At 38.7% G+C, this 144,179-nt stretch overlaps 6 protein-coding genes and 2 pseudogenes across 6 annotated transcripts in view; 5 read left to right on the forward strand and 3 right to left on the reverse strand.

Moving 5' to 3' along the window:
• Positions 1-14,499: 14,499 nt before the first annotated feature.
• CLIC2 (chloride intracellular channel 2) lies at positions 14,500-43,514 on the forward strand. Its single transcript, XM_032398739.1, has 6 exons — positions 14,500-15,031; positions 29,149-29,258; positions 29,384-29,509; positions 40,613-40,719; positions 41,348-41,529; positions 42,278-43,514. Exons 1-6 carry the CDS (start codon positions 14,999-15,001, stop codon positions 42,437-42,439), a joined length of 720 nt encoding a protein of 239 aa, XP_032254630.1. The 5' UTR covers positions 14,500-14,998; the 3' UTR covers positions 42,440-43,514.
• LOC116628409 (heterogeneous nuclear ribonucleoprotein A3-like) lies at positions 18,916-20,751 on the forward strand. The gene has a single exon (XM_032398733.1). The coding sequence runs from the start codon at positions 18,950-18,952 to the stop codon at positions 20,015-20,017; it is 1,068 nt and encodes a 355-aa protein (XP_032254624.1). The 5' UTR covers positions 18,916-18,949; the 3' UTR covers positions 20,018-20,751.
• An 8,521-nt stretch (positions 43,515-52,035) lies between the features above and the next one.
• On the reverse strand, positions 52,036-52,452 carry LOC116628418 (annotated as a pseudogene).
• Positions 52,453-53,416: 964 nt separating this feature from the next.
• Positions 53,417-53,593, forward strand: LOC116628422 (DNA-directed RNA polymerases I, II, and III subunit RPABC4-like). Its single transcript, XM_032398747.1, has one exon. It carries the CDS (start codon positions 53,417-53,419, stop codon positions 53,591-53,593), a length of 177 nt encoding a protein of 58 aa, XP_032254638.1.
• A 2,290-nt stretch (positions 53,594-55,883) lies between these two features.
• On the forward strand, positions 55,884-63,754 carry RAB39B (RAB39B, member RAS oncogene family). The gene is made up of 2 exons (XM_032398740.1): positions 55,884-56,329; positions 59,064-63,754. The coding sequence occupies exons 1-2, from the start codon at positions 56,115-56,117 to the stop codon at positions 59,488-59,490; spliced, it is 642 nt and encodes a 213-aa protein (XP_032254631.1). The 5' UTR covers positions 55,884-56,114; the 3' UTR covers positions 59,491-63,754.
• Positions 63,755-74,474: 10,720 nt separating this feature from the next.
• Positions 74,475-95,429, reverse strand: VBP1 (VHL binding protein 1). Its single transcript, XM_032398741.1, has 6 exons — positions 95,289-95,429; positions 91,392-91,516; positions 82,011-82,077; positions 80,456-80,554; positions 77,446-77,584; positions 74,475-75,682 (listed from the first exon to the last, which is right to left on the reverse strand). Exons 1-6 carry the CDS (start codon positions 95,379-95,381, stop codon positions 75,612-75,614), a joined length of 594 nt encoding a protein of 197 aa, XP_032254632.1. The 5' UTR covers positions 95,382-95,429; the 3' UTR covers positions 74,475-75,611.
• Positions 95,430-114,285: 18,856 nt separating this feature from the next.
• On the forward strand, positions 114,286-118,115 carry LOC116628430 (annotated as a pseudogene).
• Positions 118,116-137,080: 18,965 nt separating this feature from the next.
• The window catches only part of LOC116628431 (phosphatidylinositol-binding clathrin assembly protein-like), a 12,614-nt gene continuing 5,515 nt past the window's right edge, over positions 137,081-144,179 (reverse strand). Inside the window, exons 4-9 of the mRNA XM_032398756.1 lie at positions 143,773-143,875; positions 143,519-143,612; positions 143,289-143,400; positions 142,507-142,613; positions 141,738-141,779; positions 137,081-137,164 (exon numbers count right to left, since the gene is read on the reverse strand). Of these exons, the coding sequence (XP_032254647.1) occupies positions 137,081-137,164; positions 141,738-141,779; positions 142,507-142,613; positions 143,289-143,400; positions 143,519-143,612; positions 143,773-143,875 (542 nt within the window). The remainder of the gene's footprint in view (positions 137,165-141,737; positions 141,780-142,506; positions 142,614-143,288; positions 143,401-143,518; positions 143,613-143,772; positions 143,876-144,179) is intronic.

The following is a 144,179-nucleotide window of genomic DNA, read 5'->3' on the forward strand; positions in this document are numbered from 1 at the left end:
TAGGCTGCAAATTTTGGGCTTACCATCCTCCACAATACTATGAACCAATTCCTCAAAATGTCTCTCTCTCTCTTTCTATACACACACACACACACACACACACACACACACACATTCCATTGTTTCTGTGTCTTTCAAGAATCTTGACTAATACAGATTTTGGTACTAAGAGAGGTTCTAGAACAGCAGAATCTTAAGAATGAATTTTCTAAATTGGTTCTGGCATTTCTGGAATTGGTTCTCTAGTCTGATTAGATTTAAAGTTACTAATGAGTCTATTGCCAGTAGTAAAGAGAACACTGATAGTCCATGACATGATATGGCAATAGAGATACACAAAATACCACCATTGGATATTACTAATCAAACACTAATAAGAGGCAAGTTTGTGGGTGACCATGTACATAAAACTTCAGAAAATTTTTGTCAAACTAATGAACACAATGAGTTGGCTGTGTGATGTCCATGGACAAATGGGGAATAAATGAATGAGCTCCGGAATTCAAATTCCCAACCCAAGTGTCCCATAAATGACCTAAAAGCTTCTCCATCTGTGCTGAAGGGATTTCCTGCAGCCACAGAGCTGACTTCTTTGAAAACCAAACCCAGAAACTCATTCTCAGAGTGACTGAGGTGCAATGAAAATTGAATTCCCAAACTTGCAGAATGTTAACTGTTAAAGTGTGGGTGAAAATTGGAATGGAGGTATATAGGAAAACCTTGATGAAGCTAGGGATTTTGAACCCCTAGATTCTGATGTCTTCCTTGCCAGTAGAAACAACCTCTCTACCCCTGTCTGAGGAGATTAAGCCTGCATTGCTCTGGGGAAAACTGTAATAGCCTCCCTTGAAGTGTTTGCTTTGCAAAACAGTGCCATTTATCCTCAGGAACTCCACCTCCACAGGTCCTTTCTAGACCCATAACTAGACTCAAGTCCCAGCAGACCCTACAGGTGAGGCACAAAGTGTGATCCATGAGGAGGTGTGCTCCACTCCAAAGAACTCCTTGATTTTTCTAATTTATACAGACAAATCTGGGGAATATATGTGGGAATGGATATTAAGAGTGTGGGTGATGGTGGAAGAAACATAAAGTTGAATCAAGCCAAATACATTGATATGGGCCCACTAAGCAGTGATTCTGTATTCAATACTGCAGCTTGTGGAGTTAAAAGAGGGCTCCAGCACTTTGGTTACTTGGCTGAAACATGGACCAAAAGGTTACCCACAGTAAATTAACCTGAAATATTAGATCTGCCTAGGTATACTGTAGAGGGAAGGATTCAAAAGCTTAATGAGTTTGGAATATGGAGTGGATTTGTCATTTAATATCTACTCATCCACCTGGGAAGGTTTAGAGGACACACCTTTCATCACAACTGTGGGAAATAAATTTGTGAAGGGAGGCCCAGTATCTTTGAGGAGCTACCATGAACACTCTTATCTGTAGGCCAGGACTTAACAGTGGAAATTGCTGCCACTGAACTCGGAAATCAAAATGCAATAGGAGTAATTAGACCCCGGGGTGGCAGGGGCCAAGTGGCAGGCACTCAACAGCCAAAGGCAAGATAGGTGTGGCGACCATAATGGACAGCAGACGAAGCAGCAATCAGAATAGTCTGATTCATGGAGACCTATGTTGGCTAGTTAATCACAATGTTCCTAGAAGTGAAGTCGATAGGAAGATATACTGTTTAGCTAGGGCTACCATAACAAAATACCACAGATTGGATGACTTAAACAACATAAATTTATTTTCTCACAATTCTGGAGGCTAGAAGTCCAAGATCAAGGTATCAGCAGAGTTGCTTTTACCTGCAGCCTCTCTCCTTGGCTTGAAGATGGCTGCCATCTCACTATGTTCGCACATGGCCTTTGTGTGTATGTATCTTTAGTGTCTCTTCTTCTTCTTATAAGGACACTGATAATATTGGATTGGGGCCTCACCCTATGGTTTCATTTGACCTTAATTACTTCATTAAAGGCCTTGTCTCCAAATATAGTCATATTGGGTGTTAGGGCTTCAACACGTGAATTTTGAGGAAACACACTTCAGTCCATAACAGCAGCCCACCAAATTCTTACTTGATCTGTATAAACAGAAGAGTTTTAGATGTAGTGAACAAAAATCTAACTTGAATCACAAAACCCAAGAGTTATGGTCCCCCAATCAAATCCCAGACTTGAGCCAGCTTACAGACCCAGAACCCCTTGAATGGAGGGAAGGCAGGGTTTCCTTGAGGAAGGACCTTGATACACTCCCCAAAATATGTACTCTTAATCCTTCTCCCAGCCTTCCCCAAAGGGACCTACAGATTTTTATCAGTATAATTTTGAATTGGGGAAAAGGAAACAATCAGACCTTTGGGGGGACTACTGGACACTGGCTCTGAATTCACTAATTCCAAGATACACCCAAAACATTACTATGGTCCACAAGTCAGCGTAGGGGCTGATGGAGGTCAGCTGATTAATGGAGTTTTAGCTCCAGCCCATCTCACATTGGGTCCAGTGGGTCCCTGAACCAATTCTGTGTTTATCTCCCCAGTTCTGGAAAACACAATTAGAATAGACATACTCAGCAACTGGCAGACCCCACACTAGTTCCTTGACCTGTGGACTGAGGGCTATTTTGGCAGGCAAGGCCAAGTGGGAGCCACTAGAAGATGTTATTGCATCTGGTCCCTCCTGCACCCCAAAAAGGGGCACAACATCTAGTGGGCTTCTTTGGATTTTGGAGGCAACATATTCCTCATTTGGGTGGTTATTCTGGACCATTTCCAAGTGATCTGAAAAGGTGCTAATTCTGAGTGGGGTCCAGAACAAGAAAAGGCTCTACAACAGATCCAGGCTGCTACACAAACTTCTCTGCAACTTGAGCCATATGATCCACTAGATCCAATGGTGCTTGAAGTATCAGTGGCAGATACAGATGCTGTTTGGAGCCTTTGACAGGCCCCTATAGTTGAATCACAGCACAGGCACTTAGGACTTCAGAGCAAAGCTCTGCCATCCTTGGCGGATGACTACTTTCCTTTTGAGAAATGGTTTTTGGTTTGTTACTGGTCTTTAGTAGAGACTGAATGCCTAACCATGGGCCACCGAATTACCATGCTATTTGAACTGCCCATCATGAACTGGGTGTCCTTTGACACACCAAGCCTTTCTTTTTAATAAAGTTGGGCATGCACAACAGCACTCCATCATCAAATGGAAGTGGTATATATGAGATGGGGCCCAAGCTGGCTATGAAGGCACAAGTTATATGAAGAAGTGGCCCAAACGCCCATGGTCCCCACTCCTGCTACATGATTTTCTCTCTCCTCACTTATGGCCTTATCAGGAGTTCCTTATGATCATTTGATAGAGGAATAAAAGATTCGGGCCTGGTTTACAAATGGTTTTGTATGATATGCAGGTGCCATCCACAGGTAGACAGCTGCAACACTACAGTCCCACTCTGGGACATCCCTGAAGGACAGTGGTGATGGGAAATCCTCCCAGTGGGCAGACCTTAAAGCAGTGCACCTGATCGTTCACTTTGCTTGGAGGGAGAAATGGCCAGATGTGTGTTTATATACTGACTCATGGGCAGTGTTCAATGGTTTGGCTGGGTGGTCAGGGACTTCTTTATTTTTTTTAAGTAGACTCCATGCCGAGTGGAGCCCAACATGGGGCCCGATTTCAACATTGAGATCAAGACCCGAGCTGAGATCAAGAATCAGATGCTTAACCAACTGAGCCACCCAGGTGCCCCTGGATGGTCAGGCACTTCTAAGGAACACAATTGTAAAATTGGTGACAAGGAAGTTTGATGAAGTTGTATATGGATAAGCATCTCTAAATGGGCGGAAAAAAATGTGATAATATCCGTGCCCCATGTGAATTTTCAGCAAAGGGTGACCTTAGCAGAGAAGGATTTTCATACTCAAGTGGACATGATGAACTGTTCTGTGGATATTAGTCTGCCTCTTTCCCCAGCCACCCCACCATTGCCCAATGGGCTCATGAACAAGGTAGCCACAGTGGCAGGGATGGAGGTCATGCATAGGCTTAGTAACATGGATTTCCACTCAGCTAGGCCAGGGTGGATACAGCCACTGCTGAGTGCCTAATCTGCCATTGGAAGAGACCAATCTTGAGTCTTTAAAAAAAATTGTATTTCTATGTACTAATATGACCATTCCAAAAGCGAAATTAAGAAAATATTTTTAGCAAAAATAAACTACTGAGATTTCATTAAAATAAAAAGCTGCTGCACAGCAAAAAAAAAAAAAAAAAAATCAACAAAACTAAAAGGCAGCCTGCAGAATGGGAGGAGATATTTGCAAATGATATATCTGATAAAGGGTTAGTATCCAAAATATATAAAGAACTTACAAAATTGAACATCCAAAAAGCAAATAATCCAGTTTAAAAATGCACAGAAGACATGAATAAACATTTTTTCAAAGAAGACATCCAGATGGCCAACAGGCACATGAAAAGATGCTCAACATCATTCATCATCAGGGAAATGCAAATCAAAACTACAATGAGATATCACCTCACACCTGTCAGAATGGCTAAATTAACAACACAGGAAACAACAGGTGTTGGCGAGGATGCAGAGAAAGGGAAACCCTCTTGCACTGTTCGTGGGAATGCAAACTAGTGCAGCTACTCTGGAAAACAGTACAGAGGTTCCTCAAAAAGTTAAAAATAGAACTACCCTATGATCCAGCAATTGCACTACTAAGCATATACCCAGAGAATACAAAAATACTGATTTGAAGGGATACATGCACCCCAATGTTCATAGCAACATTATCAACAATACCCAAATTATGAAAAGAGCCCAAATATCCATCAACTGATGAATGGATAAAGCAGAGGTGGTATATATATATATATGTATATATATATATATACATATGGAATATTATATAAAGCATAATATTATATAATATTATATGAAGCAGAGGTGGGGGTGTGTGTGTATAATGGAATATTACTCAGCCATCAAAAAGAATGAAATCTTGCCAAATGCAAAAATGTGGATGGAGCTTGAGAGTATTACGCTAAGTGAAATAAGTCAGAGAAAGACAAATACCATATGATTTCATTCATATGTGGAATTTAAGAAACAAAACAAATGATCATAGGGTAGGGGAAGAGAGAAGAAAACCAAGAAAGAGACCCTTTTTTTTTTTCTGTCTCAAATGTATGTCTTTTCTTTTTTTTATAAGTTCAGTTATTTTTTTAATTTTTTAGTGTTATGTTAATCACCATACATTACATCATTAGTTTTTGATGTAGTGTTCCACGATTCAGTGTTTGTGCATAACACCCAGTGCTCCATGCAGAACATGCCCTCTTTAATACCCATCACCAGGCTAACCCATCATCCCAACCCCCTCCCCTCTAGAACCCTCAGTTTGTTTTTCAGAGTCCATCATCTCTCATGGTTCATCTCCCCCTCCGATTTCCCCCCTTCATTCTTCCCCTCCTGCTATCTTCTTTTTTTTTTTCTTAACATATATTGCATTATTTGTTTCAGAGGTACAGATCTGTGATTCAACAGTCTTGCACAATTCACAGCGCTCATCATAGCACATACCCTCCCCAGTGTCTATCACCCAGCCACCCCATCCCTCCCACCCCACCCCCCACTCCAGCAACCCTCAGTTTGTTTCCTGAGATTAGGAAATCCTCATAACAGTGAGGTCATATGATGCATGTCTTTGATTGACTTATTTCGCTCAGCATAACACCCTCCAGTTCCATCCACGTCGTTGCAAATGGCAAGATCTCATTCCTTTTGATGGCTGCATAATATTCCATTGTATATATATACCACCTCTTCTTTATCCATTCATCTGTCAATGGACATCTTGGCTCTTTCCACAGTTTAGCTATTGTGGACATTGCTGCTATAAACATCGGGGTGCACGTACCACTTCAGATCCCTACATTTGTATCTTTGGGGTAAATACCCAGTAGTGCAATTGCTAGATCATATGGTAGCTCTATTTTCAATTTTTTGAGGAACCTCCATACAGTTTTCCAGAGTGGCTGCACCAGCTTGCATTCCCACCAACAGTGTAGGAGAGTTCCCCTTTCTCCACATCCCTGCCAACATCTGTCGTTTCCTGACTTGTTGATTTTAGCCATTCTGACTGGTGTGAGGTGGTATCTCATTGAGGTTTTGATTTGGATTTCCCTGATGCCAAGCGATGTTGAGCATTTTTTCATGTGTCTGTTGGCCATTTGAATGTCTTCTTTGGAAAAATGTCTGTTCATGTCTTCTGCCCATTTCTTGATTGGATTCTTTGTTCTTTGGGTGTTGAGTTTGATAAGTTCTTTATAGATTTCGGATACTAGCCCTTTATCTGATATGTCATTTGCAAATATCTTCTCCCATTCTGTCGGTTGTCTTTTGGTTTTGTTGACTGTTTCTTTTGCTGTGCAAAAGCTTTTTATCTTGGACACCTGGGTGGCTCAGACGGTTAAGCGTCTGCCTTCGGCTCAGGTCATGATCCCAGGGTCCTGGGATCAAGTCCTGCATTGGGCTCCCTGCTCCTTGGGAGCCTGCTTCTCCCTCTGCTTCTCTCTCTCTCTCTCTCTCTCATAAATAAATAAATAAATAAAATCTTTTTTAAAAAATTTAAAAAAAAAAAGCTTTTTATCTTGATGAAGTCCCAATAGTTCATTTTTGCCCTTGCTTCCCTTGCCTTTGGCGATGTTTCGAGGAAGAAGTTGCTGTGGCTGAGATCGAGGAGGTTGCTGTCTGTGTTCTACTTTAGGATTTTGATGGACTCCTGTCTCACATTTAGGTCTTTCAACCATTTTGAGTCTATTTTTGTGTGTGGTGTAAGGAAATGGTCCAGTTTCATTCTTCTGCATGGGGCTGTCCAATTTTCCCAACACCATTTGTTGAAGAGACTGTCTTTTTTCCGTTGGACATTCTTTCCTGCTTTGTCAAAGATTAGTTGGCCATAGAGTTGAGGGTCCATTTCTGGGCTCTCTATTCTGTTCCATTGATCTATGTGTCTGTTTTTGTGCCAGTACCGTACTGTCTTGATGATGACAGCTTTGTAATAGAGCTTGAAGTCCGGAATTGTGATGACACCAGCTTTGCTTTTCTTTTTCAACATTCCTCTGGCTATTCGGGTTCTTTTCTGGTTCCATACAAATTTTAGGATTATTTGTTCCATTTCTTTGAAAAAAGTGGATGGTATTTTGATGGGGATTGCATTGAATGTGTAGATTGCTCTAGGTAGCATGGACATCTTCACAATATTTGTTCTTCCGATCCATGAGCATGGAACGTTTTTCCATTTCTTTGTGTCTTCCTCAATTTCTTTCATGAGTATTTTATAGTTTTCTGAGTACAGATTCTTTGCCTCTTTGGTTAGATTTATTCCTAGGTATCTTCTGGTTTTGGGTGCAATTGTAAATGGGATCGAATCCTTAATTTCTCTTTCTTCTGTCTTGTTGGTGTATAGAAATGCCACTGATTTCTGTGCATTGATTTTATATCCTGCCACTTTACTGAATTCCTGTATGAGTTCTAGCAGTTTTGGGGTGGAGTCTTTTGGGTTTTCCACATAAAGTATCACATCTTCTGCAAAGAGTGGGAGTTTGACTTCTTCTTTGCCGATTTGGATGCCTTTTATCTCTGTTGTCTGATTGCTGTGGCTAGGACTTCTAGTACTATGTCGAATAGCAGTGGTGATAGTGGACATCCCTGCCGCGTTCCTGACCTTAGGGGGAAAGCTCTCAGTTTTTCGCCATTGAGAATGATATTCGCTGTAGGTTTTTCATAGTTGGCTTTTCTGATATCAAGGTATGTACCCTCTATCCCTATACTCTGAAGAGTTTTGATCAAGAAAGGATGCTGTACTTTGTCAAATGCTTTTCCTGCATCTATTGAGAGGATCATATGGCTCTTGTTCTTTCTTTGATTAATGTATTGTATCACATTGATTGATTTGCGGATGTTGAACCAAACTTGCAGCCCAGGAATAAATCCCACTTGGTCGTGGTGAATAATCCTTTTAATGTACTGTTGGATCCTATTGGCTAGTATTTTGGAGAAGTTTTGCATCCATGTTCATCAAGGATATTGGTCTGTAATTCTCCTTTTTGATGGGGTCTTTGTCTGGTTTTGGGATCAAGGTAATGGTGGCCTCATAAAACGAGTTTGGAAGTTTTCCTTCCATTTCTATTTTTTGGAACAGTTTCAGAAGAATAGGTATTAATTCTTCTTTAAATGTTTGGTAGAATTCCGCTGGGAAGCCATCTGGCCCTGGGCTTTTGTTTGTTGGGAGATTTTTGATGACTGCTTCAATTTCCTTAGTGGTTATAGGTCTGTTCAGGTTTTCTATTTCTTCCTGGTTCAGTTTTGGTAGGTGATACATCTCTAGGAATGCATCCATTTCTTCCAGGTTATCTAATTTGCTGGCATAGAGTTGCTCATAATATGTTCTTATAATTGTTTGTATTTCTTTGGTGTTGGTTGTGATCTCTCCTCTTTCATTCATGATTTTATTTATTTGGGTCCTTTCTCTTTTCTTTTTGATAAGTCTGGCCAGGGGTTTATCAATCTTGTTAATTCTTTCAAAGAACTAGCTCCTAGTTTCGTTGATCTGTTCTACTGTTCTTTTGGTTTCTATTTCATTGATTTCTGCTCTGATCTTTATGATTTCTCTTCTCCTGCTGGGTTTGGGCTTTATTTGCTGTTCTTTCTTCAGCTCCTTTAGGTATAGGGTTAGGTTGTGTACTTGAGACCTTTCTTGTTGCTTGAGAAAAGCTTGTATTGCTATATACTTTCCTCTTAGGACCACCTTTGCTGCATCCCAAAGATTTTGAACAGTTGTGTTTTCATTTTCATTGGTTTCCATGAATTTTTTTAATTCTTCTTTAATTTCCTGGTTGACCCATTCATTCTTTAGTAGGATGCTCTTTAGCCTCCATGTATTTGAGTTCTTTCCGACTTTCCTCTTGTGATTGAGTTCTAGTTTCAAAGCATTGTGGTCTGAAAATAGGCAGGGAATGATCCCAATCTTCTGGTACCGGTTGAGACCTGATTTATGACCTAGGATGTGATCTATTCTGGAGAATGTTCCATGGGCACTAGAGAAGAATGTGTATTCTGTTGCTTTGGGATGGAATGTTCTGAATATATCTGTGAAGTCCATTTGGTCCAGTGTGTCATTTAAAGTCTTTATTTCCTTGTTGATCTTTTGCTTAGATGATCTGTCCATTTCAGTGAGGAGGGTGTTAAAGTCCCCCACTATTATTGTATTGTTGTCAATGTGTTTCTTTGCTTTTGTTATTAATTGCCTTATATAATTGGCTGCTCCCATGTTAGGGGCATAGATATTTACAATTGTTAGATCTTCTTGTTGGATAGACCCTTTAAGTATGATGTAGTGTCCTTCCTCATCTCTTATTATAGTCTTTAGTTTAAAATCTAATTTGTCTGATATAAGGATTGCCACCCCAGCTTTCTTTTGGTGCTCATTAGCATGGTAAATGGTTTTCCAACCCCTCACTTTCAATCTGGGGGTGTCTTTGGGTCTAAAATGAATCTCTTGCAGACAGCATATCGATGGGTCTTGTTTTTTTATCGAATCTGATAGCCTGTGTCTTTTGATTGGGGCATATAGCCCATTTACATTCAGGGTAACTATTGAAAGATATGAATTCAGTGCCATTGTATTGCCTGTAAGGTGACTGTTACTGTATATTGTCTGTGTTCCTTTCTGGTCTATGTTGCTTTTAGGCTCTCTCTTTGCTTAGAGGACCCCTTTCAAGATTTCTTGTAGGGCTGGTTTCGTGTTTGCAAATTCCTTTAGTTTTTGTTTGTCCTGGAAGATTTTTATCTCTCCTTCTATTTTCAGTGACAGCCTAGCTGGATATAGTATTCTTGGCTGCACATTTTTCTCATTTAGTGCTCTGAATATATCATGCCAGTCCTTTCTGGCCTGCCAGGTCTCTGTGGATAGGTCTGTTGCCAATCTAATGTTTCTACCATTGTAGGTTACATATCTCTTGTCCCGAGCTGCTTTCAGGATTTTTTCTCTTTGTCTCTGAGGCTCGTAAGTTTTACTATTAGATGTCGGGGTGTTGACCTATTTTTATTGATTTTGAGAGGGGTTGTCTGTGCTTCCTGGATTTTGATGCCTGTTTCCTTCCCCAAATTAGGGAAGTTCTCTGCTATAATTTGCTCCAATATACCTTCTGCCCCTCTCTCTCTTTCTTCCTCTTCTGGGATCCCAATTATTCTAATATTGTTTTGTCTTATGGTACCACTTATCTCTCGAATTCTGCCCTTGTGATCCTGTAGTTGTTTATCTCTCTTTTTCTCAGCTTCTTTATTTTCCATCATTTGGTCTTCTATATCACTGGTTCTCTCTTCTGCCTCATTTATCCTAGCAGTTAGCGCCCCCATTTTTGATTGCACCTCATTAATAGCCTTTTTGATTTCGACTTGGTTAGATTTTAGTTCTTTTATTTCTCCAGAAAGAGTTTCTCTAATAACTTCCATGCTTTTTTCAAGCCCAGCTAGTATTTTTAAAGTGATGATTCTGAACTCTAGATTGGACATCGTACTAATGTCCATATTAAGTAGGTCCCTGGCAGTCAGTACTACCTCTTGTTCTTTTTGTTGAGGTGATTTTTTCTGTCTTGTCATTTTGTCCAGAGGAGAATAGATTAATGAGAGAATAAAATGCTAACAGGGTAACAACGTCCCCAGTAAATATACTCTAAACCAATCAGAAAAGACCTGAAGCCGGGGGAAAAGAAAGGGAAAGAAAGAAAAAAGAAAAAGAAAAAAAAAAAAGAAAAAGATAAAAACAAACAAAAACAGAACAAAACAAAAAAAACAGAATATGATCAAATATGATCAGGCTGGTGCATAGATCAGTGCCACACACTAGATTTTGGGTGTATTTTGGTCCGTTAGAAGAAAGTGCCCCCCAAAATTTTAAAGAAAGAAAAACTTATATATGTACAAAACTAAGGGTTGATATGATGAAGGGATGGAATATGACTGTAAAGATGAAAATTATAAAAAATTTTATAAAAGGAATTGAGAAGAAGTTGTTTGGAAAAAGAAAGGATTTTTTTAAAAAAAGAAAAAAAAGGGAGTGAATGTGATCAGGCAGGAGAGTAGAACAAAACCATACACTAGAGATTTAGGGTATATTTTGATCTGTTAGAAGAAACTATCTCAAAATTTTAAAGAGAGAACAACTTATATATATGTGCCAAAAATAAAGGTAACTACTATGAAGGGATAGAATATGACTCTAAAAACGAAAAATAAAAATGTTTTTTAAAAAAAGGATTTGATAAGATGTTGGTTGAAAAAGGGAAAAAGAAAAATTCAAAAAAAAAAAAGACAGTTAAAAAAAATTAACTTTGAAAGACTAAAGAATCATGGTAAAAAAGCCATGGATTCTATGTGCAGTATTCCCCTAGCGCTGGAGTTCTGCCGTTCTCACTGATCGGTAAACTTGGTCTTGGCTGGCTGTTCTCGCTGACCTTCTGGGGGAGGGGCCTGTTGCCGTGGTTCCCAAATGTCTCTGCCGGAGGCGGAATTGCCCCGCCCTTGCCGGTCCGGGCTAAGTCATCTGCTCGGGTTTGCTCTCCGGAGCTTTTGTTCCCTGCGAGCTCTCCGTACAGCTTTGGAGGCGGAGAGTGAAAATGGCGGCCTCCCAGTCTCCGCCCCGGCGGAGCCGAGAACTCGGGGTCCCGCTCCTCAGCGAGCCCCCAGAGAAAAGCAGTCAGTCACTCCCGTCTCCCCGGTCTCCGGCCGCACTCCGCGCTCACCCGGCCTGTGACCGCGCCTTTCTATCCGGCACCCGACCCCGGGTGGAGTCTCCAAACCCAGCAGATCCCCGCGGTGCGCTCCCGCACCTCTCCTCCTGGGGGAAGAAGGTGAGTCTCCCCGGATCTGCCGCTTGTTGGGTCCCTGCTGGAGGAGCAGTGGCCCGACTGTGCCGCGGATCACGGTCTATGACAACCCCGAGCTGAGAGCCCGCGCCTGGGCTCCGTCTCTGCAGCCGGCTTCCCTGCTCCGATACTTGGGAGCTCTGCCGCACTCAGGCACCCCCGGTCTTTCTGTGACCCCGAGGGTCCTGAGACCACACTGTCCCGCGAGGGTTCCACCCCCCGCTTAGCCACCAGAGTGACGTCCCTCAGCGGAGCAGACTCTAAAGGTTCCGATTTTGTGCTCCGCGGCTCTATCACTTGCCAGAAGCGGCCGACGGAGGCCCCTCCCCCGCCGTCTATCCTCCCGAATATCGCCTCGGATTCACTTCTCCGCTCGTCCTACCTTCCAGAAAGTGGTCGCTTTTCTGTTCAGAGAGTTGTTGCTCTTCTTTTCTTCGATCTCCTGTTGAGTTCGTAGGTGTTCAGAATGGTTTGATCCCTATCCAGCTGAATTCCTGAGACCAGACGAAATCCAGGTCTCCTGCTCCTCCGCCATCTTGCTCCGCCCCCCAGATTCTTTTTTTTTTTAAGCAGGCTCTACACCCAGCCTAGAGCCCAATGCTAAAATCAAGAGTCAACACTTAACAGACTGGGACACCCAGGCACCCCAAAAAACAGAATCTTAACTACAGAGAGCAAACTGATCTTGACAGAGGGGAGGTGGTTGGGGGGATAGGTTGGATGGGTGATGGGGATTGAGGAGGGCCCTAGTGATGAGTGCTGGGTGTCCTTTGTAAGTGTTGAATCACTATATTGTACACCAGAATCTAGTATTACACTGATGTTATCTACTGGAATTTAAATAAAAACTTTAAAAAAGAGTCTGTTTTTGTGTTTGTTGTTTGTTTTTTTTTTTAGATTCCACATATAAGTGAAATTATATGGTCCTTGTTTTTCTCTGTCCAACTTATTTCACTTAACCCCATACCCTCTAGGTCCATCCATGTTGTCTCAATACAAGAAATTTTAAAGACACTCTGGGCAGTAGAGAAAAGAAAAGAAAAGAAAAAAGAGAGAAAGTTCATCTTTTTCACAGCCTATCAAGGATCATAGAGAGCTCATTGGGCTGTTGTATGTTGTTGTTGATGCTGTGGTGATGATAGGAGTGTTGGTTTTCCCATGAGGGCTGAGGGTCAAGCAATGATTTGGATCTTTTAAAATAAAAAAGTTTTTTAAATGACTAAATAAGTAAGCCACGGAGCTGAAAAGTGCAGCATAGGGAATATAGTCAATACTATTTTAATAACATTGAGTGTTGACAGATGGTGACTCCACTTATCTCGCTGAGTACTGAGTGAAGTATAGAATTGTCGAATCAATATGCTGTACACTTGAAACGAACATAACATTGTATATCAATTACACTTCAATGATAAATAAAAAACTTTAAATAAATGAATAAAAAACAATGTTGCTGGCTCAAAATTTGGAGTAGCAATGGGGGCAAAGAGAAGTGGATAGGTTTAAAAATATTCAGGAAGCAGAAGTGGCAAGATTTTGAATTGATTCTATATTGGGAATCAGGAAGAGAGAAGATGGCTCCGACTTAGCATGCCTAAAGTGGAATTCCTGTTCTCCTCCCAAACTTACTGTCTTCCTTTGCTGCTAATCTCAGTGAGTGGATCAGCATGCTGGCACAGAGTAAGCATTCATTGATTGTCTTTGGAGTGAAAGAATAAATGAATAGAGTAGAAATACAGCCAAACAAAGCATTCACCGGTGCCTGCCAAACAGCCAGTCCTAAACTCACCCTCAAGGTCGGCTCAGCAGAAGTCTATCACAATTTCCCTCTCACTCTATCAACCGTTTGGAAAATCACCAGGTCCCATGTCCAGAAGAACATCCACCTTCCCATCAGGCAGTCCTTGCCTAGAACCTGCAGGTGTGCACAGACCCGGTTTTGCCAAGAGCCTCTTATTCTGTAAATTCTTTACATGAGGGCAGTGGCAGATTGTACAGCCCATGTGAGCACAGAGGACGTTTGGTGTTGCAGAAACGGGGTCACAGTGGGCACCCAACTGGTGGATCTATGTTCACTTTGGCTTCAATCACAAAGAGACTCTTCATACCAAAGAGGTTTATTAATCCAGCCCTCCCCCCACCCTCATCCTGGCAGGCAAAAAATACAACTGCCAGAAACACTACAGACACCAAGTGTGAGTCTGGCTATTTTATTGCTTCTCCCAAGGCTGACAAGCAGAGATACAGAACTGCTTGTGGTTTCTGCTACAGATACCAAAACCAGGAAGTGATCTGTCCCAGTGCAGATTTCCCAGAAATAAGAATGACATGGGGCATGCAAAGGATGCCCCCCCCCACCGGACTCAACGAACCCAGTGAAGATTCCCTGGTTATAGACGAGAAGTGAAAGATATAATTCGGAAGGGAAATCTGAATTGGGGGTGGAGACATTTGATGAAGTACACTTTTTTTAACCCTCTTTTACACAATATCATTAGATAAACATCCTTTTCAATGATACAACCCAAGTCATTTCTGGCCCTTTTCCTGGAAAAGCTTTTTGCTGCTGTCAGTTTACAGGAACAGCAATAAGAGGCCATTTTCTGGGCATGAAGCCCAGGACTCAAAGGGAGGCTCTAGAGAACATCTGGTCGGCTTGATATATAGAAGCCAGCACTGCATGTGTGTTTTTGTGTGTATGTGTTTTTCCTATGCTGACTCATGGCATTGAAGTCTTTCTGGAAACACCCCCACCTTCATAGCCAGCCAGTTTACACACACCCCTTCAGCTCCTCCTCGATTCAAATGTTAAGTCAAGAGGAAGAAGGAAAACGAATTCAAGAGCTGCTCTCAAGCATCTAGAATTCTCTGCACCCCACCTCTTGAGAAGAGAGACTGGCGCCAGCTCTGACTCAGTCTACTACAAGCTGGACTCTCCTCTTAAAGCACCAACTTTATCTGAGCCTTTGGATAAAACTGGAAGAAAATAGTCCACGAGTACTGTGAACTCTGCAAGAGGCAGGGGGCTGACTACTGGTAGTAAAAACAAAAAGATGGCAGATCCTGAAATTGAGCTTTTCGTGAAGGTAAGTTTTCTAGCTATAATAAAGGCATATGGAATGTATTATTTCATGACACTGTGCCTTAGATTCTAAAAAGAAGTCAATATTTGGGCTAGAGATTAGAAATAATTTTGTAATTATATTCCTCCTCTGAGTACTCGATGTATGCCTGGCTGTTCTTAGACGACAATAGGAAAACATGTTATTTGAAAAAGGCAAAGAGATATTGTGGAAAGAGCACTAGACTGGTTGGTAGTCAGAACATCTAAATTATATTCTTGGCGGCTTTCTGTGTAACTTTAAACAAATCTCTCCTTCCCTCTGGACCTTTGTTTCTTCATCTGTATGATGAAGGAGCCTGACAAAATGATCCTTAAGGGCTTTCTAGCTTTTGCAATCTGTTGTTTTATGAGATAGGTTTTGGAAGGCCTAAATGGGGAGAAGAGAAGGCCAAGAATGGGCTGAGAGCCCCAATCCCACACATAGCCCAGATAGAGCTTTCTAAAATTCTCCCGCAATAGATGAAACTCACAGTGGAGTCACATGGACACTATGGGAGAAAACAGCCAGGAGTCTGTGTGAGGAGTCTGCGTGAGGAGGAGGCATTTTAGAATGGTGTGTTTCCTCTTTATGGTCTGCCTTGGGGTTTTTTTGTAATGCCTTAACTTTTCAGAAAAGCCCTTTGGAAAACCCCTAAGGCAGGAGAAAGGAACATGTGTTTCTAAATTAACTCATCAAGAAAAATAATAATTTTGTATAGGTTATTCCAAGTAGAAATTAGAGTTTCCTATGCTATTTTTTTCTTCTATATTTTCCTTGACTATTGGAAGTATCCAGGATGATAATAATCATAACAAACTCTCATATCATGTTTGGCCCTTTTCTAAACACTTCACATATATTACACATATTTACATATATTACCTCATTTAGTCCTAACAACTTACATTAACAGTACGAGTAGAAGTAGTATCATGAGTAGGAGTAATGGTAGTAGTACTTGTCATTATAGTAATATTGTTGTCCTCATCTCTAGGTAAGTAAACGAAGGCAATAAAGTTTAAGGAACTTGCCTCTAAAACTATATGTCTATTGATGACTTACAAAGACATAAAATAAAGTATGTTTACAAAATGTTAGCTTAAATATCTGTTAGCCAAAGTAATACTTTTACACTCGTTTAAAAATATTTAAAAACTGGTCAAATATATACACAAAGGACATAATCAACCTGCCCTTTCAAAATTATAGGAGAGTGATCCTTGAATTCCTGCATACCAAAATAATCCAAATAAGTGTTGGACTATGGGGCATAAGAGGCTACTTCTCTTATCTCTGGATTTTAGCAAAACATGTGACTGCTCAGACACAATATTAATAAGCCTTAACTTCCTAACTGGATTTTTACATCTACCAATTTCAAACCAGATGTAATGTCTCTTCATAGGGCAACTAAAGTGTTCCTTCAGTCTAAACTACTCATTCAACCCAATCAAACTCCCCTAACTAGTTGTTGGCATTTATCTATGTGTTCATCTTCATAGAATTCCCATATTTGGGTAGTAATCTGGACAGGAAAAGTTAGTGAATCACACATTGGAGGAACAAATATTGAATTAAATAATAACTTTCAGGTTAAAATAACTAATCATTTATTGAATACTTACTATATGGCAGGCATTGTGTTAAGTGGTTTATTATTAACCCTATATTATGGATACAGAAAGTAAAGCAAAGAGTATCTAAGTAACTTTGTCCAGGGTCACATAGTTAGTGAATGGCAAGGTTAGGATTCCAATTCTTTAAAATAGTTATGTCTAATCTTATTCAACTGTTTTCAATTTGGCAAACATTTTAGTAAATTTTTCGAGAATTTCATCAGATGGAATCCTTTAGATGTAAGCTTATCTAATGACATTGATACAAATTATAGATTTTCTGAAAGAACCTTGAGTATCATCTGGTCCAGGTATTTGTTTTGCTTTGCTTTAAGATGTGTTCCATAGATCTCTAGAAGTTTCACAGAAAATATGGACATGGGGCATAAGGATTAAGAGGCGTGAAAAATATTAATGAGTAAGTTTAAAAAGCACTGCTCTTTATCAATGGTGTCTCATTATAGATCATGCAGTTTCTTTCTAAAGATTAAAGGAGTTTGTGATTTCCCCAGCTACCTCTGGCTGTGGCTTAAAAACCCTACCACAACTTCTTCCCCATATCACCAATAGGATACCTAAAAGAGATTAAGCACTTTCCTGTCACAATTAAGAATTTATATCACACCGAAACAAAATAATTTATATCATACCACCTAGGTGTTTTAATGTAATCAGTGAAAACATTGCCTTTCAGCTCTGAATGACTTGGGCAAGATTTTTAACCATGAACGAAGAACAAAGGATTTTCTAACATACCTTTTATTTTCTCTAAATGCAGACTTTATCTTACTGGTTTGTTGCTCATTAAATAGGTTCTGTGTTCTCTACCAAACACTTTAAAATAAAGATTTTTACATAAAGTTATAGAACTTAACATTTGGGCCAAAATTCTGAATGTGTCAAAGCCATTTTATCTCATACCCTAAACCCTAACCCCTAGCCCCAAACCCATAACCACTAACCCTAACCCTCTGGAGAGGTCTCTGAACTCGAAAATACCAGGCACATACACTAACCCTAAACTGTGGTCTGAGAAAGTGACTTATTGAACACATGATATGAAAAACTGAGAAACAGCCTAATTATCCTGGAGAACACCCAAACATTCAAGAATTGGTAGTATTACTGAAAATGGGTGTGAAGGTAGAGATAAAAACAGAAAAATCAACTGAATATCTAATTAAAGAGTATTTAGAGTCACAAATACCTTGCTTGCCTCAACTGGGTAGATGGTTGCCATGTTTATTCTCATCCCAGAGAGCATGGAGTTTATTCTCAGGAGAAATCTTTGAGCTGCAGCATATCAGGCACATACCCTAAACCCTGACTGCTAAACCCTAAACCCTACCCCCAACTTTAACCCTAAACCTAACACTAACCCTGACCCAATGCTAACCCTCACCAAAACCCTAAAGCTAACCCTAACCCTAACCCTTAACAGCACACCCCAACCCTCTGAAGACGTCTCTGAACTGAAAATACCAGTCACATACCCTAACCTTAAAACAAACCCTAAACCTAACTCTAACCCCAACCCTTATACTTACCCCAGCAAAAGTCTGGGATTTTGTCCTCTGGTGATGTCTCTGACCTGGAAAATACCAGGCACATACCCTAACCCCAACCTTAACCCTTAACCACTAGTCCCTAAACCTAATCCCTAAAATTGACCCTAAATGTAACCCTAACACTCTGGAGATATCTCTGAACGACAAAATACCAGGCACATACCCTAACCATAACACTAAGCCTAAGCCCAGAAGAAGTCTGGGGTTATATTCTCTGGTGAGTTCTTGAACAGCAAAATTCCAGGCGCATACCCTTAACCCTAACCCTAACCCTTGATCTGGCTTACTGAACACATGATAAGAAAAGTTGAGAAGCAGCCTAGTTTTCCTAGAGATGACCCCAAACATTTAAGAATTGGTAGTATTGGGGCACTTAGGTGGCTCAGTTGGTTAGGCATCTGACTCTTGATTTTGGCTCAGGTCATGGTCTCAGGGTTGTGAGATTGAGCCCCGTGTTGGGCTCCACACTGGGCATGAAGCCTGCTTAAGATCCTCTCTGTCCCTCTCCCCTCCCTCCCTCCCTCATTCTCTCTTTCTCTGTCTCTCTAAAAAAAAAAAAGAAGAAGAAGAAGAAGAAGAAGAAGAAGAACTGGTAGTATTTCTGAAAATGGGTGTGAAAGTAGAGATAAAAACAGAAAAATCAATTAAATATCTATTTAAAGAGTATTTAGAGTCCCGATTGAATTCGAGTTGGAAGAGGCAAGTCTGGTCTCAAAATGGAGGGCCATGATGCAAAGGAACCAGAGCAGTTGAGAAAACTGTTTATTGGTGGTTTGAGCTTTGAAACTACAGATGATAGTTTAAGAGAACATTTTGAAAAATGGGGTACACTTACAGATTGTGTGGTGATGAGAGACCCCCAAACAAAACGTTCCAGGGGTTTTGGTTTTGTAACTTACTCTTGTGTTGAAGAGGTGGATGCAGCAATGTGTGCCCGACCACACAAGGTTGATGGGTGTGTAGTGGAACCAAAGAGAGCTGTTTGTAGAGAGGATTCTGTAAAGCCTGGTGCCCATCTAACGGTGAAGAAAATTTTTGTTGGTGGTATTAAAGAAGATACAGAAGAATATAATTTGAGAGACTACTTTGAAAATGGCAAGATTGAAACCATAGAAGTTATGGAAGACAGGCAGAGTGGAAAAAAGAGACGATTTGCTTTTGTAACTTTTGATGATCATGATACATTTGATAAACTTGTTGTTCAGAAATACCACACTATTAATGGGCATAATTGTGAAGTGAAAAAGACCCTTTCTAAACAAGAAATGCAGTCTGCTGGATCACAAAGAGGTCGTGGAGGTGGATCTGGCAACTTCATGGGTCGCGGAGGAAACTTTGGAGGTGGTGGTAACTTTGGCCGTGGTGGAAACTTCGGTGGAAGAGGAGGCTATGGTGGTGGAGGTGGTGGCAGCAGAGGTAGTTATGGAGGAGGTGATGGTGGATATAATGGATTTGGAGGTGATGGTGGCAACTCTGGTGGTGGTCCTGGTTATAGTAGTAGAGGAGGCTATGGTGGTGGTGGACCAGGATATGGAAACCAAGGAGGCGGATATGGAGGTGGTGGTGGAGGATATGATGGTTACAATGAAGGAGGAAATTTTGGGGGTGGTAACTATGGTGGTGGTGGGAACTATAATGATTTTGGAAATTATAGTGGACAACAGCAATCAAATTATGGACCCATGAAGGGGGGCAGTTTTGGTGGAAGGAGCTCAGGCAGTCCCTATGGTGGTGGCTATGGATCTGGTGGTGGAAGTGGTGGATATGGTAGCAGAAGGTTCTAAAAAAAAATCAGAAGAAAGGGGCTACAGTTCTTAGCAGGAGAGAGAGCGAGGAGTTGTCAGGAAAGCTGCAGGTTACTTTGAGACAGTCATCCCAAATGCATTAGAGGAACTGTAAAAATCTGCCACAGAAGGAACGATGATCCATAGTCAGAAAATTTACTGCAGCTTAAACAGGAAACCCTTCTTGTTCAGGACCGTCATAGCCACAGTTTGCAAAAAGTGCAGCTATTGATTAATGCAATGTAGTGTCAATTAGATGTACATTCCTGAGGTCTTTTATCTGTTGTAGCTTTGTCTTTTTCTTTTTCTTTTCATTACTTCAGGTATATTGCCCTGTAAATTGTGGTAGTGGTACCAGGAATAAAAAATTAAGGAATTTTTAACTTTTCAATATTTGTGTAGTTCAGTTTTTCTACATTTTAGTACAGAAACTTTAACAAAATGCAGTTTTGAAGGTGTTTCCTTGTGAGTTAACAAGTAAAGAAGATCATTGTTAATTACTATTTTGTATGAATTTTGCTAAAGTTAACCGTAAAGAAACACCTGCTGACTTGCAGTTTAAGGGGAATCTATTCTCCACATTTCCAAACTATGAAATGAATGGGCTCTGACATGTGGAGAGAATAGATATTTGTATGTTTGCAATGTGTGTTTTAGATAAATAGAATTGGGTATTTAAATTAGCATATTTGTGAATTTAATAGCATTAAGATTTACCTTCAAATGAAAAAATCTCAAAATTCAAAAAAAAAAAAAAAAAAGAGTATTTAGAGTCCCAAATACCCTCCTTGCCTCAGCTTGATAGATGGTTGCCATGTTTATTCTCATCCCAGCAGAAGTGTGGGGTTTTATTCTTAGGAAAGGTCTCTGAATGGCAGGATACCTGGCACATACCCTAACCTTAATCCATAACCCATAACACCTAACTGTAATCCCTAACCCTAACCTTCTGAAGAGGTCTCTGAATGGCAAAATACCAGGGACATACCCAAGCCCTAACCTAACCCCTAATTCCTAACCCCTAACCTTAACCCTAACCCCAGCAGAAGTCTGGGATTTTATTCTCTGGAGGGGTTTCTGAACGGCAAAATACAAGGCACATACCCTAACCATAAGAACAACAACAACAACAAAAACATTTTATCTGTGTGGAAAAGAAAAAAGAGATTATACCTTTCTCTGAATTTTCAGACCTTTTTCAAACTCTCTTAGAACTCTCATAAAGACTATCATAAAAACTGATTAATTTTTTAAAATTCAACAAAACTATTAGATGGGAGAAAACAGTGTTTAAGAGTTTGGGTTTTGGAGTAGACAGTCCTGGACCTGCTACATGAGAAGAGTAAATAGATCATTAGCTCTTGTCTAGCTGAGTGTACTTGAACAAGTCAGCTTCTCTGAGCCTCAATTTCCTCACCTGTGAAACAAGAGGGTTAACAGAACCTACCTCATGGGATCATCTTCACTGTGAGGATTAAATAAAACAACTACATAAAACACTATAGTTGTTAACATAGTAAATGCTCAATAAATGTCAGATATTGTGACTATTATTATTTTTCATATTTAGAAACTTAGATCACAAACATAAAGAGAAAAAGTTGTTTTTGTGAATGACCACATCCTGTCCTTGCCAGCTATATATACTTAAGAGGTGGTAATTCTTCAGTCAGGCTAGGGAATTTACATCCTAAAATTTTCTGTGATGGCACTTTAAATCAGTATATTATAAACAGGGGAAAAAAACCTCAGTTTTCCTGTAAAACTTGACTGCATTTCCCCCACATCTCAGTGTTTTGCCTTTCCTTTTGCCAAAGGCGATCCACCCTTCCTGCTGTATCTATAATCAGACTCCATTCTTCTTCCTGTCTCCCACCCATAATCATGTTTCTACTTACTAGCCCCAGTTCTGATTGGATCCTTAGTTTGACTTCCGTTACAAAAGAAACACAACTGCCAAGGTTGGGTGCCTCTTCCCACAGCTTTTCACTCCCTGACATCACAAAAGAATAACAGTAACCATCATTTCCTCTGTTGTGCCCATTGCCAGGGAAAGGAAAATTTGCCCAAAAAATTAGGATTATGCCCAGGGCTTCTGGGACCTTAATATTGTTAGAAATGACAGATCAGAGCAGCTGTAAGGTGAAAAGTACCCTTTACTTTCTTCTACAGACTGAGGCAAAAGCATAAATAAATAAATAAATAAATAAACAAACAAACAAATAAATCCATCCAACAGATGAGATATGCTGATGGCTTGCACTTGGGTAGCTAGCAACTAACAGTGTTGGACAGATAGTAAGCATCAAATAAATATTGAATGAATGAATGATGTAAAAGCCATGGCAAATGAAAGAACTAAACTTATTTGGAGACATTTATAAGTAAAACTGACAAGAATTAGAGTTGAATTCAATTTGGGAGCAAAGCAGAAGGATTATCCTCAAGTTTCTAATTTGGGCAACTCAGTAGATAGCGTCTTGTCTGCTCAGGCTGCCATAACAAAATACCAGAGACTTGGTGGCTTAAACAACAGATATTTATCTTCTCAAAGTTCTACAGGTTGGATGTTCAAGATCAAGGTGCCAGCATGGTCAGGTTCTGGTAAGACCTCTCTTCCTAGCTCATAGATCATTGCTTTCTCAGTGTCCTTGCATGGTGGGCAGAGAGAAGAGGAGGAGAGGAGAGAGAAAGCTTCCTGGTCTCTTCTTTTAAGGGCCTTAATCCCATCATTAGGTCCCCATCCTCATGACCTCATATAAATCTAATTACTTCCCAAAGGCCTTGCCTCCAAATACTATCACATTGAAGGTTAGGGTTTCAAAATATGATTCTGGGAGAACACAATTCAGTCCATAGCAGATAGTAGTGTCATTCACAGGATTAGGAGCCCTACAGAAAGAGTAGGTCGGTGAGTGGAGTAAAGAAAAATGAAGGAATCCAGTTTGGGGCATGTTGAGATTGAAGTGTCTAAAGCCTGGATTTCCCACAAGACACTGCATCAGCCATAGCCCTCTCAAGAAGTGGCTACCTTTTCTTCCTCATTGTTCTCACCATTGAGCCTGGAAACAAGGTATGTATCCTTTAGGTATCCTTGCTCCTCATTCTTGTGTCCAGACCATTCTACTTCCCCCATACAAAGAAATATCTAGAGTCTCTAGAAATATCTTGAGTCTCATAAAATCAGACTAATTCACCCACTACCCTTCCTTGTTATAGTAGTCTTCCAAACACTGGGTCACTCTCCCCTAGTTCTTGAGGATTTTTAGCTTCTGAATCATTGTCACTCTCTCCAACACTATTCCTATCACAATTCTTGGTGATTTTAATATCTACACAGATGACCCTTCCAGTACTCTGGCCTCTCAGATCCTTGACTTCTTCTCTTTCACTGATCTTGTTCTTCTCCTTCCATAGTCATATCCTAACCTTGTCACTGCAACTTCTGCAATGCCTGCATGATATTATAGGGGGGATTATTCTACTTTTTGAACTTTTGTATTTTAATGCATTTTATTGATGTATAATTTACATAAAATAAGATGCACCTATTTTAAGTGCACAATCCAATGACTTTTGACAAATATATATGTACATGCAACCACTACCCCAATCAAAATATAGAATATTTCTATTACCTCAGAAAGTTCCTTTGTGTCTCTTTGCAGTCAATCTTCCCCACTGTACCCCACTACCCCCTGCCAGAAAATCACTTATCTACCTTCTGTCAGGATAGATTGGTTTGTATTTTCTAGGATTTTCTAGAGATTGAATCATGCAGTATGTACTTTTGTCTGGCTTCTTCCACTCAGCGTAATTATTTTGAGATTTTCCATACTGTTATGTGCATCAATATCTCATTCCTTTTTATTTCTGAAGTAGTCCATTGTATAGATGTAGCATATTTGTTTATCCATCTACCCACTGAAGGATATTTGGGTTGTTTCTAGTTTTTTGGCTACATGAATAAAGTTGCTATAAATGTTCATGTACAAGTCTTTCTATGGCCATATGCTTTCACTTCTCTTGGGTAAATACCTAGGATTAGAATTAATGGGTCATATGGTAGGTACATTTTTAACTTTGACAAACTCTTTATAAACCACTTGTACCATTTTACACTCCCAACCATAGTGTATCAGTCCCAGTTGCTCCACATTCCTAGCGATACTTGGTATGGTCAGTCTCTTAAATTTCAGCTATTCCAATGTGTTCGTAGTGGTATCTTATGCTTTTAATTTTCATTTCCCTGTTGACTAGTGATGTTGAGCATCTTTTCATGTCTTTATTTACCATCTGTATCTCTTTCATACAGTGTTTAAATCTCTTGCCCATTTTTAAGTTGGATAGTTTGTCATTGAGTTGTAAGAGTTCTTTATTCATATATTTTTATATTTTGGATACAAACATTTTTCATTTTCTTAACAGTTCTTATGAAAAGCAGATTTTAGCTTTCATGTAGCTCAATTTATTGAATTTTTCTTTTCTCTCCCTCACTCCCTCATATTGACCTTCTTTCAGTTCCTTATAATGCCATGCTGAAGCATGTTTCAAGGCTTTTGGATATGCTATTTGCTGTTTAGAATGCCTTCTTTGTGCCTATTCACCTAGTTAATTCTTATTCTTTGAATTGAGTTCAATTGCCACTTCCTCAGAAAGGCCTTCCCTAACAGACCCCATATAGATTGTGTTTCTCTGTTACATGCTCTCATAACATGCACATCCATCCTTCCTTCAAAGAATTTATCTCAGTTTAAAAGGAAGTTAACTGGGAGACTATTTTTTTAAATATCTGTTATATATAGTATATATTATATATGTATATGTAATATCTGGTCTATTCTAAATACATTATTTGTTCAGTAAGTATTTATTGGGAGAGTGAATGGATGAGTGAAGAGTAGAGAGGCCACAGATAAACTCAAGTACACATAAAAGTTCAAAGCAGGGGGGCACCTGGGTGACTCAGTCATTAAGTGTCCGCCTTCAGCTCAGGTCATGATCCTGGGATCAAGCCCCACATCGGGCTCCCTGCTCGGTGGGAGGCGGGCTTCTCTCTCTCCCACTCCCCCTGCTTGTGTTCCCTCTCACTGTGTCTCTCTCTGTCATATAAATAAATAAAATCTTTTAAACAAAATAAAATTTAAAAAAAAGTTCAAAGGAGAAAAGTGTGTTGTTTTCTGTCACCAAACGACATTATTACAATATTATTGAGTATATTCCCTATGCTGGACTTTTCATCTCCATGACTTACTTATTTTATAACTGGGAAGTTTGTACCTCTGAATTCTCTTTGTCTATTTTGCCCACCCCCACCCATCTCCCCTCTGGCAACCAGTAGTTTGTTCTCTGTATTTAGAGATTGGCTTTGTTTGGGGTTTTTGTTTGTTTTGCTTGCTTCCTGTTTTGTGTTTTAGATTCCACATATAAGTGAAACCATATGGTATTTGTCTTTCTTTGTCTGACTTATTTCACTTACCATAATACCTTCTAGGTCCATCTATGTTATCACAAATGACAAGCTCTCATTCCTTTTTTATGCCTGAGTAATATTCCATTCATCTATTGATAGACACTTGGGTTCCTTTTATATTTTGGTTATTGTAAATAGTGCTTCAATAAACGTAGGGGTGCATATGTCTTTTCAAATTAGTGTTTTCATTTTCTTTGGGTAAATACCCAGTAGTGGAATTACTAGATCATATGGTATTTCTATTTCTAATATTTTGAGGACCCTCCATGCTGTTTTCCACAGTGCTTGGACTAATTTACATTCCCACTGAAGATGCATGAGGGTGCCCTTTTCTTCAACACTTGTTATTTCTTATCTTTTTGATACTAGCCATTCTGACTTGTGTGAAAGGATATATCATTGTGGGTTTGATTTGCATTTCCCTGATGATGAGCAATGTTGAGCATCTTTTCATGTATATTTTGGCCATCTGGATATCTTCTTTGGAGAAATGTCTATTCAAGCCTTCATTTTTAATCAGATTATTTGGGATTTTTTGGTGTTCAGTTGTATAAGTTCTTTTTTTTAGATTTTATTTATTTGAGAGAGAGTGAGCGAGGAGAAGGAGCAGGAGAGCGTGCATGAGCAGGGTGAGGGGCAGAGGGAGAAGCAGGCTCCCCGCTGAGCAGGGAGCCTGACATGGGACTCAATCCCCAGACTCCGGGATCATGACCTGAGCCGAAGGCAGATGCTTAACCGACTGAGCCACTCAGGCACCTCAGTTGTATAAGTTCTTAACATATTTCGGATATTACCCCCCCAATGAGATATATTATTTGCAAATATCTTTTCTCATTCAGGAGGTTGCCTTTTTGTTAAGTTAAAGGTTTCTTTTGCTGTGCAAAAGCTTTTTTCATTTTGGTGTAGTCCCAATAGCTTATTTTTGCTTGTTTCTCTTGCCTCAGGAGACACAGCCATAAATATGTTGCTAGAGCTGATGTCCAAGAGATTACTGCCTATGTTTTCCTTTAGGAATTTTATGGTTTTAGGTCCTACATTTAGGCCTTTAATCCATTTTGAGTTTATTTTTGTGTATGGTGTAAAAAAGAAGTGGTCCGGTTTCATTTCTTTGCATTTTTTAGCTGTCCAGTTTTCCCAGCACCATTTATTGAAAAGACTGCTTTTTCCTCATTGGATATTCTTGTCTCCTTTGTCATAGATTAACTGACCATATAAGCATGGGTTTATTTCTGGGCTATCTTGTTCCATTGATCTATGTGTCTATTCTTGTGCCAGGACCATACTGTTTTGATTAGTATAGTCTTGTAGTATAGTTTGAAATCGGAGCATGATACCTGTGACTCTGTTCTTTCTCAAGATTGCTTTGGCTATTCAGGGTCTTCTGTGATTCCATACAAACTTTACAATTATTTGTTCCAGTTCTGTGAAAAATGCCATTAGCATTTGATAGAGATTGCATTGAATCTGTATATTGCTTTGCATACTATGGACATTTTAACAAATTTTAACAGTATTAATTCTTCCAATCCATGAGCATAGAATATCTCTCCATTTGTTTGTGTCATCATCAATTTCTTTCATCAGTGTTTTATAGTTTTCAGAGTACAGGTCATTCACCTCCTTGGTTAAGTTTATTCCCAGGTATTTTTTTTTAAGTAGGCTCCACACCCAGCATGGAGCCCAACATGAGGCTTGAACTCATGACCCTGAGATCAAGACCTGAGCTGAGATCAAAAGTTGGACACTCGGGGCACCTGAGTGGCTCAGACAGTTGAGCATCTGCCTTTGGCTCAGGTCATGATCCCAGGGTCCTGGGATCGAGACCCGCGTCAGGCTCCCTGCTTGGCAGGAAGCCTGCTTCTCCTCTCCCTCTGCCTGCCGCTCCTACTCTCTCTCTGTCAAAATAAATAAAATCTTAAAAAAAAAAAAAGTTGGACACTCAACTGACTGAGCCACCCAAGCATCCCAAACTATGTTATTTTTTAATGCAATTGTAAATGGGATTGTTTTCTTAATTTCTCTTTCTGCTACTACATTATTGATGTATAGAAATTTCTGTATATTAATTTTGTATCCTGCATCTTTGCTGAATTCATTTATTAGTTCTAACAGTTTTTTGGTGGAGTCTTCAGAGTTTTCCACATAGAGTATTATGTTATCTGCAAATAGTAACAGTTTTACCTCTTCTTTATCAATTTGGATGCCTTTTATTTCTTTTTCTTGCCTGATTGTTGCAGCTCGGACTTCCAGTACTATGTTGAATAAAAGAGAGTGGACATCCTTGTCTTGTTCCTGATCTTAGAGGAAAAGCTTTCAGTTTTAACCATTGATTATGATGTTAGCTGTGGGTTTTTCATATATGGCCTTTATTATGTTGAGATATGTTCCCTCCAAACCAACTTTGTTGAGAGTTTTTATCATGAATGGATGTTGTATTTTGTCAAAAGGTTTTTCTGATCTATTGAGATAGTCATATGGTTTTTATCCTTTCTTTTGTTAATATCCTGTATCACATTGATTGATTTATGAATTTTAAACCATCCTTGCATCCCTGGAATAAATCCCACTTGATTATGGTGAACTGTCCTCTTAATGTATTGTTGAATGCTTTTTGCTAGTATTTTGTTGAGAACTTTTGCATCTATGTTCATCAGGGATATTGTCCTAATCCTCCTTCTGTAGTGTCTTTGTCTGGTTTTGGCATCAGGGTAATGCTGTTCAACGGATGGATCTTTAATTGAATGGTGTTAAAACAACTATTAACTATTTTTTAAAAATTTAAGTACATAAGCTAGAGTCCCAATATACTCCTGGTGCTAAAATAAATTCCAAATAGATGAAACAAATGCACAAACTGAAAGCACAAAGGTACTAAAAGAAAACACAAAAGAACATCTTTATAATAAAACAAAACAAGAAAGGGTTGGGGTTGGTTTTTTGCTTTTTGTTTTTGTTTTTTGTAATCTTGATATATAATGGCAGTGTAAGGAGATCAGAAAAACCAGATTGAGTAATAGATTTCATGTAAAATCTAATTTTTATATAAGCCATGTTTTAAGGTACATGTAATGTGTATCAAAAAGTGTTAGTATCTTTAGTATACAAATAAATTTTTCAAATCAATAAGGAAAATATCACTTTGATAGAGAAAATGTAAGTTTGTCATGAACAAACTTCATGAAATAAGGAAATCAAATCAGCAATAAACATATGGAAAATGCCTTTCAGAAAGGAAATTTGGCAGGATCTATTAAAATGGAAAATGCACTTACTCTTTTTTCAACATTCTCATTTTTAATATTAATTCTAAAGATATAATATCAGAAGTGGAGCAAATTATATGCCCAGAAATATTTGCTGCTGAAGCATTTAGCATAGCACAAATTTTGGAATATCTGAAATGCCCATCAATAGGAAGTGGTTATATAAATTCTGGTAATATATAAAATTAACTATTATTACTATGTACTCATTATACTTGTCATTTTAAATACAATAAACTTATTATTTGATTTATTATCTCTGTGTGCCCACAGGAGGTAGGATCCATGAGATTAAGGGCTTCCAATTTTGTCTCTAGCAACTGGGTCATTTCCCAGTAGGCACTCAATACATACTTGAGCAAATGAATGAACGAGGCCTTCCTTTATCTTAACAGGCTGGAAGTGATGGGGAGAGTATTGGAAACTGTCCCTTTTGCCAACGCCTTTTTATGATCCTCTGGCTTAAAGGAGTTAAATTCAATGTGACTACTGTTGACATGACCAGGTAAGAGAAATCAGGACATGTTTCATTCTGGAGATTGAAATCAGTAGACACCAATATTATGTTTATGTTTGTATAATGTATACTTTAATTAGAGGCCTAACTCTGCTTATTTTCAATAATCATAGAAAGCCTGAAGAGCTGAAGGACTTAGCCCCAGGTACCAATCCTCCCTTCCTGGTGTATAACAAGGAGTTGAAAACAGACTTCATTAAAATTGAGGAGTTTCTAGAGCAGACGCTGGCTCCTCCAAGGTACAGCATTCTACGTGTTTTTGAGAAAATCTATTTTATTGCCCTATATTGCAGATTGGGGATTCTTACTTCTAAATATCTAACTCTTTTCCACTGTTGGATCTCTCTTTTGCTATTTTTCCAGAAACGTTTGCAAAGATCCCCATGATTACTCTATACATGATTACAAAACTTTACTACAGAATTACTTATTTAATATATGTAAAGCTATTAAAACTTTATGAGATGTAGGTAATATATTAGGAAAGGGCAAAGGATAGATTTGGAAACCTGGGAAAGGCAGGGAATTTCAGCCATAATGAAGTTTGGGGGCATTTATACTGATAGAAATTAGACTTGTTTTATTGTAGAGCCCTCACAAGATCTTCAATTTTGAAATAGCCTTTGATTCAGTCTGATTTCTAAGCTCTGTGGGTTGGGAAATATAATGGCTATTATGCATAAACTTCCCCCTTCAACTTCAAATATATGAAAACGTTAGGTGTAACATTTCAAAGTATTTTTTAAAGATTTTATTTATTTATTTTAGAGAGAGAGAGAGAGCACAAGCAGGGGGAGAGGCAGAGGGACAGGAGAGAGAGAATCCCAAGCAGACTCCCTGCTGAGCGTGGAGCCCAATGTGGGGCTCGATCCCAGGACCCTGAGATCATGACCTGAGCCGAAACCAAGAGTTGGACGCTTAACCAACTGAGCCACCCAGGCGCCCCCAAAGTATTTTTTATACTCCTTATGCTGTGCCTTTTATTCCCATGACTTACTCATTCCATAACTGGAAGCCTGTATCTCCCACTCCCCTTCACCCATTTTCACCCATTCCACCCCCCCTCCTCTGGCAACCAGCAGTTTGTACTCTGTATTTATATGTCTGTTTCTGGAAGCATCATAATTTGAGATTTCAAGTTATATTACAAAGCTGTAGAGATCAAGATAGTATGGTACAGACACAAAATGATGGGTATTAAGGAGGGCTCTTGTTGTGATGAGCACTGGGTGTTTTATGTAAGTGATGAATCACTGCATTCTATTCCTGAAACCAATATTACACTATATGTTACCTAATAGAATTTAAATAAAAACCTTAAAAAAAGGAAATTTGAAAATTCAAAAAAATAGACAAATAGATCAATGGAACTGAATAGAAAAGCCAGAAATAAACCCACAACTATATGGTCAATTAATCTTTGACAAAGCAGGAAAGAATATCCAGTGGGAAAAAGACAGTCTCTTCAACAAATGGTGTTGGAAAAACTGGCAGCCATGAACAAAAGAATGAAACTGGACCACTTTCTTATACCATACACAAAAATAAACTAAAAATGGGTGAAAGACCTAAATATGAGACAGGAAATCATTAAAATCCTAGGAGAACACAGGCAGTAACCTCTTTGACATCAGCCATAGCAACTTCTTTCTAGATATGTCTCCTGAGGCAAGGGAAACAAAAGCTAAAATAAACCATTGGGACTTCAAAATAAAAAGCTTCTGCACAGCGAAGGAAACAATCAACAAAACGAAAAGGCAACCTACAAAATGGGACAAGATATTTGCAAATGACATATCTGATAAAGGGTTAGTATCCAAAATATATAAAGAACTTATAAAATTGAACACCCAAAAAACAAATAATCCAGTTTGAAAATGGGCAGGAGACATTAATAGACATTTCTCCAAAGAAGACACCCAGATGGCCAACAGACACAGGAAAAGATGCTCAACATCACTCAGTATCAGGGAAATGCAAATCAAAACTACAATGAGATATCACCTCACACCTGTCAGAATGGCTAAATTAACAACACGGGAAACAACAGGTGTTGGTGAGGATGGGGAGAAAGGGGAACCCTTTTGCACTGTTCATGGGAATGCAAACTGGTGCAGCCGCTCTAGAAAACAGTATGGAGGTTCCTCAAAAAGTTAAAAATAGAGCTACCCTACGACCCAGCAATTGCACTACTGGGTATTCACCCAAAGACTCCAAAAATACTATTTCAAAGGGATACATGCACCTAATGTTTACAGCAGCATTTTCTATAATAGCCAAATTATGGAAACAGCCCAAGAATCCATCAATTGATGAATGGATAAAGAAGATGTGAGATATATATATATATATATATATATATATATATATATATATATATATAGTATGGAATATTACTCAGCCATAAAAAGAATGAAATATTGCCATTTGCAACAAAATGCATGGAGCTAGAGAGTATTATGCTAGGCGAAATAAGTCAGAGAAAAACAAATGCCATATGATTTCACTCATGTGGAATTTAAGAAAAAAAACAAATAAGCAAAGGGAAAAAAGAGAGAGAGAGGCAACCAAGAAAAAGACTCCTAACTATAGAGAATAAACTGATGATTATGAGAAGGAAGGGGGTGGGGGAATGGTTGAAATAGGTGATGGGGATTTAGGTGTTATCACTCTTTAAATCTTGCTGGTGTGATGGGTATAGTGATAGCTCATGATACTTTAAATTGCATTTCCCTGAATAATAGGTGAATCTGAGCATCTTTACACATGTTGGTTGATGATTTGTTTTTGTTCTGTGAATTATCTTGTCAAATCCTTCTGATTTTCTATTGGCTTATATATCAGGGATTGCATTCAACTCTGATAACTAGAGACAAAAAAAGTACTGGCTTAAATAAATATGGGTTTTATTTTTCTCACATAATAAGAAGTCAAGAATGAGTCATTGTAGGGATGGAATGACAGCTCCAAAAATGCACCAAGGACCCAGGCTCTTTCTAATCTTTCTTCTCTGCTATGCTTCAGGTGAGGCTTCCAGTCTCAAAGTTAATTCATGGTGACAATATGTCTGCTGGAATTCCAGGCAGCAGATCTAACTCCTACACAGGAAGAAGGAAAAGGGCAAAGAACAAAAGGTGCAAGCCAGATTTAAGAAGTTTTCACAGAAGCCACACTCAACAATTTGCATTATATTTCATTATCCAAAAGTAATTCCCATGTTCACATCTAAGTACAAAGGGGATCTGGGAAATGTAGTTCTTATCCAGGTATATTGCCACCCCTAATAAAACAAGTTTTAGTCAAAGAAAGAAAGAGAAAAAGAAGAAAAGAAGGAAGAAAAAGAAAGAGAGAGAGGTACAGAACTGGGTTATCAGCAGTAGTTTGCCCCTCTGACCATCAAATAAATGTGTGCATGCTTCTTACATGGAACACACCTACTCCCAAGAGAGACAGCTTCCAAGTTCCATACAGTTACTGCATCCAGCTCAAAGTTCAGGATCTTTGGGTGATATGCAACATCTCCATTAGATACTAATCGTTGGGCAATTAAATAAATTAAAAGCAAGTTTTCTCCACCCACTCCTTGACTCAATATATCATGGTGGAGCAGGAATTGGATAACTGGAATAAAAACTGCCATTTTTAAAAGGATAACAATAAAAAGGATAGGATAGCACACAACAATCACCTGTTCATAACAGTTACCATTGTTAGAGAAACAACTGAAAGACTGTTTCTAAGTTTTGGCATTACAAACAATGCTAAAATGTACTTTCTTTTTACAAAGCCCTCCAGAGTGGTTATTTTGTCTGCCATACTGCTAGATATGGAAGCCCTTTCATATAAACTTTATCTAAATTTTTTAAACCTGTTAGATACCTACATCAAAGAAAATAGTGGAGTAAGGAACTCCAAAACTCCATCCCTCCATAAAAGCAATGAATAGCTTGGGAAAAAAATGTCAGAATTAACTTTTCCAGAAGTCTGGAATATAACCCAAAATTTACAAGAGCCAAGGGAATATTAATGAAGAAAAAAAGCTGAATTTTAGTAAGAGAGCCTTGTGGCATTTTAGGTTATCTTATTACCATCTTCTACTCCTCAGTCTTTAGCAGCTTTAAAGATAGCAGTCCACATTGTAGGTGCAGGTTGCTGGTAGCAGAGGACATGATATTGCTTTATTCTCAAATAACTATGGTTATGTGGTTTGGCCTGGTGGCACCCTGATGGACTGGCTCAAGGGTTTGTCTTTTTTTCACCTACTTTAGAGCTTCCCCGGGGCTGAGGCAGCTTCCCTGGTGGCATTCATGGAAGGCATTTAAAGGCAGTTGTATTAGCCATTGCTACATGGGGCAAGGGATAGCACTTGAGGAAAGCAATAGACAAACTGAAAAGTCTGGGAATAAACAGGCTGGGATGTTTGGGGGATACTTGGGGGAATAAGGGCTTCAAAACGCTTTCATGTATTCTAGGGACTCTAGAAGTCCATGCACATGTCTAGGTCTAGACCTATGCTTAGGAAAGACCTGAGAAGATCCTAAACTCTTACTTCTGACTGAACTTCAGACACCATGCAAGCAGAAATTGAAAACTAAACTGTAAACTGCATACATAAGCATTGAAGGAATGCCCCAACTCAGAGCAAGACTGCAAACACTGAGAGACGTTTTCTTTCTTGGTTTGTTTGTTTTGGTCCCAGGAGTTTAATGAAATCCCTGTTAAGGGTGCCTGGATGGCTCAGTCGTTAAGCGTCTGCCTTCGGCTCAGGTCATGGTCCCAGGGTCCTGGGATCGAGTCCCACATCGGGCTCCCTGTTCGGCAGGAAGCCTGCTTCTCCCTCTCCCACTCCCCCTGCTTGTGTTCCCTCTCTCGCTGTGTCTCACTCTGTCAAATAAATAAATAAAATCTTTAAAAAAAAAAAAAAGAAATCTCTGTTAAATCAGTAACGAACAAAGATAATGGGACAAAGATTTCAGTGGCCCCACACAACAAAGAACACAGACTTTACAAAATTACTTCAGAAAATTCACTAAACAAATAAATGATACCTACAATAAGCAGCAGCAACAAATCCTGGGGAATGGGAGAATCTGATTTTTAGAGTTTCTACATTATAATGTTCAAGTGTCCAGTTTTCAAGAAAAAAATAAAATTCATGGTAAGAAACAAGAAAGTATGGCCCATTCACAGGAAAAAATAAATTAATAGAAACTGACCCTGAGAAAACCCAGATACTTGATTTAAAAGACAAATACTTTACATCAACTGTGTAAAATCTGTTTAGAAAGCTAAAGAAAATCATGGACAAAGAACTAAAGGAAACTATAGAGAGCAAACTCAACATAGAAAGAATATCAATAAAAAGAAATTATTAAAAGGAACCAAACAGAAATTCTGGAGTTGAAAAGTACATTAACTAAAATGAACAATTCATTAGAGGATTTCAACAGCAGATTTGAACAGATAAAAGAAATAATATGCAAAACTGAACATCCAGTTTGAGGAAAAGGAAGAAAATGAGCAGAATCTAACATACCAGTGGAATGCCATCAAATGTACCAAGATACACATAATGGGAGTCCCAGAAAGAGAGAATAAGGATCAAGAGGCAGAAGAATGTTTGAAGGAATAATAGCTGAAAACCTCCCAAATTTAATTGAATACATTTGTCTATACATCCAAGGAGGTCAATGAATTCCAAGTGGAATAAACACAAAGAGATCAACACCAGGATACATTATAATCAAATTATCTAAAGCCAAAGCCAAAGATAGAATCTTGAAAGTAGCAAGAGAAAAATGACTCATCATGTGGAAGTGATCCTCAATAAGATTAACAGATGATTTTTCATCAGCAACCATGGAGGCCAGAAGGCAGAGAGATGACATATTTAAAGTGCTGAAAGGTGGGGCGCCTGAGTGGTGCAGTCAGTTAAGCATCCGACTCTTAGTTTTGGCTCAGGTCCTGATCTCAGGGTCGTGAGATCGAGCCCCAGGTCAGGCTCCACACTCTCTTTCCCTCGGGGCGCCTGGGTGGCTCAGTCATTAAGCATCTGCCTTCAGCTCAGGTCATGGTCCCAGGGTCCTGGGATCAAGCCCCACATCGGGATCCCTGCTCGGCGGGAAGCCTGCTTCTCCCTCTCCCACTCCCCCTGCTTGTGTTCCCTTTCTCGCTGTGTCTCTCTCTGTCAAATAAATAAATAAAATCTTAAAAAAAAATAAAGATCTTTATAAAACAAACAAACAAACAAAAAACTCTCTTTCCCTCTACCCCTCCCCACTGCCTTCTCTTTCTCTCTCTCTCTCTCACTCTCGCTCTCCCACTCTCACTCTCTAAAATAAATAAATAAATCTTTAAAAAATAAAATAAAGTGCTGAAGGAATAAAAGTCAACCAAGAATTCCATATTGGGCAAAACTATCCTTCAAAAATCAAAAAGAAGTTAAGACATTCCACATGAACAAAACCTGAGGAATTTTGTGGCTAGTAGACCTACTCTACAAGAAATGCTATAGGGAGTCCTTCAGGCATAAATGAGAGGCCACTAGACAGTAACTCAAAGTCATGTGAAGAAATAAAGAGCAGCAGTAAAGGAGGGAAGCACATACTCATCTCGATGCAACAATATTTTTACAAAATCCAACACCATTTCATGATAATACTCAACAAACTAGGAATAGAAGGGAATTTCCTCAACCTGATAAATGGCATCTATTAAAAACCCACAGATAACATCACACTTAATGGTGAAGGATTGAAAATGTTCCTTCTAGGATCAGGAACAATACAAAGATACCATTTCTGACACTTCTGTCCAACACTGTATTGGAAGTTCTAACCAGAGCAGTTATGAAAGGAAAATAAATAAAAAGTATTCAAAATGGTAAGGAAGAAGTAAAACTATTTCTATTTGCAGATGGCATGATCTTTCATATAGAAAATCCTTTAAAATCCACTAAAATACTACTAGAACTCATAAATGAATTCAGTGCAATTGAAGGATACTACAGTCAACATACAAAAATCAGTTGTATTCCTTTACACTATCAATGAATAATACAAAAGTAAATTAAGAAAACAATTCCATTTTCAACAGTATCAAAAATAACAAAATACTTTGGAATAAACTTAAGGAAGGAGGAGAAAGACTTCTCTGCTGAAAACCACAAACCATTACTGAAATAATTTAAAGAAGACCTAAAAAATGGACATTTATATTAGTTTCTTAGGGCTGCCATAACAAAGTGCCATAAATTGGGTGGCTTAAAACAGAAATTTGTCTTACAGTTCTGAAGGCTAGAGTATGAAGTCAGAATATTAGCAGGGCCATGCCCCCTCTGAAACCTTTAAGAAAAAGATCCTTCCTTGCCTTTTCCTAAGTTCTAGTGGTTTTCCAGCAGTCACTGGTGTTCCTTGACTTGTAGATCCATAACTCCAATCCTCCATCTTCACATGGCATTTTCTCCATACCTCTGTCTTTTCAAAAGATGTTCTTTTTTGGGGCGCCTGGGTGGCTCAGTCGTTAAGCGTCTGCCCAGGTCATGATCCCAGGGTCCTGGGATCAAGCCCCTCGTCGGGCTCCCTGCTGGGCTGGAAGCCTGCTTCTCCCTCTCCCACTCCCCCTGCTTGTGTTCCCTCTCTCGCTGTGTCTCCCTCTGTCAAATAAATAAATAAAAATCTTTTTAAAAATTAAAAAAAAAGGAATGAAGTAGGGATACGTACTAGAATATGAATGAAACTTGACCATAATACTAAGTGAAAGAAGCCAAACACAATAGGCCACATATTGTATGATTCCATTTATATAAAATGTCCAGAGGGGCACCTGGGTGGCTCAGTCATTAAGCGTCTGCCTTCGGCTCAGGTCATGATCCCAGCGTCCTGGGATCGAGCTCCGCATCGGGCCCCTTGCTCAGCAGGAAGCCTGCTTCTCCCTCTGCTTGTGCTCTCTCTCTCTCTAATAAATAAATAAATAAATAAATAAATCTTAAAAATAAAATAAAATGTCCAGAATAAGCAAATTCATAGACACAGAAATATTAGTGGTTCCAGGGGCTGAGAGGAGGAGTGAATGGGGAGTAACTGCTTAATGGGAACTAGATAGGAGTCATTGTTGCACAATATTGTGGCTGTATTAAAGCCACTGAATTGTACATTTTAAAATAGCTTAAGTGGTTTTATGTTATGTGAATTTTATCTCAATTTTAAAAAAAAAGAGTAGGCCTTTAATTGAAATTGCACTGAATTTATATTACTATTTGAAGAAATTTCATTTTTATGATACAAATGATTCCCATCAGAGAACATGATTTGTGTATTTGTTTGGGTACCATCTTATTATTTTTATTGAGATATAATTGTCATACAACATTGTGTAAGTTCAAGGTGTACAACATGTTGATTTGATATTTACAAATTGCAATATGATAACCACTCTAGTGTTAGCTAACATCTCTACCACATTACATAATTATTATTTCTTTTTTGTGGTGAGAACAATTAAGACTTTCTCTCTTAGCAACTTTGAAGTTTATAATATAGTCTTGTTGACTATAATCACCATGCTGTGCTTATTTATCTATTAGTTGCAAGTTTTTAACATTTAAACAGTATCTCCCCAACCCCTCCCCAAGGTACCTCCAGTAACTATCATTTTACTCTTTTTTTATGAGTTTTGCTTTTTAGATTCCACATATAAGTGAGATCATACAGTATTTGTCTTTCTCTGTCTGATTTATCTCACTTAGAGTAATATCCTCAAGGTCCATTCATGTCACAAATGGCTGGATTTCCTTCTTTTTTTATGGATGAATAATATTCCATTGTATATTCCACCACATCTCCTTTACCCATTCATCCACTGATTTACATTAGGTTATCAACCTAAGTGCCAGTCTTATGTTCTTTGATAAGATTTTGTCTTGTTGGGCGCCTGGGTGGCTCAGTTGGTTAAGCGACTGCCTTCGGCTCAGGTCATGATCCTGGAGTCCCTGGATCGAGACCCGCATCGGGCTCCCTGCTCGGCAGGGAGTCTGCTTCTCCCTCTGACCCTCCTCCCTCTCATGCTCTCTGTCTCTCATTCTCTCTCTCTCAAATAAATAAATAAAATCTTTAAAAAAAAAAAAAAAAAAAGATTTTGTCTTGTTTTGTTTTTTTAATATTGGTTCTCTACCTTTTCTATTACATTATTTCTAAATATTTTATACTTTTATCACTATTGTAAATGGAATATGCTACTAATACCCATTTCTATCTGGTTATTGCTAGCTAGCATGGAAAACTTATTTTTTTAATGTTTGACTTGTATTAGCCACCTTACCAAAACATCTCATTAATTCTAGTAATTTTTCCTATACTTTCTTGGGTTTTCTAGGTATACAATTATATTGTTGCTTCTCTTCCAATAATTATACTAGTGCTTTATGTTCTCAACTTGCTAGAACCTCAAAAACAATATCTACTATAAAAGCAATTGTAGGTGTCTATCTTGTTCCTAAATTTAATGTAAATGGTTCTAAAGTCACCATTTTGAATGTTTTTTGTCTCACTTGTTAGTGCATTCAGCAAAATGTTGAAAAGTAGTAGTGATAATGATTATTCTTATCCTGTACTCATTTTAAGGGTAATAGTTCTAACAGTTCACCATTTAATATGGTGCTTGCTGTAAGTTTTTGATGGGTACATTTTATCAAGTTAAGGAAATTAATGAATTAGTTTAATCATTCAACAAATATTTCCTGAATACTTAGTGTCAGTTACTATTCTAGGCACTTGGGATATATCAGTGATTAAACCAAGCAAAAGCACTCTGTCCTTGTAGACCTTACATTCTAGTTGGGGAAGACAATTAATAAGCAAGATTAAAAAGCAAAACAAACTACTTTAGATGATGCTAAAAACTAAGAACAAATAAAACAAAGGAGGGAAGTAGCAAGTGTTAAGGACAGGGGAAAGGTTGCAGTGTTAGATAGGGTGGGCAGAGGAAGGCCTCATTTAGGAAGGGATTATAAAAAGATCTGAAAGAAGAGGGGAAGCAGGTCATGTGCATATATGAGGGAAATCACTCCATTCAAGGGCAAAGTGAAAAAGCCTTGGGGTGGAAGCTTGTCAGGCCTATTTGAAAAACACCAAGGAGATAAGTTCCGAGTGAAGTGAGTGGGGAAGAGTAGAAGGAAATGAGAGCAGAGTGGTAAGATAGGGTCAAATCACATCAGTCCTCATAGACTACTGAGAGGACTTGGGGTCTGAGTCTGAATGAGATGGAAACATTGCAGGGTAATAAGTAGGGAAGAGATATGATACGACTTACCTTTTAACATGATTGCTCTGGCAGCAGGTAGAAAATAGTCTAGGAGTGTGGGGGACAAGCAGGGGAGTGGAGAGAATAGTCAAGAAGCTGTTGCAGTAGTATAAGCTTTGGACCAGGCAGGGGGCAGTGGAGGTGGTGAGAAGTAGATAGATTCTGGGTACATTTTGGGGTTTGTTTGTTTTCTTTTCAAATTTTTATTTAAATTCTAGTCGGTGAACATACACTGCAATATTGGTTTCAGGAGTAGAATTCAGTGATTCATCACTTACATACAACACCCAGTACTCACCTATTGCCCTCCTAAATGCCCATTACCCATCTAGCCCATGCCCTACCCACCTCCCCTGGGTACATTTTGAAAGGTAAGCTAGCTAGAATTGCTAATGGATCAAATATGGGGATGGAGAGAAGAGAGGAATCAAGGAAGATGACTAAGTGTTTGTCCTGACCATTTCTAGTTGCTAGTGGGTTTTTTTTATGAATAGGAATTGATTTTCATTGAACTCTTTTTCTGCATCTATTCATGATCATATGGTATTTAATTTCTTAATGTGGTGAATTACATTACTACATCATTTTATTTTATTATGTTAAATAAACTTTGTATTATTAAGGAGAGGCCATCTTGGCTACTTTTTTCCATCCTCTCTATCCTCTTTATTCCTTCATTTTTATGTAAGTTACAATAATTTAAAACCATGTTTTTCCTACGACTTACCTTTAAAAATGTATTACCAACATATCTCCTGCCAAATAGGCTTTTAGGAGCAAGTACGGAGGACCTAACTACCATTTAAAACATTGTTTCCACAAGTTAATGAGCTTTGAGTTCTCCACAATCAGTTTCCCAGTGAACTTTAGAAACTTAAGTATTCTGATATTGGGAAAAATACATATTTCCGATGAGAGATTCCAGGACTTTCCATTTCCAGCACAATTTCCCAAAACCTCCATTCTCAGTAGAGCACAAGCTAGGACATTTGGTCTCTGACTTGTTATGTATGAATAATCATAGAGTGATGTTTCTTTTTAAGGTATCCTCACCTGAGTCCCAAGAACAAGGAGTCCTTTGATGTGGGCTGTAACCTCTTTGCCAAGTTTTCTGCATACATTAAGAATACGCAAAAAGAAGCAAATAAGAGTAAGATACCTTTGTTTAAATTTCTGTTTCTCTCACACATTTGCTGGTTCTCACAGTCTCACTCAGCTAAAATAGGATTTTCCTGAATATGTAGTATATGTTGGGGAATACACTCTTCCTCTGATTCTTTCTTCTCTCCTTTGAAATTCCTTTGCATGAAGTTTTATTAAATTTAGAACCCAAGATTCAATAGAGCAATTACTAACTTAGCTCAATTTCCCAGTCCTGTGTACCTTTAAGGTTTCTAAAACCATAGCATCTACCATCTCCCACAAACATTCTTGAATAGGTCTACTATCTTGTGAGTCATGAGAGCTATTAGTCTCTGATTCCATTTCTGACTCTTTTGTGTTTAGTAATAACATATGTGACTTTTTCTTTCTCTGACTCTCCTCCCAATGCACCTCCTCAAGAAAAGTCCAAAACTGTTTTTACTCACCATTTGAATAAACATCTGACCCTGTCTTATCAGTGGGTAATTGAGAGTTCTAGTTAACTATTTAGATTTTGAAGGGCCAGTGTAAGCAATGTGTATAGATAGAGATGTCTAAATGGGTAAAAAGCATACCGAGAATGTATTCAGTCATGAAGACAAAACATTAGTAACCTTATGTTTTCTTTGCATCAGATTTTGAAAAATCTCTGCTCAGAGAATTTAAACGTCTGGATGACTACTTGAACACCCCGCTTCTGGATGAAATTGATCCAGACAGCGCCGAGGAACTCACAGTTTCCAGAAGATTGTTCTTGGACGGGGATCAGCTGACACTGGCTGACTGCAGCTTGTTACCCAAACTGAACATTATTAAAGTAAGGCTTTGTAGGGTATGCTGAATGGTCTGGGAGGGGTTTGGGAATTGCCAGCATGAAATATAGCGACTATTTAGTGTGAGATTGTTATATGATGGCTTTGTCATCATCATAATGCATAGTGTATATCTCCTTTTTCTCCCCAGAGGAAAAATCCATAATGATCTCTGGGAACCATAAAAACTTCTTGCTTCTTCCAAAATCAGAAGGTGTTTTCCACTGTCTTATCTATAAAACAAGGGTAATATTACCCATTTCATGGAATTGTTGAGAAAATTAAACTAATGCATGTGAAATGCTTAGAACAGTGTCTGAATCATAGCAAATGATAAATAATGTGAGCTACTAATAATTTTATGATGATTTAATCATTTATTTAATAAATTCTTATTGAACAGAACTTATTCTGTCTCAGATCCTATGCCAGACACACAGAATACATAAAGAAATAAGACATAGTTGGGACCCTAAGCAAATTCTTAGTCTAGTGGAGAAATATGTGCTCTTTTTCTGCGCTTTCTTCTAAACATATTAATAATTAAATACAGCATAAATATAAATGTGATTACACACATAGCTTTGTCTACATTTGTAAACAAAACATTAAAGTAGTAAGTCCAAGATTTTTTAGGTTTATTTTTGTGTAGATAACATATTCTTAATGATCTTGACTTTTGAGATATGTTTCTACACACTAGGCATGTCACTGATGCCTTTTACTACCATCTGTTTTTTCCCAAAACCCTAGGTTGCAGCCAAGAAATACCGTGACTTTGACATTCCAGCAGAATTCTCAGGAGTCTGGCGCTATCTTCACAATGCCTATGCCCGTGAAGAATTTACCCACACATGTCCTGAAGACAAAGAAATTGAAAATACCTATGCAAGTGTGGCTAAACAGAAGAGTTAGGATGCTCTTTTAGTAGAAAAAGCTCTCTTTTCACTTATTATCATATTATAAAGGTTTTTGGAAAAAAGAATATGGAAAATACTGTTTCCTCTATCCAACTCTCTTATGAAAAGAATGCTGTATTTTCTGTATCTAGTCAGTCCAAACTATCTTCTCACCGTGTATTTTAAAGTTCTTTATATTTTCACTTAATTTTCAATTTTAGTATATGTGCTGCCGAAGCGAGCACTTCACTTAATTTTCTTTATTCCCATGGCATAACCACTGCAATCTTAAATCACATGGAAAGTATCATGATCTTTTGCTATTTAATTGAATTATCAGAATGCATCATGTGTAACCTAAACAGATGGCTGAAGTTACAAATGACATAGAGCCACAATCTTAAACTACTCCTTAGAAACACTTCCATTTAAATCATTAAAACAATTTTACATTTTTGTTAGTTTAATACATGGGTGAGTTTATTTCTGATATGAATAATAAAATCAGAGAGTAAGTATATCAGCGAGACAAATCCTAAAAGAATGATTTTTAAAATCAGCTCTAAAAAGAGATCAAGACCAACTGGTATTAGAATGGCATTAAACACCTAGAAATATGACTGCCTCATAGTCAGAGATGAGAATATGACATTTATGACCAGATTATATTGTTAAATGAGCAAGTATTCATTAAATAAAACATAATAATAATTTTTAAAAGATCAGAAGCAAATATATGGTAAAGTTTCAAAGTAAATTGGACCTTTATTCCATAAAAATAAAAAGGAAACTAAGAAATTTGACTGACCAAAAGATCTTGTTGCTATCCATAAAAAGATAAGGCACACTATCCTTAAAGAATAATGACAAAGATTTGTATAGAATTTAAAATGTTCTATTACTATATGTACTCAAATTTACATGTTAAAATAAAATCACTCAAATCTGAAAACAAAAGCTGAACTTAACTTGGTCCTTCAAAGGAGAAACAAAGTTCAGCCTCAAAAAAGGAAGAGACCATAAATCAATGGAACAGAATAAAAAATCCAGAAATAAACCCATAACCGTATGGTCAGTTAATCTTCGACAAAGCAGGAAAGAACATCCAATGGGAAAAAGTCTCTTCAACAGATGGTATTGGAAAACTGGACAGTAACGTGCAGAAGAATGAAACTGGACCACATCCTTATACCATAAACAAAAATAAAATCAAAATGGATGTGAGACAGGAAACCATGAAAATCCTAGAGGAGAATACAGGCAGTAACCTCTTTGACATCAGCCATAGCAACTTCTTTCTAGATATGTCTCCTGAGGCAAGGAAAACAAAAGCAAAAATAAATGATTTGGACTTCATCAAAATAAAAAGCTTCTGCACAGCAAAGGAAATAGTCAACAAAACTAAAAGGTAGCCTATGGAATGGGAGAAGATATTTGCAAATGGCATATCTGATAAAGGGTTAGTATCCAAACAATAGCCAAATTATGGAAAGAGCCCAAATGTCATCAACTGATAAATGGATAAAGAAGATGTGGTACGTATATACAATGGAATCTTACTCAGCCATGAAAAAGAATGAGATCTTGCCATTTGCAACAATGTGGATTGAGCTAGAGAGTATTATGCTAAGCAAAATAAGTCAGAGAAAGACAAATGCCATATGATTTCACTCATATGTGGATTAAGAAACAAAACAAAGGATCAAAAGGGGGAAAAGAGAGAGAGGCAAACCAAGAAACAAACTCTTATTTATAGAGAAGGCACTGAGGGGAGGTGGGTGGGGGGATGGGTGAACTAGGGGATGGGGATGAAGGAGGGCACTTGTGATGAGCACTGGGTGTTGTATGGAAGTGTTGAATCACTATATTGTACACCTGAAACTAATATAACACTCTGTTAACTAACTGGAATTAAAATGAAAACCTAAAATAAATACTGCTATTTATAAGAAAGAAAGAGGTAAGTGTATACTACCCAGTGTCTGAGGATAGGTTTTCTTTTATACAAGCTACAATCTAAGACCACTTCCAAGATCTGTTTTGTCATCAGCAAAGGTGGGACGGTCTTAAGCTAGTCAGGTAAGGAAAATGATACCTTGTGATCTCAGCAAAGTAGGGGACGGTGGATCTGGTTTTTCTAAGTTAGGAAAAATTTTTAAAAGATTAATTAGACTTCCAGGTTGATGAAGACAATGGTAGCTTGGTTTCAATATAAATAACAAAAACAAATTCTAAATGGCACTAAAACCATGGGGGAAGCATAACTTAAAGCAGAAAAATCCCCAAACATCAATATAACTATAAGTTTTTAAAAAATACCAAATTCCAGGAAGTACTCTGTCACATTCATGCTGCACCACAAACTTCTGTAATGAGCAACGCAGGCTGATAAAAACTGTAGGAAATAAGGAAGTTAGTCATGGGCCTAGGGTTAATCTAAAATCATTGAAAGAAAAAGTCTAACTCAAGTATAAAAATATGTTTTAAAATGTCCTGGTAGGCCAGAACACAGAGTAAAAGGAAGTAACTTATTAGTATGCACAATCTGAAGTAGCAGTCTTCAAAAAGTATGGCTTCTAGGGAAAAAATACAAGACATAAAAAGAAGTAAGAAGTAACTTTTGGTAAATCTATAGAGTTAGTACCAAAAAAATCAGAAAACAAGATCCAACGTACCTCAACTGATAAACATCTCCTTACAGAGAACAACTATGAAGCAGAAAAAAAACCTGTAAGACAACATTCCAAACTGAATTTAAAAACATGCAGACAAATATTTGGGGATATGAAAAAAATCACCTGGATTCAGACTTTCAAAATAAATCAAGAAAAAAACGAGAAAATTGATCAAACTAGAAAATAAATGGAAGAAAGAGACAAAATTATCTCAGAAGTGAAGATAAATTACAAGGTTGCAAAGAGAAAATAGACTCAAGAAAATTTAATAAGGTGCATTGAAAAAGGCAGAAAAAAATAACTGAGAGAATGAAAATAAAACCAAGAAGAAAGTAAAAAGGATCAGAAAGAAATTGGTGAATTGAAAGAGAAGCAAAGGAATAGCAATGTGTAATTGGAATTACTGGGGAAGAAAAACAAAACAATGTAACAGAGCTAATATTTAAAAGATTTAAACCTATAATCCAAGAAAAATTTCCAAAGTGAAAGACTTTAGTCTACACATTGAAAGGTCCCACTAGGTTTCTGGGAAAATAAACCAAAATGATCAACTCCAAGACATATCCTAGTAAAATTATTAGACATGAAAGATAAGATATATCCTCTAAGCCTCTAGGCAAAATGATGAAATAATCCATGAAGTCAAATTAATTAATCTGAATCAGGCTTTCCAAAAGCAACATATAAGGCAAGGCAATGAAGCAGCATTTTCAAGAAATGCTTTTTCTTTTTCAAAGAAAAAAGTGTGAACCAAGGATTTCACATCCAATGAAGCTAGTTTCAAATATCAAGGTTATAGAAAAAGAAAAAAATTTTAAACAAATCAGAACCTGAAAAATTCTGTGCCAATGTGCCCACAAACAACTTTAAAGAGGTATAAGTACAATCATTATGCAAACATTACTGTTGGGGGAAGCTATGTTATGGGTAAAAGTATAATTATATAAAAATTAAAAGTTTCAAAAAAGTTTTGTTTTTTTGTTTTTTTTTGTTTTTATTTGAAAGACAGAAAGAGGGAGAGACAGAACACAAGCAGGGGGAGTGAGAGAGGGAGAAGCAGGCTTCCCGCTGAGCAGGGAGCCCGATGCGGGGCTCGATCCCAGGACCCTGGGATCATGACCTGAGCCGAAGGCAGACGCTTAACGACTGAGCCACCCAGGCGCCCCAGTTTCAAAAAAGTTTAACTACAGTTTCTGGCCCCAGATGGTGACATAGGAACACCCTGAATTCACCCTCTTCTGCAGAACCCACCAAATGATATGTATTTATTGAGCAACTCCTCCTGAAGAAGAACTGATAGCTGATTGAACAGCGTCAGCACAACAAAAGATAGAGAGACCACGCAGAGAACAGCAGGAGACAGGGAGACAAAGTAACAAAGGGAACCCCCACCCCTGACACTGTGAACTGCAGTGGGGAGAGAGAGTATTGAGAGACCAGGAGTAGATTTGTCTGCCCTGGGAAACAGAAAAAAAAGCCATGGTTTAAAAGGGCAACTAGAATATAAAGGAACCAGCCCTAGAACTCCACCAAATGATGAGGGAGCTGCTGGAACTTTCTCTGAGTTGTAGGGGTTGGTGAGCTCCACAGTTTACATTCCCCTCCACCTTAAAAGCACAGACCAGTGCACAGTCTGGGTGCCCTAACTGGTCTGCTGCCTCAGTGAGCCCCTAGCCCCCAGCCCACACCAGCCCCAGCCATCCACAAAAGCAACCCCAGCACTGCACACACCAGAACACCCTGGGTCAGTACTCACCAAGGCAACCCAGGCACAAAGCACCCTGTGCAGAGGGAAAAGCAGACTGCCCAGTGAGCAAGGAGCTTGACCCGGGGCTTAATCCCAGGACCCTGGGATCATGACCTGAGCCAAAGGCAGACGCTTAACTGACTGAGCCACCCAGGCGCCCCAAGATAATAGAATTTTTTAAAATGATGATAAGTTAAGGGATCTTAACTCAGACAACATCAAGCAAACAAACATTCACATTATAGGGATCTACTCCTAACTAGTAGAAGCATGAGAAGCATATCAAACAAATCCCAAATGAGAGTCTACTAAACCTCTGACCAGTATTCCTCAAAGGTCTCTAGTTATCAAAAACCAAGAAACTTTGAGAAACAGTCACAGACCAGAGGAGGCTAAGGAGACATGATGACAAAATGTAATGTGGCATCCTAGATGGGATACTGGAAAAGAAAAAGGACATTAGGGAAAATTAGTGAAATTTTAATAAAGCGTGGAATTTAGTTTTTAGTGATGTACCAATGTTGTTTCCTTAGTTTTTATTTTAATTCCAGTATAACTAACATACAGTGTTATATTAGCTTCAGGTTACAATATAATGATTCAAAAATTCTATACATTACTCAGTGCTTGCCAAGATAAGTGTACTCTTAATTCCCTTCACTTGTTTCAACCATTCCCCCACCCACTTTCCCTCTGGCAAACACAAGTTTGTTCTCTGTAGTTAAGTCTGGTTTTTTGTCTCTTTCTTTCTTTGTTTTGTTTCTTAAATTCCGCACATGAGTGGAATCATATGGTATTTGTCTTTCTCTGACTGACTTATTTCACTTAGCATTATACTCTCTAGATCCATCCATGTCATTGTAAATGGCAAGATCTCATCCTTTATTATGGCTGAGTAATATTCCATTATATATATATTTATATACATACACACACATACCACCTGTTCTTTATCCATTCCTCTATCGATGGACACTTGGGTCATTTCCATATCTTGGCTGTTGTAAATAGTGCTGCAATAAACATGGGGGTGCATATAACTTTTCAAATTAGTGTTTTCATTTTCTTTGGGTAAATACCCAGTAGTGAATTACTGGATCATATTGTAGTTCTATTTTTAATTTTTTGAGAAACCTCCATACTGTTTTTCACAGAAGCTACACCACTTTGCATTCCCACCAACATTGCACAAGTGTTTCTTTTTCTCCATATTCTTGCCAACACTTCTTATTTCATGTGTTTTTAATTTCAGCCATTCTGAAAGAACCACCAAAGGCCCTAAATAGCCAAATCAACCTTGAAAAAGAAAAGCAAAGCTGGAGGCATCCCAATTCTGGACTTCAAGTTATATTACAAAGCTTTAGTGATCAAAACATTATGGTATTGGCAGAAAAATAGACACACAGATCAATAGAACAGAATAGAAAACCCAGAAATGAACGCACAACTATATGGTCAATATTCAACAAAGCAGGAAAGAATATCCAATGGGAAAAAGACAGTCTCTTCAACAAATGGTGTTAGGAAAACTGGATAGAAACATGCAAAAGAATGAAACTGGGCCACTTTCTTATACCATACATAAAAAGAAATTAAAATGGATTAAAGGTCTAAATGTGAGACCTGAAACCATCAAAATCCTAGAGGAGAACACAGGCAGTAACCTCTTTGACATCAGCCATAGAAACTTCTTTCTAGATATGTTTCCTGAGGCAAGGAAAACAAAAGCAAAAATGAACTATTGGGACTTCATCAAGATAAAAAGCTTCTGCATGGCAAAGGAAACAATCAACAAAACTAAAAGGCAACCCTCAGAACGGGAAAAGATATTTGCAAATGACATGTCTGATAAAGGGTTAGTATCCAAAATATATAAAGAACTTATAAAACTGAATACCAAAAAAACAAATAATCCAGTTTAAAAATGGGCAGAAGACATGAACAGACACAAGGAATAGAGGAATAAAAAATCCCATAAGATATATAGAAAAGGAAAAATTAAATTAAATGACACATGCAAATCCAAGTATATAAATGATTACAATAACAAAATCTAATAAAAAAGCAAAGATTGTGAGAGTGGATTTTTAAAAATGATACAACTATATATACAGTAGAAATGCTTAATAACCCACAATACAAACTGATTGAAAGTAAAAAAAAATATGGCAAAAGATGTATCATGCAAACAACAACTGCAAAAAAGCTGAAATGTTTATGCTAGTGTCACACAAAATAGATTTCCAAACAAACAAAAAAGGGTACTGGAGATAAACAGGAATATTTCATAATGATAAAAGTATCAATCCATCATGAAGTATAGTGATTACAAATATATAAGCAGCCAACAACGAAGCTCCAAATTACATGAGACAAAAACTGATGGAATTAAAGTAAGAAATATTTCTACAATAATAGTTGAAGACTTTACATCCCACTGCCAATAATGGCTAGGACAACTCTACAGGAGATCAAGAAGAAAACAGAAGACTTGGACAACACTAAAAACCAACTAGATCTAAGACACATATATGGAACACTGTACCCAAAAAGAGAATATGCATTTTTCTCCAGTGCACATGGAGTATTGTCCAGAATAAACCCATATGGTATGCCATAAAATGACCTCAAGAAACTTAAGAGGATATAAACCATATAAAGTATGTTCTATGACCACATGGAATACAATTAAAAATCAATAGCAGGAAAAAATGTGGAAAACTCACAAATATATAGAAATTAAACAAAACAATCCCAAATAACAAATGGCTCAAAAAAGAAATCAAAATAGAAATCAGAATATACTTTGAGATAAATGAAAACAAATACACAAGATACCAAAACTTATGGGATGCAGATAAAGCAGTGCTCAGAGGGAAATTTATAGCTGTAAATGTCTCTGTTAAGAAAAAAGGAAGATCTGGGGCGCCTGGGTGGCTCAGTCGGTTAAACGGCTGCCTTTGGCCCAGGTCATGATCCTAGGGTCCTGGGATCGAGCCCCACGTCGGGCTCCCTGCTGAGCGGGGAGCCTGCTTCTCCCTCTCCCTCTGCCTGCTGCTCCCCCTGCTTGTACTCTCTCTTTCTCTCTGTCTAATAAAAAAAAAAGAAGAAGAAGAAAGGAAGATCTCAAATCAATAACCTAACTTACACCTTAAGAAACTGGAAAAAAGATAAGCAAACTAAAAGTAAATCAAAGAGAAGGAAGGAAATACTAAAGATTATAGCAGAGATAAATGAAATGGAAAGTAAATTAAAAATAGAATCAACAAAAGAAAAGTTAGTTCTTTGAAAAGATCAACAAAATTGACAAACCTTTAGCTAGACTGACCAAGAAAAAGAGAGAGAGAGAAGACTCAAATTACCAGAATCAGAAATGAAAGAGGGGACATTACTACTGACCTTACAAAATTTAAAAGGATCATAAAGGAATATACTATGAACAAGTGTATGCCAACAAATTGGATAACTTAGATGAAATGGAAAAATTCCCACCAAGATGCAAACTACTGAAGCTGACTCAAGAAACAGTGGCCAGGGCGCCTGGGTGGCCCAGTCGTTAAGCGTCTGCCTTTGGCTCAGGTCATGATCCCAGGGTCCTGGGATCGAGTCCCACATCGGGCTCCCTGCTCGGCGGGAAGCCTGCTTCTCCCTCTCCCACTCCCCCTGCTTGTGTTCCTGCTCTCGCTACCTCTCTCTCTGTCAAATAAATAAATAAAATCTTTAAAAAAAAAAAAAAAAAAAAGAAACAGTGGCCAGAGTGGAGGGCCATTGTGGGTGAGGGACCAAAGGGGCTTCAGACTCCTGCTTCTGGCCTTTTAACACCAGTGGCCAGCTGGCAGACCAACCACCCCCATGGCTCTGTGGTGACCATCACTTCCTTTTAGAACTTGGGTGCCTTGAGGTGGGGAGAATGTGAGCATCTGAGCACACCAGGCAGGGTGGGTATATCTGCCCCCACTTGCCTGCCTGTGGGCTTTGTGATGTAATCTAAGAGGGGGGTGGGGTGGGGCCTAGGGCACCAGCCAGCTGGTCTTGAGAAGGAGTTGTAGGGGGAGGATGTAGCTGGTACAAGTCGAGATGTACTGTAGGTGTAGAAGACACACCAAATTTCTGAGATTTAGTACTAAAAATATATAGAACATCTCATTCATAATTTTATATTGCTTATAAATTGGGTAACTGATTATAAAATTGATTATAGTTTTGGATATATTTGGTTAAATAAAATACATTTAAAATTTTAAAAAGAAGAAGAAAGAGACAATCTGAATAGACCTACGACAAGTGAAGAGATTGAATTAGTAATTAAAATACTACCTACAAAGAAAAGCCCAGGCCCAACTGGCTTAAATTTTAGCAAACATTTAAAAAGAATTAAAACCAATTCTTCACAAACTCTTCCAAATAGCAGAAGAGGAAGGAACACTTCTGAACTCATGTTATGATGCCAATATTACCCTGATGCTAAGACCGGGAGTGGACATCACAATAAAAAAAAAAAAAAAAAAAAAACCTGTATTTATTGGTCTGTAGACCAATAAATACTACGAAGTTGGATACAGAAATCCTCAACAAAATACTGGCAAATCAAATCTAAAAACATATTTAAAAAATTATACACCATGATCAAGTAGGATTTATACCAGGAATGCAAGGTTAACTCAACATCGAAAAACCAATTAATGTAATACATCATACCAATAGAATAAAAAAACAAAAAGCACATGATCATCTCATGATTACATGATCAGTTGCAGACAAACCATTTGACCAAATCATATGGAATACCCTAAAAAATACCATTAGGACTAGTAAATGAGTTTGGCAAGATTGGAAATTATAAAATCAATTAAAAATCTATTGCAGGGGCGCCTGGGTGGCTCAGTCGTTAAGCGTCTGCCTTCGGCTCAGGTCATAGTCCCAGGCTCCTGGGATCGAGCCCCACATCGGGCTCCCTGCTCGGCAGGGGGACTGCTTCTCCCTCTCCCACTCCCCCTGCTTGTGTTCCCTCTCTCACTGTGTCTCTCTCTGTCAAATAAATAAATAAAATCTTTAAAAAAATAAAAATAAATAAATAAATAAAAATCTATTGTATTTTGGGGGAGGGAGGAGAAGGAGCCAATGCAATGGTTAGTCTTTAGTGGAAGGAAGACACTTCACAGCACATTTTGAGTAAGTTAGTACAAAGGCTCAGTGGGCCAACTGGTGGGGCACCAGCTTGTAATGGGTTCCACAGCTAGGGCATCACTGGATCTCACCTTTGTGCAGCCAGAAACAGATGAAGGCACTATTGTCCTCTTCAAAGATGCAGCCCACTATTTGCTTGTTGGTGATAGATGGGACTAAATTAGGGTCTTCTTTGGTGCCTGAAGTTGCCTGTGGGGCTAGCATATTTATGGGTCTAGCCCCTTCCATGCAGTCATCATGACCTCCCTCTCCAGCCCAGCTGCCTGCTCGTCTCAGTAGGAACACCACCTGCAGATGCCATGAAGTGCACCATGGTGACTCCACTGGGACCGTGGGCCCTGAGGTCCTGCATGGCCAGCACTCCAATTCCATGAAGTAACCTTGAAGCCATCACATCCACCACAAACAGCCTCTGTTGTATTTTTATACACTTGCAATGAACAATCTGAAAATAAAATTAAGAAAACAACTCCATTCACAATAGCATCAAAAAGAATAAAATACTTAGAAATAACTTAACAAAAGAAGTGTAAGACTTGTAAACTGAAAACTAAGAAACATTGTTAAAAGAAATTTTAAAAGACCTACATATATGGAAAAACATCCTATGTTCAAGCATTAGGAGACTTAATTTAATTTAATTTTATTTTATTAAGATGAATATACTCCTCAAATTGATCTATAAATTTAATAAAATCTCAATCAATATCCCAGCTGCCTTATTTGCAGAAATTGACAAGCTGATCTTAAAATTCATATGGAATTAAAAGAGGCCCCAAATAACCAAAACAATCTTGGAAAAGAACACAGGAGGAGGACTCACACTTCCTGATTTCAAAACTTACTACAAAGCTACAATAATCAAGACAATGTGTTACTGGCATAAGACTAGACATACAAACCAATGGAATAAAATTGAGAGTCCAGAAATAAACCCATAGTCTATGGTCAATTGATTTTCAACAAGAGTGCCAAAATCATTCAATGGGGAAAGAATACCCTCTCCCAACAAATGGTGCTTGGACAACTAGATATCCATACATAAAAGAATTAAGTTGGATCCCTACCTCTAGCATATTTAAAAATTAACTCGAAATAGAGCATAGACCTAAATGTATGAGTTAAAACTACAAAAATCTTAGAAGAAAGCCTAGGAGTGAATCTTCATGACATTGGATTTGGCAAAGTACTCTTAGACATGACACCAGAAGCATGAGCAACAAAAGGGAAAAAAAGATAATTTCTATTTCATCAAAATTTAAAACTCTGTGCTTCAAAAGACACCTTCAAGAAAGTGCAAAAAGGGTACACAGAGTTCAGAGTACGAAGTTTCTGCTGGCTACATGGGTAGGGAATTGGCTGGCTGTATTTAGAGGGACTATCAATGGACACCCAAAAGGACATTCAACCCCCAAAGCAGCAGCCAATGATACATATCTGCAGAGAATGTCACACAGAAAATGAAATAAAATCCAGGGATCCAATCAGATGCAGAGAATGTGGATACAGAATAATGTACAAGAAAAGGACTAAAAGATTGGTGGTTTTTGATGCTCAATGAAACATGGAATTCAGAGGATTATCTTCATTTGTACTTGGATTTGCTGTTAATGTTGTATAGCTTTTGATTAGTGTACATACCTTTACAAATACAAATAACATTTCATTTTAAAATCCATCTTGTATTTAGATATCTATTTAATAGTTTCTATAAAGAAAAGTTTTTTGTTCAATTACATGATTTATAATTTACTTTTATTGTATATGTAATCTGACACAGAGTGAAAGTTTCAAGTGCTTCCCTAAACCACTCTTTTAATTAAGGCCTAGAATCTTTTGGGATTCTTGTTAAAAATGAAGTTTTCTAGGGCCCTGTGAAGGTCTGAGTAAGTTCCTTGGAAACTACTGTTTTACATCACCAACTTTGTAAACTCTCCAGCATCATTTTGTATTGAGTATACCAATGTACTTAGCATGCATGCATTATTTTGAGTTAAATTTTTCATTTAAAAAAAAGGGTACACAGAGTGGGAGAAATATTTACAAATCATATATGTGATAAAGGACTTGTACCTAGAATGTATAAAGAATCCTTACAACTCAATAATAAAAAGACAAATAACCCAGTTTAAAAGTGGGGAAAGGATCTGAGTCTACATTTCTTCAAGGAAGATACACAAGTGGCCAATAAGAATGTAAAAATATGCACATTGTCATTAGTCTTCAGGGAAATGCAAATCAAAACCACAATGAGCTATACCGCTTCACACCCACTAGGATGTCTAGAGTCAAAAAGTCAGAAAATAACAAGTGTTGGAGAAGAAACAGAGAAATCAAGAACCCTCATACATTGCAGCCACAATGGAAAACAGTCTGGCATTACCTCAAAGCATTCAACATTCAGTCACCACTGAACTCAGAAATTCCACTCCTAGGTTCAAAGCCAAAAGAGTTCAAACATGTGTTCAGACAGACATTTGTAAACAAATGATCAGAGCAGCATTATTTATAATAGCCAAAAGGTAGAAACAACCCAAATGTCCATCAATAGATAAATGGATTACCAAAATGGTACATCCACACAGTGGAATATTACTCAGTCATAAAAATGAATGTGGATGAACCTTTAAAACATTACAGTAAGTGAAAAAAGCCAGTTATAAAGCCAGAAAAATTTTCTATGAAAAGAAGTCACATATTGTATAATTCCCTTTGTATGAAATGTCCCAAATAAGGAAATCTATAGAGACAGAAAGTAGATTAGTGGTTGCCTAGGGCTAGGAGGGAAGGATGATAGAGGGGTGATGGGCTAAAAGGTAGGGGTCCGTTTTGGGGATGATGAAAATATTTTAAAATTGACTGTGGTGAGGATTGCACAACTCTGTGACTATACTAAAAACCATTGAATTGTACACTTCAAATGAGCGAATAGTATGGTATGTGAATTATATATCAATAAAACTGTTTTTTAATTTAGTAAGGCAATGATAAGGGATCATATTTTTTTAAAAAAAGAACAAAGGATTCGGAGAGGCCATTCCCAGAAGAGGAAACACAAATGGCCAATGCACAAGAAATGGTATTGACCTCATTAGTAGTCAGGGAAATGTAAAACAAAGCAATGAGCACCTTTTTATTTAACTACATCAGACTGGCAAGAATTCAGAAAGACTATAACATGATGCTTGAAAAAAATGTGAAGAAATGGCCTTTTCACATATTGCTAAGTAGAATTTACATTGCTAAGTATTTTTACAATGTATAATGCCCAAATCCGTTACATTTAAAATGTTCATACTCTTTGACTTCCCGGTCCGTTTTGAAAGACTCTATCTCACACAAATAACATATGTGTGACTATACTTAGAATCATTATTGCAGCACTGTCATGGTAAAAGGAAAATGAGTTGGAAATGGAGGATGTCTATGATTCTTTATTAATTGCAAAAAACAAATGCCAGAATAATGGTGCAATTTGATCCAATCTTTGTAAAATCAAACAGCAATAAATTTTTATGTGTATATATATTTGCATGGCAATACACATGAAAGAATATATCCCAAGCTGTTAATATCTTGGGGAGGGAGGGGTCAGATAATTATGGATCTACCTTTTTGTGTACATTTTGGATTGTTTTGCTAGTTTTAATGAAAAGGTATTACTTTTGCTATTTGGAGATAGAGAAAAAAAATTAAGAAGAGGCGGTGGGTGGAGGAATGAGAAAGGAAAGGAAGGCGCTGTATTTTTTTTTCCGCGGCTGTTTCTGTGTGCGCTCCTTTTACAGACAGTGTGGCAGCCCCGGGCGTCGCGTCTACGCGCGGGATTACAGTAACTCGGTTGTCAGTGATGAGTCAGAGTGCGTGGTGCTGATGCTGCTGCCATTTCATCACCTCTGCGAGCGCAGCATCCATTCCTTCGCTCTCCCTGCGCCTGGGCCTACCTCGCCTCAGGCTCCCAGGCCAGCGATGTGCTCGCTGCCGATCTAGATCCGGACCGAGCCACGCTCTCCGAGGCCTCGGCTGGGCGCCCCTCTCGCCGCCCACGGCCGGCCCGGGCCAAGGAGACCTGCTGATCCCCGGCCATGGAGGCCATCTGGCTATACCAGTTCCGGCTCATTGTCATCGGGGATTCCACGGTGGGCAAGTCCTGTCTGATCCGCCGCTTCACCGAAGGCCGCTTTGCCCAGGTTTCGGACCCCACTGTGGGAGTGGATTTTTTCTCCCGTCTGGTGGAGATCGAGCCAGGAAAACGCATCAAGCTCCAGATCTGGGATACCGCGGGTCAAGAAAGGTTCAGGTGGGAGCGCAGCCGGGGCCGCGAGCAGTGGGAGGGTCTTCGCGGCTTCAACAACCCCTGGGGAAAGAGGACTTCCTGGTCCTGGTCGCGGCCCCACAGGGACGATACCAAGGGTCTGGGGATTTCTGCTCAAGCCCACCTTCAGCTAGCCGGGAGTTCAGTGCAGGGTAAGAAGCACCCTAGCAGGGAGGGCCAGTCGATAATACGTATTGCTTGCACAATTCCACCAATCTGCCCCTTGGTGGCTAATAAACTAGCTGGAATTGATCACGGTAATTTATCAATCTCAGTCCTTATGCTACATTACTTTCAAAAACGTTTCCAGGTCATCCTAACATAACTGACAGGTATAGACAGATGATATACAGAGATAGCTACTTATAGACATAGATACAGATATAGATATATAGAGATACACATAATTATCTGAAATAGATACTGATGATTGATTCCTTCTTGCAACCAGCACACATTCAGAGATCATCCCCTGCATGCCAGGCGCTGAGCTTGTTTCTGGGGAAACAGCCCGAGGAAACACACAAGAGGATGCCTTGTAAACAAAACAGACACAGGCCCTTCCCTCTTAGAACTTCTGTGCTGGCATAGTGGGAGGAAATACATAATCAGCAATTATACAAAAGAGTGTCTTGTTCATATTTGTATGCCCACTCCCTACTATAACGCTCAGCATATAATGAGTAACCAATGAACAGGTTTAATTTTCTCCTACAACCCTTTGTCTTTCCTTTGTAGTATGCATCATGTGTAATTATATGTCTGAACACAGAAAAGGCTACCTGGAGAAGATGACTACCCAAGCAAAGACAGGAAAAGCCCAGGGACAGAAAACAGCATGTATTAAGACAAGTGAGAGAGAGCAGTGTACACAGAAAACTTTGAGAGAACAATTTGAGCTAAAGTCACATAAGGCAGCAGGAACTAGATCAAAAGGACTCAATAGCCTTTATTCATTTTCAAATATGTTTATGATTATTTATTCATTTATTGAACACTAATTGAGCATAGAAAATACTGGTTAGGTAGTCGAAGAAGAGTAGAGAGAAGAGTTTACTACAAACTTGTCTCCATCCCACCCCACCCCCAACTTCCACAAACACTTGTGACAAATATCCTTGTACAGGTTCACTTTGAATTGATTACATTTCTCATATTAGAAGTGAAAAAAGGTGTCTTTTATATGTTTACTGGAATCTCTTTCTGTATGAAAAGCCTTTTCATATCCACCACTTATTATTTATTGGGTGATATTGATTTGAAAGTTTTTTTATAGGTTATTATCCTTTTCTGTCATATATGTTATAAAATATTCTCCTGGTTTGTCATTTGTCTTTGAACTTTAAGAAAATTTTTTGATGAATGGAAGTTTTAATTTTTATGTAGCCCTATATTGTGTTTAGAAAGGGCTTTGTTACTTTCTAAATACTCACAAACCATTAATATAATAATGTCTTTTAGAGTTTTGACAGGGATCTACAGCTTGCTCACCAATTTCCTGAACCAAGTTGTTCACGAATCAAAACCTTTGTTCATGTTGAATTTTCTGATTACACCTACCATTCTCCATGAACCTTTAAACATAAGAGAATTAGAAATGCTTCCAGTCTCCAGGGCTGATTTGCCTGGTTTGTAACATTTGTTCTTACTATCATCTAGCTTGGACTGTAGGTCCCTGGACAATGTTTGTTCTCTTATCACTGGGCCATTTGTCCTAAGCCTTAAGCTATTGAGTCCCTCATTGTTTATCTTTTTCATCGAAGGAGACACAAAACCTAAAAATAGACATAGATCAAAAAGCACAGTAGTCTAAAACAAGTGATTGTAGAGGCAAATAGTTCGACACCCTCTAATAAGCTCTAATATGCTCTAAGTAAAGCACCCTAACGTATGTATGCTCCTCAACTCAAGAAGTTAAAATATTGGACGTTTCTTGTTTAAGTACAGCAAAGGTTAGGTTTTAGAAATATTCCAGGTACACCGCTTTAAATAAGTTGTATCATTTTAAGGGGAAATTTTTGCTATTTGGGCGGTTTGTCCCAGTGGTAGCTCCTGAGTCAGCCTCTCTGAAATGTGTCAGGAAATAGGGCTGACAGGCACTCTGCTCGACACCTTCGCAGACCATTCTTATTTTTCCCATTTCTACATGGCCTAGAAAATAAAAAACAAAATGTGTTTCTCCTCAGAGAAGAGATGGAGGACCCCCTTAGAGTTAAAGAAGAAGTGATAAATGGGAAAAAATGGAGTATATTGCAACATACGTATATATACTCATAAACATTTTCTGTCATCTATCATAAATTCACTTCTAATCTTTTTAAATTCTCTTTCAACTGCTAGAATTTATCATGAGCTCTCCAGGTCAGAGAACATTTTAACATTCATTATTTCACTTTTCTTCATAATAACCTGTGACTTCGATATCCCATTTTGCCAGGGTGGGAGAGTGAGCCGTAGTTCTACCTGAATCAAGGGAAAATGCCCGTAAGGCCATGAGCATTCTTTTCCAGAAGATGCTATCTCTTAGTTTTGCCCAGTTGAAAATTCATGTTATTATTATTACAGATGACATTTGCATTCCATTGTTTAAAAAAAAGAAAATCATCTTTACTAAAGGACTGTGTCAGTAACCAGACACACTAGAATACACTATCTGAGTTCATCGAAGTACAGGAGTTTGGGCATGGCCTTTATTCTTTACTTCTTTCTTGTGTTTTAGATCCATCACTCGCGCCTACTACAGGAACTCAGTAGGTGGTCTTCTCTTATTTGACATTACCAACCGCAGGTCCTTCCAGAATGTCCATGAGTGGTTAGAAGAGACCAAAGTGCACGTTCAGCCCTACCAAATTGTATTTGTTCTGGTGGGTCACAAGTGTGACCTGGATACACAGAGGCAAGTGACTCGCCACGAGGCAGAGAAACTGGCTGCTGCGTACGGCATGAAGTACATTGAAACGTCAGCCCGAGACGCCATTAATGTGGAGAAAGCCTTCACAGACCTGACAAGAGACATATATGAGCTGGTTAAAAGGGGGGATATTACAATCCAGGAGGGATGGGAAGGGGTGAAGAGTGGATTTGTACCAAATGTGGTTCACTCTTCAGAAGAGGTTGTCAAATCGGAAAGGAGATGTTTGTGCTAGTCAGCTGTTTTATTTCCAAAACATGCTCTCCCACCTGAACTTAAAAGTGATCAAAATGAAAAGAATCCCTGCGTGACTGAATGGACTCAACCTCCATTTTACATACAAGTGAGCCTCCTTCTCAAGGGGTTTCTGACAGGCTGTGGGTGGGTGGATGTGGGAGCCTGGGTGCTGTGACCGAGGGACTGAATTACTGATACGGGCCAGGCACTGTTTGTGGCCCATTCTGGGCAGTGGCTGCTCCATGTGCCCTTTGTGGATCACATGTCAAGGGGCTGAGGTTTGGGGAGCTAGGCTCCAGAAAAATACACCCACAGACAGAATAACTATTTGTTGGTATTTCCGCTCATTCATAGGTCACAAACATAAAGATATATGTAAAGGGGAAAAAAGTATCACATTGGAAACAATTCGCAAAACTAAAAATGACTATGAGATCAACTTAATCAGTGAGAATATCCCACACCAAGTGCGTGTGCTGGGTTTGGTTGTAAGGTACCGATTGGCTTCTAAACAGCTCATCTGTAGAATGAGGGGCATGGACCAGCTATTTACTATGACCCTTTCAAGGCCTGCTGTTCTAGTAAAATTGGTGTGACTATGAAAAGGGAGGCCATTATACATACTGATGTTATCACATTCCAGAAAATGTACACCCTTGTGATGGAATAACCAACAGTGTGAAAGAAACTGTCCCATGCAAATTACCATATAAGTAGAAGAAACAGTGTAATCCATGCCATACCCTCTGTCCCTTCTGACCATGCCTTGAGTGTCACCTGCCTGACTCTTCAGGTACCTGGCAGCAATGTACAGGGACTGCCTGTGAAAACAGCCCGTGCTGAGTACCTGCCCAACAAGAGGCGCTGTGACCCTGCAAACAGTCCCTTGAATTACTTACTGATCATCACAACAGGCCTGTGAGGTTTTCTTCCCCATTTTACAAGAGTAAACTAAGAAGCAGGAGATTCACTTGGCTAAGGGGAAGGTCTCCTGACTCCTAGTTCTTGTTCCACTGCATCATCTTGTGCCTGCTATCAGATGAATGAGCTGTCATTAATTTGTTTACTTTGGAAGAGATATGACTGTAAATAAATGTTCTCTACATGTTAGGATATGTTTCCTTATTGCTTACGACGCAGCTATAATCCTGAGGGAACCTGGGGATGAAACAAAAGGTAAAGCCAATTCAGGTATCATTGACAAGAGGGCTTTAAATGAGTAAATAATTGCACAACTCAAAACACATTAAAACTGTGTGGGCTACAAGTGTTCTTATCACTGAAACACAGTGGACATATTATTGAAAGGAACCAAATACAGCAATGGGGAGTGGGATGGGGATAAAATACTCAACTCACAATGACCTTAGCCACCTGTTTGCCATATAACTACACTGGATTCTTGGCTATCCTGGAGAGTCAGCTCTTAATTCTCAGGTGAACAGACATCGAATTGCATCAGAAAATTGAAATGGTTGGCTTAAGCTTCCATTATCTTCTTGAAGAGAGGTCATGCTTTAAATTATTCTTTGGACTGTAGCCAGTTGAGCTAGGCAAAAGCCATGCCTTTCACAGTAAGAAAACAATTCTGAATAGTCAGGTTTCTCATATCCATTGTGATAGGAAGGCCTGACAATGGTAAATTGCTTTGACATATAATATTGAACTTCAGTATGAATGTGACTGAATCTGAACGTTTGGGAATTTACTTCAGCCAGAATGAAGCAGCCAAATAATGAAAATTATGGAAACAAACCACCTTGGACCAACCTGCAGCATCAACTACGAGTGAACCGATCATCATCTCTACATTCATTCCACATGACCTGGCTTGGGTGGAGTAATTAAGTTGCCAGCTTTGTGGTTTCAGAAGGCAAATAAAAGATGGTAAATGGGTTTAAGACAAAGTTTCACCAACTACTATACTTAATTATATTAAGAAGATTCTGAAAGCAAGATTATCCAGTGGATAAATGAGTTGAGTGGATTCTGTCAGTTCAAAAAAAAAAAGTATAGAAACAAAACTTTACAGTTTTCTTGTCTAAAATACATTATATGTATACTGTTCTCATTCCTTGCATTTTTTTTAGGCAGGTTTAAAAATACTCAGCACAGGATCCAGCAAAGGTGGCTGAGCTTAATTGCTTAAACAAGTTCTAGAAATTTTAAAAATCACTTTAGTAGAATTCAGTGCTGTTGTCACTGCAATAAGTGGGTTTTAGAAAATAAGTGTGAAAAAATCAGGTGTTAATACAATACTAAGGATAAAGCTTTAGAAGCTATTTTACTACATAGGTAAAAGAAAAGATCAACTAACTTGTAACAAAGACCACAACTGCATGTTGGATTAGATTGTCTCCTATTCCAGAATAAAATGTACTGTAAACTTTTCCTCACTTTGTTGTGCATTGTAATGAAATGTGGAAAAATGTTTTCTTTAGCTGTATGTGAATGAGAATTTGCTTGTATTTAGTAAAATGGTTGATTATGTGACTGTGAGATTTCACGTGTGTGTTGTAGCTATTTCCACTACAAAGGGTATCAGTTAGGTATGACATATACTATGCAAACAGTATTCACCAGCATCTCAAAGCTAGAACAAGAATATGATTTTTGAAAGATAGAATCATCACGTTGAAAGTCACAAAGGCCTCACTACTGCCTGAGAATCCCATGCCACTTTTGGAAAAGTTGGTTCTATCAAGCCTAAAGTTGAATGACTGCAATTTTTGGTCAACAATCTTAATTATGACACCAGGTAGCTGATCACAACTCTTGTCATCCCTGGAAAGTCTTCTGTTCCCCCAGGCTAAATTGTCTCAGCTTTTTCAGGTCCTAATATATGGCATGATTTTTTTGTCAGGATCCCTTGGAGTGTGGGGCCCAGATTAGAACACAACAGTTCAGAAGTGCCTGGGGTTTATAGTACATATTTAGGGGAGAGGAAAAAAGGGAAAGATGTTTGATTCTAAGTCTGGGCAAAGGAAGGCTGAATTCCGCACAGCTTTATCATTTTTATAGTCATGAGTGAAGGAGGGAGGGAGGAAGGAAGGAAGGTAGAAAGGAAAGCCACCCATGTGACAGCATTTAATATAGTTTATCATTCCATTCTCCTTAAAACCCTCCCTAAAACCCCCAGGGCCTGATCATCTTTTCTTCAGTGAATTTCTTTGGTGACTTTATTCAGTCCCATGGCTGTAAATACCACATATAAGCCAATGAGTCCTGAATTTATATCTCCAGCTTGTCTCTTTCCCACGGACTCCAGACCTTTATAACCAACTGCCTACCCAACATCTCCATTTGAATGTGTGTTAGGCATCAGAAATTTAACATGTCCCAAACCAAGTTAATTTTCCTCCCCAAATTTGTTTTTCCCATAACCTTTACTTCCTCAGTAAATGGCAATTTTGTCCTTCTGTGTACTTTTGCCAAAACCCTGGAGTCATCCTTGACTCCTCTCTTTCATAGTCTACATTTGATGTATCTGGTTATGCTGGCTCTGCCTTAAAAGTAACCAGAATCTCTTTGGTGAGATGTTGAAATGTTCTTCAAATGCACCAAGCACATTCACACCTCAGGGCCTTTGTACTTGCTCCTTACTGTATCTGGAATTCTCTTTCCTGAGATAACTGTCTGGATTTATCCCTCACCTCCATGAAGTTCTGAAACCAACAGCCTCCAAAATCTGCAAGCAGCTTCCCAATTCTAGAGAAGATGTGGCTCCAGAAGCTGTTCTTGACAGTTCAACAGAGAGTATAATTCTTTAGTCTTTCTGGGGAACAACAAAGTTGCACATGTCCAGTAAAGGGCAAAGAAACTTACTTAGAAGGAGAGAATGGAAAACCTGGAGAGTCTAGTTTCACAGGAAGGAGTGGACAGTGGTATCATAATGTAGCAGTGGATTCAGAAAGATTATGGCTAAAATATATCCATAGGATTCAAGGGAGCAGGAAGTCATGAGTGACCTGTCAGCACAGCATCGGTGGAATGATTTCTGCCTACACCAAGCTCCTTAGGAAGCTGTTGTTCTCAGTTCTGTTGGAGTTCCAATTCTTTTCTTTTTTCAATTCTTTTCTTGCTCTCCATTCTCTCCTCTACCTAGACAATCTTACCTTTGCTCATGACTCCAGTTACTGTCTTTGCATTGAGGACTCCCAAATGGAGGACTCCAGCCCATTCTTCTGAGCATTATAACAATACAGCCAACTTGCCTACTAAACACATACACAAATTCCTTATACTCAACATATCCAATATGAAATCAGTATCTATCAGACTGTGTTCCTTCCACCCCAATCTTTCTCATCTCCATAAATGACACCACCATCCATCCCTTTGTTCAACATACTTAGCAGTTATCCTTAATCCCTCACTTCTCCCCACCCCCCGCCTCCAATATAAGATCCATCATCAAGCATTATCAGCTCTATTTTCAAAATATATCTATCTCCATTGCTATAACCTTCATCCAGGCTACTACCAACTCTTTCCTGAACTACTTCGATATCTTCCTAAGTGCTCACCTTACTTTCTGTTCTTATTCCCAAGATACAACCTTAACATAACTGCCAGAATGGTCCTTTCAAAACAGAAAACAGATCAAGTCATTCCCTTGCTTACAACCCACCAATGGTTTCTCAGCACATTTAACATGGCTACAAGGCCTTGCATGATCTGGCCTCTGCCTACTTCTCCAATTGTGAGTTCCACAAACATAAGAATCTTATTCATCTTGTTCACCATTGTTTCTGCAACCTGTAACATACATATATGCTTGAATAACCAATAAATACTAGAATGAATGGTTGTTTTATTGCCCTGCTTTAATCCAATGACCTTGACTATTACCTCACTTCATAAAATACACACATGGCCCGATTCTGAAGCATGACCAAATTTTATACAGCCTCTAAAACCTCTCTGATTGCAAGTTCTGGTTGTCCACTCTATCCCATGAACCCTGTTTTACACTTCTTTAGGAACCTTCAGGCAATCAACCACTGCCCGCTGCCAGTCTATCAATGCACCCTTTGACTTTGTTTCCCTCCCTCTTTCTCCTGGCTGTTGTGGGGTCTGTCAGCTGCATTCAAGTCATTAGCTCCTAAAGAAAATGATTCTTAAAAGTTTGGTCTATTTCCTTCTAGACTTTTTATTTATTTAATTTTTACTTTTCAAAATGTTATTTACATAGTGGTTAAGGGTATGGATTTTGAGTAAGACCAACATGGGTTCAAATTCTGACTCTACCAGTTAATATATATGTGTTTCAATTTCTCAGTCTCACTTTACACATATATTAAATTGGACAATAATAATATTCACCTCATAGAATTGTTGTGAGGATGAAATGAGATAATCCATATAAAGTACTTAGCACTTGGTAAATGTCACATAGTAAACATACTCACAAAATGCTTGGGATTTGTTTATGTTTGCACCTAAATGAATCTTTTTCATAAATTGTATTATGTAACACATACTGTGCTGTTACCTTTTGTACACATACACTACATTTTTTTGTAAATACCTATGAGGGCAGGAACTGTCCATTTTTCCTTATTGTATCTCTACAGTCAGTTAGTGCCTGGTACGTTTGTTGAAGTGATCAGGAAAAGAGTTAGCTGACATACTGAAGATGACAGACATAGAAGAAATCTGGATCTTTGAGCTACAGATTTTAACTATCCTTAGAACCACTCTATATTGAGACTCCTTATTCCATAAGATAATAAATCACTTTTTAGTTTATGCCATTTTTTTCCACTTGTAGCTGAAAGTCTCCAAACTGATATAATAGCATTATACTGTATGGACATAGAATAAACTAATTCTCATTGGTCGACATTAGGTTATGCACAATTATTTGCTGCTATAAAGCAATTCTACAATGTATACATATCTTTGTGTGTTTGGCCAATTATGTCAAGTCAAAATCATAAAAGTAGAATTTATGAATCAAAGAATATACACATTTAAAATTTTGATAAAATCAATCAGATTGCTCCCTAGAAAGGTTTTACTGAATGCCCATGAACAGTGTATGATAATGTCTATGATCAGTATTTTTTTTTTTTAAAGATTTTTATTTATTTCAGAGAGACAGCACGAGCGGGGTGGGGCGGTGGGGGGGGGGGGGACAAGGGGTAGAGGGAGAGGGAGAAGTGGACTTCCTGCTGAGCAGAGAGCCTGATGCGGAACTCCATCCAAGACCCTGGGATCATGACCTGAGCTGAAGGCAGACGCTTAAACAGCTGAGCCACCCAGGCGCCCTATAATGAATATTACTGCCAATCTTTTTAACTCTGCAGATCTGAGAGAACATATATTTTAAATTTGCATATATTTGGTTATTGGTTTTCTGTTGCTTGTGGCTGAATATAGTACTAATAAAAAGGTGTTTTTCTTATTAAGAAGATTTCCTTACATATGGAAATCAATGCTTTATCCACCACATATGTTACAGTATTTTTTCGTTGGGGCACCCGGGTGGCTCAGTCAGTTAAGCGTCTGCCTTCAGCTCAGGTCATGATCCCAGGGTCCTGGGATCGAGTCCTGCATCGGGCTCCCTGCTCAGCAGGGAGTCTGCTTCTCTCTCTCCCTCTGCTGCTCCCTCTACTTCTCCCCTGTCCTCCTCCCCCTCTGCTCCTCCCCCCACTCGTGCTCTCTCTCAAATAAATAAAAAATCTCTTAGAAAAACTATTTTTTTCATGTTTTTCTGACTTTTTATGGTGTTTGGTAATACAGAAGTCTTTAATATTTAATAGATAACATCATTATTAAATAATTTAATCATATTTTACTTATTATTTAATCATTTCACCTGTTGTCTACAAGAAACTGGAAAGTTGTCTCAAAGTTGGGGAACCAGGTGGCTGGGGGACAAGGTGCAAAGAAAATGTCTACTGGATAACATTTTATTACTTTTGATTTTAGTACCATGTACCTTATTTTTTTTATATATATAGACTGGTCTCTTGATGTTTTATGGCCAAAGTGTTAGTTTTAGATCGGCCTTCTGCACCCAAATACTAGAAAACCATTTTCCTATGACTTCCTATAACCCATTTAGGGTTCCTTTAGGAATTGACTTATGTATAGGATGTGGAGGTAGGGATAACAACTATTTTTCCCAAATGGCTAGCTACTTACCCCATACTATCCATAGAATACTTCCTTCTTTCTTCAATGGTTGGAAATTTTACTCTTTTCAAATATTAAATTGTTTTTGGACTCCCATTTTATAGTTCATTAAATTGTTTGCTTATTCCGGCCCTAATACTACATTGTTGTAGCTGGGTAATTCCACAGTATATTTTTATTATCCTTTTCCCTTCAAAATTTTCTTTGATATTCCCATGCAATACAGTAAAACTTAATAAGAAATGTGTCAATTTCTTTACCCATTCATTTGGTGAAAAAGCCAGGCACAGAAAGCAAGCAACTGCATGATCTCATTTATACATGGAATATAAACAACTCAAATACATAGAATGCAGTTATGCAGAATGAATAGGTTGTGGAGATAAACTATACAGAATGATGACTGTAGTAGTTATTAATAGTGTATTGAACACTGGAAATATGCTGAGACTAGATTTTGGGTGCTCACCATGCACACTTATAGGCTTTAGCCATTGTCTGTTTATTCCTAGATATTTTATAATATTTATATATCATAAATGATATTTATATTTTATTTGAATGGGTTTTCTCATTACATGTTCTAATTGGTCATTGCTACTGTGTAGGAAATCTGTGGATACATGTATGTTTACATCTTGTATCCAGACACCATACTAAACTTTATTACTTCAGTTTTTCAATTGATCTCTTCTGTTTTCTAGGTAGACACTGTAATCTACAAATAATGGTAATTTTCTCTCTTCCTTTCAAATATTTATACTTCATTTCTTCTTCTTGTCTTTTCACACTGGCTAGAATATGGATTAAATGCTTCTAGCATTGGGGCACCTGGGTGGCTCAGTCGTTAAGCGTCTGCCTTCGGCTCAGGTCATGATCCCACAGTCCTGGGATCGAGCCCCGCATCGGGCTCCCTGCTCCGTGGGAAGCCTGCTTCTCTCTCTCCCACTCCCCCTGCTTATGTTCCCTCTCTAGCTGTGTCTCTCTCTGTCAAATAAATAAAACCTTTAAAAAAAATAAATAAATAAATAAATAAAAAATAAATGCTTCTAGCATTTTAACCTTAAATTACCTTGATTAGGTTATAGAACTTTTCACTACATTACTATTTTACTAAGACCTTTTACAAAGAATGTATGTTGAGTTTTTCAAATGTCTTTCTTGTACCCATTGAGATAATCGAACGGGTTTTTTCCTTAACCTAGTAATTAATTATATTAGTAAATCTGTTTATGTTTAACCATATTTCTTAAAAATCTTAGAAAAAACTGCATTTGTTCATGGTACATTTTTAAAACAGCTTGATTTAATTTACTAATACTTTATTAGTAAGTAATATAGATCTTTGCATCTATATTCCAATTTGAGATTGGTTCGTAACAGTATTTCCAAAAACTCCACAGGGATTAAGAGGAATGTGGGGGCATCTACAGTGACATAAATTTGGAAAATTGTGGATTAAACAAGGCAAAAAGTATTCTGTAGAACTACACTATTCTATATTGGGGCTTTCCAATGGGAGGCAATTTTACACAGCATCTCCTCAACTTACATGACAAAATAACTTATTTTAAGGACTAACAATTCATTGGAAATGTTGATCTTTTGTGCTTTCTGTCCGGTTGTGGCACCACGGTTATTCTGGCCTCATGAAATCATGAAATGGATGAAAATCTGTCTTTTTCTATACTCTAGAATAACTAAATAACGGAGTGATCTGCTGCTTGAAAGTTTGATAGAATTCACCCATAAAAGCTTTTGGTCCAGCATCTATCTATCTTCCTCCCTCCCTCCCTCCCTTCCTTCCAGCATTTATCTAATATCTTTCCTTCCCTTCCTTCCTTCCTTCCAGCATGTATCTAATCTATCTTCCTTCCTTCCTTTTTCTTCTTTCTTCCCTTTTTTCTTTTTTTTTTTTTTTTTGCAGAAGAGGGTGTAGATGTTTAACAATCTTTTCAATTTATTTCAGGGTTATGGTTAGATTCAGTTTTAAACCATTAGAGACACTGTTTTATTGGTCACATATATTCATTGTCCTTCCCTGGAATAGGATTATACTTCCCTCCTATGATATAGGCTTGACCATGTGACCATCAGTGTCCCAGCGAGAGGCTTATCCATCAGCCTGGATTCCAGAGTGAAGTGAGCGTGGCGCAGAGCCACCCTGACCTGTTAGTAGACATGTGGCACAGGGACTGGGAATGACTACCATAGCAGCACATAGCCTACATCCTGGTAAGTATATTTTGGTAATTTATATATTCCTTGAAAGTTATCCATTACATCTAAATTTTCAAATGCACTGGCATACAGTTGTTGTACTTAGTATAACTTTAAAATCTCTGTATCGGTGCATAGAAACCTCCCATTTGTAATGCTATATGTTTATGTTGTTTTTATAATTCAGAGTTGTTAGAGGCTTGTGTATTTTTTTTTTATATATAGGTGTTTTTTTTTTAAGATTTTTATTTATTTAAGAGAGAGAGTGAGAGAGAGAGCACGAGAGGAGAGAGGGTCAGAGGGAGAAGCAGACTCCCTGCTGAGCAGGGAGCCCAATGTGGGACTCGATCCTGGGACTCCAGGATCATGACCTGAGCTGAAGGCAGTCGCTTAACCAACTGAGCCACCCAGGCGCCCCTTGTGTATTTTTATCAGTATTTTTTTAAGATTTCATTTATTCATTTGACACACACAGAGAGAGACATAGCGAGAGCGAGCACAAGCAGGGGGAGCGGCAGGCAGAGGGAGAGGGAGAAGCAGTCTCCCTGCTGAGCAAGGAGCCTGATTATCAGTATTTTCAAAGAACCAGTTCTTGGTTTTATCAATTTTGCTTATTCTGCATTCTAATTTTTTAACTTTTCATGTTATCTACGTAAACTTATACTCTGTCTCTTTTCATGTGAGTACTTCTCTGGTATTTCACATGCCAAGTAATTTTTAAGTGTACTCTGAACATTTTGAATATTATGCAATTCTGGGTCTTGTTTAAATTCTATGGAGAATGTTGGTATTTTTGTTTTAGCTGAGAATTTCTCTGGATAAGTTCAGGTCACATGTTCCATCCTGTCCTCTGTGTGCTGTCATTCCAATGGCAGTTCAGTTTTCAAAGCTTTTGCTGAGCCACTTGGCTCTTTCCTGTGCTCGTACACCACACAGTAGCCAGTCCAGAAACTGGGCAGTGGTCTACCCTTTTGTTCAGCTCTTTGGTATGCTGATTAGGAACACATATGAACCCAGAAGTTTGTAACCAACACTGGGGTCACTTTCCCAAATTCCTCCCTCTTTCCAGGAGGTTCCCAGGGGCTTCCGTTTCCTGTGCTTCAGCCAGAAATCCCAAGCAAGCTGGGACAGAATGGCTTGAGGATGAGATTAGGAAGGGGTGGCAATGATTAGTAATGACAAGGTGTCAGGTGTGACTGCAGGAATAAGTGGTTAAGGAATACTCTGGGAGGACAAGACTACTGGAGGGGAAAAGATGAGGCAGGAGAGAAACTATTACCTTGAGACAGATCATCCTTGACCTTAATTGACGGAGGCAGCAAAGTTAGTGTGTTGGACATTTGGTTTTTTATTCTTTTGAGTTTGGCATCTAGGGCTCATATTTTCATCTGAATTCCCTGTTTTTAAGCTTACTAGCTTCCCATTGCATTAAATCCTAAATAACCTGTAATTCTAGTTTCCATTTTTTTTTACCTCGAAGTTATTTCAGTGTTTACATTTAAAATGTTTCAGATTTATTTGAAACTATTAATGCCTAATTTATCTGAGTTATGACTAGAAAATGTGGCCCAGAGGATTTGCCTGTAAGTGACAGAGAATAGTGTATTAAGACTCCCACTAATGTTTTGATCCATTTTTTCTTGAATTTCTAACACTTTATATATTTTGACATATTAGATACATGTTCACAAAGGTTTCATCTTTGTCATAAATGGTACCCTTTATCAGTGCAACAGGATCTTGTTTTAAATATATGAAAGTAGAAAAAAAATTAATTTAAGAAAACAGTAATTGGAACTCCTACTGCAAACTCCCTGGTAACATGATTCTTTGGAACCCAAAATACAGAAATATCAAGCACCAAAATGAAAGATGTTAACAACAGAGAGTTTTTACTCTACTAGAAGGCCCAAAATTTGATTCCCTAAAATATCCTTTGCCATTTCATTTAAAGTGTTCAAAACACTTTTTAAAAAGTATGTTACTCTGAAATATTTATATTAATTACAATTTCATAGAAATAATTTCTGGGGTGGACATAACCAGTGTTCAGTATTTCGGTATATACCTCCACTTTTAATTACTTAAATATTAGTATTTGTTTTGCCATTATTAAGTACTAGTCTTTATAATTTTGTATCATGACACATGCAGAGTCACACATGAAAAATTGGAGCTGTATGAAGGCAGTCTGACCATATTTCTTCCCTTTTAAAAACCCCTCCAAGCTGTATTCTTATATACTTTCAAAATGCCCCTTTCTTTAGTTATTTCTATGGTTGAGCTGTTTCCCCTACATTACTGTATCTCAATTTCTCTCAGAACCAGTTTGGACCCCATCTACTTTCAGAAGTTCCTGGTATAGCCAACTTTTACCTGTGGGATAGGTAGAGGGTCAAAAAGGGGGGGTATGATAGGGAGGAGGGAAGAAAGGAAGGGGTTCCAGGCTTAGTTCCCAGCTTGCCTGCCTCTGTCTATCCCCAAGGCCAAATTCCTTGCTCCTCCTGCATTCTGTCTGTCAGGGTCATCCTTATTGTCTTGGAACTTGATCACTCCTTCCCTAAAATAAAATGTATCCCCACCCACCCACCGAGGCTTCTTTCCCCATCATGAGTCCACTTTTTAACCAAACACTGATGTCAGTGTTTCAGTGTCACAGCAAATAGAATTGTCACTTTGCTCTGGTTCTGCAACTAATAGCTATAATATAGTTGAAAATTAAATATCTAGGGTGAATTAAAATTGAACTCTTAAGCTCCCTCTGGACTGAAAAGAAATTATCACCCAATCCAGTCCAGACATGGGCTGAAGAAGTCAAGGATGTGTTTTTTTGTTGTCTGGGGTGTACTGATGAAAAGGAAGAGATTGTTATCTGCTGACTTTTGCTTTTTAATTTTTCTATTTTTTACTCTCTAGAATGCCCAGGTTTGATCTGGGGAAAATAAGCCAATTCAGACTAAGATGGGTTTACTCAAGCAGCTAAAAGATCTAGGAGAAATTTCCTATCTGGTCATGGCCTACCTCCAAATAAAGTATCCCCATTGTCACACAACCAACTAAACATAAATTTATTTGAAAACCATGACCAAGAGACATGATCCTTTATAAACAAACTACTCAGATATACTGCACACACCAGGTCCATCCTTTTTGTAACTAAACCCGACATCAGACAAGAAAAGCAGTTCTGTAAACATTAACCAAGTTCAAACACTTCATGTCTCAAACTTCCCTCTCACAACTGATCATGTAAGCAGGACTTTCCCTGGATATAGAAGAGAAATATTAATGTATAGAAAATATGGTTAATTCTGTGATGCTGACTGTAGTTATAAAACTTCAAAATAAAAAGTGTAAGAAAAATCTTATCAACTAGTTTGGCCACAAGATCAAAAAAAAACTTACTCTGTAATGAGTTCATAAATAGTTTTGCTAAATTTATGGCACCACTTGGTTTTGGGTCAAGGAGAAAAAAGCTCTCCAATCCATCATATAATTGTAAAACTTTGGAGGCTAGGTGGTGAGGTCTTATTTTCACCTAATCCAGACAGAAACGCCTCCATCCGGCCCTTTAAAATACCTTAACTATTACTACCTTTTTTGCAGAGGCAGTCAGTCATTAGCCAGGGGCCTTATAAAAGGAAGTAAGTCACTGTCAAAACCTGGGCCCATAACTATGCAAGATGCAACAGGCTGTGAGCAAGAGGTATTCAAAACCCCTTTCTCCTTCGAGTTTGGGGAACTGACCTTGGATTAGCTTTCTAGCTTGGTTCCTCTGGAAACCTGATGAAAGTGGACCATCAGCTATGTGACCAGGTAAGCCTGCTTCTGGTAAAATGCCCAGGGTGGCACCTTGTGTCCTAGGTGAGAGCCGAGAGGGCTGCAAGTGAACATAAATAAGTCCCTGAGTACAATGTACCTCCTGTTCCTGGGCCCTGTGCCTGGCCAGGATGGGGAGGCTATGCACAGGGGACTGTTCTAAGAGGGAGTGGTCCCTTATGGCTCCTAGGTCAGGGTGGCTCCTGCCCCTATCTATGCAGTCTGTGGGGACTGCTGCAAGAATTCCCACAGAAGAATTCCCACCATCCCCTGGCATGGTGTCTTACTGTCCCATGTCCTTCAGAGTAAACTGGTGTCAGACACAGCCTATCCAAGTTTGGGAGTTTAAATGTATAGTTGAACCCAACACCAGCTATGATAGGCGTTGCACACACACTCAATGTCTTCAGAGACAACACAATCCCACATTAGCGCTGAATAGGCAAAGTAAGGCTATCGAAAGGGTACAGGATTAGAACCTATCAAGACAAACCTTTAAGAAATAGTTCAAGACCTTAAAGGTATCACTGAAGTTTAGAGCAGAGAAAGGAGAGCATTATTCATTAAGGGACTGAACTTTAGTTAACATTCCTACCAAACTTAGCTATTAGTTATTGCTAAATAAAGGAGCGAGACATCATGGTACAGAGGGAAGGAAATTCACCTAGGAACTGGGTCTTGGTCTCATTCTGGCTATGTGGACTTGGGTAAGGTTGTTCCTACTGCAGCCATCAATCAATATCTATATGGCAGAGAAAGGCAGGGGTGGGATGATGAATTGTGCTTTCCATCATCCCCTGCTGTCACTACTGACAAAACTATTCTCAGCTAACCCCAGGAATAAAAACGCTATAATCTTGCTCCTTAGTTCCATTTTTGGTAAGTCTCAGGAAAAATTCTAAATACATGAGGAAAGCCTCATGTAAAAATGCAAATTACGGAATTATTTGTTACTTATAACGGAGAAAAAGTTCTAAAACAACCCAAATGTCTCAATGTGTATCACAGTTTACTACAGTTCACCCATTAGAATACTACTATGAAACTAGTAAAATGACGTTAATATAGTAGCACTATATAATAAGCAAATTACATGTTAAGTGAAAAGAGTAGGGTAAAAATTATAAAGACAAAATTTTCAAAATTATGTTTAAAAAAACCTGTGCATAAAAAAGAAATGGAAGACAAAGAAATGTTAAGGGGACTGCAAGCGGAACTTATGTCTTTTTTCCCATTTTCTACATTTTCTCAAATGAGCATCTGAATGGAAAAATAAATATTAGTTTCATTTCCAACACACTTATTATTATTCAGTATCAAGTTTCATAGTTAATTTTTACCCATATCCTCTCTGGGTATACTCTGCTAATATTAAGCTTGAAAATATCATGTCAAAGCAGTATGGTTATGTTATTCTGAAACTGTAAAAAGAGAAATGATCTGGCAGAGGCAAGACTTAAATCTTTCTTTTATTAACAAAGCCTAATACCATTCCTGACACATACTAAGTATTTATATGCATTTATAGAATTAATTTTTGCTCTTTAATTCATATCTCTAAAGAGCTGTGTTTCTTCATATTCAGTTCCATTTTCATGTACTTAAACTGAGCAAATCATTCATGTCCTACTACTGACAAGGACATTTTGTGCCAATATACTTACCATAATAAGGTTTGGGAAAATTAGCACTTACCATATATCAAGATGTATACAAACCTCAAATACTAAAATATGGGAATTTAAAAGTATGAGAGAAAAAGTGACTCAAGGAACTTTGGTGTCTTTCAGATTTAACTCCTCAATTGTTTGCTGATCTGTATTCCTTCCAAAGAGATTCTGTATTGTTCCTACAAATATAAGTCCTTGGGACATGCTCGTTATATGTAGAAGTAAATGAACTTTACAAATATGTGAAAAGACACGTTAACTTTAGAAAGAATAATGTTAAAAAAAAACGGTGCCATGCCACAGTTTTAACTTCAATGTTTTAATATCATGAAATACAAGTACAAAACATTGTACGAGTATATGTTGTACTACATGGAGATGGAATAATACATTTTTTATCAGAATCTGTATCACCCAGTGCTAGCCACTGGACCAATGACTTTCCACAGGGATTTTTCTACTCTTCCTATGAGGTTTTATCATGAATAAAAAAGCTCACAAATCTTTTCAACCACTGCAGATTTATATTTATCTTAATATTCTTGTTCAGCTGCTTTGGCGAACTGTTAAGAAATACAAAATTGCCTTAGCCAAGAGTTTTCAGTGCCTAAAGAATTTTGTTATTTCATGTTGGCCAAGATCCCCCTTATGTTGGCATCGCAAAGACACTGTGCACTTCTATGCGGTAAGAAAAAGCGTTGTCTCAATAGCCCTCTTACTGTTTAGGAAGGCAAATTACCATTTCTTGAAAAGTACAGAATATTATAATAGTTATTGGCTAAGCAGTAATTCATGAAAATCCATTTATATAAGACAAATAACAGCAACAGAGAGCCATAAAGCCCCATATGTCCTAAAGAAAACAAGTTTGGAAATATTTAAACTAACTGTTTTTCCTACCTCTACACTGGTTTAACCACATCAAGTGAGAGTAACATCAGCCAATAAAGAAAAGTGTCCAGAATTCAGCTCCCATAGCATACCTCAGCCATTTCAGCTAAGACTTTTTTATGACAAACCAAAAAAATGATGGAAGTAGCATTTACTTTGTTGGAAATAAAAAATTAAAATACTGCTAATTTCATAAAATATTTGAAACCAATTTTCTTTTTATAATAAAATGATGTTTATCTTCTTTTAAGTTTTAATTATCGTTCTTGCTGTTAAAAAAAAAATCAGTCAAAGTCATGTCAACCTTTAGGGATAAACTTTGGGGTATTTAAAATAACATGTTTGGAAAACTGAACCACATTTTTAATTGTCAGCATTATGCTTTGTTCTTGGTAGAATCATCTTTGTTTCTTCTTTTTACATCCCAATTATAAACCCTGGCCATATCTGCAAGAATTGTCAAAGAAAATGCAAATGCAAATCTAAAGATAACACATGCAATGACTAAGTATTCACTCACATACTGAATCAAAGAGAGAAATAGTGCACACAAAATACTGGTAACAACTAGTGTTGTGAGCCATCTTGCTATAGTTTCATTTAAGAAAATACTGGAACTAAATTCCACAATACAAAGTCAAGGTCTCAAATCAGTAATTGTTTAGCCCATGTCATCAACTATAGCGTTATATTTGACAAAATATGTGCTTGACACTGTCAACAGTTTGAAAGACAGCCCCTCATCCATGAAATTTCAAAGACTGTCCAAACCATATCCTTTCAGGCAATATTTAAATTAGTACAATTATTAATAATTTCATCTCTTACCCTCCCTTTGGTTTAATAGGACATTCACTCAATTTCTTTTCCTTTCCACGAGCACCACCCTGTGTAGGCCTCGCACATCAATTATTTCTTTCATGGACTGTGCCTTTGGTGTTGTATCCAAAAGTCATCACCATACTCAGGTCATCTAGATTTTCTCCAATGTTATCCCCTAGAAGGTTTGTTTTTTTCTTCTAGAAGTTTAATAGCTTTTCCCCCCTCCGGATGAAGTCTCCACGTTACGAATCCCATGCCAACCCCTGCTCTAGGCCCCTCCAACAGGCCTATCTTCCCTCACCCAAGCACTCAATGCCTGCTGCATGCTACATGCTGTGGAGAAAAGAGAAAGTACAGCTCCTACACTTGAAGTGCTCCCAATCTGGCACAGAAAACAAAGTACTACATGCAAAGTGCTAAGTAAGCACAGGGAAACAACAAAACACCCCAAGGATTTGAAAATGTTGAGAAATGATCTGATGCTTGAGCTGAAATATGAAGGGAAAAAAAAGGAGTAACCCACATAAATAGGAGGAAATCATTCCAGGTAGGAAGAACAAAGTAGAAATATAAAGGGGTGAGGAGAACTGACCGGGGCTACTTGGAACCCAGGGTGCACTGGGGGAAGGCTACGGCAGGAAGAGGTCAGTGGCATGAAGTAAGACCGGCTTGGGAACACCTCACAGAGTGCCTTGGGCGACTGTGTGGGGCCAATGACTGCAACAGGCACCAAGAGACATAGGTCAGAGAGGAAAGGCAAAGAGCTGGGTTTCAACATGCCTACCCCCTCCTTGACCAAAATACCTACCCCCATCTCTTCTCTTTGCTGATCCAAATCCTATAATGCCTTTAAAAACAGCCCAAGTTCTAACTTCGAACTAATTCCAGCACGTATCTCTCTTTCTCTAACTTTAAATTGCCTTGGCATGGCATACCCAAAACGAACTCACTTATATTTTGCTATGAAATTATCAGTTAGCTGTTTTACATGTGCAGTTCTAACACAGCAAGACTTTGGCACTCTTTTTTAACCCTTACCATCCTGTGCCTCAACAGTTGCAGCAACATAAGAGACCCTTAAAAAATGCTTGTGGATTAAGCTATTTAACTAGCTTTGAAGGTGTCTTGAGAAAATATTTGAAAGAAAAATGCTTATGCACTAATTTGAATGTGCTGTTTCCAAACCTTCACACTTCAAATTCAGATTAATCTATCTACAAACTTAGTTAAGTATTAGTTCCAAATATGTTATTTATTACTCTCATAAAATCTGCAAGTTCAAATCAGCCTAAGAGTAAGGATATTCTTCTCATTAAAATAATGTAAGTAAGAGTGTCGAGAACATCCTTCTCCTTTCCTCCCTTTGCTTTTAGTTAAAGAAAGGATACTGACTTCTGTGGTAGTAAACTGATCTCGAAGAAAGTCAAGGTCTTCCTCAAGAGAATCAAGATTCTTCGTGGCAGTCGATAAATTCTTTTCCAACAATGCCTGAGCTTCATCAATATCATATTCAAGCATTACATTAGCCTGAAGAAAGAAAGACAATTACTCAACAGCTTAGAGCAGGGGTTGGCAAACTACAGCCCTTAGGCCAAATCTAGCCAGCTGCCTTTTCTTATAAGTTTTATTGGAACCCAGATATTCTCCATTTGCTTATGCTTTCACACCACGGCGGCAGAGCTGAGTAGTTGTGACAGAGACCGTGTGCTCTGCAAAACCAAACTATTCACTCTCTGACCTTTTTACACAAACTTTATCGATCCCTGGGTTAAAGAATATATTTACATACATTATATCATTTACTCCTCATAACAACCCTGGTCAGTCAAGTTATCTTCTTCTTTACAGCTAAGAAAATGTGGGCTCAAAGAGGTCAGGTTGCCTACACTAACATAGATATTAAGTAAACAGGAGAATTAAGAGAAGAACCAATGTTTAGACACCAAATCCCGTCTTTCCACAACCTCCATGATGACACTAAATAGTATTACATTTGAATCAATTTAAATAGTTGTTTCTGAGCTTAAGATACAGCAATTTAAAAGTTTTCAAATACATATATATTATCGAATTTGATCCAGTAATGGCTAGCTTTTACTGTCCTCTTCCTACCTCCAACAGATGCTAGGGGCAAAGGCAAGGTGACTGTGTTGAATTCTGAAGCTCTGGTGTTATTGCCAACACTTAGAGATACATGCATTCTGGAAGTGGGGAACCAAACCTTTCCCAGCTCTGAACTCCTCCTATTGCCTGCCCTACCACTGGGCATTTCCTGAACCACTTCGCTCATCTGACAAATGGAATTTAAAAATTACTCAAAGGATTGTTGTAAGGATTAAATGAGACAGACAACATGAAAGTGTCTGGCACAAAGCAGGTGCTACATAAATACTGACTGAATAACCCAATCCATGATAGTTAGAAAACTGTATAAAAATTGAGATAGGACAAAAAAAAATATTCAATGGAAAGTACATGTCTCTTCAATCCCAGACCCCAATCTCATTCCTGAGTCAACTGCCACTCTTCTTTCTTTCTTTCTTTTTCTTTTTCTTTCTTTCTTTCTTTTTTTGTCAGAGAGAGAGAGAGAATGAGCACACAACCAGGGGGAGCAGCAGACAGATGGAAAAACAGGCTCCCTCCTGAACAAGGAGCCCAATGCAGGATTCGATCTCAGGACCCTGGGATCATGACCTGAGCCGAAGGCAGAGGCTTCAACCACTAAGCCACCCAGGCACCCGTGCCACTGTTTCTTATTATTTTTTTCAGAAAGTTTCTACACTTTGGTTACTTTTAACAAAAAAAAATTAGAATACATTTAAAAACATTTCATTTGTGTCAGAAAAACATTGATGATTCATTCAGGAAGTACCCTGTGCCAAGTATTTCTCTTTTGTTGATTCATTCCTCAGTCTTATCAGCCTCTCCATTTGATGGTCTAACAGGCATCTCAAGACTGACACGCCCAAAACACAACTCCAAGTAACCGTGCAAAGGACCCTGTTAGTCCTCTGCCTGCAAAGGGAGTTTCAACTTTGCTTATAGTTTATGAGTTCTGTTTTTTTTTTTTAAGATTTTATTCATTTATTTGAGAGAGAAAGAGTGAGAGAGCACAAGAAGGGGGAGGGTCAGAGGGAGAAGCAGACTCCCCGCTGAGCAGGGACACCCCCACCCCAACGCAGGGCTCGATCCCAGGACCCTGGGATCATGACCTGAGCCAAAGGCAGCCGCCTAAGCGACTGAGCCACCCAGGCACCTTAGTTTCTGAGTTTTGTGGCCTAAACAAACCATCCTTATTCCAGGGTTATAAAACAAATTATCTATTACTTGGTCTAGAACTTTGATGGTGTATTTCAGGCAAGTATGTAATACATTTAGAATTCATTCTCTTATGAGGTATGAAGTGGATTCCAGTTGTAATTCTTATCAGACAGCTCCCTACTGTCCCAATCTAGTTTATGGAATCATCTTATCCCCACCTGCTGATGGAATGTGCGCTGAGGGAAAGAGAAATTGAGGAAGATTACCCCTAGGATTAGAGCCATTGGGTAGATAGCTATTCCATTTACAGAACTAAAGCTAAATAAGTATGGGAATTAGGATTATAGAATGAAATGTACAAACCCTGACAATATTATAACTAACAAAAATCAAGGAGGAGGAACTAAGGCACAGAGAGTGAATTTTGGGGTATTAATCTGCCCATCTTTCATAGCATTAGAGTGCCTCTAAGGGGTGATTCTACACAGTAACAGCAAGGCGGAAATCCTTCCAGTAAGGAGAGATGGGAGCTACACACTTAGCTTGCTACTTGGTACAGGAACTTGTCTGGGGTAAAGAGACCAATGGACAGCTAGATAGCCGGACAGTCAGGAATGGGTTGGATGATTGGTCAGGGGATTGAGAAGAGTAAGATAGGAAAAAATCACAGACAAGGTCTATGACATCATCTAAAACTGAAATATATGGTTTTAAAAATGGACTCTAATCTCAAGGTTTTTGTAATAATCTTTTCCCCCTTAAGTTTTGAGAGATCTTTCCAGAACTAATAAACCCTTATGGGGAAGAAACATTTATCTGAGGTTCAGCAGTTCTTTCTGTTTTATTTCTATTCCTTTTCCTTCTGTTATATTTAAGAGATAAAGCATTATCTGAAGGGGAAGAGAGAGGGCTTTGGTTAGTTTTGTCTTGACTGGGAGAGACAAGCACCTTTTGCTGCTCATCACACGTAATTCCAGTCAGTTTCCAATACAGACCCCTTGAACTCCAACCCTGTGTTCCTTCCACAGTCAAAGGGAGATGAGCACTTTCCCCGGCTTAAACAGTATTGCTGTGGGTGGGAAAAACACTGGTTTACCAGTGTCAGCCAAGGAAGCTGGGGCTATTTCAGTTACTTACCCCCAACCACAGACACACTTTATCAGTAGGAGGAACTGAAGCTTTGCAATACAGGTTATCTGCCAGTAAGAATCTGGTCTCCAGTGAACTGGTGGACTCCTTCAAAAAAAAATGACAGTATTGTAAATAGGTCAGTTTAATAACAAGGCTATAAAGGAGAGATCATAGAGCTGAACCTAAGTCATTTAAAACAGTACCATCGTGCCAACTAAGTGTGGTGGCAAAATAAATGCCAGATGGCTGGGCATGGGGGGCATGGATTCTGGCTCAGCTACTTACTACTTGTGTAAATTTGGCATTTCACTTGATCTGTGTCTCAGGTTCCCGATATATAAAATTAGAATAATAGTCCCGATACCTCTGAAGGCTGTGGAAAACAGACTTTACACAAACATGCACACACATACACACAAAATAGTGCCTGGCAAAGAGTAAGTCCTATGCAAGAGTGAGCAATTATTGAGGTGCCTGGGGGGCTCAGTCAGTGAGGCCTCCGACTCTTGATTTCAGCTCAGGTCATGATCTCAGGGTCGTGAGATTGAGCCCCACGTCAGCTCTGCGTTAAGAGTGGAGTCTGCTTGGGATTCTCTCTCTCCTTCTGCCTTTTCCCTCCCCTCCCCTCCCCCACTCACACTCTCTCTCCCTCTCCCACAAGTTAGCAATTATTCCTTCATTAGTGCTTCATGCTCAACCAACCAGTTTCCTGAAGTCTCCTACAAATTTCACCACATAAAATAATGTATTGGAAATAGTTATTCTAGTAGTCAAGTAATAAATTATATACACATTTCTAAAAAGATTTTATTTATCTGAGAGAGAGAGAGAGAGAGAGAGCATGCACAAGCCGGGGGCGGGGGGGCGAGAGGGAGAGGGAGAAGCAGACTCCCTGCTGAGCAGGGAGCCCAATGCAGGGCTCGATCTCACAACCCATGAGATCATGACCTGAGCAGAAGGCAGATGCTTAACTGACTGAGCCACCCAGGCGCCCCCATATAATCTTTTAAGTACAATATGCTTATAAAATTTAATCTTTACAGCCTGCTTTTATTTAATGAGTACTGTTTTAAGACTCAGAAGATTCTCAAATACACTTCTGCCAATAACTAGCTATGTGACACTGGTCAAGTGTAACCTCTCTGTAACAGTTTCCCGTTACATGAGAACCCAAAACACAATTTCTAAGATTCTTAGACTCAGTCCTTATTCTTAGGGAGAACAATAATAACAATAAAAACCCCTGGATGCTGCTACCTCAAAATAAGACATTTTCTTTTTGTACCTAAAATAACTTTCAATTGCATTTAAGTTTTACAAATACTTCATGTAAGTAAAAGAATCCAAGAAGTGTAGGCCCTAAAATTAAAGCTGACTTGGGAAAAAAGCCACAAAATTTATCACAGAAGTACACTGTGCCATCAGTACACACACACAAGTATCAAGAAGGCAGACTGGATATTCTAACACATTCAAATACCAGTGACCAAAGAGTCAAGGAAGATGAGTCTCTGCTGAAGTATTCTGGTTCACTCATATTTAGAAACAAAAATGCACTTACTTTTTTCTTCTGCATGTATTTTAGAATTTCTAAAGTCTGCTTAATTTCAGGAATCTGACCTTTTAGCCTGTGAATAAGAAAAAGGTTGACTTAGTATTTTGCAGGCAAGAAAAACACCAGGACACAGTCTTACTAGCTTTGCATTTTCTATTGATTATCTTTTTGAGAACCATTAAAACCATCCATTTGTCAAAACCCACAGAATATACAACACCACAGTGAACACTCAGGTAAACTATGGACTTCAGTTAATAATAATATATTGATACTGACTCATCATTTATTTATTTTTTAAGTAGGCTCTACACCCAATGTGGGGATTGAACTCACGACCTTGAAAACAAGAGTCACATGCTCCAATGACAGGGCCAGCCAGGCACCCCTTGACTCATCAATTGTAATCAATGTCCTACTCTGGTGGAGGCTGCTGATAATGGGGGAGGTTCTGCATGTGTGGGGAGGCAAGGAATATATGGGAAATCTCTGTACCTTCTGCTTAACTGTGCTATGGACATAAAAGTGTTCTAACAACTAAAATCTACTAAAAATTATTCTTAAAAAGCCAGTAGCAACTGATTCCAAAGCAACATCAACCTCACTGACAAGAAAATAAGAGATAAAAATATGCTGAAAACACTGAAAGTTACTTAGAAGAATGAAACATTTTTTATTTTGTTGGCACTGAGGTTTAGCTCTTCCTTCTGGTGATTAGAAGCTGCCCAAGGTTATAATGTGTTGCGCATGGAAAAATGTGCAAACTAGTTGTGGGGTCCCTGTCAAATCACAATGGAATTTGTAACAAGACAAACCAGGGATACAAAAACAAAGCTGTGGTTCTTTCAGAATACATTTAACTAAATATGACTGGAAATTGGTATGTAAACAAAATTTAAATGTGATAATGAAAATGTACTTATTATAGAAGTGTTGAATCACTATATTGTACACCTGAAACTAATATAATGCTGTATATTAACTATATTGGAATTTAAATAAAAACTTGATAAACAAAAAACAAAGAAAATATATTTATTGCATCATATAAAGGAAGTCACAGCATATGTGAAGGAGACTAGCAGGGCAAACTTTATTATACCCTGTGCTACTGACCTGGCAAGAAGTATGTTAGATGAGCCTGCTACTTAAAAAAAAAAAAAATACTATCACTATCTGGAAATACAGTCCAGTGAATAATATAGAGACACACATTTATTGTTCATTTTTTTTACTTACTTTACTTAGCTCTGTGAGCTCTTTACAAATTCAGTATGGAATGGATGTTGTAGCGCTTCCAACTGTGCTTACTTTTGTATTACATGTTAATATAGGTAAATGCTAAAACTATATATTTATTTGTAAAATATCTGATACACATGCAACAAAAGAAGAATGTTCAAATAAAGGTTTTTGGTCATGTCAATGATTTCTATGATATTTTTGTATGTATAAATATTACATGTAATACATAAATTATGAAGCGTATTAATAAATCAAGCAGCTGCAACCCCAGTCAACTTAGGAACCACATCACCAAGGTCGCTGAGCATGTCCAAGCAATATACCTCTTCCCACTCTGCTCCATCCCAAGAGACAGCAGCTCTCCTGTGTGCTTACAGCCCCTTTTTCTTCTTTTTCCAATAATTTCATCACATTTATGTATACTCCCAAACAATATATTCTTTGCTGGTTTCTTGGCTTAATATAATCGAGTGTTGAATGCATTTTTCTTGGGTTTGCTTAACTCAATTAGGTTCCTAAGACTTATTCATTCATTTTCACTGCTGTGTAATATTCAATTATGAATATAGCACAACTTCTTTTTTTTTAAAAAAATTTATTCATTTATTTGACAGAGAGAGACATAACGAGAGAGGGATCACAAGCAGGGGGAGTGGGGGAGGGAGAAGCAGGCTTCCCGCAGAGCAGGGAGCCCGATGCGGGGCTCGATCCCAGGACCCTGGGACCATGACCTGAGCCGAAAGCAGACGCTTAACGACTGAGCCACCCAGGCGCCCCATAGAGCACAACTTCTTTATCTACTCTCCTGCCAATGGACACTTGGGTCAGTTCTAGGTCTTTGTTATTATATGAGCAATGTAAATCTCTAGGTTCTAGGAGTGGGTAGAAGAGTGAGAAGGGAGATAGCGGCTTAGAAGGAAAGCAGATCAAATCTTCAAAAGGGGAGCAGAGTTAAAGGAAAGCTTTTTAGATGTTTATTCCTCCCTCTAAACTGCCCTGGGTGAATCACCTTACCTACCCCCTCACCGCTACAGGGTGGAAAAATGGTAGAATTGACCAGAAGCAGAGAGGTCAGGCTAAGGAGCTGAGAAGACAAATACTGGTCCCCAAGAGTCCGCCCCCTGACTCCTACTTCCAGGAGTGATAACAGTGAAGACAGCCAAGGGCAGAGGAACAAAAAGAATCCTCAGAGGTCAAGTCACCTGGTTTGGGAGAAGGAACATCTGTCCAATGGTGGTGCCCTAGATTGTAACACCAGCAGCATTCTTCCTACCTGTACTTACCAGGAGGGGCTTAAATTACCCCCAACCCCACACACATTAGTGACCAAAGAAACTGATATCCCTGAGGGAATATGAGCTGATGGGGAAAAGAAATGATAATCTGATAAACACAACTACAATAAAATAAAGACAATAAACTCAACAACACCCATCAGATGAAACAAAATGAAATACTAAAAGATAAGATTATACAGTGAGTATTTAAAAATACCTCAGAGAGAAAAGAAAGGATGTTGATAATATAAAGAAACAAGTAGCTAGCTGTTAAGAAGAACTAACCAAAACAACTAGGTACAAAAAATGTAATGGCTGAAATAAAGAACTCATGGACATTCATCTAATGACCAAAAGACAAATTACCAAAGTCAGTAGAAGAGAGGAAATAATAAAGAGAAATGGAAGGCCAAATTAGAAGCATCAAAATCTATATTAACAGGAATCCCAGAAGGAGACAAGAGAAAAAAAATTACCAGAAAAAAATGTAAAATATGATAATCACAAAATTTCCAGTTAAAGAACGATAAAAGACATACAATCCAGGTGTTGAGGAGATTACCACAAAACAATTTTGAAATACTAAAGAACTTTTATACAGCTGAAGGTAAAGTTAAAGGCAAATGATAGGCTGCAAGGAAAAATTTACAGGATATGTAAAAGAAAAAGGTTAGTATCCAAACTACACAGAGCCATCTGCTGCAAAACAACTCGATCATGCACAAAAAATAGTTTTTGTAGCATAGCTGATATCACAGAGGTAAGGGAAGTTCCAGAAAAAATTAAAGGGTAAAAAAGTGGAAAAAGCTTTGAGTTGAGCAGTGAGAACTAGAGAAAAGTAAGCATCATGAGTCAGGTGCTGCTATCAGCTACAGACCCAAGCCTGGGTCCCTGCCTCGGCAACTCGGTGGGGAAGCTCACATATTAAGTGCCACAACAGGAACAGGCTGGTATAGAATCACCACTCCTGGCAAAAGCAAAATCCTCTATGGATAAAGGCAAACCACACAGTTATCCATAGTTACAGGAAGCTGACATATAGCTAGTGAAGTAAGAAGAAAAACATCCACACATAGACAAATTACAGTAAAATGAAACAAGAGATTATCATCTTGAACGTATCCAAAAAGAAAAATCAGTTGATCTAAAAAGGCTAGATTTAAAACAATAACCTTATGTTGTTTACATGGTACACCCTTAAATATAAATAATAAACAGGCAGAAAGTAAAGGGATTGGAAAAGATGAAATAAGAAAATGTTAACCAAAAGAAAGCTGGGATAGCTGGAAGTATCCAACAAAACAGACTTTAAAACAATAAGCATTACCTTATATAAGGTTAAGTTCACCAAGACATAATAATTCTCAAATTGCATGTGCCTAATAATATAGACTAAAAAGTTTTTAAAAAGGGATAAAAATTGTTTCAGGTTAAGATGGCAGACCAGCACTCCGACCTGTGACCACTCAAATAGCCAGAGAAAACAAACACACACCTCCTTTGTTGGAAGGTTAGCAGAGAGCTGCTGAAGGTGACAGGAACTACAGGGCTGACTCCAGCTAGGGAAGAAACTGAAAGGTGAGCTGATTTCCTGCAGCTACTCTTATCAAATAATGAGTAGGGATTATTTCTCTTTATAGAAGTATACCAGACTTATTAATAAGTGAAAAATAACTAAATTAGAACACCATTTTGCAACTCACAATTAATGTATCTAGGCACTGAGCACCATAAAAAGAGACAACTAGACATTATCTACCTCTTAATGGAAAAACAATACACAAACCTATGAAGCAATGTTGTCACAAAGACCCTGAATATGATCAAGACTGCAGATCCAACTATCAATTTACAGTATTGAGAAGACAAGAAACATGCTTGAAAATTTCACAATTGCTTCGAAATTTAGCAACACAGTTGTGAAAGATAAAACAATAAAACTGAGAATAAAATATTAGGAGGATATCTTCATGAACTTGGGATAGGAAAATATTCCTTAAACAGGAGGAAACAGATTGTTAACTTGGACTACATTAAAATTAAATGGTGTTGAGTCAAATAATACGTCCACAGCATATCCACTAAAAAAAAAAAAAAAAAAAAAGAAGAAGAAATTGAAAACTTACACCTACCACCATACATAAAAATAAACTTCTGGATTAAGAAGTTAAATGTGAGGGACGCCTTGGTGGCTCAGTCAGTTAAGCCTCTGACTTTTGATTTCGGCTCAGGTCATGATCTCAGGGTCGTGAGATTGAGCCCTGTGTCAGGCTCCATGCTGAATGTGGAGCCTGCATAAGATTCTCTCTCTCCCTCTAACCCTCCCCCACAATAAATATAAATAAAAAAATAAGAAGTTAAATGTGAAAAGCAAAATTTTAAAGCTTTTAGAAGAAAACACAGAAGTTTGTGTTTTTGAACATGAAATATAGGGTAAGATTTCTTAAATGAGACACAAAAAGCTATTAAGGAAAATTTTAACCAAAAACATTTAAATTAAGAACTACTCATCAAAGGAAACCATAAAGAAAGAAAAAAGATAAATTACAAAAGGAAGAAAAATTTCTCATCCATGTAACTTAAAAGGATTAGTATCCTAATGTGGGGGCTGGTGCACCAACCCCCCCATGCAGTCATAAATCCATGTATAACTTTTTTTTTTAAAGATTTTATTTATTTATTTGACAGAGACATAGCGAGAGAGGGAACACAAGCAGGGGGAGTGGGAGAGGAAGAAGCAGGCTTCCCGCGGAGCAGGGAGCCCGATGTGGGGCTCAATCCCAGGACCCTGGGACCATCACCTGAGCTGAAGGCAGACGCTTAACGACTGAGCCACCCAGGTGCCCCCCCATGTATAACTTTTGACTCCCCCAAAACTTAACTACTAATAGCCTATTGTTGACTGGAAGCCTTATAGATAACATAAACAGTCGATAAACATATATTTTATATGTTATAATACCTTTTATGTATTATATACTGTATCCTTACAATAATGCCTAACATTTTCTTAATTTTTTCTGGTATCTCAAGGCTATGCAGTTCATCTGCAAGTTTTTTTCAAACTGTCACAAATCTTCCAAAAATTTTTCCAAAATGTATATTGAAAAAATCCATGTGTAAGTGGACCTGTGTTTAAACCCATGTTTGAACAATCTGTGTTGTTCGAGGATCAATGTATAAAGAACACGTACAAATAAAAAAAGACAACAACCCACTACTGAAATGGGTAAAACTCTTCAGAAAGCTTTCCATATTCACTATCTCCAATTCTATCATTCCCTTTTTTTAAATTTTTTTTATTATTATGTTATGTTAATCATCATACATTACATCATTAGTTTTTGATGTAGTGTTCCATGATTCATTATTTGCGTATAACACCCAGTGCTCAGTGCAGAATGTGCCCTCTTTAATACCCATCACCAGGCTAACCCATCCTCCCACCCCGCCTCCCGTCTAGAACCCTCAGTTTGTTTTTCAGAGTCCATAGTCTCTCATGGTTCATCTCCCCCTCCGATTTCCCCCCCCTTCATTCTTCCCCTCCTGCTATCTTCTTCTTCTTCTTTTTTTTTTTAAACATATAATGTATTATTTGTTTCAGAGGTACAGATCTGTGATTCAACAGTCTTGCACAATTCACAGCGCTCACCATAGCACATACCCTCCCCAATGTCTTTTAAACCACTGGACCAACAACATTCCCATCCATAACACCAATGACTTCCACTTTGCTAAGTCCAAGTCAATTCTCAGTCCTTATCCTACTTGACACAGGTGATCATTCCCTTCTCTATAACACATTTTCTTACCTTGGCTTCCAGAGTAAACTCTCCTGGTTTTTCCTGACCCCACTGGCAGCTTTTCAGTCGTTTTACTGGTTATCCCTCTTCTCCCTAACATCTGACTATTGCAGTACCCAGATCTTTGACCCTTTCTTCACCTACATGCACTCTTTTGGTGATGGAGCTCATTTAGTCCCCTAGCTTTAAGTTACTCCCAAATTTTTATCTCCAGCCCAGATTGCTCCCCAAAGTCAGACTCACAAATTTAACTGCCTGTTTAACATCTATCTGTACTTGGATATCCAAAAAGGTATCTCAAATGTTTCCAGAATTGAACTCCCGATCTTCCTCCAAACCGGCTTCACCCACAGTCTTCTCCATCTCAGATGATGGTTAACTCTTCCTTCCAAGTTGCTCAGACTTGGGAGCCATCCTGTATGTGTCCCTTCCACATCTCACCTCTAATCCACCAGATCATGCTGGCTCCAACTTCAAAGTAGATTCAGAATATGCTTCTTTCCCACCACCTCTAACACCTTACCTAGAATCATGAAAGGGCCTACTAACTGACATCCTTGCTTCTGCCCTTCTCAGGAATATTATCAGCCAGCAACCCGAGGGAGTCGTATGATAATAGGGGAAAATCAGATCATACCACTTCTTTGCTCAAAACCCTCAGCAGCTGCCACCTCCAAGACTCCACACCCTCTTATTCCATTTCTTATTTCCATAGCATTTATCACCTTCTAACCTACTCTATAATCTAACTCTGTTTTCTGGCTAGAATGTCAGCTCCAGGAGGACTGATATATCCTAAGTACTGAAGATGATGCCAAGCACATATTAGGTGCACAATAAATATTAGTTCTATTGAATTGTGTTTACTATCTAGACTCCACTAGACTGCAACCTTTCCAAGGGCAGGGATTGTCTGTTTTGTTCACTGATATACCCCAAGTGCACCTAATTAGGAAGGCTGCAGGTACACAGTGCAATTTTTATCCCTCACATTCAGGCCTAGAGCATATGTAAACCTGGAGTGAATATCCTACTACACCACAGTACTAGAGTTAGCAATATAACTATGATACACAAATTTCCTCCTCTCTCCAAGGCTTGGTCCTGAGGCCCATTTTGTTCTCGATCTATAACCTCCCTATGGGTGATCTGAAATCTAATGACTTTATTCTTCTTTTTAAAATGAAAATAAACTTATTACAAAGCAGTATGTGACTACTGGAGAAATTTAGCAATACAGATAACCAAATTTTTTAAAATATCATATTCCCACCACCCAAAGATTACCACTGTTAATACACCATTAGTGTAGCTTCTTCCAGAAATTTGTGTACATATATATTTTTTTTCAAAATAAGAGTATACTGTTCTTAGTGTTTTCTATCCTACTCTTTTCTGTTAACACTCTCCATTTGTTTATGTCAATGACTTTTTTTTTTTAAAGATTTTATTTATTCATTCAAGACACAGAGATACAGAGAGAGAGAGCACGAGCAGGGGGAGAGGCAGAGGGAAAAGCAGGCTCCCCGCTGAGCAGGGAGCCCGATGCAGGGCTCGATCCTAGGACCCTGGGATCATGACCCGAGCCGAAGGCAGATGCTTAACCATCTGAGCCACCCAGGCGCCCCTATGTCAATGACTTTTCATCTAATACCCAGCCCTTATTCAAATTTCCCTGTCACCAAATCAAATGAGAAAATATATCTAAATACAAACTTCTATACTTTTACATGAATGGCACGTTATGCCCAGATGATCCTTCCTTGCTTTAGTCTGCCTCCAAACTCATAACCAGCCTTCAAACTTCTACACAGCCATATGCTCCTCTTGGAAGCTTCCCCTGAACCTCCTCATCCCCCTCCAGATCACACCTTCCCTGTGCTAACTCATTACTTTGTACTAAAGTATCTCAACTGAGATACTTTATGTGCTTATGGTATTTACATATCTACCATGCCCCTAGACTGTGTCCCTGTTGCGAGCAGATACTGGACCTTATTTCACCCAAAACAGTATATGGCACCTAGTTGGAATCCCATAAATATTTAACTGACAAAGAATTCTGGCATATGTGCATAGCAGATATCCACAAGTATTTATTGCAGTGAACTGACTTTATAGGCTACTATAAAAATATAGGGGAATACACAATTGAGAGCAAGGATTCATTTGTTCTATGCCTATTATTTGTGAAATCTAGGGAAAGTCATAACCTCTATGGGTCTCTCATCTCAATGGCAAAATAAGAAGGATGTACTAGAGATCCAAGATGTTATGACCCTAGATGCTTTGGAATAAGGTCTTCAATATTCATTCTACTATGTTTTCAAAACCATCTTTAGACTAATAATACCAAGTGTTGGCGAGGATGTGGACTAATGGAACAACTAGAACTCCATACACTGCTGGTGGGAGTAAAATATGGTACAGCCATTTTGGAGGACTTTCTCGGCAGTTTCCTTCTAACACTGAACATTACGCTTACCATACAAGTTAGCAATTCTACCCCGAAGTAATTACCCAGGAGAAATGAAAACGTATACCCACACAAAGACTTCAAGCCAAATGGGGAAACAACCTAAATGTCCATTGACAGGCAAATAGATAAAAATTGTGGGTGGTACATATACATACAATGGAGGAAGATTCAGCACTAAAAAGAAACTAATTTACTGATGCACACAAGACCATGGATGACTCTCAAAAGCATTATACTAAGTGTAAGAAGCCTGACATAAAATAGTAGTTACTATATGCTTTCACTTATATGAAGTTCAAGAACAGACAAAAACAAATTTATGGTGAAAACAATCAGAACAATGGTTGTCTCAGAGTGGGCAGAGTTGGCCAGAAAGGGGCGATAGGGAACTTCCTAGAGTAACAGGAATATTCTACATATTGATCTGGGCAATGGTTATAGAAGTGAATACATATGTGAAAATTCATTAAACTGAATATTCAACATCTGGACATTTTATTATATGTAAATTATGTCTTGATTTTTAAAGTTTAAGCCATACAAAATTAACAACAAAAAACAACTTGTAAATGTTTACACTTACCTCCTTTTCTTTTGAGCAAGGTTGAGTTCCATAAACTTATACTTTTGGTACTGTTCATCCAGCTTCTTTAGTACTGTATCTGCAGTCTCATTCCCAGGCTGTTTCATGAAGGAATCTACATCTTCCTTTAATATCAAAATAACACATGACAAGTTTTAGACTTTTTTTTAAGAGATTTTAAACCCTGAGATCATGACCTGAGCCAAAACCAAGAATTGGTCATTTAACCAACTGAGTCCCCCAGGTACTCTCAGATTTTAGAATTCATACCTCTAATCTGATTTTTGACTGCTTCAAATTTATCTTTAAAACAAAAAAGAAAGAAAAAGCTTCTTTTTTCCAAATACTTGTTTTTAACTAAAATGTAGTTATAAAAAATTCAAGACCATTTCAGACAGTGCACATACATTATGTAGCTAATTTATTCTTCCTCCACCTTCCTCTTTTTATTTTTATTTATATATAGGGAGAGAAAGATGACCTTACCTGCTTTATGCACCCCCCAGGCGACCCTAGTAGTAAATATGAAAATTACAATCAAACGCATTGCCTAGTCATGTAGCCTAGTCACAAAACGACTCAACAGATTTTATGCCAAAATTATCGACTAAAATTTTTAATGCAAGTTCTACCATAGAAATCATGCTAAATATGGTCGTTAGGTTCCCAAGGCAAGCCACAAATACCTCCTTAAGTATCAACTGGTGGAAATAAAGTAAACCTGAAAGGCAAACAGAACAATCTTTTGTAAAAGGAATAATGAAGCAAAAGAAAAGTAGTAAAACTGAACAGCATTTTTTAAATGTATACTACATGCTGGTCCTTGAAGAAAAACGAGTTAATAAGATAAGGATCAGGAACTAAGTGAAAATATATGGAAATTTTAAGGCAATCCTATTGGACGTTTCCAGCACTTTAAAGAACTTTATTCCTTCATTGTAAGTTAAATTCAATTACCTTACGGTTTCTGAGATCTCTATATCATTATTCTTATCCATACTTACTAGCTATTAAGGGAGTATGTTAGCCAAAACAAGACAAGAAGCAAAAGAAAAACAACAGCAAGGGAGTGTGAACTCTGAAGCCATCAAGCTAGAGACATAGTAAAAGAAATTGAAAAGGTGAGGCTGGGGGCAATGGCTGAACTCTGCATGTATAATGGAGACACCATCCTCCCAGAAGGGTCACTGCAGGAAAGAGATATAAGTCAAAGTTTCTAGCACCTGGTAAATGTTGCTAGGAGCTTAGAGTCTAGCAAGCAGAATTAAGCAGCACAGAATTGTGGCTAAGAGACAGGGCCTGCCTTGTTTGAATCCTGGCTTCACCACGTACTAGATGTGTTCACTTTGGAGAAGTTATTGAACCTCTCTCTTTGCCTCAAGTTTCTCATCTGTAAAATGAAAATACCTTTTTCTCACAGGGGACTAAATGAGTTAGCATGTGTAAAATGCTTACAAGAATACATGACAGCTAGTAAGTGCTCAACAAACATTAGCTATGTTTATATATGTCTATAATACAATGTGCTGAGGGAACAGATGAAAATGCCAAAAATTCTGTCTTGGGGCAGTGCTCAAGAAAAACTACAGGGAGGGGAGCTTGGGTGGCTCAGCTGGTTAAGCGTCCAACTCTTGATTTTTGCTCAGATCATGATCTCACGGTGGTGGGATTGAGCCCTACACTGGACTCTGAGCTCAGCGCAGAGTCTGCTTGTCCCTCTCCCTCTGCTCCCACCCCCACCTTGTAAGCTCTTTGTCTTTATCTCTAAAATAAATAAATAAAATCTTTTTTTAAAAAAAAGAAAAACTACAGGGAGGTCATATCTGAACTAGATGTTGAGAGATTAAGACATCAGCAACTGGGCAAGGGGGAAAATGACAGTTCAAGCAGAGAAAGAACACAAACTATGGCACCAGTGGGAATGGAGAAAAGGATGAGGTCTGACTTCTAACCAGAACAGTATAGGGCCTCCTATATCACAGAAACTAATATATATTAAGCATCTACTTGTTATACTGAAAGCACATATTGCTTCTCATAGCAACTCTCTAAATATTGTTATCGCTATTTCAGTGAAAGTAACTGAGGCTCAAAGTGGTAAAAAATAAAATGGTCAAGATGAAGCAGCAATTGCAAAGTAGAGGCAGGATTCAAACCCTGGCTACTTAGAAGCCAATGTTCTTTCTACAGTACCATGTTATTCAAATAATTCCATAAAATTTGGATTGCTTATATATTATATTCTACTGGTAGAAATCTCAAGGTCTAGAAAAAATAACCCAGAGCAATTTTAGGGGGAAAAGGCATTTTAAGATAAGACTTTATAAAGCCTCAGATAAAGTGTATCCTCCTGAATTAGTTTTTTGAAGCCATCTCTAGCTGAGGACCAAGAACGTATTATTTAAGGCACTATGGAAATTGAATTTAGCATCTAGTTATGAGCTTATACTATGTGTCAGGTGCTGTGCTAGGACCAGGAGAAATGACACTGAGCCAAGATGACTACCTCACTTTCCTCCCACTGGCAGAGCATGTAAATAGGGGCTCTGGTGCTCCACAGATTGCCCAAGTTCAAATCCTGGATAACTTGCTTACTTTCACACTATATGACTTGGAGCCAAGTGACTCAAGTTCCTCAGTTTCATCATCCACAAAATGGGAACGATAATACCTACGTCCTGGAGTTTTGGAAAAGCATTAGGAAAGTGCGTAGCACTCAACAAATTTTGTCTCATTACCATTAGTTGGGAAACGAATGTAAAGAAATAAATGGCACAGCTCAGGGAGAAAACACAAAATAACAAAAGAAAACAACGACAAAATTGAATCAGCAAATGCAAATATGCAATATAGAGTGCATATAAAAGTGGTCTAAATAAAGAATAAATAAAAGAAATGGGTATTTTGAATGATGTAAGGTATCATTAACAAAAAGGTGGAAATAAAGCAATATAGGTACAAACCAAAAGGTCAGGAAAATTCTGTTAAGACTTTATAGTAGCTCGGTCAGAACTGAGTGAAAGACAGATGATACTGACCTGAAGGCCAGTCGTGTTTTCTCTCATTATTCAAACAGTTTTGAAATACTATTTCTAGAATGGCCTAATGAAAGGACAGTGTTGAAGTTATCTAGTTGCTTCTCTTTGATTGGACTTGGGTTGATCCCCGTGTTCTGTGAAGCCTCCAAATTGTATTCCCTACCTCCTCTCTCAACTCCACACGATGCATTCTCTACTAAGTTGTTAGAATGATGTACCTAAAACCAAATATGATTATACCGTGCCTTTATTTAGATACCTTCTAATGACAGCCCGTTGCCTACTGGATAAAAGCCTCAATTCCTTAGCAGGACACACAAAGCCTTCACACTCTGACTCTATCCTACCTTCCCATCAGTCTCTTCTTCCATTCCTGCAAGGCAACAGACCACTGCCTTCCTTGAACAGACTAGGTGTAATTTCCTATTTTCACACCTAAGCACCAGCTGTTCTGCCTACTCATTGTATCCTAAGTCACCATATAACCGTCGGTCCCTCCAGCATCCAGGGTGAGTCTCTCTCCGGCTGCTCACCGCCTCCCCCCTTTCCCTTTTCAAGCAGCAGAGGGTGAAACTCGGCATCCGGGGGGAGGCCCCTCAGACCGCCCCGCCCCGCTCCACAATCCTCCCGCCCGGCGTCCCCTTCTGTTCGCCGACCGCGTTTCCCTCCGGGGTCGGGGGGGGGGGGGGTACCAGCAGTTCAGTTCGTCTAGGCGTAGAGGGGGAGAGCAGGCGAAGCGCTCTCTTCCAGTTCCATTTGCTCAACTCCTCCCCCAATAGTCGAGGCCGGGGTGAAGGCCGGGAAGTAGGGGAAGCCCGCGGCCTAGCGCCAACATGCCGAGGACCAGCGTGCGTCTTACCACAAACACGGCCTCAGGAATCCCTAGGTGGAGCCGCCGCCCGTTCCCTGTGGCCACTTCTCCTAAGCCACAACCGTCCTTCGCGGCCGCCATCTTGGGAAAGCGAGAGCGCGAGTAACGGCCTCCCGAGCCGCCAACCGCTGGTGGTCCCTGATTGGCTCGCTCACAGCTGCAGGCCCGCCCCTCCCCCCCCTTGTGAGTCTGCGGGTTCATTGGCGCGCAGGAAGTAGCCGCCCCTTCTCTCTCCGACGAGTCGCCCAACCTCTGGGTGCTGATTGGCTGTGCACAGGTGAGTGACAAGCCAGGAAGTGCCGCGCGGGGAGATGCTGGCTCTGCAGGAAAAACCAATGCAGGGTTCAGGAAGAGGGGTCTTGGGGATTTTGTGGGTGGGAGGGCTTGAGGACCCTGGGAATCAGAGACCGAACCTGACCCCAGTACTACCCCAAAACGGGCAACACCTTCCAGAATAGCCTTCGAAGCGACCCGATCCCCTCTCGGCTACAAGTGAATCTGGGACCTAGATGCCGCGACGGGGCCTTGGTCTCGGTGCCTTTCTGGTCCCACAATCCGAGCGAGCTTCCTGGCCCTCAAAGGGGACTTGTTTTGTGTCTGTTTCGGAATGGAGCTATTGGCCTGATTTTAATAAATATCCGCCCACTGCACCAACCTTTCCTGAAAGCCACCCTCGATCGGAATGTTTCCACCCCAATTCAACCATTTTCAAAACTTCATATTCTACACACAAAATCCTAAGAACTCTTCCGAGGCTTCCAGCCCTAAGGACTTCCCCAACATCGTCCACCACTACGACCCTTTGAAAGCAAGTGCGTTATACAGACGTGAGTACTTATTCTTTGGTCTCTTTTGTAATAACTAACAACCCTGTTCCTCCCGCCTTTGCTTGCACTGGAGTGCTTTGCAATGAAGCGGTGCTTCATCCACTCACACAAACCCTACAATGAGGCAGCCCGTTTATGAATAAAGGATGTTAGTTCCCTTACTTAGTGGGGACACATAATGTAATAAGAATAGTGATTAACATTTATTAAAAGCTAACTGTGTGCCAGTCACTGAGTCATGCTGTTTAATCCCCACAAGCCCAAGCTGAGAGGGACTATCATCACCCATAGTTAACAGACAACTATAAAGAACCTTAAAAATGAACCATTTGTGGGGCTCCTGGGTAGCTCAGTCAGTTAAGCCTCAGACTTGATTTGGGCTCAGGTCATGACCTCAGGGTCGTGAGATCGAGCCCCACGTCAGGCTCCACAGTGGGCTCTGCTGGGCATGGAGCCTGCTTAAGATTCTCTCCCACTCCCTCTTCCCCTCCCACCATCTAAAAAAAATGAACCATTTGTAAGATAATAGGATAAATGTTATAAGAGTCACATATTGGGTAGCAAGGGAGCACAGGTGAAGACACTACACTACCTCAGTAATATTTTAAAATGAGAATAACAAGAATGTTGTAAAGATTAAATGACATTATACATGTAAAATATCTAATATGTACCGGCCACACAGTGGAGTAACCAAATGATTTTACTTTCATTATCTTGTTCCACCCAACATCCTTCCAGTCTGGTCCTTATGAACACATATAGAAAGTGACCTTGTCATGGTGGGTACCAGCAGAATCAGAAAAGGGTCAAAGAAAAGCCTTTCAAGGCCAAAGAAATGAACCAAATGCAGTTAAGACCCTGGACTAGGGAACGAAGAACCCAAAGTCACCCCAACACTAAGTCAAGGAAGAGGTCAGGCCTGGGAAGCTAGAATTCCATGACTCAAGTTCCAGCTCCTAACAGTATAAGGCAATCTTGGATAGTGCTAATTAGTACAGACTCATAGAAATACCAGTAATCTGGATGGAACCTCTAATGTTACAGATGATGAAACTGAGGCCTAGAAGGAGAACAGAATGTGCTACAATCCCACAGCAAATCGTGAGATAGAGCGGAAAGAACCCAAATAACTCAGCTCTAAGTCCAGTGTTCTTTATTTCATGAAGACAGACCTGTGGAATAAAGTAGAATATCCAGAAACAGACAAGTACGCAGAGGTGGCATCTCAAAGCACTGAAACAAAGACAGACTTTTTAACAAATAGTGTTGTGACAGCTGGGTAGCAATTTGGGAAAAGCTAAAATTAGATTAATATCACAAACCATATACAAGAATAAATTCCAAATGGATTACCAAAACAAATGTTAAAAACCCTAAATCATGTAAGTACCAGAAGAAAATATGGGGTAATTCCACCTTTAACTTTGGTGTAAGACATTCTATGACTCATCCAGGGACAAAGAGAGAAAAGGCCAATATATTTGCTCATTTATGAAAAACAACAACAACATAACTCCTGCAAAAATGATACCAGAGCAAACTCAGACTGTAAATTCAGCTTGAAAAAATTCAGCAAAATTATGTCACATAGACAAAGTCATACTGAAAAATGGGCAAAAGACAACCAAAAGATGTAAAAGTTTCCTTTAAGCATGAAACATGTTCAACCTTACAAACACTAATAAAATTCAAAATAAAACTACTGTGAGGGGAAAGCAGTAAGATGAATGAAGACCTACCTGAGAGCTGGGAGTTGGGGATGGGACAGGGAAAGGACACGAGAGAGGGTAGAGCAGAGTAGGATAATGATGGAGCAAGGGGCAGGCAAAATGATTAAGGACCAGAGAAGGGAAGAAGAGCAACATAATTAAAAAAGAGGGCCGTGGGGCGCCTGGGTGGCTCAGTCGGTTAAGCATCTGCCTTCGGCTCAGGTCATAATCCCAGGGTCCTGGGATCTAGCCCTGCATCGGGCTCCCTGCTTGGCGGGAAGTCTTCTTCTCCCTCTGCCCCTCCCCCTACTCATGCTCTCTCTCTCTCTCTCTCTCTCTCTCAACTAAATAAAATATTAAAAAAAAAAAAGAGGGCCAGGCCAAAGGACATTGAGCAGGGCTGGAACTCTGAGACATGGCGTTTATACAGGGAGAAAGAAGAAAGGGAGACGGAAATTGGAGGAGAGGCACACCCTCCACTCTGAACACACTCAGGAACCTGCTCAGGGAGGGGAACATGGCTAGAGGTATAGTAATTGCAGCAGGACTGGAGTAGTAAAAACAAATGGGCAGGGATGGAGAACTGAGGAGTGGGAGGCAGGTGGATTGGAGGGGGGCAGAACTGCAGACCTGGGGGGACCAGGATGGGGAGGCTATTGGAAGAATGAGGAAAGTGGCCAGAGCTAGAGGACTGGGGAGAGAGGAGGAGTTCCAGGACTGGGGAGATGGGAGAGGTTGCTGGAGTAGAGAGAGGGGAGGGAAAAGAGAACTGGGGAGAGGACTGGACTGGTGTAATGGTGCTGGGGGAGTAAGGAAAGTGGGTGGGGCTTAAGACTAGAAAGAGGGGTGTTTGTAGAGGACCTGATAGAAGAGAGGGTTTGGAAGACTGGAAGGGGCAGAACTAGAGGACCTGGGACAGGAAGAAGCTGAAGGACTGGACATGGGGTGGGGCTACAGGACTGGGGAAAGGGGAGGTGGTAGAGGGCTGGGAAGATGATTGATGCTGGAGGAGAGAAGAGATTGAGCAGAGAAGTTGGACTAAGGAGGTGGAGGGGCCGAAGACCGGAATGGGGTGGTGGTGGAGGGCAGTGGGAGCTTCTATATAGTAGTAACAAAACCTTAGAATATGAAATTAAATAGTACCATTATATTAGAATTAAAAAACATAAAGTACTTGGTAGTTGGATAATGAAATATGCTAGTTACCATTAAAAACTCCAAATCAACGGAGAGAATTTAAAGAATGCCTAAATAAATAAATGGAGCCTTATGCCATGTTCATGGTTTGGAAGCACCGATATTGCTAATGTTTCTATATGTCTATTTTCTCCAAATTTAACTATAGATTCGGTGTAGTCCCAATCAAAATTCTCAGGTGCCTTTAAAAAAAAAGAAATTGATCAGCTGATTGTAATATTTTCATGGGATTTTCACAGAGAACCCGAATACCTGACACAACCTTGGAAAATATGAATGAACATGGAAGACTGTTTTGTGACCTACAGAAAACAATCATAATCAAGACAGTGTGCTGTTGGTCTAAGGATAGAGATACGACTCAATGGAACAAAACAAAGTAAAAAATAGAGCCATAAATTTGTTGTCATTGAGTTTTGAGAAATCTACCAAGGCAACCCAAGGGGAAAAGAATTTGCTTTTCACAAATGTTGCAGGAACAACTGCATAACTATATGAAAAAGTAAATCTCTACCCTTACCTGGCACCAAACATAAAAATGTATTTTAGATGGATCATAGATCTAAACATAGAAACTACAACTATAGACCTTCTCAAAGAAAATGGGAGGATATCTTCATGACATTGGGAGAATCAAATATTTCTGATGACACAAAAGGCACTAATCATAAAAGAAAAACTTCATAAATTAGATTTCAAAATTAGGAAACACATTTACTCACCAAATGATACCATTAAGAATGTGAATAGGCAAGCCACAGACTGGGACAGATTATTTGTAGAATATATATCTAACATAGAATTAATATTCAGAATATATAAATACAAATAAGCAGTCAAAAAAAAAGAAAACATTAAAATGAACAAAACAGTTGAATTTCACAAAAAAAAAAAAAAAGATTGGAATGACCAATAAGTATGTAAAAAGTTGCTTAGTCATCAGAGAGATGTAAATTAAACCACAATATTATGTCACTACAAACCCAATAAAACAGGCAAGATTAAAATGCTGATAGCAGTAATTGTTGACCAGAATTTGGAGTGCCTGGAATTCTCATACATTGCCAGTAGGATAAAGTGGAACAGTTGTTTTTGGAAAACTTTTGGCAGTTTTAATTTTAGACAAAAACCTACTCTATGACCCAGCCATTCTACTCCTAGGCATTTACCCAAAAGATATATCCACATTTGTCCACAAAAAGATTTGTACAAGCATGCTTATAGAACTTGTATGTATACATCAATTTAAAATCTGGTTTAAAAATAATGAGTAACAAGAAATATATTTTCAGATAAACAAAACTGAGTTTATCACAAGCATAACTATACTAAATGAACTTCTAAAAGTTGTACTTCAGGAAGAGGGAAATGATTCCATTGCAAGAAGGGATAGTGAACAAAGAATTTGTAAACATGTGGCTAAATCTAAGCAAAAACTGTTTCCATAAATACTAATCCTTCTTTTTTAAGTAAGCTCTATGCCCAGTGTGGGGCTCAAACTCACAACCCCGAGATCAAGAATTGCATGCTCTCCTGACTGAGCCAGCCAGTCTAATACTTTTAATTTGGGGGGCTAACAAAATGGGGCAGGGCTAAAATATGGGACCACAAAGTATGTAAGTTGGGAGGGAATGTCCTTGTAGCTTTAAAGTGTTCTAAGGTCCGACACAGGGAAAAGATGGCGGAGGAGTAGGGGACCCTATTCCAACTGGTCCCCGGAATTGAGCTGGATATCTACCAGACCATTCTGAGTACCCACGAAATCTGTCTGAGATGTCAGAAGATAGATCTGGATCTCTACAAACAGAAGATCACAGGTGGTTGGTTTCAAGGTACGAAGCGGGGAGCCGTGATTCCATGGGCAGATATCGGAGGATAAATGGCAGCAGGAGGGAGCCTGGCCGTGGGGATCCTACACCACCGGTGAGCGATAACCTCCCATGCTGGGGACAGGGCACAGACTCGCAGACCGGTAGCAGCGGGGAAAGGACTTTAGACGGAAACTGGAGCGGCGGGGTCATGCATGCGAACTGGGGGCAGCTGGCAGTTTTAAAAGCACAAAGGGCAGAGACATGCCCCGACCTGGAGGCAGGACTGGGAGTGCTGCAGAGGGGCACACAACCCAGGACGCTGCAGTTTATAGCAGCAGAGACAGAAACGGAGAGACTGTGGCCTGGAGAGCTCACTGAAGAACAGACTGCGATCTCTCTGCTCTGAGGCAGAGGGTTGGAAACAGTCTCTTCTGCTCTGACTCTCGGAAGAGACGCAGAAAGCCGCCAGGGAAAGCCACCAGAGAACAAAAGCCCCAAAAAACTGGTTCCCACTGACCCCATCCCCTGCCACAGGGGGGCAGGGCAACTCCGACCCAACAGGGTTGCCTGAATAACAGTGCAGCAGGCCCCTCCCCCAGAAGATGGGCTGGGAGAACAAGAGGCCAGCAACTCTAAGGTCCCTAGAAAACAGGTGCATCTTGCTTGGGTTGTGGTCAATAATTTGGACTCTATACATTCCCTCAAACACCCATCAACAGAATGACTAGGAGGAGGAACCCCCAAAATAGGAAAGACTCAGAGATTATGACTTATGCCGCAGATTTACAAATGGATGCAGCTATAACCAAGATGTCAGAGATGGAATTCAGGCTAGCAATTGTGAAGACAATAGCTAGAATGGAGAAATCAATTAATGGCAACATAGAGTCTCTAAGGGCAGAAATGAAAGCTGAATTGGCAGAACTTAAAAATGCTATCAGTGAGATCCAATCTAATCTAGATAATCTAAGAGCTAGGGTAAGTGAGGCAGAAGAACGAATTAGTGACCTGGAAGACCATTTAATAGATAAAAAGGGAAAAGAGGAGGCCAGGGGAAAACAACTCAGAATCCATGAAAATAGAATCAGAGAAATAAGTGACACCATGAAGCGTTCCAATGTCAGAATTATTGGAATCCCAGAGGGGGTGGAGAGAGAGAGGACTAGAAGATATATTTGAGCAAATCGTACCTGAGAACTTCCCTAATCTGGGGAAGGAAAGAAACATTCGTGTCCTAGAGGCAGAGAGGACCCCTCCCAAGATCAAGGAAAACAGGCCAACACCCCGGCATGTAATAGTAAAACTCGCAAATCTTAGAACCAAGGAAACCATCTTAAGGGCAGTTAGGGGGAAAGAGATTCCTTACGTACAGAGGGAGGAACATCAGAATAACGTCAGACCGATCCACAGAGACCTGGCAAGCCAGAAAGGCCTGGCAAGACATATTCAGGGTACTAAATGAGAAGAACATGCAGCCAAGAATACTTTATCCGGCAAGGCTGTCATTTAGAATGGATGGAGAGACGCAGAGCTTCCAAGACCGGCAGAAACCAAAAGAATATGTGACCACTAAGCCGGCCCTGCAAGAAATATTAAGGGGAGTTCTATAAAAGGAGAAAGACCGCAAGAGTGATATGCAACAGAAATTTACAGGGACAATCTATAAAAACAAGGTCTTCACAGGCAACATGATGACAATTCATATCTTTCAATAATCACTCTCAACCTGAATAGCCTAAATGCTCCCATAAAATGGCACAGGGTTGCAGACTGGATAAAAAGACAGGACCCATCCATATGCTGTCTACAAGAGACTCATTTTGAACCTAAAGATACATCCAGACTGAAAGTGAAGGGATGGAGATCCATCTTCCATGCCAGCAGACCTCAAAAGAAAGCTGGGGTAGCAATTCTTATATCAGACAAATTAGATTTTAAACTAAAGACTGTAGTTAGAGACACAGAAGGTCATGATATCATTCTTAAAGGGTCTATCCAACAAGAAGATCTAACAATTGTAAATATCTATGCCCCCAACATGGGAGCAGCCATCTACATAAGCCAACTGTTAACCAAAATAAAGAGTCATATTGATAACAATACGTTAATTGTAGGAGACCTCAATACTCCACTCTCAGCAATAGACAAATCGTCTAAGCAGAAAATCAACAAAGAAACAAGAGCTTTGAATGACACACTGGATCAGATGGACCTCATAGATATATACAGAACATTCCACCCTAAAACAACAGAATACTCATTCTTCTCGAGTGCACATGGAACTTTCTCCAGAAGAGACCACATACTGGGTCACAAATCAGGTCTCAACTGATACCAAAAGATTGAGATTATTCCCTCCATATTCTCAGACCACAATGCTTTAAAACTGGAACTCAATCACAAGAAAAAATTTGGCAGAAATTCAGACACTTGGAAGCTAAAGACCACTCTGCTCAAGAATGTTTGGGTCAACCAGGAAATCAAAGAAGAACTTAAACAATTCATGGAAACCAATGAGAACGAAAACACATCAGTCCAAAACCTATGGGATACTGCAAAGGCGGTCCTAAGGGGGAAATACATAGCCATCCAAGCCTCACTCAAAAAAAATAGAAAAATCCCGAATTCACCAACTAACTCTACACCTTAAAGAACTAGAGAAAAAGCAACAAATGATGCCTAAGCCATGCATTAGAAGAGAAATAATTAAGATCAGAGCAGAGATCAATGAATTAGAAACCAGAAACACAGTAGATCAGATCAACGGAACTAGAAGCTGGTTCTTTGAAAGAATTAATAAGATCGATAAACCACTGGCCAGATTTATCCAAAAGAAAAGAGAAAGGACCCAAATTAATAATATTATGAATGAAAGGGGAGAGATCACAACTAATACCAAGGAAATAGAAACAATTATTAGAACTTATTATCAACAACTATATGTCAATAAACCTTGCAATCTGGATGAAATGGATGCCTTCCTGGAAACCTATAAGCTGCCAAGACTGAAACAGGAAGAAATTGACAATCTGAATAGGCCAATAACCAGTAACGAGATTGAAGCAGTGATTAAAAACCTCCCAAAATACAAGAGTCCAGGGCCTGATGGATTCCCTGGGGAATTCTACCAAACATTCAAAGAAGAAATAATACCTATTCTACTGAAGCTGTTTCAAAAAATAGAAACAGAAGGAAAGCTTCCAGACTCATTCTATGAGGCCAACATTACCTTAATCCCCAAACCAGGCAAAGACCCCATCAAAAAGAAGAACTTCATACCGATATCCCTGATGAATATGGATCCCAAAATCCTCAACAAAATCCTAGCTAATAGGATCCAACAATACATTAAAAGGACCATCCACCAGGACCAAGTGGGATTTATCCCCAGGATATAAGGGTGGTTCAACATTCGCAAATCAATCAATGTGATAGAACACATTAATAAGAGGAGAGAGAAGAACCATATGGTCCTCTCAATTGATGCAGAAAAAGCATTTGACAAAATACAGCATCCTTTCCTGATTAAAACTCTTCAGAGTATAGTGTCAGAGGGAACATTCCTCAAGTTCATAAAATCCATCTATGAAAAACCCACAGCGAATATCATCCTCCATGGGGAAAAGCTGAGAGCCTTTCCCTTAAGATCAGGAACACGTCAAGGATGCCCACTCTCGCCACTATTGTTCAACATAGTACTAGAAGTCCTAGCAACAGCAATCAGACAACAAAAATAAATAAAAGGTATTCAAATTGGCAAAGAAGAAGTCAAACTCTCTCTCTCCGCAGATGACATGATACTTTATGTGGAAAACCTAAAAGACTCACCCCCAAATTACTAGAACTCATACAGCAATTCAGTAATGTGGCAGGATACGAAATCAATGCACAGAAATCAGTTGCTTTCTTATACACTAACAATGCAACTGCAGAAAGAGAAATTAGAGAAACGATTCCATTTACAATAGCACCAAAAACCATAAGATAACTCAGAATAAACCTAATCAAAGAGGTAAAGGATCTATACTCTAGGAACTACAGAACACTCATGAAAGAAATTGAAGAAGACACAAAAAGATGGAAAAACATTCCATGCTCATGGATCGGAAGAATAAACATTGTTAAAATGTCTATGCTACCCAGAGCAATCTATACCTTCAATGCCATCCTGATCAAAATTCCAATGACATTTTTCAAAGTGCTGGAACAAACAATCCTAAAATTTGTATGGAATCAGAAAAGACCCCGAATCGCCAAGGAAATGTTGAAAAAGAAAAACAAAGCTGGGGGCATCACATTGCCCGATTTCAAGCTATATTACAAAGCAGTGATCACCAAGACAGCATGGTACTGGCACAAAAACAGACATATAGACCAATGGAACAGAATAGAGAGCCCAGATATGGACCCTCAACTCTATGGTCAAATAATCTTTGACAAAGCAGGAAAAAACATGCAATGGAAAAAAGACAGTCTCTTCAATAAATGGTGCTGGGAAAATTGGACAGCCACATGCAGAAGAATGAAACTCGACCATTCTCTAACACCCTACACAAAGATAAACTCAAAATGGATGAAAGACCTCAATGTGAGACAGGAATCCATCAAAATCCTAGAGCAGAACATAGGCAGTAACCTCTTTGACATCGGCCACAGCAACTTCTTTCAAGATACATCTCCAAAAGCTAGTGAAACAAAAGCAAAAATGAACTTTTGGGACTTCATCAAGATAAAAAGCTTCTGCACAGCAAAGGAAAACAGTCAACAAAACAAAGAGGCAACCCACAGAATGGGAGAAGATATTTGCAAATGACACTACAGATAAAGGGCTGGTATCCAAGGTCTATAAAGAACTTCTCAAACTCAACACCCAAAAAACAAATAATCAAGTCAAAAAATGGGCAGAAGACATGAAAAGACACTTCTCTGAAGAAGACATACAAATGGCTAACAGACACATGAAAAAATGTTCATCATCCTTAGCCATCAGGGAAATTCAAATCAAAACCACACTGAGATACCACCTTACACCAGTTAGAATGGCAAAAATGGACAGGGCAAGAAACAACAAATGTTGGAGAGGTTGTGGAGAAAGGGGAACCCTCTTACACTGTTGGTGGGAATGCAAGTTGGTACAGCCACTTTGGAAAACAGCGTGGAGGTTCCTCAAAAATTTAAAAATAGAGCTACCCAATGACCCAGCAATTGCACTCCTGGGTATTTACCCCAAAGACACAGATGTAGTGAAAAGAAGGGCCACATGCACCCCAATGTTCATAGCAGCAATGTCCTCAATAGCCAAACTGTGAAAAGAGCCGAGATGCCCTTCAACAGATGAATGGATAAGAAGATGTGGCCCATATATACAATGGAATATTACTCAGCCATCAGAAAGGATGAATACCCAACTTTTACATCAACATGGATGGGACTGGAGGAGATTATGCTAAGTGAAATAAGTCAAGCAGAGAAAGTCAATTATCACATGGTTTCACTTATTTGTGGAACATAAGGAATAGCATGGAGGACATTGGGAGAAGGAAGGGAAAAATGAAGGGGGGGAAATCGGAGGGAGAGATGAACCATGAGAGACTATGGACCCTGAGAAACAAACAGGGTTTTAGAGGGGAGGGGGTTGGGGGGAATGGGTTAGCCCAGGGATGGGTATTAAGGAGGGCATGTACTGCATGGAGCACTGGGTGTTATACGAAAACAATGAATTGTGGATCACCACATCAAAAACTAATGTATGGTGACTAACATAATAAAAAAAAAAAGTGTTCTAAGGTCCTTGTGTTATTTGGGAGGGGAGATTAAGATACTAACTTTAGTTTTTGGTAATTTTGCAGGGTAACATTTCAAGGATAACTATTAAAACAAGAGAAGTAGAATGTATCACCTCCAAAACATTGAATTGAAGAAACTCACAGTACTGAATGTTCAAATGAATGTTTATTTTACGTGGAAGCTGTGGATGATTCAGTTCAGGCTGTAGAGAGATCATCACCTTTGTTCACCTCTGAATCTGAATCTTTTTGCTTTGGTACTTCTACATGGATTGTGTCTGCATGAAAGAAAGATAGATATGTAAATCTTTTATCATTTCTACATATTTTTCTTTGTGGTTCTAAAATAAATTACAAATATTTTTACATAAAACTCTGGTCAATCTTATTATCTAATACCCAAAGCTTTGTCAGGCCTCCTAAAACAAGCATTCAGGAACCTGAGGGCCCAATACATCACCTAAAGACTCAAGGAAGAAACCTTGTAAAGACTTCTAGAAACAATACTCTGAAGCCATGACACGGTCTGCCATATGCTTCAGCTACATTCAACCACATTTTCACTTCCTGCATCCACTTCTCTGCCCACACTGTTTTCTCTGCCTATAATGCAAAACTTCTATTATCTATACATCTACTGATTGAAATCCTCCCTATCATGTGATACCCCTTACCCGGGAACCTTCCATCCCTGATCTAATCATTCCCTCCTTTGATCTCTCATGGTGCTTTGTGCTTTCCTCTCTGTTTATATGTTTATCTGGCCACCTATTTTTAAATCTTAGCAATCAACTTAGGTATCACTTCTCTGGAAAGTTGTTCCTGAAATCTCCAGGCTGAGTTATCCACCTCTCCAGCACCAATGACAGTTAGGTTTGTTGAATGAATGACTAAAACTGAATAGGTATCAGAACCCAGTTGAGGTTTAACAACACAAGTTTGTAGAGGACCAGGTCTGCACAGTTCTGTGTCTTTTTATAATGCTGAAAATGTTAGAATTAGTTTTTCTTCTATGAGAGACCAACAGTACACAAAAGATGTATAGAGTGTAAGACTCTTCTAACACTGGTCCTGCCTCCAGTGATTATACATCTCTGCCAAGGCCCTAAGCAACAGAAGTTCAAACATACGTTATTTCTTGTTGATGGAGCAAGAGTTGCTGGTGCTTAAGCCTGGTTGCATATGAATCATGGGTTGAGGTGCCATCAGGGAAGGAGCTCCCATTGGAGTTTGAACCTATGAATTCAAATGGAAAAGAAAACAAAAAGTGAAAATTACTATTTCTCCTAATATAATAGTGCCAAGAGGACAGGCAGCCCCCCACGGTAAATATTACATTTGATGAATGTCAACTGAAAGGAATGCTAAATGCTAGAGAGAAAAATAGATCTGTGAAGGAGCTGCTTGTAACAAAGTGTGAAGGAAAAAGACCTAAAGAATAGTTCTTGAGGGGCGCCTGGGTGGCTCAGTCAGTTAAGCATCTGCCTTCGGCTCAGGTCATGATCCCAGGGTGCTGGGATCGAGCCCCGCATCGGGCTCCCTGCTCGGCGGGAAGCCTGCTTCTCCCTCTCCTACTCCCCCTGCTTGTGTTCCCTCTCTCGCTGTGTCTCTCTGTGTCAAATAAATGGATAAAATCTTTAAAAAAAAAAAAAAAAGGTTCTTGAAAAGGAGGGATGAATTAACTGCCAAAAAGGCCTACAAAGGACTCTTTATGAGAAAAAGAACTCCTACATCTCAAAGCCAATAATCCTCATGGGAAAGAGAAGGGAAGTCTGTAGGTAGACATGGAACATATTAAATATACAACGAGATATATGTATCTTTGATGAAATACTTTAGTACAAGTATGTGATTTGATATGACAATTTAAAAGTTAAATGTAAAGGATATATAGAAATTTTCCTGGTGAAAGGACTGAGGGAAGGGCAGGCAGGCACAACATCAAATCTTGCTTTGACATCTCTCTAGTTTGTATTATCTTTCCAGTGACCTGATAAGTTTAGATTTTTTTCCAGCTTTATTGAGGTATAATTGACAAAGCAGTATATATTTAAAGTGTACAACATTATGATTTGGCATTTGTATACAGATTTTGAAATATATTCAAAAGATGAAAGAAGGACATTTAATGAAAGACAAATATAAGGAGGTTGCACAGACCTATTAAGATAAGACTCTGACCATCTCCTTCCCCATTTAAACCTCTTAAATGGATCCTCACTAAGTGCAGACAGTGTGAAACTCCTCGGCATGACTTTCCAAGCCTACTGCTTCTCGATCTGTATCTATTGCACTTTTTCCTCACAAGTTGAGGCAGTATGGGCTATAGTTAAGGACAACTGGGTAAATTAGAAACTGTTGAAATGACTCATATCTAAAGATGAATGATTAATGTGTTGACCTGCTGAGAGGTTTCTGGTGATATGCTGCAGGACTGTGTCCTTGGTCTTCCAGATTATCTTTATCTAAGTTATTAATGAAAATGTAGGACACTTGTGCATTGAACATGTGAATAACATATATATATTGGAAGGGATAATAAATATATTAAATAGACTCAGAAACATTAATGTGCTTGCCAGGCTAGAGATAGGATCCTAAATGAACAGATTAATTTTAACAGAGAAAATTGTTAAGTTTTGCTCCTGGATCTTAAAAATCTCCATGGGGGTATTGGTAGAAGTGAATAGGGGAGAAGTGAAAATGACTAATAGAATTTTAGTTGATAATAACGTTAAGTTTTCCTGTCCTTCTTTCTTCTTTAACATTTATTTATTTGAGAGAGAGTGCGTACCCATGTGCACACAAGTGGAGAGAGGGGCAGAGGGAGAGGAAGAGACTCTCCAGCAGACTCCCTACTGGGTGAAGTGCCTGATGTGGGGCTCGATCTCACAACCCTGAGATCACGACCTAAGCCGAAACCAAGAGTCGGACACCCAACCGACTGAGCCACCCAGGAGCCCCTCCTGTCTTTCTTGTCTTAACCCTATGCCAGCAATTTAGAAGCAGCTCCCAGCTATCTTCAGTGTACAGGGCTGCCACTTCTGCAGGACCAAACAAAGGGCTTGATAAGACTTCCTGCCTTACAGGAATAGAGACAATATACAGTAACAGTCACCTTACAGGCAATAAAATGGCACTAAATTCATATCTTTCAATAGTTACTCTGAATGTAAATGGGCTAAATGCCCCAATCAAAAGACACAGGGTATCAGATTGGATAAAAAAAAACAAGACCCATCGATATGCTGCCTACAAGAGACTCATTTTAGACCCAAAGACACCTCCAGATTTAAAGTGAGGGGGTGGAAAATCATTTACCATGCTAATGGACATCAAAAGAAAGCTGGGATGGAAATACTTCTATCAGACAAATTAGATTTTAAACCAGACTATAATAAGAGATGAGGAAGGACACTACATCATACTTAAAGGGTCTATCCAACAAGAAGATCTAACAATTGTAAATATCTATGCCCCTAACATGGGAGCAGCCAATTATATAAGCCAATTAATAACAAAATCAAAGAAACACATTGACAATAATACAATAATAGTAGGGGACTTTAACACCCCCCTCACTGAAATGGACATATCATCTAAACAAAAGATCAACAAGGAAATAAAGGCTTTAAATGACACACTGGACCAGATAGACTTCACAGATATATTCAGAACATTCCATCCCAAAGCAACAGAATATACATTCTTCTCGAGTGCACATGGACCATTCTCCAGAATAGATCACATCCTGGGTCACAAATCAGGTCTCAACTGGTACCAAAAGACTGGGATCATTCCGTGCATATTTTGGGACCACAATGCTTTGAAACTAGAACTCAATCACATGAAGAAAGTTGGAAAGAACTCAAATACATGGAGGCTAAAAAGCTTCCTACTAAAGAATGAATGGGTCAACCAGGAAATTAAAGAAGAATTAAAAAAAAATTCATGGAAACAAATGAAAATGAAAACAACTGTTCAAAATCTTTGGGATGCAGCAAAGGCGGTCCTAAGAGGAAAGTATATAGCAATACAAGCCTTTCTCAAGAAACAAGAAAGGTCTCAAATACACAACCTAACCCTACACCTAAAGGAGCTGGAGAAAGAACACCAAATAAAGCTTAAACTCAGCAGGAGAAGAGAAATCATAAAGGTCAGAGCAGAAATCAATGAAATAGAAACCAAAAGAACAGTAGAACAGATCAACGAAACTAGGAGCTGGTTCTTTGAAAGAATTAATAAGATTGATAAACCCCTGGCCAGACTTATCAAAAAGAAAAGAGAAAGGACCCAAATAAATAAAATCATGAATGAAAGAGGAGAGATCACAACCCACACCAAAGAAATACAATTATAAGAACATATTATGAGCAACTATATGCCAGCAAATTAGGTAATCTAGAAGAAATGGATGCATTCCTAGAGACGTATCAACTACCAAAACTGAAGCAGGAAGAAATAGAAAACCTGAAGAGACCCATAACCAGTAAGGAAATTGAAACAGTAATCAAAAATCTCCCACAGAAACTAATGATGTAATGTATGGTGATTAACATAACAATAAAAAAATTTTTTAAAAATCTCCCAACAAACAAGAGCCCAGGGCCAGATGGCTTCCCAGGGGAATTCTACCAAACATTTAAAGAATTAATACCTATTCTGAAACTGTTCCAAAAAATAGAAATGGAAGGAAAACTTCAAAACTCACTTTATAGACGAACCATGAGAGACTATGGACTCTGAGAAACAAACTGAGGGTTCTAGAGGGGAGGGGGGTGGGGGGATGGGTTAGCCTGGTGATGGGTATTAAAGAGGGCACATACTGAATGGAGCACTGGGTGTTATAGGCAAACAATGAATCATGGAACACTACATCAAAAACTAATGATGTAATGTATGGTGATTAACATAACATAATAAAAAAAAACCTCATTTTATGAGGCCAGCATTATCTTGATCCCAAAACCAGACAAAGACCCCATCAAAAAGGAGAATTACAGACTAATATCCTTGATGAACATGGATGCAAAAATTCTCACCAAAATACTAGCCAATAGGATCCACAGTACATTAAAAGGATTATTCACCACGACCAAGTGGGGGATTTATTCCTGGGCTGCAAGTTTGGTTCAACATCCACAAATCAATCAATGTGATACAATACATTAATAAAAGAAAGAATAAGAACCATATGATCCTCTCAACAGATGCAGAAAAAGCATTTGACAAAGCACAGCATCCTTTCTTGATTAAAACTCTTCACAGTGTAGAGATGGAGCGTACATACCGCAATATCATAAAAGCCATCTATGAAAAACCCACAGTGAATATCATTCTCAATGGGGAAAAACTGAGAGCTTTTCCCCTAAGGTCAGCAACACAGCAGGGATGTCCACTATCACCACTGCTATTCAACATAGTACTAGAAGTCCTAGCCTCAGCAATCAGACAACAAAAAGAAATAAAAGGCATCCGAATCAGCAAAGAAGAAGTCAAACTCCCACTCTTTGCAGAAGATGTGATACTTTATGTGGAAAACCCAAAAGACTCCACCCCAAAACTGCTAGAACTCACACAGGAATTCAGTAGAGTGGCAGGATATAAAATCAATGCACAGAAATCAGTTGCATTTCTATACACCAACAGTAAGACAGAGGAAAGAGAAATTAAGGAGTCGATCCCATTTACGATTGCACCCAAAACCAGAAGATACCTAGGAATAAATCTAACCAAAGAGGCAAAGGATCTGTACTCAGAAAACTACAGAATACTCATGAAAGAAATTGAGGAAAACACAAAGAAATGGAAAAATGTTCCATGCTCATGGATTGAAAGAACAAATATTGTGAAAATGTCTATGCTACCTAGAGCAATCTACACATTTAATGCAATCCCTATCAAAATACCATCAACTTTTTTCAAAGAAATGGAACAAATAATCCTAAAATTTGTATGGAACCAGAAAAGAACCCGAATAGCCAGAGGAATGTTGAAAAAGAAAAGCAAAGCTGGTGTCATCACAATTCCAGACTTCCAGCTCTATTACAAAGCTGTCATCATCAAGACAGTATGGTACTGGCACAAAAACAGACACATAGATCAATGGAACAGAATAGGGAGCCCAGAGATGGACCCTCGACTCTATGGTCAACTAATCTTTGACAAAGCAGGGAAGAATGTCCAACGGAAAAAAGACAGTCTCTTCAACAAATGGTGTTGGGAAAATTGGACAGCCCCATGCAGAAGAATGAAACTGGACCACTTCCTTACACCACACACAAAAATAGACTCAAAATGGTTGAAAGACCTAAATGTGAGACAGGAATCCATCAAAATCCTTGAGGAGAACACAGGCAGCAACCTCTTCAACCTCTGCTGCAGCAACTTCTTCCTAGAAACATCACCAAAGGCAAGGGAAGCAAGGGCAAAAATGAACTATTGGGACTTCATCAAGATAAAAAGCTTTTGCACAGCAAAGGAAACAGTCAACAAAACCAAAAGACAACCAACAGAATGGGAGAAGATATTTGCACATAACATATCAGATAAAGGGCTAGTATCCAAAATCTATAAAGAACTTATCAAACTCAGCACCCAAAGAACAAAGAATCCAATCAAGAAATGGGCAGAAGACATGAACAGACATTTCTGCAAAGAAGACATCCAAATGGCCAACAGACACATGAAAAAGTGCTCAACATCACTCGGCATCAGGGAAATACAAATCAAAACCTCAATGAGATACCACCTCACACCGGGCAGAATGGCTAAAATTAACAACTCAGGAAACGACAGATGTTGGCAAGGATGCGGAGAAAGGGGAACCCTCCCACACTGTTGGGGGGAATGCAAGCTGGTGCAGCCACTCTGGAAAACAGTATGGAGGTTCCTCAAAAATTTGAAAATAGAGTTACCCTACCACCCAGCAATTGCACTACTGGGTATTTACCCCAAAGATACAAATGTAGTGATCCGAAGGTGTACGTGCACCGCAATGTTTATAGCAGCAATGTCCACAATAGCCAAACTATGGAAAGAGACAAGATGTTCATCAACAGATGAATATTATGCAGCCATCAAAAAATGAAATCTTGCCATTTGCAACGACGTGGATGGAACTAGAGGGTATTATGCTAAGCGAAATAAGTCAATCAGAGAAAGACAAGTATCAAATGATCTCACTGATATAAGGAATTTGAGAAACAAGACAGAGGATCATAGGGGAAGGGAGGGGAAAATGAAACAAGACAAAACGAGAGAGGGAGACAAACCATAAGAGACCCTTAATCTCAGGAAACAAACTGAGGGTTGCTGGAGTGGAGGGGGGTGGGAGGGATGGGGTGCCTGGGTGATGGACATTGGGGAGGGTATGTGCTATGGTGAGTGCTGTGAATTGTGTAAGACTGATGAATCACAGACTGGTACCCCTGAAACAAACAATACATTATATGTTAATTAAAAAAATGAGAATACCTGAAAAGACATTTTTCCAAAGAAAAATGGCTAGATGGCCAATAGACATATGAAAAGATGCTCAACATCACTAACCATCAGGGAAATACAAATCAAAACTACAATGAGGTGTCACCTCACACCAGTCAGAATGGCTAAAATTAACAACACAGGAAACAACAGGTGTTGGCGAGGATATGGAGAAACGGGAACCTCTTACTCTGTTGGTGGGAGTGCAAGCTGGTGCAGCCACTCTGGAAAACAGTATGGAGGTTCCTCATACCCTATGACCCAGCAATTGCATTACTGGGTATTTACGCCAAGAAAATGAAAATACTAATTCAAACAGATATATGCATCCCTATGTTTATGGCAGCATTATTTACAATAGCCAAGATATGGAAGCAACCTAAGTGTGTACTGATAGACAAGTGGATAAGGAAGACAGAATATTATGCAGCCATAAAAAGGGATGAGACTGTGTCATTTGCAACAACATGACAGGACCTAAAGGGTATTAGGCTAAGGGAAATAAGTCAGACAAAGCGAGACAAATATCATATGATTTCACTGATGTGTGGAATCTAAAAAACAAAACAAATGAATAAACAAACAAGCAGCAGAATCAGACCTGCAAATACAGAGCACAAACTGATGGCTGCACGAGGGGAGGGGGGTGAGGGAGGGGTAAAACGGGTGTGGGAGATACAGACTTCCAGTGATGTAATGAATATGCCATGGGAATGAAAGGCACAGCACGGGAATAGAGTCAATGATACCGTAACAGCACCGTATGCTGCGCCACGGTAGCTACACTTGCGGTGAGCATAGCATTACAGAGAGAGATGTTGAATCACTATGCTGTGCACCTGAAACTAATGTAACATTGTCTGTCAACTATACTCAAATAAAATTTTTAAGAACGTTAAAAGAAAAGAGGTAGGAGGAAGGGAGGAAAACTAAGAAAGTACGGTGTTTCCAAATCTAAGAGTGTTTCAAGAAACATCCTTCTTCCCTCACTGGCTACTCCTTTTCTACCTCCTTTGTAAGTTCCTCTGCATCTCCCTGCCCCATGAATGGCAAGTCATCCCAGAGCTCACTCCTTGGACCTGTGTTACTGTCTACACTCACTCCTAGGTGATCTCATCTACTCTCTCCTGACACTCTTCAGGACTTCTGCATTGACCACTCCCTCTCCCTGGAACTGATCTTCCACGTGGCCTATTCCCTCTCCTCTTTCAGTTTTCTACTTAAGACTGAGTCATATTCTCAATAAAGTGTTCACTGGAAACCTACCCCAATTCTCTAAATTCTTCTTCCCTGCTTTAAATGTCTTCCTAGCATGTCACCTTATTTATTTTATTTATTGTTTGTACTCCCCACCATTAGAATGTATGTCCCGCAAGGGCATGGATTTTTGTTTCTTTTGATTATTGCTATATTCTCAGCTTCTAAAACAGTACCTAGAACATAGTAGATGCTTAAGAATATGTGCTGGCTGAGTGATAGAAGTGTTGAGTAAGATAAGGGCAGAAAAGTAACTCATTGGGTAATAGTGGGGTACCATTTATATGGGGTAGTCAAGAGTGGACTCATTTGTTCAGATCCCTGAAGGAAATAAGGTAGTGAGCAAAATGGGTATCTAGGAAAATAGTGCTGCAAGGCCAGGGCACAGAAAGTTGCAAATGCCCTGAGCTGGGAGGATGCCTGGTGTACTCAAAGAGCAGCCTAGAATGAACTAAGCCAGGCAAGAGTGCCAGGATATGAAGACAGAGAGAGAGCATGGAGAACCTTGGCTTTTACTCTGAGAGAAATGGGAGGGGGGCAGTTATACCTAAGTGGCTTGGTCTAACTTATACTGTAAGCCAATCACTTATGAAGCAAAAGAAAGAGGCGTCAAGCAGGACTCCAAGGTTTTTGGCCTGAGCAACTGGAAAGATAAAGTTGCCATCAGCTGTGATTAGGATGGCTGTGGGTAGAACAGCTCTGAGGAGATCAAGAGTTCAGTTTTGGACACATACTGTTTGAGATGCCTATTATGCATTCAAGTGAAGATGTCAATTAGGTAGTTGGATATATAAATTGGTAGCAGGGAAGAGCTCTAGACTGGTGATACAACTTTGGGAGTCATCAGTGTATAAATGTACATTTAAAGCCATGGTGTAGATGGAATCACCAAGGGAATGAATGTTGATAGAGTAGGTACTCAGAGATTGATCCAGAGATTGATCCTGTCCAATATTTAGTGACAGGAAAGAGGAAACTGAGAAGGAACAAAAGGCTGAGAGTATGATGTCCTAGAAGTTAAGTGAAAGCAAGCATTCAAGGAGGGAACGATCAGCTGTATCAAATGCCATTGGTAAGACATGATGTGGACTGAGGAGGGGCCACTGGTTATCATAATATGGAGGTCACTCATGACTGAGATAAGAACAATGGGGGCAGGCAGAGTCCTCACTAAAATAGGTTCAAGAGAATTCTTTGGAGGAATTTTTCAGTAAAGGGATAAAATATACTACTACATGGTGAATGCCACTGAGCCATTATAATGAATAAGCACCAATCTATATAGATCTCAAAAACATAAGTAGGAAATGATAATGATTATAATCAGTTTTTTAAAAAATCATATAAAATAATACTACTTATTTTTCCACAGTAAACAATGGAAATGTTCTGGAAGGCCATACATAAATTCGTCACAGTCATTGTCTCTGGAGAGGTGGAGGGTGACTAGCACTAGGAGTGTGCCAAGATTATTTTGGTTTTATTTGTAAAATTTCATTAAAAATGATCTGAAAAAATGTATGACAAAATATTAACACGTAGTAATTCAGGGTGTTGAAGCATGGATGGCTATTATCTTCTGTACTTCCCTGTATTTTTAACATTTTTCCAAATTAACAGCACCAACAAGAACACGAGTGAGTTGGTGGTGAGGCTGTGTAGACTGAACTTCAGAGTTTCCATTAACTGTATTATATCACATGAAATTTATGTAAACGCATTGAAGCTATAAAAACTATAAGAACTTATAAGCTATAAGAACTGCTGATTGCAAACAGCTTTTAAGTAAGTAAAGAAAAATTTTAAATCATGAAAACATTGCCAAATCGGCAGAACAGAAATAACAGATTAAATGAGCTAGAAAAGGGTTGGATAAAAAGCCTGAAATCAGAAAAATTCCAGATATTTTGCTTGTATTAACAATTTCTCCCATTGCAAGTCTTGAACAATAAGAACAAATTCAGCTTATTAAATTTCACTTTTTTTACCTGCTTGATAAAGAAGGGAAATGATCCCAAACAAAACAAAATGAAATAACAACAAAATCCCTGCAGAAAGGGAGGAAAACCAGCAGCAAACCAGGCCTAAACTTAAGAGGTAAAACTATAAGAATCTTAGAAGAAAACATAGGGGCTCCTTGCTGCTATGGACTGTGGGCTGCCGGGGTCGGTGAAGGATCTCAAGATGGCTGGGGCAAAAACTTGCTCTAGAAACTAGTGACTGGGTAGCTTTTGGGGAGATCATACCCTGAAACCAGAAGGCCATTGCTAACACCCTGAAATCCTGGAATGAAACACTTACCTCCAGGTTGGCTACTCTCCCTGAGAAACCACCTGCTATCAACTGGGCTTACGACAAGGCCAATGTGGTGAAGGCTGGTTTGTTGGATGAGTCTTTGAGAAGCACTTTAATGCCCTGAAGTTTCTTGTGCCAGAGAATAAATACACTGTTCAGGTGGATGCTGAAGAAAAAGATGTGGACAGTTGGACTGAGGTTTTGTCTCTCTCAAAGGCCAGGATTGAGGAATATGAACAAGAGCTGGTGAAGATGAAGAACATAATTCCATTTGATCAGATGACCACTGAGGACCTGAATGAAGTCTTCCCAGAAACCAAATTAGACAAGAAGAAGTATCCCTATTGGCCTCACAAGCCAATCGAAAATTTATAAACTTGAGTTGGGGAGAAAGCTCTGGCCCTCGTATTATAAACGCTGGACATTTAAAATAAAGAAAAAGAAGAAGAAGAAAACATAGGGGGTAAATTTCATACCACTGGATTTGGCAATGAATTCTTCAATATGACACCAAAAGTCCAGGCAACGAAAGAAAAAAAAAATAGATAAATTGGACTTCATGAATGTAAACTAAGGCTTAGTTGAATCTCTATTATGTGCATATTGATTATTCCTATTTTGGATTATCTATTAATTCTAGAACAGCTTTCTCTAAACTATTCCACTACCACACATCCCTTCTCCTCCCCATTTCTAGGGTTCCTTTCTCTATTCCCTTTATCCATCACACAAAGCCTTTGCTATATCATTTCTCAAAGGGCTGCTATTTCTTTTTCCAATGTGAGGGAAGGACATGGATGGACTACCTTCCATTTTAAATGATCTATATCATGCTTTTTTTGTTAGTGCAAACCATGGGGAATTTTACCTATATCTCTCACTCTTGATATCTTAAAAGGGTTTTTTCTTACCGTTCTATACATAGGCACTTGCTGTGAAGTCACTGGATAGCCCACTGGAGGCAATACCTTAAAGGAAAGTGTCAGTTACTATATAGTACATTTTCTACTAGTATTTAATAAGAAATGTTGTAAGATACAGAAAAAAATTCTGCTACATATTTAATTTTGAGAACAAATACATGGAACCATTTCTAGCCAGGACAATGATCTTTCCTTGAACATGACAAACTTAGGACTAGACAGACATATAAACCAATGAAATAGAAGAAGGAGCACAGAAAAAACCCTCACATATCTAGTCAATTGATTTCTGACAAGGGTACCAAGACCATTCAATGGAAAAAGGACAGTCTTCGACAGATGATACAGGGACAACTGGATAGTCACATGCAAAACAATAAAGTTGGACCTTTACCTCACAGTATATACAAAAATTAACTCAAAATTGATCAAAGACCTAAACTTAAGAGTGAAAACTGGAAGAATCTTAAAAGAAAACATAGGCGGTAACTTTCATACCATTGGATTTGGCAGTGAATTCTTAAATATGACACCAAAAGTCCAGGCAACAAAAGCAAAAAGTAGATAAACTGGACTTCATGAAATCTCTAAAAATTTTGTGTATTTAAGGACACAATCATGGGAGTAAAAAGACAACCCACAGAATGGGAGAAAATATTTCCTAATCATGTATCTGATAGGGGATTAATATCCAAAATGTATAAGAACATCTACAATTTAACAACAACAAAACAAATAACCAAATTCAAAAATGGCCAAAGGTTTTGAATAGACATTTCTCCAAAGAAAATACACAAAAGGCAAAAAATCACATGAAAAGATGCTCAACGTCACTAAACATTAGGGAAATGAAAATGAAAATCACAATGAGATATTAATTCACACCCATTAGCAGTGGCTATAATAATTTTTTTTTAATCCAGGAAACAAGTGTTGGTGAGTGTGTTTGGAAGCTGGAACCCTCATGCATTGCTGGTAGAAATATAAAGTGCTTTAGCCACTGGAGTAAATGGTATGACAATTCCTAAAAAAATTAACCATAGAATTACGATATGATCCAGCAATTCTACCTCCAGGTATATACCCGAAGAATTGAAAGCAGAAACTCAAACAGATATTTGTACACCAGTGTTCATAGCAGCATTATTCACAATAACCAAAAGATGGAAACAACCCAAATGTCCATCAGTGGATGCATGGATTAACAAAATGTTGTAAATATATACAATGGAAAATTATTTCGGCTTAAAAAAGAATGAAATTCTGAGGCTACAACATGGATGAATCTTGAAGACATTACACTAAGTGAAATAAGCCAGACACAAGAGGACAAATAATGTATGAATGCACTTATAATGAGGTACCTATAATAGTCAAATTGATAGAGACAGAAAATAGAAAAGTAAACATCAGCAAGTAGAGTACGGAAAACACCAGAATTAAAAGTACCACTGAACTGGAAGTGAATTTATCCTTTTTCCCTTCCATTATCCTCCACACTGGACTGAAAGCAGCCTGAAACCTGGAAGAGATCACTATTGTACAGATGAGAGAAAATTCCAGAAGTCTGGCTCTGACCTGAGTAGCTCTAAAGAGAACTTCTAAAGCTCAGAGAGAGTCAGAAAGTCCCCCAGTGTTTTTCCTTTTTCCTCCTTTTTCTCTATTCTATCACGCCCCAGCTCCCAGTGCTATCAGGGCAACAAAGGTGGCCAATATTCCAAGGAGAGAAGTTTTCTTCTCCATTAGGTGGAGCTGTGGCTCCATGAGCGGAGGGACAATTTTTTTTTTTTTTTAACTCTCTCTGTCCTACCGCCACTTGGAACGCTGACTTGTCTCAATCACAGAAGTGAGTAGAGTTTTGGACCAGAGGAAAATACTGGAGAGAAAGCAGAGAGAGAAAAACACAGGGAAGCTGTTTGTGAACTCCTCCGCTCATGGTGCCCCCCCTCCACCTGTGCAGGGGTAGGTTTGATTTTCTTTTAATTAAGTTTTTATTTAAATTCCAGTGTAGTTAACACAGAGTGTAGTATTAGTTTCAGGTATACAATATAGTGATTCAACACTTACATACAACACCCACTGCTCATCACAACGACTGCACTCCTTCATCCCCATCCCCTAGCTCACCCATCCCCCTGCCCACCTCCCCTCTGGTAACCATCAGTGTCTTCTCCATAGTTAAGAGTCTGTTTCTTGGTTTGCCTCCCTCTCTTTTCTTCCTTTTGCTCAATTTGTTTTGTTTCTTAAATTCCACATATGCGTGAAATCATAGGGTATTTGTCTTTCTCTGACTTAGTTCACTTAGCATGATACTAGCTCTATCCTTGTCATTGCAAATGGCAAGATCTCATTCTTTTTTGTGGCTGAGTAATATTCGTGTGTGTGTGTGTGTGTGTGTGTGTGTGTGTGTGTGTGTATACACACCAAATCTACCAAATCTTTTCTTTCCTCAGACCTTAGAGTAGGGTTCAGTGTAGGGCTGGAATAGGGGTAAAGGTTAGGGTTATGGCCAGGGTGACGGTATGAGCCTATTGTTCTGTAGTTCAGAGACCTCTACAGAGGGATAAATTTAGGGCAAGTGTAATAGTCAGATTGATGGGTTAGGGTTAGGTGTTAGCAGTTAGTGGTTAGGGGTAAAGTTTAGGGTTTGGCTTAGGATTGGGTTTTCAATTACAAGAAAAAAAAAAAGAAGAATACTCTCTACCTCTATCCATGTCATTACACATGGCAAGATTTCCTTGTTCTTCATGCCTGAGTAACATACCATTGTATATATACACCAAATATTTTCTTTCCTCAGATCTTGGAGTAGGGCTTGGTGTAGAGTTGGCATAAGGATAAGCATTAGGGTTAGGGCTGGGATAAGGGTATGGGCCTACTGTCCTGCAGTTCAGAGACCTCTACAGAGGGATGCATTTAGGTAGAGGGTTATGGTCAGGGTGAGGGCTTAGGATTAGGGGTTAGTGGTTAACAGTTAGGGGTTAGAGTTAGGGTTTGGCTGAGGGTTAAGTTTTCAATTAGAATACTCTCTAGCTCCATCCATGTCATTGCAAATGGGAAGACTTCATTCTTTTTAGAGCTGAATAATATTCCACTATAAATATATACCACACCTTCTTCATCCATTCATCTATCGATGGACACTTGGGCTGTTTCCATACTGTCAATAATGCTGCTGTCAACAATACTGCAGTAAACTTTTGGATGCATGTATCTCTTTGCATTAGGGTTTTTGTATGCTTTGGGTAAGTACCCAGTAGTGATTGCTGGATGATAAGGTAGTTCTATTTTGAACTTTTGAGGACCCTCCCTACTATTTTTCAGAGTGGCTGCACCAGTTTGCATTCCCACCAACAGTGCAAGAGGTTCCCCTTTTCTCCCCATCCTCACCAACATCTGCGGTTTCCTGTGTTGTTGCTTTTAGCCATTCTGACAGCTGTGAGGGGATATCTCATTGTGGGTTTCATTTACATCTCCCAGATGATGAGTGATGCTGAGCATCTTTTCATGTGTCTGTTGGCCATCTGTATGTCTTTCTTTTAAGATTTTATTTATTTGTCAGAGAGAGAAAGAGAGAGAGATTGCACAAGCAGGGGGAGCAGCAGAGGGAGAGGGAGAAGCAGGCTCTCTGCTGAGCAAGGAGCTCAATGCGGGACTCGATCTCAGGACCCTGGGATCATGACCTGAGCTGAAGGCAGACGCTTAACCAGCTGAGCCACCCAAGTGCCCATCTGATTGTCTTCTTGGAGAAATGGCTGTTCATGTCTTCTGGCCATTTTTAAATTGGATTATTCATCTTTTGGGTGTTGAGTTTGATAAGTTCTTTATAGATTTTGGATACTAACCTTTTACTGGATATGTCACTTGCAGATATCTTCTCCCATTCCATAGGTTACCTATTAGTTTTGTTGATTGTTTCCTTTGCTGTGCAGAAGCTTTTTATTTTAATGTAGTCCCAATAGTTTACCTTTGCTTTTATTTCCCTTGCCTCAGGAGATGGATGTCAAAAGAAAGCCAGGGTAGCAATATTTATATCATACAAAATCGACTTTAAAACAAAGACTGTAGGGGCGCCTGGGTGGCTTAGTCAGTTAAGCGTCTGCCTTCAGCTCAGGTCATGATCTCAGGATCCTGGGATTGTATCCCTTGTCAGGCTCCCTGCTCAGCCGGGAATCTGCTTCTCCCTCTCCCTCCACTCCTACCCCCTGCTCTCTCTCAAACAAATAAATAAAATCTTTAAAAAAAAATAAACAATAGGGATGCTTGTGTAGCTCAGTCGGTTAAGCATCTGCCTTCGGGTCAGGTCATGATCCCAGGGTCCTGGGATCAAGTCCCACACTGGACTCCTTGCTCAGTGGGGAGCCTGCTTCTCTTTCTGCCTGCCACTCCCCCTGCTTGTGCTCTCTCTCTCTCTCTCTCTGACAATTTAAATAAATAAAATCTTTAAAAAAAATAAAAAATAAAACAAAGACTGTAACAAAAGACAAAGAAGGACACTATATAATCATAAAGAGGATGATCCAATAAGAAGATACGACAATTGCAAATATTTATGCACCCAACATGGGAGCACCCCCAAATACATAAAACAGTTAATAACAAACATAGAGGAATTAACCGATAGTAATACAAATAATAGTAGGGAACTATGACATCCCACTTACATCAATGGACAGATTATCCAAACAAAAAATCAACAAGGAAACAATGGCTTTGAATAACACACTGGAACTGATGGATTTAATAGATATATTGAGAACATTCCATCCTAAAACAGAATACACATTCTTTTCAAGCACACATGGAACATTCTCCAGAATAGATGACGTATTAGGTCACGAAACAAGTCTCAACAAATTCAAAAAGACAGAAGGCATACCATGCATCTTCTCTGACCACAGCACTATGAAACTAGAAATCAACCATAGGAAAAAATATGGAAAGCCCACAAATACATGGAAGTTAAATAACATGCTATTAAACAATGAATAGGTCAAAGAGGAAATCAAAGAATAAGTCAAAAATTACATGGAAACAGATGAAAATGAAAACACAATGGTAGATCTGATCTTGATGAACATACCGAGGAATGATTACAGGGGAGAGGCCAACACCCAGGCCCCAGGCTGACCATCGGGTGGCACACATGCAGGACAGGCCCGAATAGCAGCACAAAGGCTGCAGAAACCGAGCTGACGCTGGCTGGAACCACAGGCCAGAGAAGGAGGCAGAATGTGCAGCTTAAACCTAACCAGGTCAAATCCCTGCTAAAACACAAATACCAACATTCTCCATAAAATTTAATAAGGCCCAGAGACAAAGTAATAGTCAAGAATGTCCAGGACGCAATCCAACAAAATAATAGTCAAGAATGTCCAGGACGCAATCCAAAATTAGTTGACCCATGAAGAGCCATAAAAATCTCAACTTGCATGACAAAAAGGTAATCAACATACACCAATGATGAGATGACACAGATGGTGAAATTATCTGACAAAGACTTTCAAGTGGCCATTATAAAATGCTTGAATGAGTAATCATGAACACTCCTGAAATAAAAGTTAAAATAGAAAGCATCAGCAAAGAAACAGAAGATATAGGAAAAGACAAATGGAAGTTTCACAACTAAAAACTGCAATAACTGAGATAAAAATACACACTTGAAGGACCCAATATCAGAATGCAGATGACAGAGGAAAGATTCACTGAACTTGAAGACAGACCAATGGAATTATTTATTCTGGAGAACAGGAAAAAAAAGATTTAAAAGAAACAAAGAGCCTCAGGGACCAGTGGGACCACAATCTAAAGGTCTAATATTTGTGTCATCAGAGTCACAGAAGGGAAAGAGAATGACTATAGTGCTGAAAAAACATTTGAAGCATTAAGGGCAGAAAACTTCCCAAGTTTGGCAAAAGATATAAAAATGCAGATTCAAGAAGCTGTACAAACCTGAGCAGAATAAACTCCCCAAATCCATGCCATCATATTCAAACTTCTGAAAATGAAAGACAAAGAAAAATATCCGGAAAGCAGCCACAGAAAAACTATGCAATATCTACAGGGGAACAAATGATTCAGATGACAGGATTTTTCACCAGAAACCATGAAGCCAGAATAAGGATTTTTCACCAGAAACCATGAAGCCAGAATAAAGTGGCCCATCTTTCAAATGCTAAAAGAAAAGAACTGTCACTCCAGAATTCTGTATCCAGTAAAAATTGCTTTAGGATTGGAGCACTACATCAAAAACTAATGATGTAATGTATGGTGATTAACATAACAATAAAAAATTTTTAAAAATTGCTTTAGGATTAAAGGTGAAATGAAGCCATTCTCAAATGAAGGAAAAATAAGAGAATTCATCGCCAGAATTGCTAATGGATATTCTTCAGGTAGAAAGGAAATGATACTAGAAGAAATGAAGGAAGAGCAACAGAAATGGTAAGTATCTCGGTAGATATAACAGGCTATTCTCCCATTCTTGAGTTCTGCAAAAAGTGTAAGATTGTCTGATTGGTCTTTTCCTTTTTTTTTTTTTTTTTAATCTGATTGGTCTTTTCAATGTAACATAAAAGGAGGAAGGTAAGGGGACCTATATGGTGCTAATGCTTTTACACTCCAATTGAAATGGTAAAATTCTTATTCTAAATGGACTGTGAAAAGTATGTATTTTGTACGTGCTAGAGCAAACGCTAAAAAACCATACAGAGAGATATAGTCCAAATCACAACATATAAATTAAAAGGAAATACTATTCCAAAATATATTCAAAGAACCCAAAAGAAGGCAAGAAAGAAGAAACAGAGGAACAACAATGACGATGAATAGAGGGAAAAAACAGAAAATAACAAAATGGTAGCCCTAAATATAAATACATCAGGACCTAATTGACATTTATGGAACATTCCACCCAACAACAGCAGAATACACGTGTTTTTAGGTGTTCGCAGAATGTTCGCCAAAATAGACCATACCCTGGGTTATAAATCAAATTTAACAAATTTAAAAGAATTTAAAGCATACAACATACTTTCTATGACCATAAAAGAATTAAATTAGAAGCCAATAATAAAATCATAACAAAAAAATCTTCCAATGCTTAGAAGTTAAACAACATACCTCTAAACAATCTCTGAGTCAAAAAGAAATTAAAAATACATTGAACTGGACAAAAATGAAAAAAAAACATCTAAAGCAGGGACTTAGTGGGAGTTTTATACCATTAAACAATATATTAGAAAAGTATCAAATCCATAATCCAAACTGCTTTCTTCAGAAACTAGGAGAAGAGCAAAATAAGCTCAAGTCAAGCAGAAGGAGGGAAATAACAAAGATAAAAGCAGAAATCAATACAATTAAAAACAGAAAGCCAATAGAGAAAATTCAATAAAACTAAAAGTTGGTTCTTTGATATGATCAACGAAATTGATAACTCTGCAGCAAGACTGCCAAAAACAGAAGACACAAATCACCAATATCAAGAATGAAAGAACGGAAATCACCAGATCTTGCAGCCATTTAAAGGAAAATAAGGGAATAATATTAATAGCTTTTCTAACGTAAATTTGACCCCAACTGTTAGGTTGTTTCTACACTTCTTCCTATTTATTCCAAACCCCAAAATTCCCTTGCTATACCCTTGCTAGGTTCTTAGTCATCTGTGTCCACTATGAAGCAGCCACACCTTTCCTCAGTACATTTTGAAATTACTTACTCCTGTTTCCCAAATCCTCTCAAAACTCTCATTCCTAGAACGTACCTCAGCTGCATATTAGGAAAACAAAGTCACTGTGTACTCAATAGATAATATGCAGTTTGTTCTATCATTGGACCAATGAAGTTTTAAAGCAAAATCATATAAAAATAGCACAGGTCCACATCCTTAAGCCCTTGGGGCCAAATGTATTTTGGAATTCAAAATGTTTTGTATTTTGGAAAAATAATTTAGAAATTACACAAAGAATATATTAGTAACACCCCAGGGGGGGCTGGAATAGCACCCTGTTAATCAAACACATTAATATCTCTGCAGCAAAACACAAATGCAAAATTCATGTGTGAATATTTACAGTTAGATAAATAATAACTACAGCCTCATCTGAGTTCAGATGAAGTTTTGCAGCCAAAAGAGTTTGTTGCAAACTTAACAAAAACAACAACAACAACAAACAAAAAACCTTGTTTTCTGGAGCTTTTTGAATTTTAGAATTGCAGATAATTTATTGGGGACCCATATTTCAACTTTCAATCTATTAGCAACTCCTGTCAGTTCTATCTCTCAAATCTCTTTCTTTTGATCTACGGCTACCATTCTAGCATTCTAGGTAATAATACCTAATAAACATTACCATGTGGGGAACAGGAGGAATAGAAATATGTTTCCAGAGCGTTGATGTGCAGGTGTAGGTATTCAACTGCCACTTCATTCCACCAGGAATTTCCATCTCTGAAGGCTGAGGCCACTTCATGTCAGATCTAAGATGGGATTTATAAATCAGCCCATTTTGGAGAATGACAAATCTACCATTTAAACATAAAGTCAGGATACAGCCCTTGAGACAATGTTCATGCTTCTCAACAGGTAAGAGATAATAGGACGGAATCACAAAACAACGCCAAAAAAAAGACCATTGGCTGTTTTTGTATAGGAAATTAAGTTATCATTTCAAAACTGAAAGTTTCTACTGGGTTTTGCTAGATAATGCCAAGTTTAAATTCCCCACTAATGAAGTTTGAGAGTTAATAGAAAGAATTCAATAGTAGCAGTTTCCCATAAATAAAGTGACTTGAGTGAATATATTTTATTCTAAACTATCTTAATAGTGTATCTGGAGAAAAAAACTAGTATACCCTCATGGTAGTAGGTCAAGGGGCACTAGGCTAAGAGGCAGAAATATTACATTCGGAGCCCCACGAGGCTATTCACTAGCTGTGTAACCTTGATTAAGTAACTTCTTCCTTTATTTGTAAAATGGGGATAAACAATGCTTTACCTATCCGCTTCATAGAATTAAAGTTATTTAGGAGAATAAATAATACTAGATAGAAAATATATCATATGAGAATTAATAGAACGAAAAGGAAACAAACTCTTATGGTTCTTGTCTCTAAAAGCTCCTATTTATTCCATATTTGTCATTTGACTTAGATAAATTTAAGTTTTATCTACGTGATACAGAGTTTAAAAAGTCTTAATGCTAAAAGATCCAAAACCAAAACATCAGTCACCACTTCCCCTTCCAAAAGGTAGCCACTCTTTTCTTTATGGTATTTAATTCCATAATCCTAATAAAAATATGCCTATACTAGTATATCTTAACTTATAAGTTTTAGACATTATTGATTTTCTTTGGAAGATATATCACTTACACCATATCCTACTTCCCCTCCTACCTTTCCACATCTACATCTTTATTTTTTTTAAAGGTTTTATTTATTCATTTGAGAGAGATACAGAAACAGACAGAAAGAGCACAGGTAGGGGGAGAGCAGAGGGAGAGAGAGAAGCAGACTCGCTGAGCTGGGAGCCCAACATGGGGCTGGATCCCAGGACCTGGAGATCATGACCCAAGTCGAAGGCTGACGCTTAACCACCGAGCCACCCAGGCGCCCCCCACATCTACATCTTTAAAATCTAGTTTATGTATATATAAAACCACTAAGGAGGTTAATAGCCCTGACTCTAGAGCAAGACTGCCTAGGTTCAAATCCCACGTCAGGCACTTAATAACTGTATAAGGTTGGGCAAGTTACAGAATCTCCATATCTCAGTTTTCTCACATGTGAAATGTGGATTCATTGTATTCATTCAACAAATATCCATTAAATATCTACTAGGTGCCAGGCACTATTCTTGGTGCTTAAAATATATAAAACGGATGAAAATACCTGCCTTCATGGAGCTTATGGTCTAGTGGAAATAATAACTATCTCAAGTTGAAGGATTTTTTTCCTGGAGACATCTCTCTTGGAGTTCTATATCCTTCTGTTCCAATCTAATGTGCTACTCTCTAGGCCAATTGTACAAATGTCACCCTGGAATTTCCACTGTTGCTATATCGGGAATTCCCTCCACCTCTCACTTCAGTAGGGCTCTCTTTTTCCCTGAATCCCATGTGCTTCTCTCTCTTAGTTTACTTCTTTCTTTTCTTAGAGCATACCCTGTAGGAGCTTCCTGAGCAAAGGTGCATGGTAGGTAATTTTTTTAGATTTTTTTGAATTTTGAAAATGTCTATTTAACTCTTGCATTTGGTTGAGAGCTTGTCTGAGTACAAAATTCTAGACTGAAAATAAATTTCACTAAGAATTTTTAACAGATTGAAGTACTGTATTCTAGCTTCTAAAGATCCAAAGTTACACTTATTCCTGATTCATTGTTTGTGCTTTGTTTTCCTCAATTCTTGACACTTTAACCTTTTCTGTTCAATCCCCACAATATTAGGATGTTTCCAAGTTCAATTCTGGACCTACCATTATCCTCTTTATTCTCTACCAAGATGAAGTGATCAAGCCCTTATGGCTTTAACTACCACAGTTTTTAGCTCCAGCTCTAAAATCCAGACTCCTATGTTTACCTACCTCTTAGATGTCTCATACATATCTGAAACATGTCAAAAGGGAATGCTTAATTCAACTTACCAACTGAAACTATTTCTCCTTCAATCTTTCCCATCACAATATGTGACATTACCATCCATGTAGTAGCCCAAACCAAAAACTTAAGCACCATCCCTAATCCTCTTTCCCTCACCTCTAATAGCAGGTGCTATCAACTCTACCTTCAAAACATGTCTCAGACGCATCTGCTTTTCATTATACCACCTCCAGCACTACCATCTCAGATGAGGTGTTTCATATCTATAATTCCTTTTTAAAAACTTATGTGTGGATGGGACTGGAGGAGATTACGCTAAGTGAAATAAGTCAAGCAGAGAAAGTCAATTATCATATGTTTCACTTATATGTGGAACATAAGGAATAGCATGGAGGACATTAGGAGAAGGAAGGGAAGAATGAAGGGGGGGAAATCGGAGGGAGAGATGAACCATGAGAGACTATGGACTCTGAGAAACAAACTGAGGGTTCTAGAGGGGAGGGGGGTGGGGGGATGGGTTAGCCCGGTGATGGGTATTAAAGAGGGCACGTTCTGCATGGAGCATTGGGTGTTATATGCAAACAACGAATCGTGGATCACCACATCAAAAACTAATGATGTATGGTGATTAACATAACATAATAAAATAAAATTTAAAAAAATAAATAATAAATAAATAAAATCTTTTATAAATAAATAAATAAATAAATAAATATCACACTAAAAAAAAAAAAAAACCTTGCGTGGTATTTGGTCCATACATGTTTCTTGGATGAATTTTGTTGTTTATATTTTGCCTGGAAATCATCAATTTACTCCCAATTTTCAAATATGTTGTTGCCAAACTGTTGCATAAAGTATTTGCTTTCATTATTTTAGTCTCGCCTACACCTGTGGTTATGTCAGCCCTCTTAATCTTCATGTTGTTATACTTTTACACTCTTTTCTGCTTAGTCAGAGGATCTTCTTTTATTGGACTTTACAAAGAAATAAGTTTTGCGTTTGTTTTTGTTTGCAATTTTATTAATTTGAGCTTTTATCTTTATAAATTTTATCTAATTTTTTTTTACAATTTTACATAGATTTCTTAAGATAAAAACTAAATTCTTATTAATTTCCCTTTTTTACAATGAAGAAATTTTCCTCTGAGTTTAGCTTTTGATAGTTATCAAACTATGTATTTCCTCTTTGGCAAAGGTTAAACTTATAAATAGCTAAGATTTTCATGCCCAATTTTTTATTAACAAGTTCTGACTTCATTAGATTATGACAGAATGTAGCCTGTAAAATTCTTTAGTTTTTTGTCATGTTTTTCTTTTTGGTTGCTTTGAAGAAAATAAACATTGTGTGTGTATGTGTGCGTGCACACACTCAGGATTATTATTTATTATTTTCTTTTCTCAAGTTCTTCCTGTATTTCTAATAATTTTTACCTTATATATTTAAATTTGTGTATACACAAAACAGTGTCTCCATAATAAGTGTCTTTTATCATTGTATGATATCCTTCCTTATTCTGTTTAGTGATTTTAAACTTACATTCCACAGTGTTTGTTGTTAATATTATCACTTCTGCCTTCCTTTGGTTTCAATTTGCCTGCTTTTTGGAGTTTTTTTTCGGCTGAAAATGTAGGGATTCACACACTGAAGTAACACTGATTATCTTAAGATGCTGAGGAGCTCCAACTAGTGGTCTTATTGTCTTTGTTTAATAAAATAAAAAATAAGTATTATTCATTTAATACAGTCTATATAATAAAGTAAGAAAAGAACCAAAAGTACAAAAAATTTGAGAAATGCCAATATTTAAAACATGCTTAGAAAAAGAAGATCCTTCAGATGAACCATAAAGGGATTGTCAGAGGGGTAGAAGGAGAACCATGCAATACATAAGACATTGCACTTTAACCAAGAACTTCACCTACAAAAACTGGGATAGAGTATAAAGAGTAAATTCTCTACTTTAATTTTTGAAGGAAAAAAAATTCACATATTATAGCGTTTTGTAACAAATGATTCCTATATCGAATTCTAAAATAATTATTTTCTAGTTGTTATTCTCATGAGTCTCTTCCTCTAACATGTATGTATTATCGGCTGTCCTTTTTAAATAATAAAAACTTACTTGTTGACTGGGCTTTCTCCAAGGTTAAGATCTGTTTCATAAAACAAACAAATTTTACATTAATTTTGTATACTTTTTCTTAAAATGCATTTAAAAATATATATATATCTGAATTATTGATTTAAAAATAGATGCTTACTTCCTACAATGCTAGCAAGTGAGCCATCCAGATTGTTCGCTATGGTTTTTCCACATTGCTGTCTGGCTCCAACAGGTTTGTGGGCTTGTGAAGGTAATGTTGGTTATAATATATCATACAGGGAAGATAATCTGAAAATAAGAGACAGAATTAGATGAAAAACTAAACCAAATTTATATCAGTAATGATATATATGTACCTCCCATTACAAACTAACAGCACATCAAGTTCTTAGGTTAATGAGTTTAAATAAAGTCATGTAAAATTATTCATTAAATACATTTTAATTGAGGATTTGTTAGACACCATACCAGGTGCTAAAGATACACCAGTGAAGGAAAAAAAGATAAAAATCCCTGCCTTCTTGTAGCTTACATTCCACTGGAGACAGAAAATAACCAATACAAATGAAGTATATGTTAGATTGTGGTAAGTGCCGAGGGAAAAATAACAGAGAAAGAAGTACGATATGTTGGTGGGGGAGGGGGTATGTAAATTTAGATAGGAAAGGCTCACTGAGAAGAGGACTTTTAAGTAAAGACCTAAAGTATGTGAAAAGTGAACCATGTGGACCCAGCAGAAGGAACAACATGAGCAAAGGCCCTCAGGAAGGAGTATATTTGAAGAATAGTAAGGAGGCCAATGTGTCTGGAGTCAGAGTAATCAAAGGAGTCAGAAAGGCAATTGAGGGCCTTGTAAAGAATTGTAAGGACTTTGCATTTTACTCTGAGGCCACCATCTTAGGCCAACTTCCCTGAGATGGGCAAGCCACTGGAGGGATTTGAACAGAGGAGAGACATGATCCATCTGACTTGTATTTTAATCGGATCACTCTGCTATGTAAAGAATAGACTGTAGAGGGCAAGGGAAGAAGCTAAGAAGTGATGGTAACTTGAACGACGGTGGTAGCACCGAAGATAGTGAGAAGTGGTCAACTGTAAAATCAGCAGGTTTGGGATGGAATATCAAAAGCTTAGTTTTAGACATATTGAGTTGTAGAACCCTATTAGATAATTCAAGTGAAACCACTGGATAGACACTTGGATATATAATTCTGGAGTCCAAGAGAAATGTCTATAACTAGAGATACTAATTTGGGAGTCCTTATCATGTAAACAGTATTTAAGGCCTTGAGTCTGGATGAGGTCATCTAGGCAATGAAAAAGTATACATAAAGAAGAGAAATGAGGGAAAATCAGTATAAAAAAAAAAGTCTAAAAAAGAGCCAAGAGTCACATAAGAAGAAAACCGATAGGCAAACTGAAGAAAGTGTATGAAGGAAGTGGGAGTGATGAACTAGGGGGCCTAATAAGAGGAAGACCAAGTAATCACCACCAGATCTTGCAACATGGAGGTGACTGGTGACTTTGACAAGAGTCATATAGTGGCGTGGAGGATAAAAATAGTGCTTAACATAGCTTATGAGGAAACAAGGGAAATTTTAACATACCTTTCTTAGTAACTCTATGAACAAGCAGGCAAAATAATGAAGATACAGAGGATTTGAACAACACAATTAACAACCTCAACCTAATGGACATACACAGAACACTGTATCCAGTGCACAGAAAACTTCTACCAAAAAAAATGATTATATGCTGGGCCATGAAGCAAGTATCAACAAATTCCAAAGGACTGAAATTATAAAGAAGGTTCTTTGACACGGTGCAAGTAAGCTAGAATTCGGTAGCAAAAAAGATCATTAGAAGATCCCATTTATCCAATAGACACATGAAAAGATGCTCAACATCACCCAGCATCAGGAAAATACAAATCAAAACTACAATGACATACCACCTCACATCTGTCAGAATGGCTAAAATCAACACCACAGGAAACAACAGGTGTTGGCAAAGATGTGGAGAAAAAGGAACCCTCTTACAGTGTTGGTGGGAATGCAAACTGGTGCAGCCACTGTAGAAAACAATATGCAGGGTCCTCAAAAGGTTAAAAATAGGACTAGCTTATGATCCAGTAATCTCACTCCTGGGTATTTACCCACAAAATACAAAAACACTAATGTAAACAGATACGTGCATCCCTACATTATAGCAGCATTATTGACTATAGCCAAATTATGGAAATGGTCCAAGTGTCCACTGATAGATGAATGGATGAACAAGATGTGGTATATATGCACAATGAAATAGTACTCAACCATCAAAAAGAATGAAATCTTGCCATTTGCAATGACGTGGATGGAGCTAGAGGGTATTACGCTAAGCGAAATGAGTCAGTCAGAGAAAGACAAATACCGTATGATTTCACTCATGTGTGGAATTTAAGAAACAAAACAAACGATCATGGGGCGGGGGAAGAGAGAGACAAAACAGACTCTTAACTATGGAGAACACACTGATGGTCAGCAGAGGGGAGGTGTGTGGGGGGATGGGTGAAATAGGTGATGGGGATGAAGGAGGGCACTTGTCCTGATGAGCCCCAGGTGTTGTATGAAAGTGCTGAATCACCATATTGTACACTTGGAACTAATATAACACTGCATGTTCACTATACTGGAATTAAAATAAAAAATAAGATTAAAATATCCCCATTTCCCATATACATGAAATTTTAAAATGCATTTCTAAGTAACACATGGGTCAAGCCCTGTTCTAAGCACTCTAGAAGTATTGATTCATTTATCCTGACAGCAACCTTATGAGGATCAGGAAGCTGAGGCACAGAGAGGTTAAGTGGTCTGCCCAAAGTCACACCATCCATGAATGGTAGAGTGAAAATTGAACCCAAGCACTCCGGTTTCATGGCAGGTACTTTTAAATCAGTGATTTAAGAAAAAACGTGCTTTCAGCTGATCATAGGATTGTCAACAGAATTGGTTCAAGCAATGAGGGTAAAGGCAAACCATGGGGCTTTATAACAGAATAGTAGTAGCTCCCCATTCCCCCTATACTTGGTTTGGAACTCACATTTACAACAGACTGAAGCCACAGCTTGTCAAATACTATATTTACCCTTCTTGTAATATCTGTTGTAAGCACTAATGGTTCCCAAACCACAGGAACTCAGAAAAGCAGTCATTCTTTTGGAAACAAATCAAACGTGCCACTTTTGCTATAGTAGGATTTTACTCAAAGGACTTATGTTCCTCAAAATTTTGGTCAAACTCACCCATTGAAAATGCAGAAGTTGTGTCCATTGAGAGTATATGTACAAAAGAAAAGTAAAAACATTTAAAATAGATACAGTTTAAGTCTTCAAGTTAAATTAAGAACAAACTTTAATTCAAACAATATAAACTCCATGGTAATATAACATTATTACATGAATTTGTGTCTAGAGGATCAAGTGACATCACTGAAACGCAATCACCCATTAAAGAACAGAATATGACTGATTATGAGCTGTCATGTGCCAGGAAATGTATAACAACCAGCTCTCCAAGAAAAACAAAAGGCCTGTCTTACAGTGTTTGTCCATTTCTGTGGTGTAAATACTTTCATCATGGCCAATTTCAAGTTACCAATGTGACATCAACCAGCTTGCAAAATTCCTGAAAATTCAGCACACTACTGAAGTATGAGGCAAACTAAACTTAAGAGGTTACAGAAGACTTCCATGTTAAGCATAACAGAGTATCACACTGTATTTGTGTATGTGTTTCTTTGTTAAATTTATCTTTTAATTAGTAATTATTTACAAGTACAAAATTCAAAAGTTACAAAATGGTATAGTGAGGACTCTCCCACCCATCCCTTTACATGAACCACCACGTTCTTCGTGGAGGCAGTACATTTTATTCATTTTTTGTATATCTTTCCAGAAGTACTCTTTAAGAAATTATACAAATGTATATATTCTTTTTTCTGTTTTTAAAAACGAAGATGGGAGCATACTATACTTTGTTTCACACCTTGCTTATTTTCCATTTAACAATGTATCTTAGAGATCATTCCATTTCAGTACATAAAAACAAGCCCCTTATTGATAGTCATTTTGCTATCACAACATTGTTAACGGATATCCCTGTTCATATATCATTTCACAACCCTGAATATATACATTAGATAAATTCTACAAATGAAATCACTAGGTCCAAGACTGCTTCAGGAAGAGGCAGCAGACACAGTAGGTGGTTAAGCAGTGGAAGAATTAAAGACTCTAATTCTGCTTTCAGTGATTACTGATATAATCATATAATCGAGTTATGTTACCTGCAAACCAAGCTCTGCTTGCTGAAGCTTTCACAACTGGATTATTTGGGATAGAGGGAATCAATGCATGCTGGAGACTTCAAAGATTACAAGAAAAATGAGACACACTGGAGAATAAATAGAATCACATATATCCTACCCAGCTGAGCCTACATTTCCTTAATTCAACCATTTATCCATCCATTATTCCATCCATCCAACTTTGTACCAACTATACATCTATCTATGATAAAGAAAAGAAACAGTCAACAGACTTGTTGTCTAATAGGACATGAATATAAGTCAATTGTAATCAATATAACCTAAACAGTGGAATGAATGAATAATACATGAGCCTTATGGAAATTTTGAACAATACTGAAAAGTAAAAAAGAAAAGAAAAGAAAAGAAAATTGAAATCAACCATAATTTTTCCACTCAGAAATAACTCACATGAACATTTTGAAGTGATATACCTCAAAGTTTGTATTATTTAATTTGTATATATACCTTTTTAAATTTTATTTTATTATGTTATGTTAATCACCATACATTACATCATTAGTTTTTGATGTAGTGTTCCATGATTCATTGTTTGCATATAACACCCAGTGCTCCATTCAGTACGTGCCCTCCTTAATACCCATCACCGGGCTAACCCATCCCCCCACCCCCCTCCCCTCTAGAACCCTCAGTTTGTTTCTCAGAGTCCATAGTCTCTCATGGCTTGTCTCCACCTCCGATTTCCTCCGCTTCATTTTTCCCTTCCTACTATCTTCTTCTTTTTTTTTTTTTTAACGTATAATGTATTACTTGTTTCAGAGGTAAAGGTCTGTGATTATCAGTCTTACACAGTTCACAGCGCTCACCATAGCACATAACCTCCCCAATGTCCATCACCCAGGCACCCCATCCCTCCCTAGAGGGTATTATGCTAAGTGAAATACGTCAATCAGAGAAAGACATGTATCATATGACCTCACTGATATGAGGAATTCTTAATCTCAGGAAACAAACTGAGGGTTGCTGGAGTGGGGGGGCTGTGTATATATATTCTTATATAGAAGAGTGTATATATGTATGTGCATATACATGTGTATAGACACAGATCTTGAATGTTACTATGCACACTGTTTTGTGGATAAATACTAAATAATCGTCTACAACAGTTATTCTCACTAGAGGAGCCTCTAAGAGAAGGAATCAAATTCTTCAAAAGAGGGTTTATTCCAGTCCCAACTTCTGACTTTGAGAATCATTCAACATAATAAAAGATGTTTCCTTGGGAAGCATATCACCCCTGTGGAGAGTATGGGATCCCAGAAAAGACTGAAAACCTCTCTTCCATATTATCATTTAAAATGTGTTCCAGCATGTTCAAAGCCTATTATTTACTTAGTCACTTTCATATTGTTAAAAATAGGGAAATTATTTAGAGAGAAACAAAAGTAATCTAAATTAAGACATTTATTATCTTACCTATAAGGAAGCAAACCGTCATTGTTCTCTTCCAAAGAAGCTAAATGCTGTTTTAGTGCTTCAAGTAAACTGCGGGGTGCCTGAAGATAAAAGTTATTGTGAGAGATATATTTTCTGATAGTTCTTAGCAAATTCATACTCTCTTACATCATAAAAAGGTTCTGAACAAAAATGAAGACACCTATGAATGAACAACCACAGTTGACCTTCAAACAATGTGGGAGTTAGGGGCACACACCCTTGTGCAGTTGACTCCCCCAAAACTTAGCCACGGATAGCTTACTATTGACTGGGAAGCTTTACCAATAACATAAACAGTCTATTAACACAGATTTTATATGTTGTATGTATTATGTGCTGTATTCTCACAACAATACCTAACTTCTTCTTCATTTTTTCAGTATTTGTAGGCTACACAGTTCATCTGTGAGTTTTTTCAAATTGTCGCTAATCTCCAAAAAACTTTCCAATATATTTATAGAAAAAAGCTCCACATATAAGTGGACCTGCATAGTTCAAACCCATGTCGTTCAAGGGTCAACTGCAATTGCTACAAACAAATTCATTATGAAAAGCAGCATCTTGACATCAAATCAGATTTTCAAACTGTGCTTTCATGTACATTTTTTAAAAAATGGCCAAAGGACTGCTAAAACATCTATCTCTTTTGGACTTGAAATCATTATTTTTGACTCCTTCACAAGGAAGGGCAACAAACACATGGGCCCGAAAACAGAGGGGCCTACCTAGCACTCAGCGAGAATGACACAGCCAAGCAGATACCTGCTCAGAGGGCGTTGGAGCCCAATGTGGCGACCAGGAGAAGACCTGTCCAGGAATGCCTCTTCACAACGTGGGCACCCTGAGTACAGAAGACTTAGAGAATCTGTCCCTTGACGAAGCTCACAGGCACCTCAGCAGTGGAAAGACCAGGACATCTGCAGCCTCGGGTGAACCTCAAAGCCTCAAGCATACAAGATGGGCAAGAAGGGGCAACGGGACACCCAAAAATGATCAGGGGGACTGCCAGTTTCATTAGGGCAGACACACGGTTGCCAAAGGGATAGAGTATTCTGGTTCATTCATTCAGTCATTCAATAAATATGTAACAAAATAACTACCAAAGAATAACTAAAATAACAAAATAAGAACAGTTATCAGTAAATTTGAACAATGTTTGCTGGAAAGAATCCTTTTCATCCGAGTTGTTTTCAGACAATTCGCTGACAGCTATAAATCTGTGGCCATGCTGCTGCCCAAGGTTAGCAGACGTGATTAGCAGAACACTGCTTAGGACTACTGGAAACTTAAAACGCACCAAGGCGCTTTACAATGGAAGCGTAGATATGAATCTGTAAGACCTCTTCTGTGAGGCACGCAGTTACCCTCCACCCACCAAAACCACAGAAACACTGTGGTGAAGTGAGGAGAATGCATCCAGGTATACATTAGGGTGGAACCATCTGGTAGGCCTTTTGAGCTCTGACGAGGGATGTGGCCCAGAGACGTATGTCTGAATGTGCTGGTGTACAATAAAGATGCATCAGATGGCAGACAGAGCAGACCTTGCCACCAGAGTTTCTGGGAGTCCCACCGAGCACAAACAGCACAGAATGGTGGAACAGTGAGGGACAGACACAGATACATGAGACAGTCACTCACAGGAGGAGGCTCTGTGAGCCCCAGACCATGTCAAAATCAAGGTAGAAAGGGTTAGCTGGAGAAACGGGGGAGATTTCCTTTTAAGAAAACACAAGGGTTTGGGCGAGCCTTAAAATGGTGAGTTCAGCATCCGAACAGTTCAGCATCCATTCATACGGTAAAGACTGATGGAACCTACAGCATTTCACTCCATTCCAGGGTTCCCAGGGCACCCAAGAAAGCACGTCATGGGAGCAGCTCTGCCAACCCTATGCCATGACAAATGACTTTCTGTACTGACTGAGGGCCAGGGGCTGGCGTACTGATAAGGAAGCGCTCCCAGTAAAAGGACTTGATTTACGGAGGAAGGAATGAAGCTCTACAAGAAAGTTTAGCAACAAAGAGCTTCGCCTGTCTTCCACAGCCTCTCCCGTAGCCATCTACTTTGTTTTTGATTCAGGGATCCTGGGAACCAGAATTGAGGTAAGGAGGAGAGAGGGTGGCCCAGTGGGAAATGTGGTCCCCCATCCTGGGACTCCTTCTGTCTGATATTCCCCTTGAAGCTCTGACCACGGGCACTGAGCAGTGAAGGAGGCCAAGGCCAAGATGCCAAGTCCAGCTCAGTTCAGGCTTGCCTGTGCCCTCATGATGGCCAAACTGCAGTTCTCAGCAAAGGAACCCTTCCCACCTCTACCACCTACCTGAAGAAACTGAGGTTAATGTGGAGAGAATTCAGAGAGAGAGGGCTACATTTTGGGAGTTATCTAGGCATGCTTCTGTAGTCTTTTTCAGGAACTCAGGAGCGGGGACTGTGTCTCATTCATTATAGCTCCTTCCTCCTGAAGGGGTCAAGCATGTGTTTGTGAATGACTGTTGATTGATATCCACCAGTTAAGGTGCCTTTGGGCAATGAAATCCCATCTTCTCCCCTAGTCACCCAGACATTCTCACTTTTTCTGTGTTCTGGTTATCTGCTTTCTCATTCAGGAAGCTGTGAAGGACTTCATCCAACAGTGGGGTTCAGTGTCTGTGCACAGGTCCCCTTTGTACTTATCTGTACATGAAGGAATGCTTGCGCTGTGTATATGTTAGAAAACACATTTCTTTACAGATGTATGGGAAGACATCAGACAGAAAGTCCCTCCTTCTCTGCCGCCAAACCTAACATTTATTTGCATCTACAACCATCCTATCCTTGCCTCCTCCATCCTCTTACTGGAGGCCACTGCTACATCCACAGTGTTCTGGACCCAATGTCCTATAATTCCTGAGGGGACCTCAATCTACTACCCCTGTCTCCCCCTACATCTTCACCCTCTCTCTCTTCATATGACTACCACCTGTGCCAGGTACTGTCTGGGTACTTCACCTTCCTCCAGTCCCAACCAAGGCAGGCCTGCCACACCAAGGTCAGGTTTGGGCTTTTAAGCCCTGACTTACGGGATGGGGAGAGCTGGGGGACGGCCATGAAAGCCCTGAGTCTCTGGGCTATGCTGCAACTTAACTGTAGTTAGAGGCCTAGAGGCCAGGAGTGGGTGGGGGAAAATCCTGATGGGGCATGTAACTTGTGGGGTGGAGATCTCTGTATCTTAAATGGTCTCCACCTACCCTCCAGGCAAAATAGGAAACAGAAACGCAATCACCTTCCAGGAGGATGCAGAAATTGGTGCCAATCTTAAAGATAAAAAGGATGCAGGGGCGATGTCCCCATCATATCTCCATGGAATTCACCATTATGGCCCCAAAACCAGTCAGGCCCTGGAGAATGAGAAACTACAGCATAATCAATCAAGTAGTAATCCAACTGTAGCCACGTGCCAGGTACAACAGTTTCTCTGGTACAGGTAGATGCACGGTATGTGTGAATGTTCTGCTTTCCATTGCTATCAAAAGCGTAAGTCACAAAGAGCTTGTAGGCAGGGAATGGACAACTGTATACACTTACAGTTTTGACCCAGGGTGTGTTAACTCTTTCAACATTCTGTCATACTATGATCAGAAGAAGTCTAGATCATCTGGTTATCCCTCAGAAAATCACACTGATCCACTTATATCCATGATGTCATGCTAACTGGATCCGATGAGCAGGAAGTGGCCAGTATAATAGAGACCCAGAAAGCTACATGTGTTCCAGAAGGTAGGAGCTAAACCCTACAGAGATTCAGGGGCCTTCTATTTTGGTAACATTTTTAAGGTTCCAGTGGCCAGGGATTTACCAGGAAATTCTATCCAAAATAGAAGATAATGTAGTGCATCTTGCACCTCTCACCATCAAAAAGGAAACACAACACCTGTTAGGCCTCTTTGAGTTCTGGAGACAGCATGTTCCCGCCCCAGGGAAAATAATGCTTTGGCCCATATCCCAGATGACCGAAAAGCCTGCCACATTAGTTTGGGGCCCAGAGCAGGAAAGGACTGCTCAAGCCCAATGGCACGTGTGGGACAGAGCACAAGCGAGTCCAAAAGGCACGTCAGGCTGCCTGAGCAGGTTGCCAGACCTTCGTTTCCGCCACCCCTCTACCTCATATCCCACCCACGGCCATGTGAGAGATTCCTGATGAGCGGCTTCCAGGGAAGGAAAAAGCCTGAGTTCATTTGATTCGCACAACACTGCTATGAGAAAGACAAGAGTATTACACCCATTTTGCAGCTGCATAAATGAGCCATGGAGAATGGAAATGAGTTTGAGAGCCCAAATATTCTGCTGTTGCCACTGATCAGTTCTGTCCATTTAAAAAGCATAGTCTAGCTGTTCTACTACGAGTCACCTTTTAGCACTCAGCAGGGACTGGCCTCTTTTATAAAAGCAACAGCTCAAAGACCTGTTCAGAAAACACATGTCTATGTATCTACATATGTATGTATGTGTGTATGTTAGTCATGAGGAAATGAAAATACATATGTATGTTTATGGCAAAGGATGGAGTCTCAGATGATATATTATGAATATAATAAATACATATACGTAACAACAACAAAACTCATTTCAACACATAGGAAAGATACACTGACCTGTGTAAGACGTGGAATGTTGTTCTGGTCAATTCCAACTTGCTGAATTCACAAACGAGGGGGGAAAGTACACATTACAACAGGGAGTGGCAACAAAGAAAAGTAACTGTGAGACCAATGTGCACACAAAAGAGAAAATACCTAGTTGATCAAGAAAAACATGTCAAGCTAAGGTAGGCCTTGTACACTTAAACTTATAGTCATCCTAAGGATAAACCTATGGAAAAAAAAAAAAAAAAGACTTGCCAGATATTGAATCTTTGCTGTTCTGGAAAGAGCTAAGCTACATTTTGGATATTATACAAATGTGTTCTAATTTGTCAAGTACTCAGAAGTCAACTGTTATACATATTGTTGTTCTCCTGTGAGTAATACGTTGTGTTTTGTTTTTGTTGTCTTGTGTTTGCTTTGCTTTGGTTTTCAGAAGTTCAACTGCTGCTTGCCTGGGCATATTTATTCTGCTTGGGTTCTTCTGAGTGTCAGGGGAAATGTGCGGGTCACCTCATGTGTTTCCTTCTTCAACTGATCACAGACCTATTGTCCACTGCCTGAAAAGACATATGTCATATGCGCTGTTTCTGGCAGGAGGATAAGCTTGGCAACAGTTATCTTCATGGCTACAAACAAAAATCCTTGAACTACTTAATTTTAGTGTATAGTTTCACTGTTTACAAAACAGTTAAAAATACTAACAATTTCTGTGTGTTTGTGCTATTAAACCAGTACAGAAAACAGCAGAAAAGCCTTGGATAGAAACAGATTTCCACACCTCTGCAACTTTCAGGAACTGTACCAGTTTGGTTGTTCTTTCGAGGAACTTGATGTAAATATCCAAACTTTCCTTGCATTCGTTTTTCCTCATATCAAAATATTTGTCTAAAAATAAAAAAAAAATTACCATGAAGGAGCCGGTATCTATTTTAAGCTGAATCTGTATATCATTTTAACTTGTTCAGGACAATTATAGCTTTAATCCAGTTATAGTCTGTCTTAGCAAGCAACAACACTATTCAATCCACATAATCAACAGATTTTTATGAAGTACCATATGCTAAACACTGATGCTGGGAAGATATCTAGAGTTTAATAGCATACACAGATAGTTTAGTTTAGTTTAATTTCTACAACTTCCAGTCTGTAATCTTATTTACTAACATCAAGCTCTGAAGCTTTTTGAGGGAATGAGCTGTGTTTCCTACTCTTTTATAACTCTACAAATGTACTAGATACTCCTTCAGTGTAAGAAAAATCATGGAAGCTTGGAGAACAGTTCCTGCGGAATGAATCATTCATGAAGGCTAAATTAGGACAGAAATTTCCCAGAAATATCAATTAGCACTTATACAAAAACTATACAGTTCTGTGGCTAATGAGTCAAGGAATTTTTATCCAAAAAAGCAATATGATATCTCATTATTTTAAAATATGTATGACCTTAAAAGGATCTTCTATTTGGAATCTAAAATAAATGTAGTCTACGTTAGTCTAAATGTAGAGGTAAAAGGTTTTTACCAGTTTTATTTTTTAAGCAATGTTTATTCTTTAGCCTACCTAGCAAATTAAGGATCCCCTCATTATAGGCTGCAAAGAGGCGAAGAGAATCCTTAAAGAGGAGCACGAAAGCAGCATGTATTATACCATTCGTTAGTTCATCAGGATTTGCCTGGAAATTAAGTAAAAGAGTAATCAATTACCACCACAGTTTAAAACAATTCCTTCTCCACTTACTGCTAAACAACGTCATTTACCAGTATGTTTAACAGGATTCATAAAGCTCTTACATTAAAATTAAGAAGAGCATCAAACTGAGTTTGAATAACTGGAAGAGTGTTTAGCAGCTGTTTTGTATCCATAGTTCTCATCATACCACCCATCCTATAAAAGAGAAAAGAGATTCATGATATCAGTAATTAAGAGTCTAAGAAGCACTGTGACATCAGGATCTTAAAATAAAGCTGTGTTTTTGGTCAACGACATATCGGAGGACTTATGTATTTCAGTATTTCTTGCTTACAAACTAATGATATTTACTGACCCTCTCTTGGTTTTGGTGATGTCAGATGCGATCAGTCTATATGCGAGTGACTTCTCATTCAAATACCTGCTGTATCGTCTGATGAAGGTTGACATAGCATAGCCTAAAAATGAAATATTTCATTATTTCCAATTTATTTTTTATTTTTTAATTATTTTTAATTAACATATAATGTCTTATTTGTTTCAGGGGTACAGGTCTGTGATTCATCAGTCTTACACAATTCACAGCGCTCACCATAGCACATACCCTCCCCGGTGTCCATCACCCAGCCACCCCGTCCCTCCCACCCCCCACCGCTCCGGCAACCCTCAGATCGTTTCCTGAGATTAAGAGTCTCTTACAGTTTAACCAATATTAACCATTTACAATATATGTCAATAAATGCACAGACTTATCATTTCACA

Source organism: Phoca vitulina, unplaced genomic scaffold (assembly GCF_004348235.1).
Source record: "Phoca vitulina isolate PV1807 unplaced genomic scaffold, GSC_HSeal_1.0 scaffold119, whole genome shotgun sequence".
In the NCBI taxonomy this organism is placed as follows: domain Eukaryota; kingdom Metazoa; phylum Chordata; class Mammalia; order Carnivora; family Phocidae; genus Phoca; species Phoca vitulina.

Bases quoted from the DNA above. Each gene is read 5' to 3' on its own strand.
- CLIC2 (XM_032398739.1), top strand. From the start codon at position 14,999: ATGGCAGATCCTGAAATTGAGCTTTTCGTGAAG. The intron at 29,259-29,383 runs GTAAGAGAAATC...CAATAATCATAG, and splicing joins ACTACTGTTGACATGACCAG to AAAGCCTGAAGAGCTGAAGG. The intron at 41,530-42,277 runs GTAAGGCTTTGT...CCAAAACCCTAG, and splicing joins CCAAACTGAACATTATTAAA to GTTGCAGCCAAGAAATACCG.
- LOC116628409 (XM_032398733.1), top strand. From the start codon at position 18,950: ATGGAGGGCCATGATGCAAAGGAACCAGAGCAGTTGAGAAAACTGTTT.
- LOC116628422 (XM_032398747.1), top strand. From the start codon at position 53,417: ATGGACACCCAAAAGGACATTCAACCCCCAAAGCAGCAGCCAATGATA.
- RAB39B (XM_032398740.1), top strand. From the start codon at position 56,115: ATGGAGGCCATCTGGCTATACCAGTTCCGGCTCATTGTCATCGGGGAT. The intron at 56,330-59,063 runs GTGGGAGCGCAG...CTTGTGTTTTAG, and splicing joins GCGGGTCAAGAAAGGTTCAG to ATCCATCACTCGCGCCTACT.
- VBP1 (XM_032398741.1), bottom strand. From the start codon at position 95,381: ATGGCGGCCGCGAAGGACGGTTGTGGCTTAGGAGAAGTGGCCACAGGG. The intron at 82,078-91,391 runs GTAAGTGTAAAC...TCTTATTCACAG, and splicing joins CTTGCTCAAAAGAAAAGGAG to GCTAAAAGGTCAGATTCCTG. The intron at 77,585-80,455 runs GTAAGTAACTGA...TTCTTTCTTCAG, and splicing joins AAGTGTGTCTGTGGTTGGGG to GCTAATGTAATGCTTGAATA.